The 144,179-nt window shown below is 36.7% G+C and overlaps 2 protein-coding genes and 1 pseudogene across 4 annotated transcripts; 2 read left to right on the forward strand and 1 right to left on the reverse strand.

The window, feature by feature from the left end:
* The first annotated feature begins 3,114 nt into the window (after positions 1–3,114).
* LOC138855719 (uncharacterized) lies at positions 3,115–12,529 on the forward strand (annotated as a pseudogene).
* A 1,541-nt stretch (positions 12,530–14,070) lies between these two features.
* Parp1 (Poly-(ADP-ribose) polymerase) lies at positions 14,071–101,397 on the reverse strand. 2 transcript variants are annotated; one of them, XM_070112908.1, is made up of 7 exons: positions 101,162–101,396; positions 100,968–101,109; positions 65,292–65,634; positions 64,700–65,227; positions 16,181–16,744; positions 15,813–15,969; positions 14,071–15,575 (listed from the first exon to the last, which is right to left on the reverse strand). In XM_070112908.1, exons 1-7 carry the CDS (start codon positions 101,273–101,275, stop codon positions 14,445–14,447), a joined length of 2,979 nt encoding a protein of 992 aa, XP_069969009.1. In that variant the 5' UTR covers positions 101,276–101,396; the 3' UTR covers positions 14,071–14,444. The 2 variants fall into 2 exon arrangements, with proteins under 2 accessions (XP_069969009.1, XP_069969010.1); XM_070112909.1 differs by lacking the exon at positions 16,181–16,744 and having other exon boundaries at positions 101,162–101,397.
* LOC118682482 (putative nuclease HARBI1) lies at positions 90,269–92,541 on the forward strand. 2 transcript variants are annotated; one of them, XM_070112911.1, is made up of 6 exons: positions 90,269–90,401; positions 90,456–90,667; positions 90,722–91,121; positions 91,179–91,281; positions 91,344–91,882; positions 92,196–92,541. In XM_070112911.1, the coding sequence occupies exons 2-6, from the start codon at positions 90,641–90,643 to the stop codon at positions 92,381–92,383; spliced, it is 1,257 nt and encodes a 418-aa protein (XP_069969012.1). In that variant the 5' UTR covers positions 90,269–90,401; positions 90,456–90,640; the 3' UTR covers positions 92,384–92,541. The 2 variants fall into 2 exon arrangements, with proteins under 2 accessions (XP_069969012.1, XP_069969011.1); XM_070112910.1 differs by having other exon boundaries at positions 90,269–90,667.
* Positions 101,398–144,179: the final 42,782 nt, after the last annotated feature.

The following is a 144,179-nucleotide window of genomic DNA, read 5'->3' on the forward strand; positions in this document are numbered from 1 at the left end:
TGTCATCTTTCCTCGACGACATATATCGCACGGTGTCCTTCCAGAAGTTAATCTCTTGATTCCTGTTGCCTGTCCTCTTGACAGTTCAACAACTGCGTCCATGTGTAGATGCCCCAGTCGCGCATGCCACAGCTGAGCATCTGTAGTACACGTTTCTTGTGGTGTCACAGCTCCAGCTCGTTCATCAGGCTCTCGTAGGTAATACAGTTCTCCAACTCGATCTGCTATCATTACTGTTTCTCCTTCTAGGTCCATAATAATAGCATCATCTTTCCTGAATAGTACCTCTCGATTATTTCGAGTGAGTTTTGGCACAGAAATTAAATTAGTACCTAGATCTTTAACTAGTAGCGCATTACTTAAGTTTAACATTACCTTGTGATTGTCTGTCTGTGTGATGACATGTGCTGTACCCTTTGCGCGTGCTGTTGTTGATGCTGAATTTGCCATATTTAATGTCGCTGTACATTCTTGCAAATCGGTCATTAACTGTTCACTGGAACACATGTGCGATGTGCAGCCGCTGTCTAAGCACCATCTGGTCGTCGTTGTCACGTTCCTTACTTCATCAGGTTTTAATATCTCCATTTAGTTGCTTTCTACCTTCTCAACCTTCTTAACTGAGTTTTTACCTCGTTCTGGACATTTTGCTGCCCAATGTCCTGTTTTACCGCATATGTAACGTTGCTGTTTGGATTTTGCTTTATTTTTACCTGGGTGTCGGTATTTATGTCGTCGATCACCTACATACAAAGGATTATCTTCGTTGTCAGCTTCCGTTGTGTTTCTGCTTCTTTTTTCATCCAGAATTTTACCAATTAATGTTTCTGTATTGGGTAATTCATCTTTGGATCTTATTGCGCATCGAAAATTCTCGAAGCTTTGAGGTAGTACAACTTTGAGAATTAGTACAACTAACATATCATTTGGTATTTCTACTTTCATATCTTCTAAGTGTTCGACGGCCCTCACGAAGCCGTCCAGGCGTTCCCTGAAGTCGTCGTCCTCGTTGATTTTGAATGATGTGACGTCGGTCAGCAGCTCTATCTTCCTAACTGGACCTTTTGACGCATGTACTGACTGTAATTTGTCCCAGACTTCTTTAGATGTCTCACATTTGGACACTGTCTTAAGTTCAGCGTTTCCTATCGATAGTAGGATGTCTGCTTTTGCTTTTTCATCTTCTTTTCTCCACGATGAAATATCATGCTCTGTCGCAGCACTTCCTACAGGTCTTGTAATTTCACCGTTTACATATCCCCATCGATCATACTTTACTAGAATGGATCTCATACGTATTTGCCAAACGTCGTAATTTTGCTTGTCTAGCATTTCAATTCTCGATGATCCGTTGTGTGCCATTTTTAGGTTATGTTTTTCCACGCGGCCAATTACACGCCGATTTTTTTCTTTTTCTTATTATTTTAATTAGCACTTTACTCGCTGCGTTAATCTACGATCACTGGGCCCATAACCTGTGGGAGTTAAGCAGTGTATGAGTAGTGAATTAATTTATTTAGAAATATAATTCGGGTATACGACAAGAGTTTATTGTATGTGTGATATACATTGGTTACTTGTGACCGACTACTATTGATTTCATATTTTGTCTTCTCCCTGTTTGCTGTTTCGGTAGATTGACGCCGTCGGGTTGCGCAGCAGCGCTGCTCGCGGTAGTGTACGTGAATACGTTGCGTATATGTATGTGTGCGTATCACTATATTCCACACTATGGATCATAGAGAACTTCGCGCAAGATCCTGATCCTGAGTATAGGAATTTAGAGGGCATGTTATGTTCAAAGATCCGATGAGTTAGAAACTCTTTGATTAGCTGATTTTGTTGCTCTAAGTATAAATATTTTAAATCTAGTAGTAGAGCACAAGAGAGTGATAATGAAGAAGAAGAGAGAGGTAAGACGATAATTTACCAGAAAGCGGGGTTGTCATTGTCAAGACGTACCAAACCTTGTATAATTCGGTATAGAAGGTTTAACCCAGATTAGGCCAGAGTTGAGTATTTCCGCGAAATAGTAATGCTTTACTAACTATGGCGGAGTAAACAGCAAGATCTAATTGAAAATGATAATGAGCCGACTTGCATAACACATTGTATTCTAATTGAGGAAAATCAAAGAAAATTTGATGTTTTTGAGCAAAAGGAACTGTTTTACAAAGTCTTTATAATGAAATAGACTTGGAGGAAGGTGCTCAAAATGAATTACCTATCGTGGAAAATGAGTTGGGCTTCCTGAAATAAAAACTAATATAAATTTGCTAGACTTGCATGGTGAAGAATGAACAGATAATGGCACTGAATCTGATTGCAACATTAGACTTATTAAAATACTCCCTTTAATTCCACTTGAGGAATTATTTTCTTTAGTTCAAAGTCTAAATACTAAGCAAAGAATCTATTTGACCTATTTGATGCACCAGCTAAAAACAAATCGCCCATTTTATGAGTTAATTGGCGGCGGTGCAGGTTTAGGAAAGAGTCGTTTGATATCTGCAATATACGAAGCTCTTAACCATTGTTATAATTCTACACCTGAATCCAATTCAAGTTTAAAAGTTCGTCTTTGCGCACCTACGGGTAAAGCAGCATTCGGAAAAGGAGGAATGACCCTTTAATCAATATTCTATTTACCTATTAATCAGTTGAATAGAGAGTTGAGGCCACTTAGCAATGACACAGTCAATTCATTGTATTCCAGACTTACCGATTTAAAATTAATCACAATTGATGAAATATGGCATATGGACGATGGTAGGTGCTCGTATATTTAGCTCTGAGATTAAAACCAATTTTCAAAATAGACAACCCCTTCGGTGGTATACCGATCATAATTTTTGGTGAAGCAACTCTCACCCGTTGGAGATAGGTGGATTTTAGTTGGTTCCCTTTTGTGGAAGTTATGTAAATACTTTGAATTAACAGAAATAATGAAACAACGGGAGGATCATGCCTTTGCAATTGCATTAAACCATATAGTATCTGGTACTATGACAAATAAGGACATATCACTCATTAAAACTCAAATAGTTTATTCCGAGAAAGTTCCCGATGATGCCATATATTTATTTTGGTCCAATGAAGAGACAAATAATTTCAATGCCCTCAGTCGAGTCCCAACTGAAGCTATCCTTTCAACTGCAAAAGACTCAGTTAAAAGAATTGGTATAAGTTAAAATGAAAATATTTTGGAAATAATTAAATTTTTCAAAACTTCTAAAACGCAGGGACTGCCCTATGATTTGACACTAAAAACCTCCGCCAAATATATGATTACAGTGAATATAAACACGTGTAATGGCTTGGTAAATGGAACAGCTGGACCACTTATTTAAATTGATTTCCATTGGTATTCTCCAACAATTCTGTGGATTAAATTTTTGGAACCTTCTGTTGGTTTGATAGCACGATCAGAAAAGCCTTATGCTCTAGAAAGTTCTTGGACACCAATTGAAAAAGTTCTAAAATCTTTTCAATATGAAAGAAATGAACAAATTTCAATTGAAAGAAATCAGTTTCCAGTTGTTCCGGCTGAGGGAATAACTATTCATGAAAGTCAGGGTGCCACATATAAAAAAGTTATAGTTCATACTGGCCCAGAATGCCTAGAAATTTTATTTCTCCTAAAAAATTTTCTGAATCGGATCCTGTATTTAGGGAACTGAATGAATTGAACACAAACAAAGCTCTGACAACAAGTTTCAATTTTCCGATTTCTCGAACATCAGGACATCAAATTTGATTCCATTATGTTCAGAGTCTTCACGCTTACATTAATTAAAGCGACTGCTATCTTCAGATATTTCATGTTTTGTAGAAACTTGGAGTTATCCTTGCAAAAATTTCGATACCAATTAACAAGCTGAGAATAGATAGCACAGAAACAAGCAACAGAAATAAACGGGGCATTATAATATATGCAAAGCATAGTATTGCTTGCGCTATATAACCAAAGGCTGTAAAAAAAATGTATTCAGGCCGCAAAATCTTAGAAGCGGTTTTGTTTAAATATTTCAATATTAATATTCTGGTTCTATATAGAAATTCAGCTTTCTCTGTCAGACATTTAATCGTAGAGCTTCGGGAAGTCCTTACTTGTGAGTTATGCAATCAAAAAGCGCTAATTATTGAAGATTTTAACATTTACTAAATGTCTACAGGGACTACAATAGGAAATCTGCTCAAAGAAAAAACTTTAGTTCCCTGCTTGGTGTAAAATATTCAACTACACCTGCCTATACACAAATTGATTGGTCATTTTCAAATATTGGCCTTCCTATGTTAATGCAATTACTTTTGAGACAATACACAGCTATCATGATAGTATTTGTGTCTCTATTTCGAACTAAAGTTTTCAGACTTAGTGCAATAGTTCTTCACTTTTTTTCAAATATAATATAATCGAGTTAGAATGGTATAGCAATTTTGACAGTAGTTTTTAAGACAATTTTAAGAAAAATATGTAAATAATCTAATTAAGAAAATTTACAAAATAAAAATACAAATTGCTCTAATTCATATCACTGTGAATGTAAATAACTAAGGCAACAGTTCCTACTTCTAATTATTAAAATATATAAAGAAATCTCAAACGAGTATACCATTTAACTTTTCGAGAGTATAAAATGTTAGGTTACATCCGAACTTAGCCCTTCCTTACTTATTTTTTCTTTGATATTAATTCAAGTTACACTTTTTCAGCTTGGTGACCGATAAGAAAACAAACTGTTTTGTTTTATTAAATAAATGAGAAGTTAATATTGTTTAAAATATTTTTATTGTCTTATAATACATGAAGGTTATTCAGGAATTTTTATCACTGAAGTTATAGGTTTATGGTAACTGAAATAAGAAACATAAGTTTGAGACTTGATATCCTCTAAATATCTGGAAAATACCGCGTAAATGTAGGTCCCATATTTTGTTGTGGATCATTATCCATTTTCAAATTCATTTTCCCTGAAGAAAAGTTGTCAATCGCTCTGATTTTACCAGTGAAGTTGGTGTCGAAATCCAGGATAATTGGAAATTTATTACCATTGATAATCCGATTGAAATACATAACTTCAATTGTATTGTTCAATTCAAACGAAATACTGCTCCAAAATAATAATAATGTTACGAATATTATGACGAATATTGAATAATTTAATTTTATCGTAATTTTATATTTTTTATTAAATGAGGTACGTTGCTCCAATAATTAATAAACACTTTACCCGACGCTGCCTTTAGGTTTTTGTTTAAGCAATTGATCACAAATCAGCAAAATTGATATTTGATTATTAAATGCGAACGTTGTTCACGTAATTAATATAAAATTTGCTGTTTTCATACAATTGTGTAGCTAGTAGCATTTGCTAATCATGAATATAAAATTAAAAAAAAAAAATAGACTATGAACATAATTATAAGTATATGAAATTTTTTCTAAACATCTGCCGTTAAGGCTTCATATAATCTCAATCTACCTGAAAATGATGTTTTAACCTGTGTTTGTGAAGTCGATGTTTTCATGCAATTGTGGTATCTGTTGCTAATTTCGAATATACAATTTACAAGGAAATCGATCTCGAATCTACACATAAATATATATCATTTCGTCCAAAAGCACTACTGTTATGGCTTCATGAAAAATCCATTAATAGTATTATAATAATTTCGAATATACAATTTACAAGCAAATCGATCTCGAATCTAAACATAAATATATATTATTTCGTCCAAAAGCACTACTGTTATGGCTTCATGAAAAATCCATTAATAGTATTATAATAATTAATAATGCCCGAGTCTGTGAAATTACTTTGCTAATTATGTATATATGTATAAATATATGAAATATTCTCCAAAAGTACCGCCGTTAAGGCTTCATGAATATCTGTAGTTTAGTTTTTTTTTACCTTAATAGCCTACTCCTCGCTCAATCCACGAGAAAAGAGATTGCCCTCTAAAACATTCAATTGCTCTTCCTCGAGATCTTCAATTTCAGCTTAAGCTTCTTGATTATAGAGTGTCTCGTTTTCCTCTAGATTAAGGGTTTTAATTTGCTGCATGTTTGCTCCAGTAACCCTATCGGAATGCGTCTGCCGTTTTTGTTGATGGTTTGTATTAAACGCTTCTCTATATTTATTTCGGTACTGCTGTTGTCTTTGGGATGTTCTCTGCGATGGTTATGTACGCCAATTTATGTTTTGCTGTAATTTTACACCGACGGATCTATATCCATGGATGTCACTGGCTCCTGCTTGTCATTTCTATTTTCATTCGTTTTATATTCTGCGTTTACAATGTGGTGATTTCTCTGTTGATGTTTTATCTTTTTCTCTGAATTAATGTTCCTTCTTAGTTTATTTTGATCTTCAATGGAAGTTTTCGAAATTTGAAGAGAATACATATTTTTCCCTAGTCTTGGGCTAGTGCCAAGGCGTAGAGAAGCAAATAGTATGTCGCATAAAGGCCATTTGAGGGTAATATAAAAACTCGTTACGCATCGGGTGCGTGCTACTGTCACTTGTTGCACGCAATTTATGCAAATAATCGGTAACACAAAATTTTTGTCTGCATATCAGTAGAGTATCAGGAAATATGCAACACAGTTACTGTACTGCTGCAATTATTGCATAGCTCGAATGCACCCAACTACTCTATACTTTTCGCAAATCCATTCTGCTGTTTGACATTTATGGGTCATTATAGTTTTATTCGTGAGACGAGGCAATTTTTTCTCAACCTCATCGAAATATTGAGCACTAAAAGATTATCCTGCCTGAAGGTGGAAAGTTGTTGTTTAATTATATATTGGGCGTTTGCCCGCATATGTGAAGTCTAATCTCTATTATTGCTTCGAAATTTAAAACTGTATTAAATGATGCTAAAATTGCATTGCTTTGGTAACTTTTAAATATTTCATATGCGGTATGGCCGGCCTGTCGCCAGGACACATAGGATCTTATTTGCTCACCAAATACTGGTAATGATATACCAGATCAAGGGGCTCTTCACTTTTCACTTGGGGTAATATTTTTACTGCTTCGAATGTTTTCCCAGTGCTCTGAGTGGTCATAAGACTTTTGTTGTTGTTGCAAGAAGCTAGTCGTAGGAGCCTGTATTAGGGTCGTTAATAGATTGGCTTTCATTATATTTTGCCCAAAAGTTTGTAAATTAATAATTTTTTCTATCCAGTCCTCTAAATTGCCGTTTTGGCTCATTAAAACGACGTTTACACAAAAAATAACATCAACACTTATACAGCTTCGCGTTAAAGGTATCTATTAGGTTTCTTTTGTGTAATATGCTTTCTATTTTTTTTTACAAAACATCGTAGGATAAGAAGATTATTTTTGTTTAACATCAACAATTTGATTTGCTTTACAATTTATTTAATTACAATTCACAAAACTATCAAAAACATTGTATTTTATTAATATTTTCTTCTAAAAAGTTAGTTTTAATAATTTTTAATACAGACTATGTAATTTGAATGCCGTTTTGGGTTAACTTATATACAATTTACAAGAAAAACGATGTTGAACCTACATATAAGCATTTGCAAGATAATCGAGTTTGAAAATAAATATAGGGATACGCAATTTTCTCCATAAGCACAGCATTTATGGCTTCACGAAAAATCTATTAATTTGTCAAAGAATTGAAGTAGATTTTTCTAATCAGGAATATACAAGTTACAAAAAAATCGTTTAACAATCCAAACATAAATATTTGCAATTTATAGCAAATAAATATAACATACTATTTACAAGAAAATTTAAATTGAGCATAAAGCAAAAAACAAAAAGCTCTGCCGTTATGGCTTCATGAAAACTCCATTAACCAGATATTTATCCTGAATCTGTGAAGTTGATGTTTTCATGCAATTTTGGTAGCTTTCGCTAATCATAAATATTCCTGTTGCGAGAAAATCGAGTTTTTTACAAATGTTTTGCCGTTATGGTTTCAAGAAAATATAATATGTTTAGCCTGAATCTATGAAGTTGATGTTATCATGAAATTAAGGTTGATTTTGTTAACGTAAGTGTGTATATTCACATTATAAGAAAAGCGATTTGACACTAAAAATAAGTATATGCAACTCTTTCTAAAAGCTCTGCGGTTATGGCCGTATGGAAACTCTATTCTGTTAACCTGAAAATGATGTTTTACCCTGAATCTGTAAAGTTGAGTTTTTCATGCAATTGCGGTAGCTTTTGATAATCATGAATATACAGTTTACAAGAAAATCGAATTTGAACTTAATCATAAGTGTATACTTACTTCACTGCTCACGAATTTTCCGATAGAAATTAAATAAACGCACTGGATATAGTTTGTTTTTGTTTCGCAGCCTCTTTTATTTGACATAGATATTCCTTTAACCTTTATCTTTTCTTTATAGTTAATTCACTGCGTTTTGAAATACAGTTTATAGTCATATATTTTTAGTATAATACCATTTTGATTAAATAATTTTCTTCACGGGTTGTCCTCTGGGGGAGCTCGGTGAACGTAACGGATCGTCGCGAACGGATATCTAAAAAAAGAGTCGCTTCTTCTCGCGATAATATTTTTAAGGCTTGTTGGGTGGTGAATGTGCGTGGATTGAGTGATGTATTTTATGATGTGTTGTGATGCGTTTGTTGGGTAGTATGGTGTGTAGTAGGGGATAAAATAGTGTATGGTGTGGCCTTTGGCAGTACTGATATCAGACGTCGACCAAACACTCGATGGTGGCGTGAGGGTTTGCCAGGAAATTCATGCAATGCCCGTGTCCTCTTGTAATCTGCTATCGTTGCGTGGGCTTCATGCTCTTAAAGATTTAGCATCTCTTCAATGCTTGTGTGTGATTGCTTGAACTGCACCATTTTGAATTAAACGAGTAAATTAGCGTTTTGATTTTAGATAAGCGCTTGATTTTGTGGTTTCGATATTATCGGTGTTAGGAAGAAAACACAATTTAACGAGTGGCCGCGTTAGTATTCCGATTTACGTTCTTAGATCTACTACTCTTATATGACCATCAGATCCTGGATGAACCTATTCTATCCGACCTAGTCGCCATTCTATAGAAGGAAGACAATCGTCATTTATTACGACGCATTCTCCTACACAGCCTTCTTGCTGGCTTGTTTTCTACCGATATCGCTATGGAGGTAGTCATTCATCTAAGGCTGCATCGAAGATAATAATGGGATGCCGATCATTGTAACTGAAGCTAGAGTTCGCAGGTCTTTCATTAGCACGGAGAAGCTCATAGTATATAATTCCCTGCCAATCTCACCAAACACACAGCAAAACCTTCCTGGCCGTCATCCTCACTGGGCCACCGTTTCCGCCGGATCATCCTGTTTCGACCACGACCATTTTCGCTTGACGTTGTCGTAAGTGATCCACTTTTCATCGCCAGTCACCAACCGCTTCATATACAAGTAGGATTCGATTTTGCTGCAATGAAAATTCGGTCCATGAGGTTTTTCTGCGTTAACTCGTGCGGCACCCTTACATCGAACTTAAGTTTGTATCTAATAGGTCTTCCTTTTTTATGTGTTTATTATCTCGGAATGATTTCACGTTATCTTGTTTAGAAAGAACCCGGCTGAATTAAGTGCTTTGATCACTTGAAAAAGTGATTCGCACGCTAATGAGAGAATGTGGCTACCGATAGTACATCGCCCACGTTTGTGTTTTTGGCACAGCAGTTGCTAAAGGCAAAGACAGGTTACGAAAGACTAAGCGCTGGAAATCTTTGCCATTTTTGTGAACTAATATTTGCCTATAAATTTTTTCTAGATCCCCATATGAGCAACATGAGAGCAGGTCGTAATGTTGGCCCTGTATATACAAGGTGCGTTCCAAAGTAAACAGGACTTAAAAAAAAAAAAAAGACAGAACAAATGGTTTTATCGACATAAAAAATTAATTTTGTTCAAAATAGTCTCCTTCTGCTTTAATACAGCTTTTTGCACGTTCCAAAAGCATGTCGAACGAGTGTTTTAGCTCGTTGCCCGGTATGGCCGCCAGTATGCCGGTGCAAGCCTTTTGAATGGCCTCCACGTCTGCATAACGCTTTCCTTTCATCGGCAAATGCATTTTTCCGAAAAGGTAGAAGTCGCACGGTGCCATATCAGGTGAATACGGGGAGTGGTTGATTGTTAAAATGTGATTTTTGGTCAAAGAATCGGCCACAAGCGTCGATCGATGAGACGGCGCACTATCGTGCAACAAACGCCAACTTCCACCTTCACACCAAACGCTTCAAAACTCCAAGGTAGAATACCGCATTAACATTTTGGCCGGGTGGAACAAATTCTTTGTGGACAATACCCATCATAAAAACAAATCAGCATTGTCTTCACTTTTGACCTTTCCAGGCGCGATTTTTTGGGTTACGGCTCATTTCTCATTTATGTCCTCACGACCACTATGAAAACGTCAATTGAAACGTTTCGGTAAAAGTTTTACCAATTTTAAAACAAAATTTAATGTTGGCTCTTTGTTCGAAGCTCATTTTCGCACCGATGACAAAAACATACTGACACTTAAAACGCAATAGCTTCACTTCCAATAGATGAAATGTCATAAAATTTTTACTGGAAGTCGAAAAGGATAGCAGATTCTAACGCACTAGTCGACATATAGATGGCGCCACTTGAGTTTACCTTGTTACTTTTTTACTGTTTACTTTGGAACGCACCTTGTACTTGTAGTACATCATTGAATGATTTGTCTGAGCTTGTACACTTTGAGGCATTAAAAACCACTCGTACTTTTGTTGTGATTTTATCTGGTTTCATTACCCTGTGATGTGGAAGATAAAAAGATAAATACCTACCTTTAGATATTTTTTTCCATGGTACAGCTTCTTCGCTTATCATATGCTGATTTAAGCTCGCTTTTCTTTACCAGACTCTGTTCCATGCTTAGAAATTGCTAGATTGCTGATATCCTAGATTAATAATTTCAGTAAAGGTGGATGAAAGGAAGTCGCACAATATAACGTCCATATTGGTTTATTGTGTTGTGGACTTGTAATAGACTTCGCATAACTGGTCTTCACTATGTCCAATAGAGACGACCGCAGTGGGTTATACTTTTATAACGATTTTGATATATATGTCTTTATATCGGTATCCAAATTTGAGGAGCTAATGGGGTGTACATGCATTTGAAACCATAAAGCAATGTTTATCATTACGTGATGAAAGTGAACAGCCTAAAAAAAGGTCAACCAGGCTGCGACCATTTGTTTCGTACATGAAACGATTTGATACCGTGTCAAAACAAGCTCACCTTCGACAATACACGCCAAATAAGCCCCACAAATGGGGTATTTAAATATTTGTTCTATACGATTCCTATGCGTATGCCTATAATTCGAAATTTATAGCGGCGCAGGAGATAATGTCATTTTGCCTGGAAAACCAGATAACATCTCAGCTAATGTTGTTCTCCGTTTGTCCGGCACGGAAAACAATTTTGTTAACCACATTATTTATTTTAATAATTTTTACACAATTCCGATGTTGGTGTATTTACGTGCTAGAGGTATATAGGTATAGTCTAGGAACAGTGCGCCCAAACCGAATTCCTAACTGCAAATTGCCATTGGAAGGTAATATCCAAAAAGAGCCAACAGAATATATAGGGTACAAAAAAGTAAAGGTAAAATAAGGAAAGAAAACAGCCGTTCGATTGTTATTTACATATGTCGGAGCTAAGCCATTTATGAAAGCAAATTTAAATAAAAAGATCCCAAAGATACCACATAAAATGATACAAGGGCGCGTTCGAGTTGCTGTAACTCTGCTGATGTGTAGACAAAAATTTAATGCTGCCGATTATTTGCATAAATTGCAAAAAGTGACAGTAGAACGTGATGCTGTTGCAAGTGTTGCCATAAATTCACGCGAACGTGATACTTTGACAAAATTGCAACACTGCTGTCGTAATTGTCATCTCTTACATATTCCAACTGTCATATGGGTGGCGTCGATTTAACGGACGGGCTCATGCGACGTTACCATATAATAGCAAAAACCAGAGATGCGACAGTACGATTATGACCTTAACGCGCATTTAGAAACGAATGGCTGAAAATTTATTCAGTTACCGGAATTTCGGGAAGGCATCGCTGCAGACCTGGTAGCCTATAAAGCAAAGCAGTCAGTTGGGCGGCCAAGTAGAACACCCACAGCAAGTTCCCTACAACCAAGTGCGTCAAAATTTCGCTGCAAAACTGTTCATTCTGTTGCAGATATCATATATGATAACATCAGTCATCATCCTGTCTGGCAAGATTGTGCAAGCACCGCAAAATATCACAAACGCAATGTTTTTGTTCTAGATGTTAGCTTTATTTATGCTGTTCAAACTATAAAAATTGTTTTTTAGATTATCATTACTGAAAATAAATAACATGTTTCTGAATTCTCATATGAAATTGTAATTATACCGAACTGTTTTTAATAACGTCAATAATCTGAAGTGCCTAAAAATTTACTATGATTGTAAAGCTAAAGCCCCAAGAGTGTCTCTAGGTACTCATTTATGTATTATTAGATAGAAGGTAGACGATGGACTTGCAACCTATTTTTTCGGAATCAGAGGCTCAAACTTACCAAAAAAAAAATTTTTAGAATTTTTGCTCAATATTTTAGAAACCAGCATTAGAGAGTTAAAACATTTGCATTTTTTTTTTTTGCTTTGAAATGAAAAAATTTATCAGAAATTAGTAACATATTTTTTGCTGGGATGTTAAAAAAGCAAAAAAAACTGTTAGTAAGGGGGGCTAGGGTTTTTTCTTTCGAAAAATCGATTTTTTTTCTCTTATCTTATGGTTTAACATTTCAAGAAATCCTTAAAATTTTAGGTCGAAAGAAGCAATATTCCTAAAGTTATTATCTTATTAATCTCCTGGCCTTTAACGCTCCAACCAATAGTTCATAAACTTTAGACGCGTTTTTCTCAAAACTACTTTTTCAAAGTCCGTGTTCACTGTCATTACAAAACTACTTGACCGATTCATTTCAAACTTTATACACTTTTTTGACATGCACTTTTTTTTTTTTTTGGTTTTTTTTCAGATAATTTCTAGCCGAGTTATGGTTAACACCGCAAATTGTTGTTTTCTCAAGACGTTCTGGGAGAAGCTCTTACCGGCTTGTGCTTCAATATTCCTGCATAAAAAAATTAACCTATATTGTCGAAAGTGAGCTCAATAATGTACAAAAGGTCCGAAAAAAATTACTCAATCCATATTTAAGAAAAAAATTCTTTTTTTTACCTTGAAAACCCTTGGACGAAAAAAAAAATTTTACCTGTTATTGAAAAATATATAGTCCGATTTGTGGAAAAAACCCCCTTTGCATCTTCAAAAGAAATAAAGCTCGAGTTTTCTTAAAGGTTATACTTCCACTACTCGCAAAAAGCTTTATGCAAAAAAAATTGAAAAATACGAGGAAATTACCTTATCTGTCAAAACAAAATGTTTCTAAAATACAACTTTTTGCGTAATATACTATGGTCAGTTTAATCTAAATATTATATTTTTTATTCCGACTGTGGTGCACAACATGTCCGAAGACCAATGAACTCTGCTTTCAAACGACAATACACATTTAAAACCATTAAATAAAAAGGAGGATTCATCATGGTTTGGGGATGCTTTTCTTACTATTGTATACGTCCATCATCCATCCAGCTTCTGATTGCAATATTTAAAGTAAAGTAAGTAGAGAGTCAGGGGTGTTGCAGCAAGAAAATGACAATAAAAGTGGGTAAAAAAAAAATATTCTTCTCAGATAACATTAGCACTTTAAGCTGGAAGCTTAATCGCCGGATTTAAATCAAATTGAGAAGTTTTGATGAGAGTTAAAAGTAGCCTAGTAAAGGAGTAAAAACATTAAAAATGTCGCCTGGTCACTGGTAAGGGAAGTATGAGAAGCTATTCGCCAGGCCACATGCCAAAAACTCGATGAACCTATGTCTCGCTATTGTCAGGCCGTTATACCTAATAAAAACTTAAGAACCAAATACTAAATAATTAAAATACATCAAAAATTAAATAACGTTAAAAAATGTATAATTAAACTTTTGTTTTTAAATAGAACTTTAATTTTTATAAGTGTCCCTTATCTCCACAGCATAGAATGAGATGAGCTATAGAAATAGTTTTTTCATTATGAATAGAATTCAACCCAATCTTTTATTATTTGATTGTAAGTATGATAACTATTGCAAAATAAAGTCTTGGAGCAAGAAGACTATAAAAGTGGCTGACTACACAAAAAATATATTATAGCAGGTTCTTTCGCTGTGCGAACAATCTTAAATGTTTTTATCAATGTAACAATGTAAAATGTGATTTATAATATTTATTAAATGGTTTATAACGGATTTAGGAAAAATTACGGATAGATGTTGTATTGTTCTGCTCAGATATTGTATTTAAAATTCATACGGAAAAGATATTGAATATTCACTTGAGCAACATCGTATACAATATATTCGTTGTAAAGAAGAGATGTTTTAAGGTTGGTATTTGTAATCGGTTTGCCAAGTGGAATCTCTACGCCATCCTCTCTTTTATAAGAATCTTTTGGGTCAGGCATGGTCCGTCCACGACCTAAAGTACTATGTTTGTTAGATTGTAGCTTAGTTATGTATTTTGATGAAGTACATTCCAACATGTTACCAAGTGCTACCTCGGAGAGAAGCATTAGTCCGGTGGAGTCTTGAGCAGTGGTACAACAATAATTTGCGGATTTTGAAACCATATCTGCGAAGTATATTCCCTTGCCGAACATATAACCTGTAACCGGTGCCTCAGGTGGTGCGATTTTCAAACCATGCGACAAAATTCCAGCAAAGTTAGTAAGGCGAGAACCATGCCATAGTAGTTTCCGATTTTCAAGTTTTTTGAAGGGCTTATAACGTCTATTTTCACCCTGTCGAACCACTTTAAATATATCAACGACTTCCAGTTTATACATTTTATGAGTTTCAGCATGTGTATTTTGTACGTATTTTTCAAGTATTTTGTATTCTTTTGAATTTTTATCAATGGGATCAAGCTTTGTTTTTAGTTGCTGATAATGTTTATCTAAAGGATTCACATTTTCTTCTTTATTTTCTGCTTGTAACATACTGTAAGCACATTCAATTTCCAAGAGAGAATCGAGGACTTGCCTGTGCTTCTCAACTAGCTCAATATTATCTAAAATTGTAGGGTTTTGAACACCAAAGTTATGTGGGATTAAGGTGTAAAACCGATTAGTGGCATCAATAAACTTCAATTTTTTCCCATTCTGCTGTATAAGATCATAAATCTCAGAAAGCACTTTATAAGCAGACTGAATTTGCTTCTGACTTAATTTGCCTAACGGCATTTTTTCCATATCGAGGTCGAACATCATCATTGTTTTTTTCATATTGTCAACGTCAAATAAAACTTTAATTAGGCTTTGAACAGATTCATTTAACTTTGATTTGATGTTACAATTTTCTGGACATATAGCTGTTTGCTCCTCATAGTCTATTTCGATTGGGTACATACGGCCAGGAACCTAAAAAACAAAAAAAAACAAAAAATAAATTAAAATTGCTTAAATATTTTTACCTAAGTTATGATTTTTTATACATTATTAAGTTGATTGCCCGGTTATTTTAGGACATAAAATATATATTTTTGAACTTTATTACCTAAGTACAAGTATTTATGTTAGTTTCGTTAAATTTAAATAATATATGAAAATATAATAAATAAAACATGAAAAACAATATAATATGAAAATATTTCAAACCTTAACAAAATTTTCGCGGTTAGTGAAATCATTTCCAGTTTTATCATGGTAAACATGAAGAAATGATTGTTCGGCTTCGTACAGGTTTTCGAAATTTTCCAATTTTTGATCACCAATAGTAGTGCCGATTCGGCCCCAAGATCTAAAAACCCAGTATCTGTAATAGAGAAGAATATACATTTTACAAATGCTTCGATGTATACATATGTATGTATATTAAAAATGACAAAGATTACAATACTTGTAGTGGCTATAATAATTATTTCCTTCTACCATATCTTTGTGAGTTCAAGTGTTAGCAAAAATACTGCAAGTTGTTTTAAATTCATACGATAAGCAACTATAGCAATATAATCTGTGTATCTTACTTATTCTTCGAATCACTTTCCAAAAGTTGCAATTTATAGTAAGAGTTTTTATTCCGTTGAATATCTGTTAAGCCGAGGACAACACTATACTTGTAATTTTTATCCAACAAAACATGAGCGACGTCTTGTAAGCCACTTTCGGGATCTACGGCCGACCCGTCTTTGATCTTTAACGTCATTGATTTTGCGACAGATTTAGTATAAATACTTTTTGACTTTTTCGTATCTTCTTGCACTATACGAGAGTTTGGATCAGTTCCCCAACCGCAAAGAGTAGTGCTACTGATATAATTAATTGCGTTTGTAGGATTGCTTTCAACCAAATCTAGGAAATCTATTGGAATAATATGAATACCAAGATCTTTCGCCTTTTTCATGCGTCTTCCCATATGTTCTACTTCATGTTTTGATGAAAACACGGCAACAGTATTTTCAGATAGTTTTGATATAATTTCGCCGCCCAGCTTATTCAAACGTGTTTTTAGTTTGTTTTCAGCATCTTTTGGGCCCACATAAGCAAACTTTAAATTGTAAAGAGGTGGTATTTCCCGTTTCACTTTAGGCCTAAAAGAAAATAAAAAGTAGTAAGGTGTAATTTTATTTATTATAAATATCATTCATTTAGCATTTGACCAGGAATACCCATCCCTTCAAAATTTGTTTAAAATTTTCAAAGTGGATACATAAAAACTAGTAGTTGCCTTAAATTATTATACTCAAAAAAAGCACATATAAGCAAACTTTAAATTGTAAAGACGTGGTCTTTCACTTTAGAAATAAAACAAAATAAAATGTAGTAACGTGTAATTTTATTTATTATTATTATCACTCATTTAGCTTTATATAATATTGAATTGGCAACCTTGCCAGCCAAACCAAGTAAATTGCTGCGCGCTATAAACAAAGAGAATATTTATTATCTAAATATCAAAATAAAATACTTTAAGTGACGCAATTCGAAAGTTTTTGTGTCCTCAAATTACCAATTTCATTAGAAATTGCAAATGTCAGACTCACCATGACTTGGACTTAAACCTACAAAACAGATCCTTTAAAACAAAGCACAACGGATAGATGGGCTACGCCTCCCCCTTCCATACAATACACCACAATCCACAAGAACACTCCATCCACTAACACACGCACACGCAGACATCACACCACTCAGACCACCCACACGTACACATCACATCACACCACAACTCTACACAACCCAACAATCAAAACGGACCAGAGCCCTGCTTTTTCGTTCGCAACTCGAGCTGTTCAGACGTACGCCGACCGTAGTAACTTTTCGCCCGAGTATACAGATATTTATTTATTTTTACATTTGGTTTAATAAACATAGCGGATACCGCCATATAACCTACATATCATTTCGCATCTATTTTCATTTGTTGTGCTTGTACCGAACGCATTTAAAACGGTGAGTGCAAACTAGTGTAGTATTCATGGTCCTTCGAGCCATAGTGAGCGGCACTATGGAGTGAAAAAAACTTAACGAAAAAAGAAAAGTGCTGTTAAGTGTCTAACATTTAATACACAAAAACGAAAACGAAACAAAAAAAAACAGAAACAAAGTGCTGTGCAGTGCAGCGGAATAACACATATATCCACATACAAACAATAACACAAAAAAAAAACAGAGGAAAAAAGAATATATATATACAAGGGACTGAAAAGTGCTGTGCAGTGGAGTTCCATACTTATACACATAGAAAATAAAAACAGAAAAAAAGAGTTATTTTCAAAGGAAAACAAAAAAAAAACGGAAGAAAGTGAGTGAAGTGTGGAGTGACACAAACATATATACATAAAAGAAGCAAGAAAAAACCACCAACGTGCGCGAAATAATCCCTAATTACGTACGGGCGCGAATTTCAACAAAATACATACATAACCATACAGAACGAGCGCGAATTAAAACAAAAACCTCAACAGCAAACAACAACAACCACACCAGCTCACCAAAGTCACCCACCGCAACAAAGCAGCAAAGGACTTTGCAACAGAACGAAAGGCACACGCACAAGCACATATATAAATTGCCCCCAAAACCCCTTGGCGGACCCCAAAGTGAGTCGTATAAATTCCTCTTAGTATTGTATATTTTCTAATATACAAGGTGTGTTCCAAAGTAAACAGGACTTTTAAAAACAAAAAAGACAGAACAAATGGTTTTATCGACAAAAAAATTAATTTTGTTCAAAATAGTCTCCTTCTGCTTTAATACAGCTTTTTACACGGTCCAAAAGCATGTCGAACGAGTGTTTTAGCTCGTTGCCCGGTATGGCCGCCAGTATGCCGGTGCAAGCCTTTTGAAAGGTAGAAGTCGCACGGTGCCATTTCAGGTGAATACGGGGAGTGGTTGATTGTTAAAATGTGATTCGGCCACAAGCGTCGATCGATGAGACGGCGCACTATCGTGCAACAAACGCCAACCTCCATCTTCGCACCAAACGCTTCAAAACTCCAAGGTAGAATACCGCATTAACGTTTTGGTCGGGTGGAACAAATTCTTTGTGGACAACACCCATCATAAAAACAAATCAGCATTGTCTTCACTTTTGACTTCTCCAGCCGCGATTTTTTGGGTTTCGGCTCATTTCTCATTTATGTCCTCACGACCACTTTGAAAACGTTGAAACCACTCGTGCACTCTGCTACGGGATAGACAATCATCGCCATAAACTTGTTTTATCAATTGAAACGTTTCGGTAAAAGTTTTACCAATTTTGAAACAAAATTTAATGTTGGCTCTTTGTTCGAAGCTCATTTTCTCATAGATGACAAAAACATACTGACACTTAAAACGCAATGACTTCACTTCCAATAGCTGAAATGTCATGAAATATTTACTGGAAGTCGATAAAGGATAGCAGATTCTAACGCACTAGTCGACATATAGATGGCGCCACTAGAGTTTACTTTGTTACTTTTTTACTGTTTACTTTGGAACGAACCTTGTATGTATGTTAAAATTTATGCTTTTGCGGTTTATTTATTACATAAGTCCGTCTTAATAGAAGCAATAACAAAAAATAACGGTTACCAAACTGTTTCAATATTTCGGTTTATTTTCCGGTAAAATCCAAATATACAACTATTTCCCGCAATACCCCTTATCAAGTATAAGCAGGATTGCGTACAAACAGCAAAGGCAAATCAAAAAACAAAAAAAGATAAATTTAAACATACATACATAAAGGCCAGGCCAATCCAATTTATGATACATACATATACATATTATGTTTAACATATGTATATATATACATACTATATTAGGAGAAAACCTCCGTTTGCAGCATTACTATATGTATGAAAACATACAAACATACATATATAACTAACAATTGATATACATACATATATACATAAATTTTACGAGAATACCTGCGGTCAATTATTCTCCTTTTCGCGGTCTTTTCGCACTGCGTACATATATACACGCGCATTTATACATACATACCGGCGCAGGTATACAAACATACATGCGTACTTCGCTTCAAAGTCCACATTGGCAAATATTTTTACTGAGAAACTTTTAGTTCAACACTTAAAAGTTACAAAAATTTTTTGTGATGAACAAAGTCCATGTACACCTGCAGGAGCTACACGCACAAAGGTATGTGCTACAAAGCAAAAAAGGGTGCAAGATATTTCACCAAATTTATTTCCGAGAGTGACAGCCTAATACGATACTGTACTCAATTTTCATCTTCGCCGATTCAGGACAATTCTGAATCGGTATTAGAAATCAAAAAAGAAAATCTTGACAATTTCTGGACACGTTGCATATGACGCAATCGTAGAATCTGACGAATCAGATTTACCGGAAAATTTCAAATCTTCGGCTTACCCCAAATACGAAAACTGCTTAGACCAGTTCGAGAAACAAAAGCAATGATTTCTGACCAATTAAAATTAATTAAAGCAATTGCACCTACTCCACAACCGAGAGTAGAGCTGCCACAAATACAAAGTCAAGAGGCAAATTCAGGCATCCATCTCAAGGCACCCGCCTGTGACAGAAATTTTTCATGGAGATTATAAATAATGGCCGTCCTTCTATTGGTCGATAAACAAATATCGATATTAATGAACTTGCCAAAAATTCAAAAAGAAACAAGTGAACAATTTATCAAACTTCAATCCACTGTTTCAAATTGTTTTTCTATTTTATCGACACAGAATATTCCCACAGACAGCTGGGACTCTATACTGGTAAACGTATGCAAAGCCGCATTACGCGCTCATCACGAATAAAATGCCCTACGTAGCAACAAATGAAAGATTTCCTAACTACCTAATACGAAATAGCAGAAAGGGTAGACAAAAAACTAGTTAGAACTAAAAAAAGTTCAAAACGACCTCAATATAAGCTTCAATAGACCCCAAGCAAGTAGCAACAACAATTTAAATATCTTTTTTAAAAATCAATGGTTCACCTCCGAACAGTATAAACAAACGTCATGCGAACTGAGTACAGGAGTCATAAGGTCAACTCTCGACCGAAACTTTTTTGTAAAAACCAAAATGTTTGTCACATGTGCACACACTTACAGAGTGCAAAAGCAAATTTAATTGCGTTTATTGTCATAAACGACATTATTCAATTCTGCATTACAGCACATTTTCCAGCTCACCCATAAACAGCGCAAATATGAAAAGAGCCACGGGTTTAGTTGCAACAGCCAATCCCGAAGTGCAAAATCCCGAAAATTGCCAAGAAGCACCATGCTGCTCAAACGCTTCACAGCGAAAATAAAAGTAGAGTACTACTACCCACATCACAACGATCATTTATAGCGTCTAGGGCTCAAAATAAGCTACAACTGCCAACAAAACTAGCCAATTTTGAAATCACGGGAATGGCGGAAGAGTAGTCCAAAACTCAAACAAAATCTGTCCCCATTACCTTACTTCACCTAAAGCGGATAAGCGCATTAAAGCAGAAGCTATTGTCTTACCGCAACTAACAAACGTGCTTCCAAGCTATCACATAAATAGCACGCATTGGCAAAAGTTTTCACACCTAAAGCTAGCAGATCCCAACTGCAACACTCCTGCTCAAATAGATCTTTTATTTGGCAGCGATCTCATACCACAGATAATACTCGAGGGTATTGAGAAAATTTCAAATACACTATTGGCATAAAATACTATTTTTGGTTGGATCCTAAGTGGACTAGTTACGAATACCATTATACAATATACAATAATACAATTCACAATTAAAGAAATTTTGAGAGTTACAAGAGCTCCCCTCCATATCAATCACAACCCCTGAAGATTAGTATTGTGAAGATTTTTACAAAGCCACAACTACTAGATCAGATAATGGTCGGTACGTCTTACCACTAAAACAACAATTTCCTAACACACTAGCCTTAGGTCACTCTCGCTCCTCTGCAATACAGCAGTTTTTAAGAATGGAAAAAAACTTACTTAAAAAAGGTGATATCAATATCAGCAAGGTGAGCTTAAGCCAGAATACGATGGCGTGTTAGAAGAATACCTCCATTTAGACCACATGGAGGAAGTAAGCCCATGCGAAAACATCATCAACGGCAAATACTACTCATTTTACTTGCCGCATCATGCAGTAGTAAAGCCAGACAGAGTAAGAGTTGTCTTCAATGCCTTAAGATCCGCTAGCTCAGGGAATTTCCTAAATGATATTCTATTTACGAGACCCACGCTCCAACCAGATTTAATGCTCCTATATTAAATTGACGTATATTCAAATACGTATTCAATGGGAACGATGGAAAAATATATCGACAAATAGTCGTACATAAAGAAAACCAAGATTTTCAGCGAATTATTTTCCGAAAATCTCCGAATAGTCCACTCCGCGACTATAAATTAGAAACAGTTACCTTTGGCGTCAACTGTGCACCATATCTAGCCATTCGAACACTGCACGAATTGGCAGAAAACACTAAGTCAGAATTTCCTCTGGCATTCGGGGTGTTAAAAACTCAAACGTGTGTAGACGATATTCTGTCTGGAAGTCACAGTCTTTCACAAGCATAGGAGTCACTAGCACAAGTGACACAAGCCCTCAAAACCGCAGGATTTTCGTTAAAAAAGATAACAGCGAACCACCCTAATATCTTAAAGGCCATTAGGTATGTAGCATTAGGTATGTCCTTTAAGATATTAGGGTGGTTCACTGTTATCTTTTTTAACAAAAATCCTGCGGTTTTGAGGGCTTGTGTCACTTGTGCTAGTACCACGCTGCTCAAACGTTGGACACTAATTTTCTTAAATTCGAAAAGGTAAGTACAACAAAAACTCTGGGGATCCAATGGAATGCGATATCTGACCAGTTTTCATACACTACAGAGTCAATATCAGCATTATCCGCCATAACAAAACGCCAAATTTCTGTGTCAAAATTTTTCGACCCCGCAGGATGGCTTTCGCCAATTATGATACAAGCGAAAATCTTGATACAAGAATTATGGCTAGACGGAACCGACTGGGACGAACAAGTGAAACCTCTTCGCTTAGAAAAATGGTCCCAGTTCGAAGACAATCTGGAAGACATTTCCCAGATACAAATCCCACGATGGGTAAACTATTTCCCCAAGCACAAAGTCGAATTACACGGCTTCTGTGATGCCTCTGAGAAGGCATACTGTGCAACTATCTTTGTGCGCACACAAAGCGGTACCACGACCACAAGCCACTTATTAGTAGCAAAAGCAAAGGTGGCTCCTCTAAAAATGCTAAGTCTACCTCGACTTGAGCTCTGTGGCGCGCTACTACTCCCAATATAAGCTTCCATGGTGCAGATCCATTTAAACCTGAAGAAACATAGTTTACATCTTTGACCGATTCTGAAATTGATCTATCCAAACCGCTGCACCTTACCACCACTACCCTCTGGTGGAATAGTCCCCGATGGTTAACAGAATCTCCCGATTCTTGGCCACAATCGCCCGTGCGCAATATAATAGCCCCAGAAAGTCAAAAAATCGACTCCTTGCGCACAGGACCTTGGAGGATACTGAGATCCTTGAGCGATTTTCATCGTTCTCCCGAGCCCTCAGAGTAATCGCCTATATGATAAAGTTCGCTCTAATCGCATCAACTCAAATGCGCTACTTCAGCCGCGATATAACACTATTAAGAGAATCAAAACCCATTGACAAAAGGAGTTTAATCTTAGTTCTTAGCCCATTCCTAGACACGAAAGGTCTGCTTCGTGCGAATGGTCGGCTTGCCAATTCAAGCCTCACGTATAACGAACGCCACTCTCTCATCATACCAGCGAAATCTCAACTTGCCACTTTACTCCTCAGTTATATCCACATCCTTATGCTTCACGCGGAACATCGCCTAATGCAACAAATAGTCCGCGAGAGTTCTATATTCCCCAACTTAAGCCCCAAATAAAAAAATGCATATTCATGTGCAAGATCTGCACTCTGCATAACCAGAAGTTGCGAACGCAGATTATGGCAGCACTTCCACCGCAACGCTGCAACTTCGCTCTGCCTTTCACAATTACAGGTGTCGATTTTGTTGGGCCTTTTCAAATAAAGGCGTCCATGCTAAGGTCGCCCACCATAATGAAAAGCTATGTGGCTATCTTTGTCTGATTTACGACAAAAGCAGTGTACCTCGAGCTTTGTTCGAATCTGACTAAGAAGGCTTTTCTCGCGGCATTTGCTCGCTTAGTCGGACGACGCGGCTTCCCCTCAAAACTAATGAGCGATAACGGCAAAACCTTCATTTGAGCCCAAAGAGCCACTGAAAAACAGTTTGTGGATTTTATTAAACAAGTATCACCTGAAAATGTTCAGAAGTATGCTCCACAAGGCAATAATTGGCTCCCCTTTTATTCCCCCAAGCGCTCCTCATATGGGTGATTTATGGAAATCAGCTGTAAAAAGCTTCAAATCCCATTTCAAAAGAGTAGCTGGAAATTATAAATTCAATTATGAAGAATTCACTACCTTATTAATCCGAATTGAAGGCGTTCTCAATTCACGGCCACTCACAACACTCTCGCAAGATCCCTCCGACTTCACAGCCTTAACTCAAGGGCATTTTCTCAAAGGAGAGCCCATTCTGGCCATACCTGAGCCAGGGGTGGCTATCCTTATTAAATCGATGGGAAAGAATCAAAAGTCTACATTATGATTTTAGCCGCCGATGGAAGGAAGAGTACATCAAGGACCTTCATAAAAGGTACCGATGGAAAACTTCCGAAAAGGCACCAAAGCTTGGAGACTGTGTCATACACGATGATTGTCTACCCCCCACATAATGGCGGCTTGGACGCATAGAAAAACTATATTACGGTTCCGACGGTCATATACGAATAGTTGTTCTCTGTACTCAAAGCGGAACGCCAACAAGACCACTCGTGAAATTATGTTTTCTGCCAACCGCATCTAAAGACGAAACCGCAAATAACGAACAATCCGCCGATATTACCGCAACGCAAATGAATTAATCATATAACAAACCGATAAACCCGCAAATGACAAAACCGTTGTAAAAGCTAATTGTTCTAACGACAATGATCGACCAAGTTGACGATCCATTCCTGCCACATACAGTGGCACATTCGCCATAAATTGACATGCCACAAATGTATAACTATTCTAACTTCTTCATACAGATAAATATGGATGTAGATATGGCAGCAACACCAACGCCAGTTGTGAGGTCCGACATCTATGTGCCGCGCCCTGGGGCAACTCCAGCACCACGAACCGCAGCGGCAATCGTTCCTGCAACCGCTCCCGATAGTGGCCCGCGACCAGTACCACCTTCATCAGCACCAGTAACGGTACCTCAACGCAGCCGATGCCCACTGAGTCGACGCACACACCGGCTGCAACACTGCGGCATTTTTCGAGATATGCAGCCCTCCAACGTCAGCAGGTTGCCCAAGCTCACGGGCACTACCTCAATTTTTTGGCTACGGTCCACACGACTCCGGAGTGTACGTCCGTTACGCTTTGGCAACTGTGCAACAACTCGCCCCAAGCCGCAGATCGCATCAGAGGAGCCATCCGGATCGCCTCAGAAGACCAGAAGCTCCACATCCATCCAGACCGAGGCGACAGGAGGCATCAACGCGGCGTCGGCAGCCCAGGCCAAAATACCGCCGCTCCACTGGCCTCAGCAGCGTTGTTGCCACGCTGCAACAACTACAGCGGTTTCTAGGCTAGAATTCGCCTAGGAGGGCCGGGATGGCTAGAAGAGCTACTCCTCCCCCTTCCAGACACGCCACTGAGCGAAATACACCACAATCCACAAGAATCCACCCATTAACACACAAACGCACACCACACAGACATCACATCACACCACAACTCTACACAACCCAACATTCAAAAGGGACTAACACAGGACCAAATCCTTGCTTTTTCGTTCGCAACTCGAGCTGTTCAGACGTACGCCGACCGTAGTAACTTTTCGCCCGATTATCCAGATATTCATTGGAATTTTGTGATCTATATTTTTTACATTTGTTTTAATAAACATAGCGGATAACGCCGGATAACCTACATAAGATTTCGAATCTATTTTCATTTTTTGTGCTAGCACCAAACACATTTAAAACGGTGAGTGCAAACGAGTGTAGTATTCACACACTTAACTTATTTTATTTTATCTTATCTTATTCATTCAATTCATAAACCACTTTAAATTATAGCACCCTAGAAGTATATCGTAAAAAAATTATTTGCTATAGCTATTAAGAAGGCAGAGTTGTCATTGCAATCGGAAATCTAAAATAATTTATTTAACATATAAAGTAATTTAAGATACATGAGGATCATGATTCGCACTCCGCTACCGGGAGGGGAGTCAGGAAACAGCAAGCCAACCGAAAATAGTTGGTTCTGGAAACAGTGTGAATTTAAAAGAAAAACAAAATGCCTTGTAAAAATCGTAAAGCTGAAGTTTCTTCGGTGGTGATCAGAAAATAAAATGCGTCGTCATCGAGTTCTGAAAAGCAGGGATCTAAAAATAATAAACCGAAGTACGAACCTCGCCCTCCGCCCATTTTAATTTCAAATATCAATAATTATCAAGAACTAAATAACCATATTGTCATAAAATTTTTAAATAACAACATCAATAGTAAAGTAAGCGTCACATCAAGTGATGAATATAGATCGGTGACAAAAATGTTGACTGCATCTTGGTATTCCTACGAAGACAAACAAACACGCCCCATAAAGGTTATGATTAAAAATCTCTCAAAATAAGCGCAAAACGATAGAGTGCCAAAAACCAATATCCGAAAAACCAAAATGCTGTAACTGGGCGAAAGTCATCCGACAAACCACAGGGGATGTATTGACTCTAGGGAGCTTCAAAGTATTCGTAATACAAATTTGGCCAAAAGATCAAATAATCCACCCACTGTCAATGATTCTAAACTCTGGTCGTTGCCCAATAGGGCGGAACGAAAAAAAAATTTTTTTTTGCTTAGCCTTACCCCCCAGACAACCAACAATCTGTAGATTATAAAAAAAAAAAAGAAAATTTTTGGACAAAAGAAAAAAAAAATTTTAACACCTAGAGGCGGCGCACTCAGTTTTAAAGTAAATTTCGAGTTATAATTCGTAACTACAGAACTTGATCAACTGAGGTATTCAATGAAATGTAAACCAGGTTCGCCTCGGCGTGGTGCTTCCTGGGAAACGCCAAATATAAGGTTGTCAAATATCTCCCTTTCGCTTTTTGTCTTTTGAATTTCGCGGCTATGTACAAAGCGCTACAGAGCTCGTATCTGGCAACACTATACATAATTTGAAAGGTCTTGACATAACCTACAAAACAACGCTATGCATGATTAGTTTGGATATTGCGTTCAACAGTTATAGACGTGTAAACATGGAGTTCACTAACGCCGAAATTCGCGCTATTTTAAAGTTTTCCTTCGTTAAAGGCAAATCTGCTAGAGAAACGTTCCGTGAGATTAATGATATTTTGGGGGATGGTACTCATCACTCATAATCACTTCAAACCGCGGAGGAATGGTTTCGACGATTCAGAGCCGGTGAAAACGACACCATGGATAAGCCAGTCGACGGAAGACCTGTGACGACAAATACCGATCAAATCATGGAATACATCGAGTTAGACCGGCATATGGCATCTCGTGACATCGCCCAGGAGATGGGAGTTAGTCACCAAACCATTTTGAACCATCTGCAGAAGGCTGGATACAAAAAAAAGTTTGATGTTTGGGTGCCGCATAATTTGACGCAAAAAAACCTTCTGGATCGAATCAACGCCTGCGATATGCTGCTGAAACGGAACGAACTCGTCCCATTCTTGAAGCGGATGGTGACTGGCGACGAAAAATGGATCACATACGACAATATCAAGCGAAAACGGTCGTGGTCGAAGGCCGGTGAATCGTCCCAAACAGTGGCCAAGCCGGGATTGACGGCCAGGAAGGTTTTGCTGTGTGTTTGGTGGGATTGGAAGGGAATCATCCACTATGAGCTGCTCCCATATGGTCAGACGCCTAATTCTATCATCTACTGCGAACAACTGGACCGCTTGAAGCAGGCGATCGACCAGAAGCGTCCAGAATTGGCCCACAGGAAGGGTGTAGTGTTCCACCAGGACAACGCCAGACCACACACTTCGTTGATGACTCGTCAGAAGCTACGGGAGCTCGGATGGGAGGTTTTATCGCATCCACCATATAGCCCGGACGTAGCGCCAAGTGATTACCACCTGTTCCTGTCCATGGCGAATGCCCTTGGTGATGTGAAGTTGAACTCAAAAGAGGCTTGTGAAAAGTGGCTGTCCGAATTCTTCGCAAATAAGGAAGGGGGCTTCTACGAGGAAAGTATTATGAAGTTGCCGTCTAGATGGAAACAGATCATCGAACAAAACGGCGCATATTTTAACTAAATAAGATCACTGCAACACTTTTTATAAAGCATTGAATGAAGAGCAAAAAAGCGGAAGGGAGATATTTGACAACCTTATATAATATCAGCCTTTACCGCCTTGTAGAACTCCTACAGACCATTGACCCCTGACCTTTATTGAAACCTGGGTTGGTAGCCGAGCCATTCTGCCGCCTTAGTATGTAACGGTGACACTCTGCAGAAATGGCTGGTAGGTTAATTAAAACCCTGGTGTATAAATGATTTAAGCTTCCCAACATATACACATAACTCTACTCGAGAAATACTGCACGCAGGATAACACAACACAGCGCCTTTACACCACCAGCTAACAAAAAGGATGGTTCCCGCAACTTCTTCATTCACTTCGAAACAGCAGCGATCAGACGCGCAAAACACCTTCAATTAAAACCAGGGACCGTAAATAATGATTATTGTAGCGATTTTTATTTTTATTTTTTTGCTAAAAAAAAAACTCATTTTTAGATCACAGGTTTCTTATGAAGTATTTTGCTAACTTCGTTGCAGGCCCCTTTATCATATCCGCATATCAAGCGTAACTATTGAGGTCTTGAAATTTCACATACAGGATATATGTTCCGGTTTGCATAACTATTGCAAATTTTATCGCTATCGGTTCCAGAATATGAAAGTTATTCAAAAAGTAATTTCTGTCGGCAAACACGATTGTGGCTGCAACAAGCAAAACAAAAAAAATAAAAATTATAAATAATGTTTACTATACTCTCGCAACTTGTTGCTACAGAGTATAATAGTTTTGTTCACCTAACGGTTGTTTGTATCACCTAAAACTAATCGAGTTGGAAATAGGGTTACATATATATAAATGATCAGGATGAAGAGACGAGTTGAAATTCGGGTGATTGTCTGTCCGTTATTCCGTCCATCCGTCTGTGCAAGCTGTAACTTGAGTAAAAATTGAGATATCTTTATGAAACTTGGTACACATGTTTCTTGATACCGTAAGACGGTTGATATTGCAGATGGGCGTAATCGGACCACTGCCACGCCCACAAAACGCCATTAATCAAAAACAAATAAATTGTCATAACTAAGCTCCACAAAAAGATACAAGGCTGGTACTTGGCACACAGGATCGCATTAGGGAGGGGCATCTGCGGTAAAATTTTTTTTTAAAAGTGGGCGTGGTTCCGCCCCTAATAGTTTTAATGTGCATATCTCCTAAACTGCTGAAGCTATAATATCAAAATTCACTGGGAACAAATGTTTTTAGCACCTCTATCTACGGTGTGAAAATGGGTGAAATCGAATGACAACCCCGCCCACTCTCCATATAACGGTACTGTCAAAAACTACTAAAAGCGCGATAAATCAAGCACTAAACACGCCAGAGTCATTAAATTTTAACACAGGGATCGTATGAGCTGACTTTATAGGAGCCGCGTTCGAAATTGAACAATGGGCGTGGCACCGCCCACATTTAGGTGAAAGCCCATATTTTAGGATCTGCTTAACCGATTTCAACCAAATTCGGTACATAATATGCTTCTCAGATTACAACCACGCCTATTTCCCAAATAAAAGAATTTTATTTTCCATCTGATGTTTTCACTTTGCAGTATGCAAATCAAGCAACAATGATTATATCGGCGTAAAACTTTGCATGAATAATACGTTTAAAGTATGCCACATTTTCACCAAAAATTGTCTAAATCGAATCAAAACTGTTCAAGCCCCTAGGTACTGAATATGTGGACCCCAGTGCCTATCGTTGACTTTTTACCGAAAATATCGGTCAACATACTACAAGGCGGCAAAATCCACAAAGAAATCTAAAACGAGTATACCATTTGACTTTGCGAGAGTATAAAATGTTCGGTTACATCCGAAATTACCCCTTCCTTACTTCTTTTTTATTTATATGTTTTTGCTCAAAAATAATAACTATTTATGATTTATTTCAAAATTAATGAAAATGTATCATGTATCGGTTAAGAAAATTATAAAACTCAATGCATAATCATTATTACGTGATTTTTAAAATAAAACTTATAATCATTACGGTCTCTGATTAAAACAGTGCAAACGTTTACTCGATCAGACAGGGAACCTGGACATCGTTTTACGTACATCGATCGGGCATATATTTTGCGCAACCATTCGGTCACCTGAGACCGCACCCGATAACGTTGATAATTTGTTAGTCATCTTTTATTAATTAGAATAATCATAACTTTTACAACTCATCACACGAGCGTTATCCTATATACTTTTATTGAGTTCTAGTGGTTATGAAAACAAAATTTTGTGTGATCTCCAATAAATTGGGTAAATATTTGTTTCTGGGGGTGACAAAAGTGAAAACAGAGCAAAACCGTGGTGACATAAAACGTTGCAGTGAAACAAAAAGTTATGATACCAAAAATACACATATGTATAGGTACATATATAATTAAATGTCTGGCAACAAAAACCAAACAGTGCATTAACACTTTCATATATATATGGTATATTTATATATATAGCAGAAGAGCGTAATAAAAGCATATATAAAGTGCGTGTCAAATTAAAATATAGAAAACAGTTTAAACAAAAAAAAAAAAACAAAGCAACACATAAACCGGCCGCGAGGGGTTGATTTAATGAGTTTTTTTGCTGCTAGAGCTGCCTGTTCGTTCCCTTGAATTTGCGAGTGTCCTGGTACCCAGATAAGTTTGATTTTATTATTGTCTTTTTTTTTTTGTGAGGCATTGTCAGTGTAGGGCGAGCTGTAGGGGGGCAGGTGGCGGACTGCGATTGTTTGTCCCTCAAGTATTATGCTGAGACTGATGATATTTGCATTTTTTGAGCCATCGGTGTAGATGAGTTTGAAATCTTTCAGTTGGTTGGTTAGTTCAGCAAAGTTTTTTTTAGTGACTGGTGTAGTTTCATTTGTATGGTCATGTAGGGAGGTATTAACTAAGGAGGGTGGCATTTGCCGACTGAGGTGATGACGGAATTGTTTCCTGTTGCAGTTAGGGGTTTAATGTGGACGGGATTTTTTGTTGTCGTTTTAATTTTGTTGTATTGGTTGATAAGCTGAATAATGGGGAAAGGTCTATTAAAATAATAGATTTACAGAGCTTTGCCGTTATAAAATCACGGGTTAAGGGGATTAGAAGGCACCTAATGCGGTTCTAACAGCAAAGTGTAGGACGGTGTTGAGTTTATTCAAAATTGATTTGGGTAAGTAACCGAAGAGATACAGACAGTAAATTATTTTTGAAATGGTAAGCGCCTTTACTGTAGTAATAAGGGAATTGGTCTTGCAGTTAAAGTTCTGACTGTAGAGACATTTTATAACATTTAGCCGTTTGCTTAGAGCAGATATGAGTTGAGTTGTATGATTATCCCACTTGTATCTTTTGTTGAATATGATACCAAGAATTTTTAGATTTCAGTATACATGTCATTATCGAGGAATTTTACTTCAATGCTGCAATTGTGTTTTCTGCAGATGCGTATATGTTTCCACTTTCCTAATAAGATTTCTGCACCTGAGTAGTCACACCAGTTTTTTTATACTCTCGCAACATGTTGCTACAGAGTATAATAGTTTTCTTCAGCTAACGTTTGTTTGTATCACCTAAAACTATATATAATATATATAAATGATCAGGAGTAAGAGACGAGTTGAAATCCGGGTGACTGTCTGTCCGTCCGTCCGTGCAAGCTGTAACTTGAGTAAAAATTGGGATATCTTTATGAAACCTGGTACACATGTTTCTTGATACCGTAAGACGGTTGATATTGCAGATGGGCGTAATCGGACCACTGCCACGCCCACAAAACGACATTAATCAAAAACAAATAAATTGTCATAACTAAGCTCCACAAAAAGATACAAGGCTGGTATTTGGCACACAGGATCGCATTAGGGAGGGGCATCTGCGTTAAAAAAAATGTGGTTCCGCCCTTAATAGTTTTAATGTGCATATCTCCTAAACTGCTAAAGCTATAATATAAAAATTCACTGGGAACAAATGTTTTTAGCACCTCTATCTACGGTGTGAAAATGGGTGAAATCGGATGACAACCCCGCCCACTCTCCATATAACGGTACTGTTAAAAACTACTAAAAGCGCGATAAATCAAGCACTAAACACGCCAGAGTCATTAAATTTTAACACAGGGATCGTATGAGCTGACTTTATAGGAGCCGCGTTCGAAATTGAACAATGGGCGTGGCACCGCCCACATTTAGGTGAAAACCCATATCTTAGGATGTGCTTAACCGATTTCAACCAAATTCGGTACATAATATGCTTCTCAGATTACAACCACGCCTATTTCCCATATAACAGAATTTTAAATTCCATCTGATGTTTTCACTTTCCAGTATGCAAATCAAGCAACAATGATTATATCGGCGTAAAACTTTGCGTGAATAATACGTTTAAAGTATGCCACCTTTTTACCAAAAATTGTCTAAATCGAATCAAAACTGTTCAAGCCCCTAGGTACTGAATATGTGGACCCCAGTGCCTATCGTTGACTTTTTACCGAAAATATCGGTCAACATACTACAAGGCGGCAAAATCCACAAAGAAATCTAAAACGAGTATACCATTTGACTTTGCGAGAGTATAAAATGTTCGGTTACATCCGAAATTACCCCTTCCTTACTTCTTTTTTATTTATATGTTTTTGCTCAAAAATAATAACTATTTATGATTTATTTCAAAATTAATGAAAATGTATCATTATCGGTGAAGAAAATTATAAAACTCAATGCATAATCATTATTACGTGATTTTTAAAATAAAACTTATAATCATTACGATCTCTGATTAAAACACTGCAAACGTTTACTCGATCAGACAGGGAACCTGGACATCGTTTTACGTACATCGATCGGGCGTATATTTTGCGCAACCATTCGGTCACCTGAGACCGCACCCGATAACGTTTATAATTTGTTAGTCATCTTTTATTAATTACAATAATCATAACTTTTACAACTCATCACACGAGCGTTATCCTATATACTTTTATTGAGTTCTAGTGGTTATGAAAACAAAATTTTGTGTGATCTCCAATAAATTGGGTAAATATTTCTTTCTGGGGGTCCGAGTCTTACAGAAAGTGACAAAAGTGAAAACAGAGCAAAACCGTGGTGACATAAGACGTTGCAGTGAAACAAAAAGTTATGATACCAAAAATACACATATGTATAGGTACATATATAATTAAATGTCTGGTAACAAAAACCAAACAGTGCAATAACACTTTCATATATATATGGTATATCTATACTAATATTATAAAGCTGAAGAGTTTGTTTGTTTGTCTGAACGCGCTAATCTCCGAAAATCCGGTTCGAATTGAATAATTCTTTTTGTGTTGGATAGTCCAGTTATCGAGGAAGGCTATAGGCTATATAACATCACGCTACGACCAATAGGAGCAAAGATATAGTGGTAAATCTATACTAATATTATAAAGCTGAAGAGTTTGTTTGTTTGTTTGAACGCGCTAATCTCCGAAACTTCTGGTTCGAATTGAATACGACCAATAGGAGCAAAGATATAGTGGTAAATGTGTAAAAAACGGGAGAAATTATTTCATCTTTGAAGTCTTCCGTTGCGTGCGCTGTGAAAACGGTTCAAGATACACAAAAAATATGTATTAAAGAATAATAGCTCTTTTAATGATCTAAAAAACAGTCCGCGATAGTATATGTCTATCTTTTAAGATTAACTCACAAAAACCGTTTTTATGGTACCTAATTTGGTCGAAATAATTTGTTTAAGTTGTATCAACATAATAATATTAATCTTTATTCAAATAAATATGTTGTTGGTTAAGAATACTTCATTGTGAATAAAATTGTCTTTGACATAACTTAATTTCAACAAAAAACTTTAAAGATTACAATGATAAATAACTCCGAAACAAAACCAACTCGCTCTCTGCGCTGGCCGGCGCGGCGGGAGAGTGGTGGTACTTGCGGGCAAGCCGGGAGGGGGGTGTAGCTCAACGAGATACCATGCCGCGCGGCTCAAGGCACAAACAGTCACCGACGCAAAACCGTGTCCCGCATCAGCTGATGCGACCTATCTTATGAGAGCGCAATGTAAATGATCAGTCACCACCGCTTCTACCGTCCGCTACAACAGACCGTACGGTATGATATCCGCGAAAATTGGATTTTTCCCGTAAGCGGCCTTTACACGGTCATTTTTGTATGCAAGCATGTGCGGCGTGATGAGAAGAATGAGCTTGTAAACATAATAAATTCGTGTATGTCATACATGTGTGATGGTTTTTAAAAAATTTTAAAAACATGATGTTGTTATGAACATGTTTTATGGTGTAAACGCTTGCATCATGCTCTGCTTTCACACGAGCAAAAAGAGTCCAGCGACTCGAGTATAGTTTTTCTGTCTGTTTGTGCCGTTCGAATGCGCAACACTTAGAGTATGTTGCATATTTCATTTTTATGTTGGGATGGTGGTCCCACATTTTGCTTGCAATGAATTAGCATGAATGCGGTAGAACAATATGCATAATACCTACCTGCTTAATATTTCCAAGGCCAAATTTATAACAGGAATTTCCTAATATTTATGTATCAAAAATTCATAATTTCTTTACTCAATATTTTTGGGATTCAAAAGTCTTTGTTTAAAAGGGATAAATATTTTCAAGGCCAAATTTATAACAGGAATTTCCTAATATTTATGTATCAAAAATTCATAATTTCTTTACTCAATATTTTTAGGATTCAAAAGTCTTTGTTTAGAAGGGCTAAATATTTTCAAGGCCAAATTTATAACAGGAGTTTCCTAATATTTATGTATCAAAATTCATAATTTCTTTACTCTATATTTTTGGGATTCAAAAGAGTATTTGTTTAAAATGGCTAATGCACGCAGTATATTTTTCCAGTCCTAAGGAAACATCGAAGCGTAATGGCGTCCAGGATAAACGAAGAAATATCAGAGAAATAAAGTATGATTGTACTGAACGGTTGAATGCAGCGCTAATTTGTTTATGCGATATAATTATCATCGTAATATTACTTTTTAAACACAGTTTCATTTTGTAGTTGTTTTCTATATAGTAGGTACTTTATTTGTTTTAGGATAGTATTTAGTTACACAATAATAACACTTTTTTGTTTTCATGTAGATTATTAATTTATAAGTATGTGTTTTCTATAAGTATAGTATTGTTTGTTTTAAAAATAGTATTTAGTTTCTAATATTTTTTTTTTGTGGTACATAATACCTGTAGGTATTCTCATTAGATTAGGGTTAAGTTCAAGCATAAAGTTAGTTTACCTTATTTTCATTTTACGGTTGTTCTTTTGACATAATCGTTGAAAATAAAAGTAATTAGGTTCCTAATTATTAATCTTCTTAATCTTACGTTTCTTTTTTTTTATTACGAGAAACGCTTTAGTTAAGTTTTCATTTTCTACGTTATTTCTTCATCACTATAATGCCGAGAAAAAGAACTCAGCTTTCTCGGCAGACTGCTACTGCAAAGCGGCTGCGAGTTTTGCGCAGCAATGAAACTGAGGATGAAAATATGCACAGGTTGGCTACACAACGAGCAATTACTGAACAAAACTGTGCAAGGGAATCAAGCGTTGAACGTTGGCAGCGTTTAGCCTCACAAAATTTCCGAACTTTGGCGAACCGGCAACGGGAATCGAGTGCTGATCGTTCTCAACGTTTGGCTTCACAGAATGCCCGAACATTGGCTAACCGCGATCGGGAATCGAGTGCTGAACGTTCTCAACGTTTGGCCTCACAGAATGCCCGCACATTGGCTAACCGCGATCGGGAATCGAGTGCTGAACGTTCTCAACGTTTGGCCTCACAGAATGCCCAAACATTGGCTAACCGCGATCGGGAATCAAGAGCTGAACGATCCCATCGATTAGCACAGCAAAATGCCCGATCAACTAGGAATAGAACTCGCAGACAACATAATTTATAAAATGCTGCTTTTGCTTATGATTGTACCGTTGACTATTCTGAGCTAAATGATATTGATATTGGTAGAATGGATAAAATATGCAACTTATGCCAAGCAAAAAAATGGGCAGCTGAAACTCCTGGACTGTGTTGTAGTGGTGGCAAAGTAAATATACCTATAATTTCGGAACCCACATCCGTTTTAAAGGAACTGATATCAGGCTCACATCCATCATCTAAGCATTTCCTTAATCACTCAAGACAATATAATACATTATTTCAGATGACTTCATTCGGTGCCAAAGAAATTCGTGAGGGAAACTTTATGCCCACTTTTAAAGTCCAAGGGCAAGTTTATCATTTAATCGGTGACTTACTTCCATCTGTAGGGGCACAACCCGAATTCCTGCAAATATATTTTGTTTCCCATGCAGATCAGGTATCCTTGCGCTCAAATTTAAACCCAAGTTTGCAAATCGATCTTATCGACGTTCTCCAAACATATCTTCATTATCATAATACGTATATTCAAAGTTTTAAGTACAATCTAGAAAATAGACCACCGAATGATTTAAAACTTATCATTCATGCTGATGCAAAACCTCCTAATGAGCATAGAGGTCGGTATAATGCGCCGGTAGTAGATGAAGTAGCTGTTCTTATGATAGATGAAGACAAAGGTCCCCGTGATATTGTATTGACTGCGAGAGATGGTCGACTTCAACGAGTTTCTGAAATTCATAGATCTTATGACCCGCTTCAATATCCCTTACTGTTTTCCTTTGGAAACGACGGATACTGAATTAATATTCCACAGCAGAATACTACGGCTACATTTAAAACTGTTTCATGTATGCAGTTTTATGCATTTAGATTCATGGTGAGAATAAATGACTTTAACAGTATACATTATTTCAAAGGATTATTCAACCAATATTGTGGTGATATGGCGGCAAAAATGATCTCTGAGAGGCTAGACTTCACCAAAAGAAATCAAAAAAAATTGAGCGCAGAAGAGTACATTAATTTAAGAGATGCCATCGTAAATAATGGACATATAAACGCTTCTAATATTGGCCAGCACGTTATATTGCCGTCGTCATTTACAGGATCCCCCAGATTCATGAATGAAAAAAGTCAAGATGCCATGACATATGTCAGGAAATTTGGAAGACCTGACCTCTTCATTACATTTACATGTAACCCCGAATGGCCAGAAATAAAAAGTGAGTTATTGCCCAATCAACATTCTTATGATAGACATGATTTAATTTCTAGGGTATTTCATTTAAAACTCAAGAAAATGATAGACCTATTAACGAAGAAAAATATTTTTGGCCCATCGAAAGCCTTCGTTTACAGTGTAGAATTGCAAAAAAGAGGTTTACCTCACGCCCACATTTTATTGTGGCTGGCTAACAAAGTTCAACCAAATTCTATAGATGCAATAATATCGGCTGAAATACCTGACATACAACAAGATCCGATTCTTCATAATATTGTCATAAAAAATACGATACATGGTCCTTGCGGATTTCATAATCCTACATCACCATGTATGAAAGAAAACGTTTGTTCTAAAAAGTTCCCTAGGCATTTTATTTCGGAAACACAAACGGGAGATAACGGTTATCCAACCTACAGACGCAGGTCTCCAGATAATGGTGGAAACACAGCTATAATTCGTGTAAAAGGTACAGAAATGAGCGTGGATAATCGTTGGGTGGTTCCCTATAATCCACTGCTATCACGAATTTTCAATGCACACATTAACGTAGAGTTTTGTCAATCGGTCAAAGCTATTAAATACATCTGTAAGTATATTCATAAAGGTTCTGATCAAGCCACATTTTCGTTACAAAGTAATAACGATGAAGTAGAAAAATATCTAAATGGTCGCTATATAAGTTCCTCGGAGGCGTTTTGGAGAATTTTCCAATTTTCTATTCATGAACGTTTTCCGGCAGTAGTTCATTTAGCCGTTCATTTGGAAAATGGACAAAGAGTATATTTTTATAATAATGAAAATCTCCAAGATCGTGTGAACAATCATTCATCAACGACACTTACAGCGTTCTTTGATCTCTGCAAAAGCGACGATTTTGCAAAAACCCTTTTATATCACGAAGTTCCCCAGTATTACGTTTGGCAAAGAAATTCATTTTCTAGAAGAAGACGCGGGCAAGATGTTGAGGGATATCCCGGTGTAAAAAAAGACACAAATTTAGGCCGTGTTTATAACATTCATCCAACTCAAACTGAATGTTTTTATTTAAGAATGTTATTGCAATATGTTCGCGGTCCAATGTCATTTCAACATCTAAGAACCGTGAATGGTGTTATTTTCCAAACGTACCAAGGCGCTTGCAAGGAATTAGGTTTACTGGAGGGAGATGAACATTGGCAAAATACCATATCCGATGCTATCATATCCGAGCCAGCTACAAAATTAAGAGAATTATTTACCACTATCCTTATATTTTGCCAACCATCTGACCTCTTAGAGTTATGGAATAAATTTCGTGATGTTTTATGTGAAGATATATTAAACAGAATGCGTAATGAGAATCAGGATATGACATTAGCATATTATGATGATATATACAATGATGGACTAATCATAATTGAAGATAAAATTCATGAGATTTCAGATAAATCCCTAACCGACTATGGGCTTCCTGCAGCAAAAAGAAATAATTCGCTTCTGGACCCGTTAGAAGTAGCGTTGCGAAAACCATATAAATGAATTAAATGAGTATATCACACAAAATGAACCAAGATTAGTTAATGACCAGGTGGTAACGTATACTTGTGTCATGAAAAGTGTACGTTTTAATGAAGGAAGAATTTTCTTTTTGGATGCTCCCGGTGGGACCGGCAAGACGTTTATCACTAATCTTATATTAGCAAAAGTAAGGTCTCTAGGAAAGCTAGCCTTGGCAGTAGCGTCGTCAGGTATTGCTGCAACCTTATTAGCAGGTGGACGCACAGCTCATTTCACTTTTAAACTGCCCCTAACTGTGTCTTTAGAGAAAGATAGCGTGTGCTCTATACGCAAAAATGGCCCTTTGGGGAAAATTTTACAAGACGTCAGTCTAATAATCTGGGACGAATGTACCATGATACATAGAGCTCACGTAGAAGCTCTAGACAGAACTCTTAGAGATCTTAGAAGCTGTGATAAAATCATGGGTGGGATTACTGTTATGTTTGCTGGGGACTTTCGCCAAACTTTACCGGTAATAGTAAGGGGAACTAGAGCAGACATTGTGAAGGCTTGCCTTAAAAGTTCTCCATTATGGAAATTAGTAAATATTTTAAAATTATCGACAAATATGAGAGCACATTTGGGGGGAGGTAGTATAACTTTCCCTTCAAAATTACTTTCTGTAGGAGACGGGAAAATACCTCATTCTAATAATAAAATTGAAATTGATTGCGATTTAGGAGTAAAAGTGGGTAACATCGAGGAATTAGTAACTAAGGTATACCCTGACATCAGCCAAATAGAAAACAAGGACCATCAATGGATGTGTCAAAGAGCAATATTGGCGGCAAGAAATAGTAGCGTTGACGAAATAAATGATATCATTTTGAGTAAACTCCCAGGAGATATTGTAACCTACACATCCATTGATACCGTGATGGATCAAGAAGATGTAGTTCATTACCCACAGGAGTTCCTCAATTCCTTGAACCCAAGCGGCCTTCCCCCACATTCTCTTAAGTTAAAAATAGGTGCCCCAATAATTTTACTAAGAAATCTCAAACCACCAAATTTATGCAACGGGACCTGACTTCAAGTAAAATTTCTGCGCAATAACGTCATTGTTGCAATAGTTTTGACTGGTTCAGCAGTTGGTCAAACAGTCCTCATACCCCGCATCCCAATGATACCAAACGACTTACCTTTCAATTTTAAAAGAATACAATTTCCGCTTAAATTATCTTTCGCAGTCACAATAAATAAATCACAGGGGCAAACATTTAAACACGTGGGGATCGATTTAAGCCAAGACTGTTTTTCGCACGGCCAGTTATATGTCGCGTTATCAAGATCGGGTTGTGGCGAAAATCAATATGTTCTTCTGCCACAAGATAATAAAACAAAAAATATAGTATATGCAGAAGTTCCTTAAAATAATAAAATTTACTTTAAAAATTGTACAGATATAGTTTGGAACTCGAAAAAAAACATAGGTTTTATCCTGAAAATTTTGCGGGAACTCGACCATTCCGAAAATCCCGCAAGAACGGGAACTATGTGGGAAGAACCAAAAATCTGCCGGAAGTCACTATTCCACGCGGACGAAGTCGCGGGCAAAAGCTAGTTTATATATATAGCAGAAGAGCGTAATAAAAGCATATATAAAGTGCGTGTGAAATTAAAATATAGAAAACAGTTTAAACAAAAAAAAAACAAAGCAACACATAAACCGGCCGCGAGGGGTTGATTTAATGAGTTTTTTTGCTGCTAGAACTGCCTGTTCGTTCCCTTGAATTTGCGAGTGTCCTGGTACCGAGCTGTGGGGGGCAGGTGGCGGACTGCGATTGTTTGTCCATCAAGTATTATGCTGAGACTGATGATATTTGCATTTTTTGAGCCATCGGTGTAGATGAGTTTGAAATCTTTTAGTTGGTTGGTTAGTTCAGCAAAGTTTTTTTAGTGACTGGTGTATTTTCATTTGTATGGTCATGTAGGGAGGTATTAACTAAGGAGGGTGGCATTTGCCGACTGAGGTGATGAGGGAATTGTTTCCTGTTGCAGTTAGGGGTTTAATGTGGACGGGATTTTTTGTTGTCGTTTTAATTTTGATGTATTGGTTGATAAGCTGAATAATGGGGAAAGGTCTATTAAAATAATAGATTTACAGAGCTTTGCCGTTATAAAATCACGGGTTAAGGAGATTAGAAGGCACCTAATGCGGTTCTAACAGCGAAGTGTAGGACGGTGTTGAGTTTATTCAAAATTGATTTGGGTAAGTAACCGAAGAGATACAGACAGTAAATTATTTTTGAAATGGTAAGCGCCTTTACTGTAGTAATAAGGGAATTGGTCTTGCAGTTAAAGTTCTGACTGTAGAGACATTTTATAACATTTAGCCGTTTGCTTAGAGCAGATATGAGTTGAGTTATATGATTATCCCACTTGTATCTTTTGTTGAATATGATACCAAGAATTTTTAGATTTCAGTATACATGTCATTATCGAGGAATTTTACTTCAATGCTGCAATTGTGTTTTCTGCAGATGCGTATATGTTTCCACTTTCCTAATAAGATTTCTGCACCTGAGTAGTCACACCAGTTTTTTTATACTATCGCAACATGTTGCTACAGAGTATAATAGTTTTCTTCACCTAACGTTTGTTTGTATCACCTAAAACTATATATAATATATATAAATGATCAGGATTAAGAGACGAGTTGAAATCCGGGTGACTGTCTGTCCGTCCGTCCGTGCAAGCTGTAACTTGAGTAAAAATTGGGATATCTTTATGAAACCTGGTACACATGTTTCTTGATACCGTAAGACGGTTGATATTGCAGATGGGCGTAATCGGACCACTGCCACGCCCACAAAACGCCATTAATCAAAAACAAATAAATTGTCATAACTAAGCTCCACAAAAAGATACAAGGCTGGTATTTGGCACACAGCGTGGTTCCGCCCCTAATAGTTTTAATGTGCATATCTCCTAAACTGCTAAAGCTATAATATCAAAATTCACTGGGAACAAATGTTTTTAGCACCTCTATCTACGGTGTGAAAATGGGTGAAATCGGATGACAACCCCGCCCACTCTCCATATAACGGTACTGTTAAAAACTACTAAAAGCGCGATAAATCAAGCACTAAACACGCCAGAGTCATTAAATTTTAACACAGGGATCGTATGAGCTGACTTTATAGGAGCCGCGTTCGAAATTGAACAATGGGCGTGGCATCGCCCACATTTAGGTGAAACCCATATCTTAGGATCTGCTTAACCGATTTCAACCAAATTCGGTACATAATATGCTTCTCAGATTACAACCACGCCTATTTCCCATATAACAGAATTTTAAATTCCATCTGATGTTTTCACTTTCCAGTATGCAAATCAAGCAACAATGATTATATCGGCGTAAAACTTTGCGTGAATAATACGTTTAAAGTATGCCACCTTTTTACCAAAAATTGTCTAAATCGAATCAAAACTGTTCAAGCCCCTAGGTACTGAATATGTGGACCCCAGTGCCTATCGTTGACTTTTTACCGAAAATATCGGTCAACATACTACAAGGCGGCAAAATCCACAAAGAAATCTAAAACGAGTATACCATTTGACTTTGCGAGAGTATAAAATGTTCGGTTACATCCGAAATTACCCCTTCCTTACTTCTTTTTTATTTATATGTTTTTGCTCAAAAATAATAACTATTTATGATTTATTTCAAAATTAATGAAAATGTATCATTATCGGTGAAGAAAATTATAAAACTCAATGCATAATCATTATTACGTGATTTTTAAAATAAAACTTATAATCATTACGGTGTCTGATTAAAACAGTGCAAACGTTTACTCGATCAGACAGGGAACCTGGACATCGTTTTACGTACATCGATCGGGCATATATTTTGCGCAACCATTCGGTCACCTGAGACCGCACCCGATAACGTTTATAATTTGTTAGTCATCTTTTATTAATTAGAATAATCATAACTTTTACAACTCATCACACGAGCGTTATCCTATATACTTTTATTGAGTTCTAGTGGTTATGAAAATTTTGTGTGATCTCCAATAAATTGGGTAAATATTTGTTTCTGGGGGTCCGAGTCTCACAGAAAGTGACAAAAGTGAAAACAGAGCAAAACCGTGGTGACATAAGACGTTGCAGTGAAACAAAAAGTTATGATACCAAAAATACACATATGTATAGGTACATATATAATTAAATGTCTGGTAACAAAAACCAAACAGTGCATTAACACTTTCATATATATATGGTATATTTATATATATAGCAGAAGAGCGTAATAAAAGCATATATAAAGTGCGTGTCAAATTAAAATGTAGAAAACAGTTTAAACAAAAAAAAAAAACAAAGCAACACATAAACCGGCGAGGGGTTGATTTAATGAGTTTTTTTGCTGCTAGAGCTGCCTGTTCGTTCCCTTGAATTTGCGAGTGTCCTGGTACCCAGATAAGTTTGATTTTATTATTGTTTTTTTTTTTTGTGAGGCATTGTCAGTGTAGGGCGAGCTGTAGGGGGGCAGGTGGCGGACTGCGATTGTTTGTCCATCAAGTATTATACTGAGACTGATGATATTTGCATTTTTAGAGCCATCGGTGTAGATGAGTTTGAAATCTTTTAGTTGGTTGGTTAGTTCAGCAAAGTTTTTTTTAGTGACTGGTGTAGTTTCATTTGTATGGTCATGTAGGGAGGTATTAACTAAGGAGGGTGGCATTTGCCGACTGAGGTGATGAGGGAATTGTTTCCTGCTGCAGTTAGGGGTTTAATGTGGACGGGATTTTTTGTTGTCGTTTTAATTTTGTTGTATTGGTTGATAAGCTGAATAATGGGGAAAGGTCTATTAAAATAATAGATTTACAGAGCTTTGCCGTTATAAAATCACGGGTTAAGGGGATTAGAAGGCACCTAATGCGGTTCTAACAGCGAAGTGTAGGACGGTGTTAAGTTTATTCAAAATTGATTTGGGTAAGTAACCGAAGAGATACAGACAGTAAATTATTTTTGAAATGGTAAGCGCCTTTACTGTAGTAATAAGGGAATTCGTCTTGCAGTTAAAGTTCTGACTGTAGAGACATTTTATAACATTTAGCCGTTTGCTTAGAGCAGATATGAGTTGAGTGATATGATTATCCCACTTGTATCTTTTGTTGAATATGATACCAAGAATTTTTAGATTTCAGTATACATGTCATTATCGAGGAATTTTACTTCAATGCAATTATGTTTTCTGCAGATGCGTATATGTTTCCATTTTCTAATAAGATTTCTGCACCTGAGTAGTCACACCAGTTTTTTTATACTCTCGCAACATGTTGCTACAGAGTATAATAGTTTTCTTCACCTAACGTTTGTTTGTATCACCTAAAACTATATATAATATATATAAATGATCAGGATTAAGAGACGAGTTGAAATCCGGGTGACTGTCTGTCCGTCCGTCCGTACAAGCTGTAACTTGAGTAAAAATTGGGATATCTTTATGAAACCTGGTACACATGTTTCTTAATACCGTAAGACGGTTGATATTGCAGATGGGCGTAATCGGACCACTGCCACGCCCACAAAACGCCATTAATCAAAAACAAATAAATTGTCAAAACTAAGCTCCACAAAAAGATACAAGGCTGGTATTTGGTATACAAGATCACATTAGGGAGGGGCATCTGCAGTTAAATTTTTTTGTTAGTGTGCGTAGTCGCGCCCCTAATAGGTTTAATGTACATATCTCCTAAACCGATGAAGCTATAATTGTAATAATTCACTGAGAACAAATGTTGTTAGCACCTCTATTGACAGTGTGAAAATGGGTGATATCGGGTGGCAACTCCGCCCACTCCCCGTATAACGGTACTACTAAGAACTACTTAAGGCGCGATAAGTGAAGCACTAAATACATTAAATTTTATTTTTGGGTTGGTATGAGACGACTTTATAGGAACCGCGTTCAAAATTAGACAGCGGGCGTGGCACCGCCCACTTTAAGGTGAAAACCCATTTCTGGTGATCTGCTTAACCGATTTTAACCAAATTCGGTATATAACGTTCTTTTCATATCTCTATGTTAAAGTGTGAAAATGGGCGAAATCGGATTACAACCACGCCTATTTCCCATATAACACGATTTTAAATTCCATCTGATTCTTTCACTTTCCACCTTGCAAATAAAGAAAATTATCTCAAACGAGTATACCGTTTGACTTTGCGTGTATAAATGTTCAGTTACATCTGCACTTAAGTTTTCCTTATTTGTTTTTCTATGTAAATATTGCCGAGATTTGTAGTTGTATTTTTGTTCTTACTGTGTTTTTTTATTATAATTTAGTCATCGGCATAAGCTAAGTCTAAATCTTTATGTACCGAGAGGGGCATGCTTAGTTTATTGTAGGCGATAAGGAGTAGGATAAAGGAAAGTGCCTTGGGGCATGCCCATAGGAATGGGAGATCTGTGAGTTTATCTGTAAGTTTCTTTTTAGTTTGGATAATGCGAGGGAAAGTTCTATTGTGGTTATTTTGCTCTCAATATACTGCGTAGATTTGCTGGGGGTGACTGTGATGTTGAGTACGAAGCAGCTCCAACAAACATGGACAACCTTTGGGATCGTGTAACAGCAGAATGGAGTCAAATTCCGAAAGATATTATTGAAAATTTAGTAGAGAGCATGCCAGACCGTGTAAAAGAAGTCATTTCTAATAAGGGTCTATGGACAAAATATTGAAATCTATTTAGTTACTGAACTTTTTTTGAACGTGAAAAATTGAGTTTATGCGAGTTTCTTTCGTTTTTTTATTCAAAATCTTAGATTTTTTCTCATTCGTCATTATTTCTTTACTAAGTAATAAAAAGAAAAGAAAAAAAAATGTTGAATTTGCTTATGTGGTTATGTTTTTATGGGTGATGAAAGTCCGTTTTGTTAACATGCACTCAATTTTGCTCGCCACTGTATGTGTTAAAAAATATTAAGTGTTTAGTTTATTATAAATTGTCGTCCAAGCATATATCCGTGCTTATGTTAGTGCTTTATGTTTTGTTTGATTTTCTTTGCTACCGTAGTTTATTTATTTAATTTTGTGTTGTAGTCTCTTTGATGTATTTTTTGGTAGCTAGGTTTCGATGTTGTTGGAGTTTCAAGCACTGACGAGAATTCGCTAAGTCTTCGTATTGTTTGATTTCTCTATCCCGCGGTGCAGTAGGAAGAAGTTCTGTGAGCATTGCTGGGTAATTTGTTGCTGCATTTGGTGTAATTTGGTCGTGCGGGTGGTGATTTGTTGCTTCGTTTGGAGTAGTTTGTTCATGATAAGTGCTCTTTTGAAGGTAATATTCGTTGTTGGAGGTTAACTTTTGTGGAATGGGCTGTAGATGGCTCTCGCGGTTCTATTGTCTTCATTCGTGGTGACTTTCATTGTTTGAATTTCCTTTTCTGTAATGAAGATTGTGCATTTATTTTGAAGTGCCGTGCGATTTGAGTCTGGTATTTTTTGTGATGCAATTAATACACTTTTGGATTTTCATACAGATTTCGTTGTTATTGTCATTGATATAATAGTTATTAGCGCAATTTGGGCAGATTTTTACATTCTTGCAGAATTTACTGAGCTGATTATACCTAAAACAGTCTTTGCAGCGCATTGGAGGGTCGGATGTTTACCTTCAGGTATCCAATGTTAATCTTACTTAGTATTGGCAGTAAAGTTGAGGCGAAAGTTAGAATTATTAAGCTTCTTTCTACCAGTTCATTGTTAAATCTTTTTCACGTGTTATCATTTCATATGTTACGTAGGTCGTGACACCTTTACAGCAATTCAGTGTAGGGCGTAGAGCTTTTTTTTTGTTTTTATTAATATTTGACCACTTTTTTTTTGGCATAGCAACCCTTCGCCACATGTGGCGCCGATAGCCTTTTGAATTAAGAATGTGGACACGTTTGACTTATTGTTAGCACTATTTGTTCTTATAATTGTTAGGTAGATCAGATTATCAAAAAATATATTAAGAGTTTTATTTTTACCCAATGCAGTATTGGCAAATTTGGAGGCGGCTCCATTGCATCGTCCGGCGGATTGTTCATTGCGTTCGAAAGGTATTTTCTGTGAGTGGTTTTCCGTATTTTTCACTATAACACTTTAATTGCTTGAGTTTAGACGTCTGATCACTTTGAGATTCGAACACATTAAAAAAGTCACTATCACTACATCTACAAAAATATACTGACCTCTTCTTACGCTGTTTTGATTGCCTACTGTGTTGACTCGCTCATTTTTCACCACCTTGACTGGTTGTTGAACTTTACACTCGTGGACAAAATGGCCCCTTTTTCTTACACTTAAAACAAATAACGTTGTTTATTCCTCCCACGTGAGTTGTTTGTTTGAGGTTTTTTGGGGTGATAGTCAGGTGTGTTTTGTTATCCTGGATGATGGTGTCGTCGAATGAGGTACATGTTACATGAGATGATGTGGTAAATGTTGCGAGAGGTAATGTGCGATGTAGATTGTGTGTCGTTGCTGTGGGAGGTATGTTTGCTTGGATGGTTTCCGGGGACAACGTAGGTTCATTTAGCCATCCCGGCCCCCAGGCGAATATTAGCCTAACAGACTTCAGTTGCAGCGTGTCTACGACGCTGTTGAGCCCAGTGGCACGGCGGGGTTCGACCTAAGCTGGCTGCGCCGCGTTACTTTCCGTTGCGTTGGCGCAAGGAACGCGGTTCCGGACGGGGTGCTTATCGTCGAAGTCGTGCTGATGCGTTCCTTTGGGGTCGTTTGACTACAACGCGGCGGTGGGAAGCAGTTAGTCGACCGGTTAGCCTCGCGGTACGGCGTTTGACACAAGCCCCCAGAATCATATGCGGTTGTTGCATGGGTGTACGCCAGACAATTCAGGCAGTGTCCATGTGCCTGGGCGATTTTCTGCCGTTGGATGCAATGTTGCAACCGGTGTGGGCGACCGCGGACAGCGATGTTGATGTGAATAGTGGGCGCGTGCCACTACGAGGACCTCATGGAGGGGCTGTAATAGCCGTAGTTCGAGGCTCTGGATTTGCCCCAGGGCGCGGCACATTAACGGCCGAACGTATTGCTAGCGTTGGCGTTGATGTATCTCCGTCCATAATTATCGGATTTACTTGTAGTTTTAATTTTTTTATGATTTACTAATTTTAGCGGTTTTTTCTTTCTTATCGAGGTATTATTTACGTTCGGTATTATCGGCTGTGGGTAAAAAACATAGCTTTACCAGCGGTCTAGTTAGTGTTCCGGTTTGCGTACTAAATCGAATACTCGAATATGACCGTCAGGGCCATAGTGAAGGTTTTCTAAGCGGCCAAGCCACCATTCGGTAGGGGGGAAGACAATCATCGTGTACTAGCCCGCAATCTCCAAGATTTGGAGCCTTTTCTGGAGGTTTCCAGCGGTAGCTTTTGTGGAGTTCTTTCAGATAATCTTCTTTTCATCGGCGGCTAAAATTATGATGGAGAATTTTGATTCTTACCAATCGGTTTAATAAGGATAGCGACTCCACGTCTAACTCAGGTATGGCCAAAATGGGTGCTCCTTTGAGAAAATGCCCAGGAGTTATGGCGGTGAAATCGAAGGGATTTTGCAAGAGGATTGTGATTGGCAGTGAATTGAGAACGCCTTCAATTCGAATTAATAATGTCGTAAATTCTTCATAATTAACCTTGTAGTTTCCAGCTATTTTTTTTTAATAGTATTTAAAACTTTTTACAGGTGATTCCCATAGACCACCCACATGAGGAGCACTTGGAGGAATAAACTGAAATTAATGCCTTTGGGAGCGTACTTCTGTACAATCTTAGGTGAGACGTGTTTGATAAAGTCCACAAACTGTTTTTCTGTGGCTCATTGGGCTCCAATAAACGTTTTGCCGTTGTCACTCATTATTTTTGAGGGAAAAGCATGGCGACGAAGCGAACGTATGCCGCTAGAAAAGCCTCTGGCGTCAGATTTGTGCATGGCTCAAGGTGAACAGCTTTTGTTGTAAAACAAACAAAAACAGCCAGATAGCCATTCATAAAGGTAGGAGACCTTAACAATGAAGCCTTTTTCTGGAAAGGCCAAAGTCGACATCTGTTATTGTGAAGAGCAGAGCGAAGTTGCAATGTTCAGGTAGAAGTGCAGACATTATCTGTATTCGCATTTTTTTTGTACGTTGTGCTAACTTTGAATATGTAAATGCAGTTATTTATTTGAGACTTAAGACAGGGAAGTCTTGGCGGACTATTTGTTGCGGCGGTGCTCGGCGTGTAGCATTAGTATGTGGGCATAATGGAGATATAACGTGGCAAGCCGTACTTTTGCTAGTGTAATTATGGAATGGGGTTCGTTGTATGTCAGACTGGAGTCCAGAAGTCGTGCTGTTCGACTATGAGTTTTAGGGCATAATTTTCCCATCGTGGGATTTGTATCTGTGAGATATTCAGATTACCTACGAACTGGGAACACTTTACTAAACAAGTGTTCTGCCCAGTCGGTTCCGTCTAACTATAATTCTTGCATCAGAATTTTCGCTTGTATCATAATTGATGAAAGTCATCCTGCGGGATCCAAAAGTTTTGTCACAGAGGATAAATTTTGTCGGTTGGTAATGTAGAATAATGCAGATATTGACTCTGTAGTGTATGAAAACTGGTCAGATATCGCATTCCATTGGATCCCCAAAGTTTTTGTTGTACTTTCCTTTTCGAATTTAAGGAAATTAGTATCTAACAGATTTTCATTTGGTATATTTTTCAAAATATTAGGGACAATAAATTTAGGACCTTTTTCAACGGAAATCCTGCGGTTTTAAGGGCTTGTACCACTTGTAATAGTGACTCGTATGCTTATGGAAGACTGTGACTTCCAGAGAGGATATCGTCTACATACGTTTGAGTTTTTAACACCCCGGTTGCCAGAGGAAATTCTGACTTGGTGTTTTCTGCCAATTCGTACAGTGTTGGACTGGCTAGATATGGAGCACAGTTAGCTACAAAGCTAACTGTTTTTAATTTATAGACGCGTAGTCGGAAAATAATTCGCTGAAAATCTCGGTCGTCTTTATGTACGACTATTTGTCGATATATTTTTCCATCGTTCCCATTGAATACGTATTTAATATAGGAACATCAAATCTGGTTGGAGTGTGGGTCCCGTAAATAAAATATCATTTAGGGAATTCCCTAAGCTTGTGTATCTTAAGGCATTGAAGACAACTATGACTTTTGTTGTTCATGTATCAATCACTAGTGAGACCAATACTTTCATATGGATGTTCAATTTGGTTTAATATCTCTCCTTCATACATGGAAAGACTCAGAAGATTCGAGAGAAGAATTCTCCGATCATGCACATCGCTGCATAGGTCACAGAATAGTAATTTTACCAAATTTATATCTAACTCTAAACTATACGACACGGCAAAAGTTCCCAGAATTGATTGTCACATCATAAATCTAATTAGAAAGCATATAAGTCGCTGCCTATATGATGACAATAACTCTTTAATAAGAGCTCCTTTTTACGAAAGTGATGACTACTTTGCATTAGCTATTGCAAACGGATTTGCACCACCAGAATCCTTTCTCTACTTGGACAAAAATGGTTTCATCGAAAACGAAGACAACATCCCAATAATATATCACATATTTAGAAGAGCTAACAACAAAGTAATCACTTCAAAAATACTCACTGCTGAAAATAAACGATTCGTCACATACATCTCGTTTAGAGACAAAACTGAAACCACTTTGACGAAACAGAACTGCTGGTGGCTATTAAATGATAATGATAACTAATTCACTCTTGACGCAACTGGTCTGATTTCTTGTTCTTCTTTTAACCATTTTATATTATAAAATCATTTATGCATCGTTTTTTTTACTTTTTCCTTGCAAGCAAATACAAGCATATACTATATATCTACTAAGTTAAGATATAAATAATATCATTAGTTAATAAAATGTTACTAATTATTGATAGCGAAGTACTCGAGAGCTCGTCTAGAGACACTGTACGTATATATTATCGTTATACTATTGTTTATTGTAGTAATTAAGTTTATTAATTTTATTCAAATAAACAAATATACCAAAAAAAAAATGACTTTTGTTGTTTTAATACTCTCGCAACCTGTTGCTACAGAGTATAATAGTTTTGTTCACCTAACGGTTGTTTGTATCACCTAAAACTAATCGAGTTAGATATAGGGTTATATATATATAAATGATCAGGATGAAGAGACGAGTTGAAATCCGGGTGACTGTCTGTCCGTCTGTCCGTCCGTCCGTGCAAGCTCTAACTTGAGACATTGTTATGAAACTTGGTACACATGTTTCATGGTACCGTAAGACGGTGGTATTGAAGATGGGCGTAATCGGACCACTGTCACGCCCACAAAACGCCATTAATCAAAAACAAATCAATTGTCATAACTAAGCTCCACAATAAGATACAAGGCTGGAAATGATGAGAGCGTAATGCGGCGGTGCATACGTTTACCAGTATAGGGTCCCTGCTTTTTGTGGGAATATTTGTGTCGATAAAACCGACAAACAATTTGAAACAGCCGAGAGAAATTTTATAAATTCTTCACTTGTTTCCTTTTGAATTTTTATCAAGTTCATATAAATCGATATTTGTTTATCGACTAATATTCTTTCGTTTTCGTATCGTGATTTAAGCGCTTCCCTAGCCAAATTGATATTATCGTCATTTAGTGCGAACTGTTTTACTATTACGCCTGACCTTTTTTTTTTGTATCGGAGGATACAATTTTTGTGGATTTGATAATTTTGGGTGGTTTATAAAAACGGCTGTAAACATATCCCGGAAAGGCGGCTATTCTTCATAACCACCATTAAATATTTGTGTCACATGTGGGCACCTCGAGATGGATGCCTGGAGTTGCCTTTTGACTTTCTATTTGTACTCTCGGATTTAGTAGGTGCAATTGCTTTAATTAATTTTAATTGGTCAGAAATCATTGCTTTTGTGTCTTCAAACTGGTCTAAACAGTTTTCATATCTGGCGAAAGCCGAGGATTTGAAATTTTCCGGTAAATCTGATTCGTCAGATTCTACGATTGCGTCATATGCAACGTGTCCAGAAATTGTCAAGATTTTCTTTTTTGATTTCTAATACCGACTCAGAATTGTCCTGAATCGGCGAAGATGAAAATCGAGTGCAGGATCGTATTAGGCTGTCGCTCTCGGAAATAAATCTGGTGTGTGAAATATCGTTCTTTTTGTTGCTTTGTAGCACATAGCTTTGTGCGTGTAGCTTCTGCATTTGTACATGGACTATTTTCGTCAGAAATCATCTTTGGAACTTTTAGCAACTAAGTAGTTTTTAATTCTTAAGAGTCTGAACTCATTTAAAAGATATGTCGAAATACTTGTAAATAAAAATTTTGATGGAATTTCAAAAATATTTTCGTATATCTGTACGTGTATACGTGTAAAAAAGAATCCTCATTTCAGTAACTAAGAGTTTAGAAAAAATTAAAAAAACCATAACGCTTTATTTTCGTATATGTAACCGAAACCCTCTTTTTAGTTAATTAGAGTTTTGAATTCAAATTAAATGACTAAAATACGCGTATTTCGTTGTTATTGGTAGCGCTTCGAATAATTTATTTTTTTAATTCAACTGTATTTAATAGTTTATTACCAACCGCACTTTTTATTTATTTAGGTGTCTTTTTTATACTCTCGCAACTTGTTGCTACAGAGTATAATAGTTTTGTTCACCTAACGGTTGTTTGTATCACCTAAAACTAATCGAGTTGGAAATAGGGTTACATATATATAAATGATCAGGATGAAGAGACGAGTTGAAATCCGGGTGACTGTCTGTCCGTCCGTCCGTCTGTCCGTCCGTCCGTGCAAGTGTAACTTGAGTAAAAATTGAGATATCTTTATGAAACTTGGTACACATGTTTCTTGGTACCGTAAGACGGTTGGTATTGCAGATGGGCGTAATTGGCCCACTGCCACGCCCACAAAGCGCCATTAATCAAAAACAAATAAATTGCCATAACTAAGCTCCGCAATAAGATACAAGACTGTTATTTGGTACAAAGGATCACATTAGGGAGGGGCATCTGCAGTTAAAATTTATTTTAAAGTGGGCGTGGTCCCGCCCCTAATAAGTTTAATGTGCATATCTTCTAAACCGCTAAAGCTGTAATAACCAAATTCACTGGGAGCAATTGTTTTTAGCACCTCCATTGACGGTGTAAATCGGGTAACAAGCCCGCCCACTCCCCATATAACGGTACTGTTAAAAAATACTAAAAGCGCGATAAACCAAGCACTAAACACGCCAGAGACATTAAATTTTATCTCTGGGATGGTAGGAGATGACTTTAAGGGAACCGCGTTCAAAGCGCGTCAGTGGGAGTGGCACCGCCCACTTTTAGGTGAAAACCTATATCTTGGGATCTGCTTAACCGATTTTAACCAAATTCGGTGCATAACGTTCTTTTTATATTTCTATGTTATAGTGCGAAAATGGGCGAAATCGGACTACAACCACGCCTATTTACTATATAACACCATTTTCAATTCCATCTGATTCTTTCACTTTCCCCTTATGCAAATCAAGCAACAATGATTATATCGAGGTAAAACTTTTCGTGAATAATACGTTTAAAGTATGCCAATTTGTAGCCAAAAATTGTCTAAAACAAACCAAAACTGTTCAAGCCCCTAAGCACTAAATATGTGGACCCCAGTGCCTATAGTTGACCTTCTACCGAAAATATCAGTCAAGCCACAAAGAAATCTCAAACGAGTATACCATTTGACTTTGCGAGAGTATAAAATGTTCGGTTACATCCGAACTTAGCCCTTCCTTACTTGTTTTCTTTTTTATTTTTTTATTTTTTTTATGTCCTTTTGGGTATTGCGGGATTTATGCCAATATGGACTTCAAAGCGATGTATGTACAAGTATATATGATTAATATTAGACCGCGTACTTTCTGTTTTTTTTTGGAACAAAATATTATTATTATAATCAATTTTCCAAAAAATATAAGATTAATATTTAATTATACCCATATATAGGGTATATTTTTACTTATGTTATTCCACGTGCATGATTGTATAAATGCGCCCGTATGTAGGTATCAATGCGCTTGTATAAATATTCTCGGTACGAAGAATGTTTGAATGTGTGTATATATATTTCTCACTGCACAGCACTTTTGTCTCCGTTATTTTTTTTTTTTTGTTTCTTCACTGTAACATTATTTTATTTTAGCCTTTTTTTCTTTTTATATATGTATGTCACTATGTCTGATTTTGTTGAGGTTTTGTGGGGTGATAATCATGTGTGTTGTGTTATCCTGAATGTTCCGTGTCGGTTATGTGCGATGTAGGTATGTTTATGTGGATGGTTTTCGGGGCCAACGTAGGCTCATTAAGCCAAACTCTTTCTACTATTCTCAACATCATCACGCAACGTAAATGACACATTATTAACAGTTTTATCTTCTGTAGTGTACAACGATTCCTTATCACTTCCTACTTCATCTATCTCATCTCCGAAAAGCATTGTTGCAAAAATCTCAATTTTAAATCTTTCTTTCTGCCAAATACATTAGAGTTAGGTTCCCTCAATTTTTCCCTTAACATGTCCACGGTCATACCCTTCACAGTTGTATCTATACTCAATATAATTATTTTCAAAATCACGAATGTTCAAATTTACATTAGTGAAAACTACTACTCACTACTATTTACGCTTATATGTATAATATAAAACTATAATGTGCATGTAAAATTAATACAAATTGATGATAGTACAAAACTACTATTTAGAATACAAAAAGTTGGTACTGTACCAATTCTAAATATAATATATAAGCAAATAACATACATTAGTGTATATGTACGTATGTATGTATGTAATTAGAGCTTAAAAAACTCATCTTGTTTGTTCTGCTTCGTTACTACAAAGTACTGCTGCAAGTATGCCCCTTGATTTTTTTGAAAAACGTTCACTTTCACGCTCCCTCGGACTGCAGGTACATTTTCTCACTGGTAACTTTACACAATGTCACACCACAAGTTCGCTTTTGGGCCATATCGCAAGTATGCCTGTTAGTTTCTAAAAAACCGTCCACTTTTAACACTTCGCTCTTGGGCCATCCCATGAGTTATTCACTTATAACTTCTATGTAAGTTAAAAAAAACAGCAAAATATAAGCAATATCTTCTACTTCTAATATAATATGCCCCACAGATGGTGGTAACGAATTCCCTAATACTCTTGTAAAGTTTCACGTGTTACACCACTACATAACCACATCTTACTTTTTGTTGTTAAATGAAAAATTATGTTGTAAGAGTAGCAACGTTCATCATACGTATATTTTGAATGCGTAAAAAAGATATGCTCACATAGACAATGAATCGGTCAAAAATTGCCGCCATTGAATCTGCCATCTTTATTAAATTAAATTATATCGCAGTAAATACAGTTTATACTGACAAAAAAATTAATTCATTGGCACATACCATATTATATTAACATATCATATATATAAAAAAAAAAGATGAATGACAATATAAATCAAAACACACTTGCAGGAGCTACACGATCAAAATACGCTAAATTTGTTTCAGAAAGTGATGAGCTAGAAATGAAAATTAAAAATCTCGCCCCAATTTTTGGGCACGGCTTATTACGCTATAGTAGAATCTGACGTTTCAGATCTACCACTAAATTTTTAATTATCATCGGCCTACGCCAAATATGAAAACTGCTTAGACGAAGCTTCAAATCGATTCTCCAATCATTTAAAGCTAATAAGAGCAATAGCACCTACTCCACATCCGAGAGTAGAGTTGCCACAATTACAAATTCAACAGGCAAATCCAGGCATCCATCTCGAGGTGACCGCATGTGACACATAAACATTTAAGGGAGGTTATGAAGAATGGCCGTTCTTCCGGGACATGTTTACAGTCGTATACATCAAGCATCCATAATTATCAAATGGGCAAAAATGAAATCACCTCCGATACTAATAACAACAATATTAATTTGGCTTGGGAAGCTCTAAAAAAGGAAACAAGTGCAGAATTTGTTAAACTACTATAAACTTTTTTAAATTGTTTGTCGGTTCTATCGACACAAAACATTTCAACAGACAAATGGGACCTTATTCTGGTAAATATATGCACCGCGGCATTACCAAAAAAACGTTATGTTTGTGGGAGTAATCACTCTGATCAAGAAAAAATGCCCAACGTGACAAAAAATGAAGGATTTTTTAATTACTCAGTACTAAATCGTCGAAAGAGTAGATACAAAAATTATGAAAACCAAAACCTATCAAAACGACCTTAATAGAAAATTCAACAGACCCCAAGCTAGAATCAAGGACAATATAAACAGAAGCTTTTACAAAACGAAATAGTTCATATCCGAACAGAAAAAAAACGTAAGTAATGCGAACTAGGCAAAATATGGCATAAACTACAATCTTGCGAAAAGCTTAAACAATTAAAAATTACGGAAGAAACAATTTCGTCAGAAGAAAAAAATATAGTAGAAGATCTCACAAAGATTACAAAAGCAAATTCAACTGCATATATGGTTAAAAAGACATCATTATCTGCTTCATTACAACAATTTTCCAATTTCACCCCAAGGAAGCGCTTATACAAAAAGAACCATGGGTTTAGTTGTAACAACTCCTAAAACACAAAATCCTAAAAATTGCCAAGAGGCACAAAAATTCCAAACGCTACACAGCGAAATCCAACCGAATTAGCATTTAACACCTTCACCTTAAAAAAAATCTTAATTCGCAATTAAAGAGTTAGGGTAACTCCCACTCCCACTTAGCTTGGAAAAACGATCCCACTTCACAAATAATCTAAACGATAACAGAGTCTTCGGATTCTTGGCCACAACCGTCTTTGCGTAACATAATCGGCACACTACGTCAAAAAATTAAGTGGCGCACCTAGACTTATAAAAAGCAAAGGTCGCACTTACCGCATCTATCTAAACGCTCTTCATATGGGTGGTTTATAGGAATCAGTTGTGAAGGCTTCAAATCCCACGTCAAAAAATAAGTTGCTTGCAAATCTACCTATGACGAATTTACCACAGTTGTAACTCGAAATGAAGCCGTTTTCAAATCACGGCCAATCACTGTAGCCAGATCCCTTCTATTTCACCACCCTAACCCCGGGGCATGTTGACCATCAACTATCATAACCAGATACATTACATCAATTTTAAACAAAAGTGGTTTCCTAAGCATACAGATAAATATGGATATCTTACGACTCCATTAACATGCATGCCACGCCCTCGGCTACTCATTTGCAGCCGCCTAGCAGTACGCCGAAACACACAGCATATATTCTATGTGTAGTAGGCACAATATTCGCCGAGGGGCCCAGGATGTATAAATGAAAACTGGGGCACCCTATTACAAGACACCACAATCGAACATCACCACGTAGGACAACACAACACAGTGCCTTAACACCACAACCTAACAAAAAGGATGGTTCCCGCAACTTCTTCATCTTACTTCGAAAATCAGACGCGCAACACACCTTAAATTAAAACATTGAACAAAAAATGTAACGTTCACTCGATCAGACAAGGACATCGTTTTACGTACTTCGATCGGCGGTATTTTAGCGTAACCATTCGGTCACCTGAGACAAAATAATAATAACTTCTACAATTCTGCACACGGCCATTTTCCTTTATACTATTATTGAGCTCTAGTGGTTATGAAAACCAAATTCTGTATGCTCCCCAATAAATTGGGTAGACATTTGTTCATCTGGTAAGCCTCAGAGTACGTTCCCCTCCCGTCATCATTAGGTTGGTGTGGAAGGTAAAGTCACGGTGCCAGACAGAATCACCAGCACCAGTGAAGGAACCTCTGCTAAGATCATGGGGTTCTGATGCCCAGCCAAGTGCCAAGGGTATCGAAAAAAAAACACGTAACCGCAGCAGAAAAGCTGAAATCGGATCGTCGCTTATCAACTAAAATCTTCAATCACTAAGGAGGCAAGAATGCTGGACGGGGATCTGAACACACTGGAGTGGCCCAAGATAGCGCTGTGCGACGTAGATGAAAACAGAGCGGGATCAGCCGATACCCAATCTGCTTTAAAGCTACAGAGGTCGCATAAGAGGTAAGTCTCCCTTGACAGAAGCCAGGAGCAGGCGCGGCATCAACGTTTAGCGAAATCACTAAACTTGCAGACTCCATTGAACATAAGATGTTTAACCGCAGCAGGTAGGATGGAGCCATCTCTCATGATGAGTGGAAGTGGGGAGCGGTAGTTATATCTGTAGTATTCATAAAGGTGGTAAAGGAGTTCCAGGTCTCCTCCCGGCTGAGAAAGTGCCGGATAGCACCACGGCCTGCATAAGCTGATAAGGTGTACCGATGAATGGTCGGTATCCGTTTACATAGAAGCTGTCCGCAGGAGGGGGAAATTTGGAAGTGAACTAAACTGGAAGCGGTGGCAAAAGTGGATCTACCACTACGCCCTCGAGGTCTCGTCTGGTTCCCCGCCGAACCCTCCACCCCTAAAGAAATTGAAGAGATGCTGCGATACTGCAATCCTTTTTGGCTCACTCACGACTAAAGAGTGATCAGACTGGAGAAGACTGAGGAACCTTATCGGCAAGTGCTGACACTCCTATATAAGGAGTTCATCAGTCCTCTTAGCGTGATCAAGAGGGCCATAAATTATGGCTTCGAGAGGATGATTCTACGGATCCTACCAAAAGACGCCAGATGAGGTGACCTACAGACTCCAGGAGTGACGGTAGAAAAGGGAAGCGATGTCTGAATGGACATAAGTGGTGAGTGCTGAAGGCGGATCGTCGGCCGACGGGCTATGGAAGATGAAGGTCTTTCTGATTCATCTGCAAAGGTGGCCTCTGCCAATTTCTTGCTTCGTCTTTGAAAAAACGGAGCTGACGTTGTCTTAATTAAGCATCTCTGGGTTAAAGGCAAAAGGCTGGTGTCGGCCAATATCACAGGTAGAACCAGAGCTTGTTTATTGGTCAGAAACTAACTTAATGTTTTTTTTTCTACCACATTTCAGCAACGAGGCCTCATGACGAAGAGGTGGGACCACGTTGCACCACACACCACACAATGTAGTCTTCTTCATGCTGACTGTCTTATTTAAATTTTTATCTTTTAGCGCTTAACTACGCCATACAACAAATCGATCATATCCAAATAAATTAAATTTCATCAGTAAAAATTACAGAATCACAAAATTCGGTTATCACGGTGGATATACTCTTTGGAATATAGTAAACGTTTCGCAATATTTCTACTCGATAATTGTGGCTTGTTTCGAGGTGTATACGCTCTAAAATCGGGTGAAAGCAAGAAGTTCCGAAAAGTTTGAGGGTGGAGTTTTGCAATGTAAGCTTCCTCCAACTCCTTGGCATTAGCAACAGCGGATATTTTGGAATGTTGCTTGATACTCCGATCAACTTTACTCTCAGCTTAGGGCGTGACAATTTTTCTTTGCGTTCCACTACATCAAGTTTTTCAACGCCACAAGTCTTTTTGAGTCTACTATTTCGCGAGTATTTTTGCTCTCCTGCCAATATTTGACTACCAGCGTCTGACCATACGCCACTAATACTATACAAAAATAACGGTACATACGTGATAACCGCGTTTAAAGTGTTGCCAACGTAATTTTTGGCCGCTCAAAAATTAGATAATTTAATCTTTTGCAATGGTTAACATCAGAATTGATTTAGTATAAAAATTTGTACAAAAATCAAAACCTACATGAGATTCACTTATTGTTGTTCTGGTTGCAGCTTAAAAGCTGAAATATTTTAAGAGATAATTCCCTTCAAAGTCGGCACATCTCTCTGTAAAAGTTTTTGATTTTGGTTCACTGTATATTAGCTTTACCAGTCTACTAGTAAACCTTTTATGAATTTCACAAACACGGATTGGGATCAGTACTGCAGGAAACTTCGATTAGCTCTTTCGATCGCGCCAGGTTGCGACTCAGTGGTCATAGCCACCGCGATAGATGAGTATGTTGAAGTCTTCAGTGTTGCGTGCAAAACGTTCCTTGAAGGCTAATGTCCTCTGAGAACTTAGAAATGCCAAGGGAAACCCATTGGAGGCACCCCGCAAGGTGGGGTTCTGTCTACTCTGGATCTTAGTGGTAAATGACATATTGAAAAATTTTTATACTCTCGCAACCTGTTGCTACAGAGTATAATAGTTTTGTTCACCTAACGGTTGTTTGTATCACCTAAAATTAATCGAGTTAGATATAGGGTTATATATATATAAATGATCAGGATGAAGAGACGAGTTGAAATCCGGGTGACTGTCTGTCCGTCCGTCCGTCTGTCCGTCCGTCCGTCTGTCCGTCCGTCCGTCCGTGCAAGCTCTAACTTGAGTAGAAATTGAGATATCTTTATGAAACTTGGTAGACATGTTTCATGGTACCGTGAGACGGTTGGTATTGCAGATGGGCGTAATCGGACCACTGCCACGCCCACAAAACGCCATTAATCAAAAACAAATAACTTGCCATAACTAAGCTCCGCAATAAGATACAAGACTGTTATTTGGTACACAGGATCACATTAGGGAGGGGCATCTGCAGTTAAAATTTTTTTTAAAAAGTGGGCGTGGTCCCGCCTCTAATAGGTTTAATGTGCATATCTCCTAAACCGCTAATGCTATAATAACAAAATTCACTGGAAGCAAATGTTTTTAGCACTTCTATTGACGGTGTGAAAATAGTTGAAATCGGGTGGCAACTCCGCCCACTCCCCATATAACGGTACTGTTAAAAACTACTAAAAGCGCGATAAATCAAGCACTAAACACGCCAGAGACATTAAATTTTATCTCTAAGATGGTATAAGATGACTTTATAGGAACCGCGTTCAAAATTAGACAGTGGGCGTGGCACAGCCCACTTTTAGGTGAAAACCCATATCTTGAGATCTGCCCAACCGATTTCAACCAAATTCGGTGCATAACGTTCTTTTCATGTTTCTATGTCATAGTGCGAAAATGGGCGAAATCGGACTACAATCACGCTTACTTCCCATGTAACACCATTTTCAATTCCATTTGATTCTTTCACATTCCACTATGCAAATCAGGTAAAAATTATTATATCGGGGTCAAACTTTGCGTGAATAATGCAATTAAAGTATGCCACCTTGCGGCCAAAAATTGTCTAAATCGAACCAAAACTGTTCAAACCCCTAAGTACTAAATATGTGGACCCCAGTGCCTATAGTTGACCTTCTACCGAAAATATCAGTCAATCCACAAAGAAATCTCAAACGAGTATACCATTTGACCTTGCGAGAGTATAAAATGTTCGGTTACATCCGAACTTAGCCCTTCCTTAGTTGTTTATTTTATTTTTGCTCATACTAGTGAAAAGAGAAGACATGGATTCTACAAATAAGGTATACTTTGCTTCAAGCTCTGTGCTAAAGATTACAAAAAAACAAGTAAGGAGGGGCAAGTTCGGGTGTAACCGAATATTTATACTCTTGCAACTTGCAAGGATGAAAGCCGGGGAAAATGTTGGCAAAACTTTATACTAAGATATGTTGCGAAAAAATTCAAATTCATTTTTCGACGAAATAGTGAATTACAATCAAATTTGGTATAATATAATATTAACTTATTTTGAAGGTCATAGACTCACTTAGTTTTACTACTATATTTTACTTCCCGTCAGCGAAAATTATACTAAAATCAATGAGGGCATAGAAATAGAAGGGCTGATTGCATTAACTGATTTAATCAAGCAATTTTATAAATATATAAGTACAAACATATATGTACCATATATGGAATAAAGTCAACCGGACGTTTCAAAATCGGGAATATCAGTTATATGGGGACTAAGCAAGTTTTCGCCCGAATTTAGGCACAAAGATGCTCTGTTTTTAGAAAAACACGCTTTCTCAATTTCATTAATATAACTAAATGCAATACATCTCGAGCTATGTTCGGATCTGACTACTGCGATTTTTCTCGCAGCATTTGCATGCTTTTTCAGAAGACGCGGATTTCTATCAAAAATTATGAGCGACAATGGGAAATACTTTGCCGGAGCTCAAAGAGCCACAGGGAAAGAGTTGGTAAAACTCATTAAAGAAGTCTACTTATAAATTGTTTAAATATATACACCATAAGGGATCTATTAGCAGTTTATACCTCCATGTTCTCCCCACATGGGCGGACACTGGGAATCAGCAGCAAAAAGCTCAACGCCAGCAGATCGCAAGAACTCACGGTTATTGCAAGACTTACTAAATTTTTATAGCATCAGAACAGTCACAGGGAGAAAAATCTAGAATATGGCGGCGCATTATGTGGTGAAAAATTCATGAATTTTGTGTTCACAAATCCGCCTCAAAACGGTCAAGAAGTATTTTTTATTGACCGTTTGGCCCTGTGGAACGAAATCGAGGCGAACCACGCTACGAAATTAAAGAAAACGATGTGCGCGACCTTGATTTTTGACCGACTTCCAACTTCATGTTCAAAACCCACGTCTCTTTAACAGTAATAAAGCGTTTGATGAATGTGTGGTAAGGCCTTCATCTAAGTTGTCACTCTTTTTCCAACCTCTATTCCACGTCTTTGTTGCAAGTATTTTGGTTTGATACCCACAACAACATTAACCCAAATATGTGGAGTCGATCCTTAACATATGTTCTAATCCTCTGCTATCTCTCTGATGCAAACATGATGATTTTCAAGCACCGTTTCTTTAACGTATTCGATGTTATCATCTCTTACAGAGGTGGATAGACTACTAGCATGATACAAGTTTTCGATGACTGGTGCTTTGTGCCATTCAAATACTTGTGTTAGTGATAAAGTACACTCCCTAAAACATATCTGCAACATTATAAACTATTTCGTAACCGATGTTCAATTTTTTTCCATGGTAATAGTCACAAATAGTATTTTCGCGGCGTAAACAAACAGCTTTCCAAAAAATACACTAATGGGCATTTGGAGATAAAACTTCACGCGAACATTAAAAAAAGGTTGTGCGCGCAGTTTAAATGGACCAGTTCAAGTCAAATTTGTTCAGATGGTATACATTGAACTTTTTAAGAGGCGGATTACGCCCATTTTTAAAAATTTTAAATTCTATATACCAATTACAGTTTTGTATCGTTTTTTGGTTTAAGTTTTAGCACTTTATAATTTTTCAATTAATATCATTTTATGAGCGTGGCAAAGGTTCGATTCCGTTCCTCTAAAATATCAATCTTCTTATAGCGCCAAGAAACACTTAAACCGATTTTCAGAAAGATATCTTAATTATTACTCAAGTTATAGCTTGTTCAGTGGAACGGAAAGATAGTCACTCTGAATTCAACTCGTCCCATCATCCTGATCAAACATGGTATATACATAGTATATGTATAGCTAATACATAAAATTTTCTTGTCACGGTGTTTGTTGCGAAACTCCTGCAACTTAATTACTGGAAAAAGAACAGCTCATTCAGCATTTAAGCTGTCATTAAACATTCGGTTATTTTCAATGCAATGTACAATACAACATAAAAAACAATCATCCATGGCCACCGTGCTGAAACAATGGAAAAGTATGCCTTAATGCATTAAGGCACACAAACATTCGCTTAAGGCATTGGATAAGATATAAAAGCAACCGTTCCCACGACAGTCGGGTCTACGTAACCGGAACGGAACTGGATTTTTATCTGGCCAAGGACTGTCAACTCGGCAGAATTCTGCCGTTACAACAACAACATACAAAAACAACGACAAACTATATGGCGGTACTCTGTAACTCCTTTCAGGTGAGTTCAGACAGACCCGTTATTCCACGTTCAACGTACGCTGATGAAATCAACGATTGCTTAAAATCATCGCGAATGTACCGTAAAATTGAAAAAGTACAACTGCCAATAAATGCTCATATACGTTCATATGATTCAAGATCCATCTGCCGAAACTTTCTCAAAACAAGTCTCGGGTATTGGCAATGGAAAACCTGTTGTATATGAAAATACTGGATGCATAAAATTACTGGCATTAATTGATTATTTCTGCACAATAATCTACTCCCAAAATCTCTCATCGACAATATATGGTATTTCTCGATATACACACAATATATAAAAATCTTCAGTTCAAAAAATGTGAATGTCATTGGAATAAATTCAAATCCAGCAACAGTTGTTGCGAGGGGACTTGGTGTCATACAAATCTATCGATGTTGTTTGCGACGCCAACGAAGCTGTGAATTATTCAATTGGGTTTTTGAATATATTGGATATATTGGGCATGACACCGCTCTACTTCCAACTGAAGGTTGCGTCTCCGGTTTTTTCGCTCCGTATTTAAACTCAACACGGCTTAGCAATAGCACAAAATTAGTCAATCAAAAAATTAAAGAAAACCATTAGCCATCTTTGAATGGCAAGTTCCGAGGTGAAAATGTATTACTGCTACGAATCCCTATGATTAATACAAATGTGCTAATTCAAGCCAACGCTCTTAATTGGTATTCGCAATGACGATCAATATCTCACAAGGCCAAACGTTGTCTGTTTGTGGATTATATTTGGGTACACCATGCTTTTACCACGGACAACTTTATGTGGCATGTTTTCGCGTGGAAAAACCATACAGTTTGTTTGTATTCGCTAAAGACGAATTAAGCTTAACTATTGTACATACATATCTAAAACGTTTGCAAAAATTGTTCGTTTCTTTGCTATTGTTTATAAAATATTTTTATGTAAGGTGAACCACTTATTGGTTAGTGGTTAGTATTTCTATAACCAAACATTAAATTAAATTTGCAAATCCTATTTCTTTTTCCTGGAGTAATTTAAATTTGTAAATAAAACACTTACTTGGTGGGTTCAGTTTCCATTTTTCCATTTATATTTTTTGAAACAACAGCAATACTTGGTGGATTATATTTAACAATCCGGTACTCCGGTTTGTTCTTAATTTCAGATAAGAAGCCATACTTTTCCTTTAAGCTTTTTGGTACTTTAACAGGTTTACGTTCAGGATCTTTTAAAATATTCGAACATTTGGTCCATTCCGTTAATTGGCCATTGCATAAATAACCTGATTTGCTAAATAATATCTCACGACTCTTACATTGAGGGCATGGCAACAATGATCCAAAAGTCAACATATCTGCTAACTGATTCAACATTCTTTCCGAATCTCCGGTTGCAGGTTCTTGATTATTGTACTCCAGTAAGTTAGCAATATCTTTTTTATGCATTTGATCTGCTACCAGATCACGAAATTTAAATAATCGTTTTGACTGATTTTCTATTCGCATATTCAATATTACTTCTTCCACTTTAACATCGGGCTCAATTTTTATCTTTTTGATATTGCAGCCACTACCGGTATCAATAGCCCTATTTGAAATAAATATATTAATATTTATAATTTAACTTCCTAAAAACAGCGTTGTTTACATACGGTAGCAGTTGGAGGACTGCAGATTGATCGTCCTTCTTCAAACCTTTGAATCCGGGTACACAATCACCGCTTCCTAACCAACCAAGTTCACTACGTAAGTGGACAAAGCATTCTAGATGATGCCACAAAGGCTGACCTCCGTATTTCATTCCAACTTCGGTGTCAAACACTGTTTTTTGAATCCGTACTTGACCCTTTAAAATTTTTTGTTCACATCCACGACATGTTGCTCTACTGGTCTTAGCGTACTCGATTCCAAAATCTTTAAAAGTATTCACTTCTACAGTACCACGTTTCTTTCCTTTTTTAGGATTAGGACCAGCTGATACTTCGGAAGAATTTTCTGAAAGAACAAATAACAATTAACTTATATAAAAATTTGATAATACAATACTAAAATCAAAAAAATAATCAAATTAAAGCAGTTTTAAATAAGATTGAACTAACAGTTACAACATTATTAGAATATACATAAACACAGCATTCGCTTGTGTGATTAGCTCGTGTTTTATTTTGAATAAAACAATATCATGCCTAAGCAAACGCAGTTTTCTTAATCACAAAAAGCTATCATTATTTTGGCTGACGAAAAAGAGTCTATTCGTAAAATAGCGGCATAAATACATACGACGTTTTTTGGAAAATATCTAAAAACTGGCAAACTAGAGAAGAAAGTTATACGAAAAATATGGCATAAAGCATCCCACGCTTTTATAATAATAATACAAGTATTTTACGTTAAATAGTTTTATTATATTTGAAGTGCTTTAAAAGTGTGTTTTTTAGTTTTTTTAAACCGTTTTTATTATTTAGCCACATGGTGTTTTCATTCTCTTTAAGAATATGTTTGAGTAAATTTGTTATTCAAATGACAGCATGGACAATTGATGCTTTTAACTGCATAGTTTTAGGGTGATTAGGACCAAAAGGAAACGTCGGCGACCCTATAAGGTATATAGATATTCCTAGGCAATGGTCCAAGATCAGATCACTGAACGATCAGAATCAAGTAACTGTATGGAAAACTTTTTCCTTTGACGATATATCTTCCAGAAATTTGGCATGCATTACATATCGGATAACATTTTGCAGTGTCTATCAAACTGTTTTTTTTTTGAAGAACCAAAAACAGAGGTTGAGGATAGGCAAACAACAGAAAAAGTGTAGTTCAAAGGAGTAACAGCCGAATTATTAAGCGCTTTATACGACTCCACACCAAAAAGAGTTAGCCAAAGGTTGCACCACAAAATATTTAAGAGATATAAAACGAAATTTTTGTTACAAATCTGAATTAATATATACGTTATTTCATTTAAAATGAAGTATTACTACAAATAATAATAATTTGAAAATATTTTGTAGTAAAATAATAATATCGTCACTATACGTTTGAAAAAAAAGACGCTAATTTTGTAGGAACTGAATTGAACACTGTATGTTTTGATGAGTTATTATTTTGAAATGTTATATTAAATTGTTTTATGCAAACATTACTATTTAAATAAACTGCAAAAAAAACTTTAAAATTTAATTTAATAATAAGTTTTTGCTGACATTATAAAACTTTTATTAGCTTCCCCTGTATGTTTGTAACTTTTTTCAGTGGTACTGAAACTGAACGGTACTGAAACTGAACGGTACTGACAAAAGAATTCAAAGTTTGATAGGCACTGCAAAAAAGAAAACAAAATTACCCCAAAAACTATGCAGCTAAAAGTATGAACTATGCATCCTGACAAAAAAATACCTCTTAAACAACTTTACTCAAACACATTCTTAAAGAAAATAAAAACACCATGTGTGGCAAAATAATAAATATGGTTTAAAAGACTAAAAGACATGCTGTTGCACATTAAACTAAAAAGATAGAAATTAAAACACTTTAAACTAAAAAGTGAAAAATTATTTTTAAAAAAATTACAGTAATATTGACTTGTATTATTGCGAGAAAAGCCTTGGTTGATTTGTGCCATATTTTTCGTATATCGAGCATACCACACTTTTCTCACAATAATACTTAAGTATTTTTCGGTCAATATTACTGTCAGCAGGGTTGACAATTTGTTAAATTTAAAAATTTTGGATTAACAAAAATATTTTTATTTCTTATTCCCTTTATTAAGATTAAAAATTAAATTTTCATCTTTTAATCCAAGATGGTTGGGATTAAAAATTGAAAATATGTTTTTTTTTTGAATGAACACGAACAAATCTTAATTCTAAAACAACTTAATTTTTAATCCTTAATTATATGCTTGAGAATAAAACGTTTATTTTTATTTTTCAATGGTAGTTGAGATTGAAAATTAAAAATAAATAAATAAAATAAATATAAATAAATAAAACTATCTAAGAAATAAAATATAATAAAAAAAAAGTTTATTCAATTATTATTTTAATGCATTATTTGAAACCCTGACTGTCAGTTTATTTTATAAATTATTTTTAACTATTTAGTTTTAAATCCTTTAAGAACGTGTTTTTTAAACTATATTTTTTGTTTAGTTGGGTGTATTCAGAAACCTTATTTATTTAAAACAATACAATAATTAATGTTCAAAATAATATGGTTTAAGCCCAAAGTTCAATAAATTAACTTTTGCGAAACATCGTATTGCGAATGAAACTATGCTTCACCAATAGTAGTACTTGCAAAAGTTAACGTATATATAATCAAATGTGTGTTGTGGGCGTGATCAATTAATCAACAGTAAAACATTTATGCGACTTATAGACGAACGCCCCGACCATTGTAGATGTAATGAAATGCGTATATAATTTAGTATGTGTACTTACTGGTTGTGCTGCTAACTAGCAACGGAATCCGCTGTCATTGATATGCGGACGATATTGTTATATTAGCTAGGGGTAAATTCGCAGACACTCTCTGCGATATTGTACAAAGGGGATTGAGGCTGGCAAAGGAATGGTGTAGTGGGGTTGGCCTAAACATCAACTCCTCCAAAACTACAATCATACCGTTTACCAGACGCAGGTTTCTGCTAGGCCTCAGAAACCTATCGCTAGGTGGTACGGAGCTGGAGATGGCCAGCACGGTAAAGTACCTGGGCCTAATGCTGGACTCCACTCTACGGGGGAAGCAGCATGTGGACCTGACCGTAGCCAAAGCTACGAAAGCGCTCATGGTGTGCAGTCGACTTGCTGGGAAATCATGGGGCTGCAACCCAAGGATTATCAGATGGTTGTACACCATGAATGTGAGACCGATCATAACATATGGAGCGGTGGCCTGGGGTTCCAAAGCATCGCAGACTTCGACTATCTAGGCTGCAAACTTACCTGCATCTTCGCGTCGGGCGCGATGCGCACGTGTTCGACTGCAGCACTGGAAGTAATGCTGGAGCTAACACTGTTACATATCGGGATCGAGCAGACGGCCAAACAGACCTTGCTTCAAATGTCAGCAAAAGGGTTTGGCAAAGGGAAAGTAATCTCGTCCCAGCAGATGAAGGCCCTAAGTGACGCAATGCCACTGGCCCTTCTTCAGCATTACCAAAACTGTAAGCTTCACTAAGAAGTTCAGTGTTACCCTTGTAGTAAGGCAGAATGGAACGATTCCACGCTGGACCTACTGTTAAGGCACAGCACTATCAAGTGGTACACCGACGGCTCGAAAACGGCGGAGGGGATTGGCGCAGGGGTCGCAGGACCACGCATCAAGCTCTCCATTCCCATGGGAAGTTTTCCTAGCATATTCCAGGCGGAAGTATATGCTATAAGTCGGTGTGTAGAGATAAACCTCCAACGCGACTATCGCAATAAGAGCATCGCCATACTCAGCGATAGTCAGGCAGCACTTAAAGCGATCTCGGCTTTTGAGGTCAAATCGCTTCTAGTGCAGGAGTGTATAGAACGGCTGAACAGCCTATCAAGCCTCAATAGAGTACATCTCATCTGGGTGCCTGGTCACAGGGGTAAAGTAGGAAATGAACTTGCTGACGAGTTGGCCCGCTCTGCAGCCTCTACAAACATGGTAGGACCAGAACCGTGCGTAGCGGTTGGTTCACATATCATTAAAGAGCTGCTCCGTAAAGAGAAAAGAGCAGGAAGGGAGAGACATTGGCAACATCTCCCAGGCATGCGCCATGTCAAGTTGCTAATGGGGGGTTATAACATCAGACGGTTTAAAACCGTAATCAATCTCCCGAGGAACAAATTCCGACTACTGGTCGAGTTCTACACTGGACATAGCAGGCTCAACAAGCATTTATTTAACATGGGCTTGGTCTCCTCTGCAAACTGCCAGTTCTGCGACATGGAGTCGAAAACCCCAGAACACCTACTAGTGGACTGCACAGCAGTCTGCAGACGTAGAGTTAAGGCCCTGGGATCTATGTTTCCAAACAGGGATAGCATCACTTCACTAGCACCTAGCAGTATATTGGAGTTCATCAATAGCTGAGGCAAGATGAGTCGCTGTGACTTAGGGGAGGGCACAATAGACCATAGGTCGCGGTGCATACCTCAATCATTATCTATTCTATTCGATTCTATTCTACTGGTTGTGCACAGGCAATCGAATCGAGTATGAGTAAAGTAATTATGCATTATACGATTTATGGAGAGCTCTTTGCTATGGTCCCGATTAACATTTTTTTAATTTTATTTAACAGTTGTTTCTCATGTTTCGCACGTGCTCCTGGAACATATTTGGTGTTGCACAATGCGTCGGCCGCTATCGTCCTAAACAAGCGGATTACACCTGACTAAATAACATTATGAGTTGCATAGCAAGCTAAACTCATATACTTCTCGGTTAGCAATTCCTAATACATTACAGACTTCCTTTTGCCATGGCCCATTGCTTCTGTTCAACTGTCCTATGTAACCAATCCATCACACACCAGAAGCCGTTTGCAGAATTGTTTCATGGGACTCAGACTATAGCCATCCCACACCAGAAGTTTTTCGAGTTAACTCGGGTAATACCGCCCGCTTTCCATTCAAAGGTGACGAAAAATGTCTTCAAAATGACCAGAAGCCTTTTGCACTTAGCTTGCGGAATTGTTTCATGGAACTCAGGCTTTAGCCATCTCACATCAGAAGTTTTTCGAATTAACTCAGGTAATATCACCCGCTTTCTATTCAAAGATGACGAAAAATTTCTGAACTATGACATTTAATTATAGAGATAATAGCATAGCAGTGATGGAAAAGTAAGCAAAATTGTGCATTTTTCCGCCCTTTAATTCTAGTCGGCACTTTACGCACAATCGAGCACCTTTTGGCACTATTTGATAAAAGACAAAAATATGTATATATGTACATACATGTTTCTAAAATCTCTTCGTACTAAAATTTTGTATTGCGACTAAAAGACTTTTAAGAAATATACAGTGTATCAGCAAATGCACCAAAGAACTCCCGTGATGCACTGCAACAAACAGTACACCTCAGGCTTAGTCGGTGTTCACATAGGGACTTTTTTGTCGCTAATTATCGGAAAATTCTCTTTTGGTGTCGCTCTGTGCGTTCACACGAGCAAAAAGAGTCCAGCAACTCGAGTCGAGTTTTTCTGTCATTTATTTTCGCAAATGTTTGTGTGGTTCGGCTACGCGACACTTAGAACGTGTTGCATATTTTATTTTTATGTTGGTATGGTGGTCTCACATTTTGCTTACAAGGAATGACCACGTGATAGAACAATATTTAGAATAGCCACAATCAACGAAAAACTTATGGCGGAAATTCCCTAATTCATTTTTGAGTTTCTTATTTTTATTCTTATTCACCAGTTTCCAAAGTATTTATTCAAAATTCTGAGCTGTTGCAATCATGAAACGAATCTCAAAATTAAAAGGAATGTAGAAATAGGTAGCAGCGAGCAAAAACACAAAACGTGCCACCCGAGCACGAGCGACACGGCCCCTTCGTCTTTCCTCGTCGTTACCATGCCCACAACAAATCGATTTGGGCGACAAAAGAGTCCGTGTGTGGACTGGCTCTTACTTGAGTATTTTCTTACTTATGTACATATGTATCCAAAACGCTCAACCAAATACGTATTGGTGGTTGTTTTTACTCATAAAATACTTTTACTTGGCTCAATGTGTATTTTTTTATTTTTATATTTTATGCGGTACACCGGCTACTGATCTTGTGTATTTATTGTATTTGTCTCTGCTTGTCATGAGCTTTTATTTTACTTAAACATTTTTGGATAAGTAAGATCGCCACAAGTCTGTGCAAATAAAATCGAAGAGTGTGTAAAAAAAATACAACTAATACTTACAATTTCATCATGGAAATACATATATACGCAAGAACAACTTATTTCTTAATTAATTTAATTTTATTATCAAAATAATCGTTTTCCAATGGCAACTTTTCGTGCGCTTTTGCCATTTTCAAAACCCCATCACCAAAATCCAGATGTTATTCATGAACAACCATTACATTCACATTGATAGTTTGGTGTGGTTTTTAGTCTGGGGGAATCATTGGTTCGTACTTCTTACAAAATGAAGCTGGTGACGCCGTTACTGTCAATGAAGTGCGGTATAGATCGATGATAACCAACATTTTATGACCGCAATGGGAAGAAGTTGATCTTGACAACATTTGGTTCCAACAAGACGGGGCTACGTGCCACACAGCACATGCAAAAACCGAATTATTGCGAGAAAATTTTAGACATTCGATATTTTCAAGAACTTGTGAATGGCGGCCAAGAAGTTGTGATTTAACACCACTAGACTACTTCTTGTGGGGTTATTTGAAGTCATTGGTCTTTAGCAATAAACAAGACTTTCTGAAGCTTTAGAAGTCAGTATTGAACGTGCTATTCATGACATACGACTTGATTTAGTGGAAAAGCTCGAAAATTGGGTTCATCAAATTCGTTCCTGCAAAAGAAGTCGCTGAGGGCCTTAGAATGATGTTATATTTTGAACTTAATTGTATCGATTGTACTTCACATTAAATAAAAAACATTTAAATTTCCTTAACAATTAGTGTTTTTTTTTTTTAAACATATCACTCTTATTGGAAAAGCCTGTACTATGCAACATCATCACATGTATTGATATGAAATTCATTTTGTGAATATCTACACATATACTATTTAAAAGGAATATTTGTATTTAATGTTAAAATAAGACCTCCTTTTAAATATTGCTCATGTTTGATAATATGATATACTTTCATCTATATGTAAATATGTATATGCTATGTGTATACTATACACATAGTACATATATAACATACACCAGTGGCCAAGTAGCCCTTACCACTTCACATTTGCAATTATTCTTCAATTGTCGCCGCTTAACTAAGTCAATTATGCTGAACATTTGCAAATGTATAAAATTTAAAATAATATTTTATTTGCCAAATTTTTTTTTTTTTACTAAAAAATACTTAATATTATATTTTTCCATAGTAAGAAAACAAAAACGATATTTCTGTGAAATGGATGTGATATGTTTAATTATATAATATATTGTGTTTTTTTCAATATTTTAATAATTCTTGTATATTTTTTTAATAAGGTTAATCTATAACTATTGTACTAAAAGTTCTAATAACTAGTTGATCCACCTTTTGCGGCTATAACTGCTGCGATCCGGGCGGGCATTGAATTAACAAGTTTTTCCAAAAACCTCGTTCGAAATTTCCTGTTCCTACACATTTTCAAGATTTTTTTGTAGCTCTGCCTTTGAGTGCGGTTTATGTTGAGCCACTTTCTCTTTCATAGTGTGCCAAAGATGCTCAATCCGATGAATTTCCGGGCCACGTCATATGTGGTATTCCGAAGTCTTGAAACAACCTCCTCGTATTTCTGCGCGTTCATCATACCGTCAACAAAAAGTAAAGGACCTCGTATATAGTGAGAAAAGCATCCACAGACCATTTGATTTTCAGGATGCCTTACCAATCTCACCACACAATTATATTTAAATCGTTCTCCCTCAAATCGTCGGACATACGGTTGTCGGTACAGTGCAAATTAGATATGCTTTCATCTGACCATATTTCCGTTTGCTATTGCTTTAAAGACCAGTTCCGGTGGATTCTTGCCTATTCCGATCGGGGCTGTCTCATCCTTGTAGTCAAGAGTGGTTTTCTCGCTGGCTTCCTTCCACTTAAACCATACTTTTGTAGCCTCCTGCGTACAGTTCTTGAACTAATTGCTACTAGATGTTGCTCATCAAGGTCCTTTCTTATTTATATGGAGTTCCTGAAGCGATCTTTCAAACTAATCCTATGAATTATATTATCTGTCCTGGACGACGTCTTCCTCCTGCTTCCAATCCCACTCGAACGCTCCAAACGATCGTCCTGGTTTTTTTTCTTCAGTAAATTTATTACTGTTGGATGTCTGCATCCGACTTTTCTTGCTATCTCGCGAACCGAAACTCGTTCTTTTTCTAACATAAAAATAACTTCTTGGTCACGAGTCAACTGCCTATATTTTGCGCACAGTATTCTAACCGTTCTCTTTATTGTAAAAGTGCTCACGAATAAATGAAGTTTATTTGTCAATCTTTTATATTTCAATTTCAAATAACCCCAATTGCTTACATCAGACTGAATATTTAAAATTGTATTGAAAAATAGCGTTACAATTTCATTTGAAATGCCAATTCATTTGAAGAGCTCAGTGGTAAGGTTTACGTTATATACGTACACATGTAAGTATAATATAGCAAACACCTCAAACATAATTCTACAAAAACAACAATCATCTCAAAAAGCACAAGGAGGGTCACAGTCAATATGGCAGCAAAATCGCCGAAGCCCAAATTTATGGTAAATCACACAACAACAACATTTTCATTCATGAACGCAAGCGAACTTTCAATAGGGAAAGTTGATTCATTCATATCAGCAATATCAACTAACCCGAGCATGCTTTTGCCTACAAGCGTCTTTTCGCGACGATTTCAAAAGCTAAAAATAATATAAAATGAACAACTTTCTGATGTTCCTTCTAAAAAGGAAAAGAGACAACCCCGCAAAGTGACAAAAGTCGCAACATAGGTCTTGTCGATTTAAAATACTTGTCAATTCTAAAATATTTTTCTATGGCTCGCAAAAATCTCCGCCGATATGTATACATGGTCATACATAAACATACTACATATTTACGATGGTTTGTAGGCAAAGCAAGAGCGGCAAGGGAAGCGTTGACAATCGGCACCCGTTCGTAAATTTTTTTCGCTCGGATTTTCTACCAACAACGCAATGTTGTGAAGCTTTGTCGTCGCGCAAACATCGTCAATGCTTTGAGACATTGATTCTTTGACATAAAAAATGAGTTTCGGCCATTGGTTGTCCGCAGTGGCGAATCCATGGGGGGATTATGATAGTTCTGTAATAACAAAATATTGACGAAAAATTTATATAGTTAATAGATCGATTTACAGAATCTGCTACTATCATAAATTCAGAGCGCAGAAAATAATTATAATTCAAAATAAAAAGAACATATGAAGTAATATCAAAATTAGAAACATTTCGGAAGGAAATTATGGCCTCCAGGAAGAAATTCCGTATCTGCCACTGGTTGTTCGTGACAACAGAGATTTTGCATGAAACAATAGTGTACTTATTTACATATGTACATACATATGTTGAATGTAGACAAATTTACAAATTTTACTGTATGCGTTCTTTCATATTTTTTTACATGCACACATAATTATACTTATGTATATGTACTTATGTATAAGCATATGGGCGACCGATTGGTCTGTTCAGATGTTATTAAAACTTTTAACTACCAAAACAAATAAATATATACTAAATATATAATTTATAAAACCGTTATTAATTTAATATATAGGTAATAATACAAACCTCACTTTAATATATATGGTGTAAATTTCAATAGATTTTATGAAATTCATCATGAAATAGGTAAATTTGTACATACATACATACTTATGTTCTTGGATACCAAATATATGCAGAATATCTATAAATTATATACAAAGTTGTTTGCGCCTTGCAATGAATCTGTAAGCGTACATTTCTTAACATTTAAATTATCATCATTTTTCTCACTTAACGCTCAAAATGCTTAATTCTGCTGATTATGAGTCCGCTGGGGTAAAACTTCCACTAATAATGTTTGTGGTGAAATCGTCTAATTCTGATGAGTACCCCTCCGAACATTTTGACAATCAGAACACCATGAACCTTTTCTCTAATATATATACGTTCTCTAATATTTTTTTAAGTAGATAGTTGCATAACATATGTACATGTTCATGAGTGTGAGCAATTTTAAAGCAAGTATACTTTGAGTATGAAAATTATGTACCATGAAACAGTTCTCTGACATGCATAATATATAATAATAGTGATCTTCGAGAAGAGGAAGAAAATAAGTTGACAAATAGCACAGCGACAAGGACGTATTTTTAGCACGATAGATAGATAAATATAACAAATTGTAGAATTATAGATTTCAACAATGCACATAATATTTTTAAACATTATTTTGCCCACAGATATGTGAGGATGAAAAATAGATTTGCTAATTAATTTATGTGTTAATAGAGAATTTTTTCAAATTTGTTTAATTTCGGAACTCTCAACTACATATTTTATTGGACTAAATTCGGCAAAATTTAAAAATATCAAATACCACCTCTGCCATAGACCGTAATCATTATAAGTTTTGTTCTAAAAATCTCCTAATCTCATTTCATCTAATATTTTTTTACTGATAATAATTAATTTTATAATAAAACATAAGGAATCGGTACTTTGCTCAAAATAAAACTTACTTTGAAATTACAGGTGTTTTTGAAGTTGTTTTGCAAACTATTTACGATCAAAACATAAAAGTGAATATGACACTGAAGTATAATTTTCGAGTAGGTCTGGAGATATGAAATTTTACTCAAGATAGGCCTTGCCACGCCCGTCAGACTGGCTCCTATGAAGCCCTTTTGTATCATATCGGGTATAACATTTAATGTCTCTGACGCAATTATTTATTGAGTTATCGTACTTTTAGTAATTTTCAACATAACCGCTATAATCCGATTTCACTCATTTTCACAATGTCAAAGGAGGTGCCAAAAATATTTGCTGAGCAAATTTGGTTAAAATACCTACAAAACAGTTTCTGAGATAGGTACATTACGACTATTATTGGGCGGGGATATGCTCGCTTTAAAAAAAATGTTCAGCTTAAAGTGCCCTTCACTTCTGCAATCCTCTGTATAAAATTACAGTTTTATATCTTAATATGGAGCTTAGTTATAGCACTTTATTGGTTTTTATTTAATGTCAGCGTAGTTTAAGACCGGCCGGTCGACTGCCTTGTATGTTGCCAGCAACGTTCCTTTGGCTTTTCCCTATGAGCTGCCGGCAAGCGACTTGAGGATTTTGTTGGCGCTCTGTAATTTGACAGTTATCGCGGTCGTGTGAAGAGTGAAGGTGCACAGGCTGTCAGATGTAACACCTGAAATTTTAGAGTTATTGACCGTCTGAATTTTAACGCCATCGACTGCAATTTAGATCCAGGCGGTTCCGTCCAGTTTGTGAATATGGTCATCAGCGTACGACGTCATGGAAATTCCGTCTGGTGGTTGGGGGAGTTCCGAGATATAGAAATTCAACAGTAATGGGAAGAGAACACCACCCTACGAAATCCCCTGTTTAATTCTCCTTAGTTTAGATGTTTGGCCTCGAAACAGTACTAATGATTGTAGACCGCTCAGGTAATTCATAGTCCACCGCTTTAGCCCTGGAGGGAGCGTGGATTGTTCCCACGTAGCGTTGTGTGATTGATCGTGTCCAAAGCTTTTGGCAGGTTTATGCCATGAACTATCTGAGCGTTTATGACTCTAAGTGCGGTGCTGGTGCTGTGCACTTTTCGGAAGCCATGCTGATGGACTGCTAGACTCAGGTGGTGAGTGAATGTCTGGAGTAGCAAGGCCATAAGTATCTACTACTGGGGAAAGAAGAGTTATCGGACGATAAGACTACCCTTGGTTGGCGGGTTTCCCAAGTTTTAGTAGTGGGACCACTCTTCCGACTTTCCACACATTGGGTATTTGAAGAGTGGATATCGACAGGTTGAGGACCTTGGTGATGTAGCTTACTCCCGTCGAGCCTAGATGTTTTAGCATCAGCATGCTTATTCCGTCAGGGCAATGAATTTGGATGATTTGGACTTTTTGATGGCACTCTGAACCTAACCATCGGTGAAAGTAAGTGGTGCGCAGTCTTTTGGCATTTTGCACAGCCGTCGTTTGGCCTTGTCGGCCGAAGGGTGCAGTCTAAATTGCTGGCTAAAATAGCTATCGAAGAAGCATGGCCATCGAATTGAATTTCAACCCGATCGTAATGTCCCCTCAGAATAGACAAGGCCGTGACAGTAGTCCAAAGCTCACTCACACCGGTGGAGAGGTTCTAGGACTTCAGATGCTCTATCCATTTTGTCCGCTTATGCTGATTTACCATTTGCCGAATCTCCAAATTGAGATCCCTTTTTCGGGGATCACAGGGATCGGCATGGCGTAAGGTGTCGCGCTCGTTTGCTAATACAGCTGGTTCGGTGGGGAAATTGAGGAGTTCCGCAATCCTTCCAGCCGGAATGAAGCCAGCAGGGATCACCTTGCAGAATTGACGCTCGCCAACAATGACGTTCGTAGGAATGAATAGTGCGGCTCTCGGTAAATTCTGCGAAGCCGACCCAGTTAGCTTTGTTAAAGTTAACAAAGGTGCGGTTGTAACAAAGATATAAAGTCGGGAGGTTTCTCGACCGAGATAGTTATGGGCAGATGGTCTGAGGTGAGAGTTAGCATAGGTCGCCAGGTTATGCTATTTATCAGACCACCGCTAGCGATGGTAATATCTAACGAGCTATTACAGGTGCCCATAATTCTGGTTGGGGCTTCGTTATTCATTGTGCAGAATGTCGAATCGTCAATCTGTTCCGCCAGCTCCATTTCCCTACGATCATTTGACAGGCAGGAGTGCCAAAGATCGTGGTGGGCTTTAAAGTTGCCTAGCACCAAACGGTTTTCACCACGAAGTAGCGTACCTATGTTCGGGTGATATCCTGTTGGGCAACATGTAGGGGGTGTATATATTGAATATCTCGAGCTCTAAATCGCCTGACCGCACAGCTATCCCTGACATTCAAGGGTAAGGTCCCCGCGGTCGATGTCAACATCGCTTAGACGACGGTGTTGTTCAGTTTGAAGACTAGGCCTCCCCCATTATCTCGCTCGCGATCCTAACTTTAATCGTTGACACCTGCTCAGCTCAGAAGATCTGAGAGGCTGTTTAACTTGGTTTCTTGGACCGCGAACATGGTGCAGTAGCGCAGCCGATGAGGCAGGTGTCGGGGTAGTGCGTTGACAGCATGGGGCCACGTAACTTGTGGTCCACTCCTTATGTGTCTTAAGGCCTGAACAGGTATATAGTGACCTATAATGATTCAATTTCGAACAGCGTTGCATTAAAGAGAGATGCAAACTCTCACGCAACGTTTGTTCACATCAGTTTATGCACACTGCCCTTAAGAAAATAACTTTGTTTCATGCACTGACAAAAATGTTCACCAATACACTCACATTTCTTATGCCAGTCGTGACGTTCAATTTATTTGTCAATTGATCCTCACTGTTATTGTTAAAAAGAGACACCTACGACTTATATTGATTAATGCTGAAAACAGTCACGGACATTCCGCCCTTCCGTACTTACAGCCCGTATCAAATGAAATTTGTCACAAGTTATACCCGTAGTGGCAACGTAGAAATCAGTTGTTATACTCTCGCAACTTGTTGCTACAGAGTATAATAGTTTTGTTCACCTAACGGTTGTTTCTATCACCTAAAACTAATCGAGTTAGATATATGGTTATGTATATATAAATGACCAGCATAAAGAGACGAGTTGAAATCAGAGTGATTGTTTATCCGTCCGTTCGTCCGTCTGTGCAAGCTGTAACTTGAGTAAAAATTTAGATATCTTTATGAAACTTGGTACATATGTTTCTTGGTACCGTAAGACGGTTGGTATTGCAGATTGGCGCAATCGGACCACTGCCACGCGCACAAAACGAAATTAATCAAAAACAAATAAATTGCCATAACTAAGCTCCGCAATAAGATACAAGACTGTTATTAGGTACACAGGATCACAGGGGCATCTGCATGTACATGTGGGCGCGGTCCCGCCCCCTAATAGGTTTAATGTGCATATCTCCTAAACCGCTAAATAACAAAATTCACTGGAAGCAAATGTTTTTAGCACCTCTACCTACAGTGTGAAAATGGGTGAAATCGGGTGACAAACCTATATACTGTTAAAGAATACTAAAAGCGCGATAAACCAAGCACTAAACACGCCAGAGACATTAAATTTTACCTCTAGGTTGGTATGAGATGACTTTAAGGGAACCGCGTTCAAAATTATACAGTGGGCGTGGCACCGCCCACTTTTAGGTGAAACCCATATCTTGGGATCTGCTTAACCGATTTCAACCAAATTCGGTACATAACAATCTTTTCATATTTCTATAGTATAGTGCGAAAATGGGCGAAATCGGATTACAACCACGCCTATTTCCCATATAACAACATTTTAAATTTCATCTAATTTTTTCAATTTTCAGGATGCAAATCAAGCAACAATGATTATATCGGGGTAAACCTTTGTGCGAATAATGCGTTTAAAGTGTGCCACCTTGTGATCAAAAATTGTCTAAATCGAACCAAAACTGTTCAAGCCCCTAGGTACTGAATATGTAGACCCCAGTGCCTATAGTTGACCTTCTACCGAAAATATCGGTCAATCCACAAAGAAATCGCAAACGAGTATACCATTTCACTTTGCGAGAATATGGAAGAATCGGTAGTGAGTGCTCATTAAATTGCGCTCTCATAAGATAAGTCGTATCAGGTAATGCGGTCTATGCTCTGTGACATTTCATCGCTGCTCTCTTTTTCTTTCTTCTATCATTTCATCTCATTATCAATCACCTCAATAGTGTTCCCAACTCTCAAAAATTTGTCTCTCTAAAATTCCACAAAAACTCCTAAATTCCCCTAAAAAAATAATTATCAATAAAATAAATAATAAATTATTATTACATAAGATATATATTTAATTATAATATTTATTAATATAAATAATCAAATATTATTGCATTAATAATAAATTTAAAATTATAAATAAAAATAAAAATCATTTAGCAACATTTTTTATTTTCCATATTTATTTAATCTAATACTTCAAGTATCGTATCATTATCTTCAGTTTTTATGTTTCTACAATCACACCCATTGTGAGGAACACGGATGAAAGAATTCGTAGTTGCCAGAATGTTCTAGTGGCGAAGTTTTGTTAAAAATCTACTATATCAGGACTACCGGATTATGCAGCAGGCACAGTTCTGATTAGTGTGCTGTCGTGTAAAGAGCAATTAAGATAAAAGTAAGTTGTAAATTCGGACGAGTGGTAAAGCGTTAAAGTTGTTTCGATTAAAAATAAAAATAAGTGTATAGCCATTAAATTGGGACTTTAATTTAACAATCAAGTGATCGAACTCAAGAATGAGTTTCAAGGAAGACGATTTATCGAGAAATCCGTTACAATATTTACGAGTACGGGAAAAAAGTTTAACATTTTCGCGGATGGTTGAAAGGTTGTACAAAATCATGTATATCATATGTACAATAGAATGAAATAGATGAATTCTTTAATACTGTCACCACTAACAATCAAAGGAACAGTAAAATGACTGTCAAGGTTTACGGTTTTTCCAAAACCAAATTTTGTGTACGTCAAAAAGAAAAGCACACATTTCCTTAGGAGTTTCAAAAAGTTGTGCAATACCTAGCTGTTATTCCTTGCCATAAACCAAAAGTGTTGCATGCTTTTTTGAGTTCTGTGTTAAAAATATAAATTTGCATAAAATAGAAGAGCTTTCAAATATAATATATGTAAGTTAAATAAGTTGCAAATAAAATTATATTATTAGTAAATTTTTATTTAAACATTTTTGAATTCTGAAATATCCATGAATTAGAGAAAGACGCACGCAGAGCTATTGAAAGGAACCAGCATGGAATCAAATTTTTCAACTTTGATGGATTTATGGTCAGCAATGACTAAGTAAAAGGCATGAGATTGAGCAGCATAGATATATAGTGAATATGCCAAATACCAATGTGTTAAAGAGAGATGCAAATTCACACGTATACGTTTGCTTCCGTCAGTTTTTACACACTGCCCTTAAGAATATGCTAAAAACTTTGCTCCATGCGCTGACTAAATTTTATCAGCTGTGATTATAAAATTACTGCCATTGTTCCTGTAGGCGTCATAGAAGCAACATCATCATACTTACAGTGTGACGAATTTGAAAAAAATATAACTTATTATGTTACTGTTTCTTTTGATTTTTTATTATTTTTTCCAATTATCTGTTATTCTATTGTAATGAGAGATCTACATATATTGAAAAAAATATATATATATATTATCTTGCCACTGTATCCTAGGTAATTAGCCTCTTTTAAATGTTTTCGGGTGTAATTTTTTGATATTAACACGATTTTCCATTTATCTTTTTGAATATTTGTTTACATTGGGATATCGTCCATTTTTAAGCTATTTCATAGCTTCTTTCGCGGGCTTTGAGCGTGGGGACTGAATCAAGAAATTCAGAAAGGGAAATAAACCTAACATGATCACAAGGTATGCGCAAAATATTTTCATACTTTTAGACGTGTTTTCACATATCTCAAGCAGGGCAAATCAATTGAAGAGTAGGGTGATTAAAAAATAATAATATTTAAGATACAATTAGCATGTAAAATATGGAATTTAATAAAAATTTAATTAACCAAAATAAATAGACCCCACCTTTTGAAACAGTATCTCGTTTGACTTGAACAATTCAATTGAAATTAGATATTTCAATCGGATTATTAATGATAATAAATTTCTTCTCATCTTGGCTGGCGATTTCAAAATCAACTTCGCTGATATAATATCAGAGCGGTTGACATCTTTTCTTTCGGAAAAATTGAATTTGAAAATGAATAATGATCCACAAGAATCCACAACAAAATATGGGACCACCATTGACGCAGTATTTTTCAGATATTTAGAGGATATCATATCTCAAATTTATGTTTCTTATTTCAGTAACCATAAACCTACAGTTCCAATGATAAAAATTTCTGAATAACCTACGTGTATTGTAAGATAATAAAAACATTTTAAACAATATTAACTTCTCATTTATTCAATAAAAGAAAAAAATTATTTTCTTATCGATCACCACACTCAAAAACTCAAAAGAAAAAACTTGAATTAATATCAAAAAAAAAAATATTGTATAAAAAATAAATAAATAATTATAATTGCATAAGTTGATTAAAAATTCTATGCAATAGCTTTACCGCGGCAGTCCCCGAGAGCCACACGTACTTTTTTTGTATTCATTGCGTTTCGCCAGCCCGCCCTCGCAGAAGTATTTTTTCCAAATATCTGGCATTTCTCTATTGAGAGATCTACATTGAAAATAAACAAAATAGAAGTTCAATTTTTCCACTGCATCCTAGGTAATTAGCCTCTTCTAAATGCTTTCGGGTGTAATTTTTTGATATTAACATAGTTTTCCTATTTACTTTTTGAATATTTTTTTACATTGAGACATAGTCTATTTTTTTTTCATTTGGATTCGCCAGCACGCCCTCGCATATGTGATTAACCTAAGCTCTCAAAAATGGACGAAGGAGAAAACACATATAAATACATATACCTAAATAATTTTGTGATATACTGATAAATCATCATAAATATCAAGTAAGCCTTAATTTTGGCAAAGTTGTGCGAAATTTATAAATATTAATTATTGCTTTTATAACAAAGACTTATTCTCTATTGTCCCTATTTTTGAATACAATTACCCACTGAACACTTCATCGTCGTTGGTTATATTGAAAAAAAGTCAGCACTTTGCTTTGGTTTTGGGTTGTTTTTATAATTCAAAAATAAATATTGCAAAGATTTCAACCAATGAAAATGCGTGCTTTGAGTGATAACTGAATATCATCAATCACACAAAATAATCAAAATATAAACAGAAAATTCATGAGAAAAACAAAAAACAGTTTTTTGGACATTATGGATAAAATTTTTTTTCGTATGGGGAAGCACGCTATGAGTAACACAACCTTATATAATTGAATCATGATAAGTGTTTTAAATGTAAAACTATTTCCTAACATCTCAGCTTACAAGTACAACTTATATTTTAAATTGTTTCAATGATAAAATTACACAAACGGAAAAGACTTCGGTAACCAACTAATTTGAACCTAAAATCGCAATCAAACATATGATTTCAAAGTTTTCGTAACCTTTTTCAATTGGGGGTAAAATAATTGTCACTGTCCTTGTAGGGTAGTGTTGCATTAAAGCTATTTAACGGGAAATATATGTACAGAAAAACTTATGTTAAGTGCTAGCCGATACAAAAGTTTTATCTTAATCCCGACCAAATTCGATTGTTGGAAAAGTTTTTACCGTTAGTTTACAGTTTGGAGAAGTTTTTGAATTTCATCAAATGTTAAGAATATTCCTTTCTGATAGTATGGACGGATAGAGTAAGTCCGCAGGAATAAAAAATATATGCACAAATACTCGCCTCGGACTTGTAGATTTCAAGATATTTGTATTTAAAGTTCAGAAATTGTAAAAGTAGTGCACGCCATTTCACAATGTTTAACACACTTTGCAGACATTTTTCAATTAATATATTTGCAATTGTAAATTAATGTAAGCATTGAAATATATCTCAATTATAGATTTATTATGCGTTTTTTAGAAAATCAATATATACTTTTGACACGGCATACTTACAGTTTCAAAAGTTTTGTATATTTAACTTTATTACAAATCCCAGTGCCACTTTTTGTATCGTGAAAGAAAAATCAAAAAATTTAAGACCCCCGGTGCAGAAAGGAATCGACGCAAAAGAACGGGAAAACTTTAGAATACCGTCCCGACCTTCGAGGATTATATAGGTATGGGCGGATACCATACGAGGATGTTCTTCAGATCAAAAATATATAACCGCTGGAAACTAATAGTTTTCGAGATATTTGCGTGTAAAGTTGAAAATTTCAACTATTTAAAGTAACATAGTGCAAAAATAGTTTATATTCAATATTTAACGTTTTGTTCAATTATATTCATTCCTTATTTACATCTTTCGTATGTGAACTGAAAGAAATAAAGAAAACAGATTATACCCCAATGGCAGGAAATAAGTAAGATTTATGTAGATAATATTGTTTTTTCGCGTAGAATTCTTTTATGCGTTGCCGGCCTTCTGCCACGATTCAAAAATATTACCCTGATCGGTACAACACCGGAGCATACTCTTTTTTTTCGCGTACAATGAGCTGTTTCGACGGGGCCGGATCATAGGGGTGGGGTTCGTTGGGCATGCAAAGAGGTAGTTAGTGTCATACAGGACATATATTTTGTATGTCGCAGTCGATTCTGGATAAGCAGGAGTTTAACGTGCTTTAGTATCCAGAACTAAGTTGAGCAAGGGTCACTCTAGATTGTCGTGGCAACTAGAGCTCTTCGTCTGCATTGGTGGTGGTATGACTCCAAGCACGCCATTCACTGAGAGGGAGTCAGTGAAGGTATTAATGGCTCCACTGTGTTGTGGTTGTTGTAATGGTTCCCTAGTCCCCGTTTGGGTGATAAATTCCAGATTCGTTGTCGTCGAGGTCATCTAACGGGAGGCCCAGGAAACGAGCTGTTTCGACGGGGTCGGACCATAGGGAGAAGGGTGTTAAATGAGTGGGGTTTGTTGGGCATGCAAAGAGGTTGTTAGTGTCATGCGGTGACTCATTGCACGCAGGACATGTGTGTAGTATGTCGGGGTCTATTCTGGATAAGTAGGAGTTTAACCTGCTACAGTATCCGGAACGAAGTTGCGCGAGGGTCACTCTGGTTTCGCGAGGCAACTCGAGCTCTATGTCTGCTATGGGTGGTGGTTTGACTCCTATTACGCTATTCACTGAGAGGGAGTCTGTGAAGGTGTTGATCGCTCCACTGTGAATGGCGGTCAGTGCCTGTCTGAAGTTCGTTGCGTCCGAAGTCCGGTCGGCGTACTGTCTAATGTCGTCGACGTAATCAAGGAAAGACCTCTTGATGTTCCTAGGAGGCGGCTCGGCTACAGTCAGGCGACTACAGGGGTGGTTTCTACGAAAACCTACGGGCCTCACTATGTAGGTGTTCGATTGGAGACATCAAGAGGCATCCCGTGATAGTTCGGAGTGCAGTGTTCTGACAGGTCTGAAACTTCTTCTTCTGCGTGTCACTGCATCCAGGCGACCATATTGGGGCTGCGTAATTTAGGACCGGCCGGCCGATTGTCTTGTATGTTGCCAACAACGTTTCTTTGTCCTTTCCCCAAGAGCTGCCGGCAAGCGACTTGAGGATTTTGTTGCGGCTCTGTACTTTGGCAGTTACCGCGGTCGTGTGAGGAGTGAAAGAGCACAGACTGTCCAAAGTGACAACTAAAATTTTAGGATTATTTACTGTCGGAATTTTTGTGCCATCGACTGAAATATTCAGGTCCAGTTTGTACTCATTCGTCCAATTTGTGAAGATGGTCGCTGTGGATTTAGTGGGAGAGAGTGTTAGGCTCCTCGCAGAGAAGAAGCGAGAAAGATCGGAACAGCTACCTCTGTTTACTTTTGAACACATGCCATCGATTCCATTTCCCGATGTCAATATCGTACAGTCATCAGCGTACGAGGTCACTGAAATTCCCGCTGGTGGCTGGGGGAGTTTCGAAATATAAAAATTAAACAGTAGTGGGGAGAGGACACCGCCCTGCGGAACCCCCTGTTTAATTTTCCTAAGTTTAGAGTTTTGACCTCGAAACAGTACGGATGAATGCCGACCGCTCAGGTAGTTCATAGCCCTGGAGTGAGCGTTGATTGTTCTAAGTCCTCAAGTACCGTTGTGTGATTGACTGTGTCAAAAGTATTTGACAAGTCCAACGCTACGAGGATCGTCCTCTCGCAGGGTGGCTTCTGGTTCAGGCCATGAACTATCTGGGCGTATATGACGCTAAGTGCTGTGGTGGTACTGTGCACTTTTCGGAAGCCATGCTGATGATCTGCTAGGTTTAGGTGGTGAGTGGATGACGGGAGTAACAAGGCCTCAAGTGTCTTCGGGTATTTGAAGAGTGGATATCGACAGGTTGAGGACCTTGGTGAGATAATTTACTCCCGTTGGGCCTAGGTGTTTTAGCATCAGCATGCTTATTCCGCCAGGGCCAATGGATTTAGACGATTTCGCCTTTTTGATGACACTCTGAACCTCCCCATCGGTGAAAGTAAGTGGTGCGCAATCTTTTGGCATTTTGCGCAGCCGTCGGGTAACACGTCGTTTGGCCTTGTCAGTCGAAGGGTGCAGTGTAAATTGAGCTGAAATAGCTCGCGCACTTCTTCGGGTCCGAGGAGGCATGACCATCGAATTGAATTTCAACCCGATCGTCATGTCTTCTCGGATTTGACAGGGCCTTTACAGTAGTCCAAAGCTTACTCACACCGGTGGAGAGGTTGCAGGACTTCAGGTGCTCTATCCATTTTGTCCGCTTATGATGATTTACCATTTGCCGAATCTCCAAATTGAGATCCCTTATTCGGGGATCACAGGGATCGGCATGGCGTAAGGTGTCGCGCTCGTTTGCTAATACAGCTGCTTCGGCTGGGAAATTAGGGCGGAGTTCCGCGATTCTTCCAGCCGGTATGAAGCGAGCAGTAGCAGCAGCGATCACCTTGCGGAATTGACGCTCACCAACGATGACGTCCGTAGGAATGGATAGTGCGTTGAAGGTGCTCTCAGTAAATTCTGTGAAGCCGACCCAGTTAGCTTTGTTAAAGTTAACATAAGTGCGGTTGTCCACAGAAATAAAGTCAGGAGGTTTCTCGATCGAGATAATTATGGGCAGATGGTCTGATGCGAGAGTTAGCATAGGTCGCCAGGTTATACTATTTATCAGACCACCGCTAGCGATGGTAATATCTGGCGAGCTATTACAGGTGCCCATAATTCTGGTGGGGGCTTCGTCATTCATTGTGCAGAATGTCGAATCGTCTATCTGTTCCGCCAGCTCCATCCCCCTACGATCGTTTGACAGGCAGGAATGCCAAAGATCGTGATGCGCGTTAAAGTCGCCTAGCACCAGACGGTTTTCACCACGAAGTAGCGCATCTATATTCGGGTGATATCCTGTTGGGCAACATGTAACTGGGGGGATGTATATGTTAAATATTTCGAGCTCGACATCGCCTGACCGGACAGCTATACCCTGACATTCTAGGGTAGTGACAAAGATAGGACCTCCACGGCCCTAAGGAGCTCACACAGACAGCATGACTCCCAGTCTGACCAACCTACCCCCCCCCAACCTTCATCCAGCTCCAATCCTCGTGCGAGAACCACCCAGCAACTCCTGGTTCCTCGCACAGTCTGTTCCGTGTGTCAGACCACAATACGCCGGAATGTCTCATCAGTCAAGTGCAATTCTTGCACTGGCTGGTGTCACTTTCTGTCCGAAACCAAGCTAAACAGCCTCTCAGATCTTCTGAGTTGTGCAGGTTTCAACGTTTTACGTAAGGATCGCGAGCGAGATAATGGTGGAGGCCTAGCCTTCATATTGCACAACACCGTGCAGTATCGTCTTATCGATGTTGACATCGACCGTAGGGACACTACCCTAGAATGTCAGGGTATAGCTGTCCGGTCAGGCGATGTCGAGCTCGAAATATTTAACATATACTTCCCCCCTGTTACATGTTGCCCAACAGGATATCACCCGAACATAGATGCGCTACTTCGTAGTGAAAACCGTTTGGTGCTAGGCGGTTTTAACGCGCATCACGATCTTTGGCATTCCTGCCTGTCAAACGATCGTAAGGGGATGGAGCTGGCGGAACAGATAGACGATTCGACATTCTGCACAATGAATGACGAAGCCCCCACCAGAATTATGGGCACCTGTAATAGCTCGCCAGATATTACCATCGCTAGCGGTGGTCTGATAAATAGTATAACCTGGCGACCTATGCTAACTCTCGCATCAGACCATCTGCCCATAATTATCTCGATCGAGAAACCTCCTGACTTTATTTCTGTGGACAACCGCACTTATGTTAACTTTAACAAAGCTAACTGGGTCGGCTTCACAGAATTTACTGAGAGCACCTTCAACGCACTATCCATTCCTACGGACGTCATCGTTGGTGAGCGTCAATTCCGCAAGGTAATCACTGCTGCTACTGCTCGCTTCATACCGGCTGGAAGAATCGCGGAACTCCGCCCTAATTTCCCAGCCGAAGCAGCTGTATTAGCAAACGAGCGCGACACCTTACGCCATGCCGATCCCTGTGATCCCCGAATAAGGGATCTCAATTTGGAGATTCGGCAAATGGTAAACCATCATAAGCCCACAAAATGGATAGAGCACCTGAAGTCCTGCAACCTCTCCACCGGTGTGAGTAAGCTTTGGACTACTGTAAAGGCCCTGTCAAATCCGAGAAGACATGACGATCGGGTTGAAATTCAATTCGATGGTCATGCCTCCTCGGACCCGAAGAAGTGCGCGAGCTATTTCAGCTCAATTTACACTGCACCCTTCGACTGACAAGGCCAAACGACGTGTTACCCGACGGCTACGCAAAATGCCAAAAGACTGCGCACCACTTACTTTCACCGATGGGGAGGTTCAGAGTGTCATCAAAAAGGCGAAATCGTCTAAATCCATTGGCCCTGGCGGAATAAGCATGCTGATGCTAAAACACCTAGGCCCAACGGGAGTAAATTATCTCATAAAGGTCCTCAACCTGTCGATATCCACTCTTCAAACACCCGAAGACACTTGAGGCCTTGTTACTTCCGTCATCCACTCACCACCTAAACCTAGCAGATCATCAGCATGGCTTCCGAAAAGTGCACAGTACCACCACAGCACTTAGCGTCATATACGCCCAGATAGTTCATGGCCTGAACCAGAAGCCACCCTGCGAGAGGACGATCCTCGTAGCGTTGGACTTGTCAAATACTTTTGACACAGTCAATCACACAACGGTACTTGAGGACCTAGAACAATCAACGCTCACTCCAGGGCTATGAACTACCTGAGCGGTCGGCATTCATCCGTACCACTACTGTTTAATTTTTATATTTCGAAACTCCCCCAGCCACCAGAGGAATTTCAGTGACCTCGTACGCTGATGACTGTACGATATTGACATCGGGAAATGGAATCGATGGCATGTGTTCAAAAGTAAACAGCTACCTCTCCGATCTTTCTCGCTTCTTCTCTGCAAGGAGCCTAACACTCTCTCCCACTAAATCCACAGCGACCATCTTCACAAATTGGACGAAGGAGTACAGACTGGACCTGAATATTTCAGTCGATGGCGCAAAAATTCCGACAGTAAATAATCCTAAAATTTTAGTTGTCACTTTGGACAGTCTTTGCTCTTTCACTCCTCACACGACCGCAATAACTGCCAAAGTACAGAGCCGCAACAAAATCCTCAAGTCGCTTGCCGGCAGCTCTTGGGGAAAAGACAAAGAAACGTTGTTGGCAACATACAAGGCAATCGGCCGGCCGGTCCTAAATTACGCAGCCCCAATATGGTCGCCTGGATGCAATGACACGCAGAAGAAGAAGCTTCAGACCTGTCAGAACACTGCACTCCGAACTATCACGGGATGCCTCTTGATGTCTCCAATCGAACACCTACATAGTGAGGCCCGTATGCTTCCGGTTAAGGAACACAACGAACTCCTCTCCAAGCAGTTTCTACTGGGGTGTTTTCGTAGAAACCACCCATGTAGTCGCCTGACTGTAGCCGAGCCACCTCCTAGGAACATCAAGAGGTCTTTCCTTGACTACGTCGACGACATTATACTATGTTCGCACCAAATTGAAAACCTCTTGAAAACACAATTTGTGGATTGTGGAACCGAAGTCGTTCACACCGACATTTTGTGTTTTCATTGACAGTTCACACATTTATTTGTTTACATTAGTTACGTACGTTTAGGCCAACGAGAATGGTAAGTTTTAGAATTTTAAATATTTGCTTATAATTATTATTGTTTGTTTTATAGAATTCCGAGAAAATTTTAATTGCGAAATTGTTGGCTTTGAGAAGCCAAATAAATTTATTGAGCAACGACGATTCTTTAAGAGAATCGATAGAAGTTCTTAGCACCCAGCACATTCGCCTTAAAAAAAAATTGAAGACTTGAACAAAAAACGTTTAATTCTGTTATGTGTATTAAAGAACCTTAGGATGCCGATTAGATCATGTTGGACAAAGGTTTGTATAGGTTTCTACTGAAGCATAACTTCAATTAAATATCAATAATTCCAGCAACGCAAAAATCAATTTTGGGAACACGATTGCCAACGAAATGGATCCGTTTTTTTTAAGGAAAACTTTCGCATGAACCGCAGTTCATTTAAAAAATTATGCGAAAATTTCCGGTGTCTACAAAAAATGGATACGAACTACAGAAGAGCTATTCCGCTCGAGAAAAGAGTAGCTATAGCAATATTTGCTTTAGGCTCATCTGCGGAGTATCGGAGTATCGCTAATATGTTCGGAGTAGGTAAATCTACGGTTTGCAAAAATTTGCTGGAATTTCGCACCGAAATCTGGAGATTGATGCAACCATCCTGCTTCAAAATGCTGCCATTAAATAGAGAAAGCATAACAGAATTGGTGACGGGTTTCGAGGTACTTGGATTCCCACAATGCTTAGGAGCAATTGGTAAATATTAGTTATAAAATCATATATTTACGCCATTGGTCTAATAATTGTTTACAGACGGATGCCACATTGAGGTTCACTTATCATCTGAAGATGCTGTGGATTATTATAATTACAAAGGATGGTATTCCACCGTTTTATTGGCATTAGTTGATGCTAAGTAAAGTTTAGAAACACAATATACATATAAGTACATATGTAATATATAAATTGTATTTTCAGATACCGTTTTATTTACATAAACGTTGGGAGTCCCGGGCGATGTAATGACTCTCAAATTTATGAGAAGTCGTCACTTAAGCGAGAAATACAGAATTGTCCTTTACTAAGTGAAATGTCTCGTGAAATTTCAGGCGTAAATGTGCCAGTTTTTATAATTGGGGATTCGGCTTTTCGATTTAGCAAACAACTAATGAAACCGTATCCATTTAGCGTAAATCAAAATCATCGTGAGAAGGTATTCAACTACGCCCTTTCGAAAACACGTAGAGTTGTCGAAAATGCCTTTGGACACCTCAAGGCCCGCTTTCGACGAATTGGAAAAGGAATTGACAATTCTGTACGTAATGCCAATTTAATAATAAAAGCCTGTTGCGTCCTTCACAATTTTTTAAATGAAAACAACGATACTTTAAACGCTAGATGGTTACGTGCTTTGGAAGAGTTGGAGACTAGACGACAAAATCCGAGTCATGTTTCATATGCGTCTGACGACCCAACTAACGGGGAAACTATACGGGCAGCACTTTGTACATATTTTGGCAAGTAAAAATAATTTTAAGTATAATTTATCAGGCTGAACTCATTTAAGGCGGCAGTAACCATATTCCAAAAATAAAACACATTCATTTACTTTTTATTTTTTTAACAAATCAAGAAGTACTTTATTTATTTCTTTTGTATCCTTTACAAATTCTTCAATTAATTTTGTTCTTTTATTGTCGTTTTCGACCAATGTTTCTGTCATTTTTAAAAATTTGTCATTAGTTATATTAAAGTCTTCATTTGTTTTTTCAATATTTTCCAATTTTTTTATTATGAAACTTTCAAAATTATTGTTTTTCCTTTTTGTAGAATCTATCGGCTCGGGTGACGACGCGGTTGGTGACATTATCATCGCTGAGGGCGAAGGAGTGCAAACAGGTGATGGCAGTGGAGATGCAGCAACAAATGTTGAAGACGCAGCCGTTTCCACCGAAATTTCCATCGGTTTTGAGTTCGTAGAACTTAATATTTATTTTTGTTCAATTTTATTTACCTAAATCTTTGCGACAGATTGTGCATTTTCATTTTTATTTCTGCCGCCGTGAAGGTGACACCTTGCTGCTGCAGCTCCACTGCCATTTCCTCCAAAATGTGGCTATTTTTCCTTGGCCCTCGAAGCGCACAAACTTTTTCTTCCCGTAACTCTATTAGAAGGGCTTCTCCCCTCTCACTCCACGAATTTCTTTTTTTATACACTTTTTTCGCCATTTGAATGTAAGCAAAATCACAGAACAATTATGGAATGTAAACAAATTGTCAAGTGACATTTAGGGCTGGCAAAATATGTCTTCCAATAATATCGATTAAACTAGAGCAGGCACCGATTATAATGAGTGGAATGTAAGTCTTCAAGGGGTTTTCAGCGAAAACTGTGTTTTCGTTTGACAAATTTTGTATGGATGAAAACACGAGTTTTCGCGTGAAAACCTCTTTTGTCGATGAAAACACGGTTTTCGTGTCGGTGTGAACATAGTATTAGACAGTACGCCGACCGGACTTCGGACGCAACGAACTTTAGACAGGCACTGACCGCCATTCACAGTCTAGCCATCAACACCTTCACAGACTCCCTCTCAGTGAATGGCGTAATAGGAGTCAAACCACCACCCATAGCAGACGTAGAGCTCGAGTTGCCTCGCGAAACCAGAGTGACCCTCGCGCAACTTCGTTCCGGATACTGTAGCAGGTTAAACTCCTACTTATCCAGAATAGACCCCGACATACTAAACACTTGTCCTGCGAGTCTCCGCATAACACTAACCACCTCTTTGCATGCCCAACAAACCCCACCCATCTAACACCCTTCTCCCTATGGTCCGACCCGTCGAAACAGCTCGTTTCCTGGGCCTCCCGTTAGATGACCTCGACGACAACGAATCTGGAATTTATCAACCAAACGGGGACTAGGTAACCGTTACAACAACAACATAGGTCGCCAGGTTACGCTATTTATCAGACCACCGCTAGCGATGGTAATATCCGGCGAGCTATTACAAATGCATATAATTCCGGTGGAGGCTTGGTCATTCATTGTGCAGAATGTCGAATCGTCTATCTGTTCTGCCAGCTCCATCCCCTACGATCGTTTGATAGGCAGGAGTGCCAAAGATCGTGGTGAGCTCTTTAGGGCCGTGCAGGTCCTTTCTTGTGTGTTGGCAGCATGGAACCACATAACTTGTGTGACTTTACAATCACTGAACAAACAACATTATATTTTTTCATTGTGTTGAAAATATCAAATTTTGCACCGGAAAGTGATAATTTGCGGAAAGCATTACTTTTTTGTTTCTATTTGAAGAAAAGTGTTGCAGAGTTGCAGCCATGGTAAATGTTTGACAAAAAACAATATCAGACCGGGAAGGATCCAAAAGTAAGGAAAATGGGTGCCTATTGAATGAAAGACAAATGGAAAACCGAAAAACAGTTTTGAATTTTTGCTTCAAAATCAGTTTTGCACGAATTGTCACTGGCCATGAAAAATAGATTTATTTGATGAATCCTAAGGAGAGAAAATCATGCGTTAATCCGGGAAAACCATCAACATCGACTGCAAAAACAGATCGATTCGGTAAGAATACTTGCTCTGTGTTTGTTGGGATCAGAGAGGTTTGGTATATCATAAGCTTCTAAAACTTGGTGAAACTGTTAATACTAATCGCTACAGACAACAAACGATCAATTTGAACCATGCATTGATAAAAAAACGACCAGAATGAGCCAGAAGACACGGCAAAGTAATTTTGTTATACGATAATGCACCTGTACACAAAGCTAAATCGGTTCAAGATAGAATCAAAGTACCTTCCTCACCCCTCGTATTCACCAGACTTAGCCCCTTCCTATTACCATTTGTTTTCATCGATGGGCACGCATTGGCTGAGCAGGTTCGTACGCAGAAGTCGAAAATTTGGTGTCTGATTTGTTTGCTTCAAATGACGAACATTTATATTGTCATGGTATCCACAAATTTCCAAAGAGGTGGTCATAATGTGTAAAGTGCAATGATCAATACTTTGGATAAATTTTTTTTTACATTCCCATTCAAAATTAGTATTTCATTTACATAAAACCGGTACACCTAGTATACTAGTATGGTAATACTTGTTGTCAGTATTCAACCGTTTTGTTATTGTGTGAATAAACATAATTTACCAATAAATTAAATATTAAATTAAAGTTATTTTAGCACTATATAATGTGACAATCGACAAAATACGACCATAAATCGTTGATATTTTCAACTTTAAACGCAAATAACTCGAAAACTAGGACAACATCCTCTATCCGCCCTTACCCATTTCATCCCGTGATGGAATGGTAACCTAAAGTCGACCCCAGAACAGAGTTCGCCGCGAAAACTATGAATCCGTCCATACTATTAGCTGGCAGCGCCAAATAAATCGTAATCGTGCCGATAAAAATATGAATACAAATACAAGCGAAAGAACTGAGAACACCCCGATGTTTCTCCGACCAATGTTATTTTTTTTAAGCGCGGCCGAAGGCTGCCAACATAAAAACATTATACGCAAAAGAACTGAGAACACCCCGGTGTTGGACCGACAAGGATTAATTTTTTAAAACGCCAATATTTTTTCTACACGCAAAACTAATAATTTGTTACTTATTTCCTGTCATTGGGGTATTATCTGGGTAAATGTATAGTTTAGGTTCCTCAACAAAGGAGGCCGCGAAAATCTATTAAAAATTTTTTTTTTAAATCGTCTTATTTTGAGTAACATAAAACCTTTCAGCCTTTCCTATCTTTTAGTGAATTCCGGTGTTGGATCGACCAAGGTACTTTATTTAAGTTTTCTTTTTTTCTACGCGAAAGAATTGAGAACACCCCGGTGTTGTTCCGACCAATATAATTTTTTTTTTTTTTAAATTAACATACTGTTCACATGTCCTTTCGAGTGGTAACTCCTTTCCGCACTGGTGGGCTTAGACTTTAACTTGCCATTACATACATGTGATCACAGCTCTACAAAATTCTGCCGCTCCAACAACAACTTAGTTATTTGAAAAATATGTGCAGTGTGTTAAATATATTTATCTCTACATATATACATAAATTATTTTTCAGAAAACAGCTGTTCTGAACATTTATATATAAAAATTTAGATCGGTTGTAGAAAACCGTCCTAGCAAATCTGGAATAAAATGGTAATAGAGGCGATCCTCCAGATCAAAAATATATATATGTATATATAGACGCGGGAAACTTATAGTTTTCGAAATAGTGCATTTTAAGTTGAAAATTTTAACTATTTAAAGTACGTTTTTTTATTCAGATTAATTTTACACTTATATTTTCACTTTTATATCCACTAACATTTCACGAAAGAGGGCACAATAGACCGTAGGTCGCGATGCATACCTCAACAATTCCCACAACAGCCGGTTCTGCGATACCGGAATTGACCCGGATTTTATCCGGCCAAGGGCTGTTATTTCGACGATCTAACCCTGTTTGGATCGGTAAGTTTTAGATTAAGTTTGTCGTCACTGGAGCAACGCCTAGCAGCAGGGTTGCTCCGTATCCTCCTGACCCGTGCTGGCATCGAGTCCAACCCGGGCCCCGAGGTATTCTACTGCTGCGTATGCGCAAAAAGGCTCCATCCAAATTCCACCTCGGTTAGGTGCAATACATGCAATGGATGGAGCCATCTTAAGACCTGCTCGGGCCTTAAGACACACAGGGAGTGGACCACGAGTTACGTGGCCCCATGCTGTCAACGCAATAATGCGACATCTGCCTCAACGGCCGTGCAACCTGCACCATGTTCGCGCACTGCGCTGCCACTCCAGTCGAGTGGCCAAAATAGGACCTCCACGGTCCTAAGGAGCTCACAAAGACAGCACAACTCCCAATCTGACCAAATGAGCGCGACACCTTACGCCATGCCGATCCCTGTGATCCCCGAATAAGGGATCTCAATTTGAAGATTCGGCAAATGGTAAACCACCATAAGCGGACAAAATGGATAGAGCACCTGAAGTCCTGCAACCTCTCCACCGGTGTGAGTAAGCTTTGGACTACTGTCAAGGCCCTGTCAAATCCGAGGAAACATGACGATCGGGTTGAAATCCAATTCGATGGCCATGCCTCCTCGGACCCGAAGAAGTGCGCGAGCTACTTTAGCCGGCAGTTTATACTGCACCCTTCGACCGACAAGGCCAAACGATGTGTTACCCGACGGTTGCGCAAAATGCTAAAAGACTGCGCACCACTTACTTTCACCGATGAGGAGGTTCAGAATGTCATCAATAAGGCGAAATCGTCCAAATCCATCGGCCCTGACGGAATAAACATGCTGATGTTAAAACATCTAGGCCCAAAGGGAGTAAACTACCTCACCAAGGTCCTCAATCTGTCGATATCCACTCTTCAAATACCCGATGTGTGGAAAGTCGGAAGAGTGGTCCCACTACTGAAACCTGGGAAACCCGCCAACAAAGGGGAGTCTTATCGCCCGATAACTCTCCTTTCCCCAGTAGTGAAGACACTTGAGGCCTTGTTACTCCCGTCATTCACCCACCACCTGAGCCTAGCAGACCATCAGCATGGTTTCCGTAAAGTGCACAGTACCACCACAGCACTTAGCGTCATAAACGCCCAGATAGTTCATGGCCTGAACCAGAAGCCACCCTGCGAGAGGACGATCCTCGTAGCGTTGGACTTGTCAAAAGTTTTTGACACAGTCAATCACGCAACGCTACTTGAGGACCTGGAACAATCAACGCTCCCTCCAGGGTTGAAGCGGTGGACCATGAACTACCTGAGCGGTCGACACTCATCCGTACTATTTCGAGGTCAAAACTCCAAACTCAGGAAAATTAAACAGGGGGTTCCGCAGGGCGGTGTCCTCTCCCCGCTACTGTTTAATTTCTACATTTCGAAACTCCCCCAGCCACCAGCGGGAATTTCAATGACCTCGTACGCAGATGACTGTACGATATTGACGTCGGGCAATGGAATCGATGGCATGTGTTCAAAAGTAAACGGCTACCTCTCCGATCTTTCTCGCTTCTTTTCTGCAAGGAACTTAACACTCTCCCCCACTAAATCCACAGCGACCATCTTCACCAATTGGACGAAGGAGTACAGACTGGACCTGAACATTTCAGTCGATGGCACAAAAATTCCGACAGTAAATAACCCTAAAATTTTAGGCGTCACTTTGGACAGTCTGTGCTCTTTCACTCCTCACACGACCGCGATAACTGCCAAAGTACAGAGCCGCAACAATATCCTCAAGTCGCTTGCCGGCAGCTCATGGGGAAAGGACAAAGAAACGTTGTTGGCAACATACAAGGCAATCGGCCGGCCGGTCCTCAATTATGCAGCCGCAATATGGTCGCCTGGATGTAGTGACACGCAGAATAAGAAGCTCCAGACTTGTCAGAACACTGCACTCCGGACTATCACGGGGTGCCTCTTGATGTCCCCAATCGAACACCTACACAGCGAGGCCCGTATGCTTCCGGTTAAGGAACATAATGAGCTCCTCTCCAAGCAGTTTCTGCTGGGATGTTTTCGCAGAAACCACCCCTGCAGACGCCTGCTTGCAGCGGAGCAGCCTCCTAGGAACATCAAGAGGTCCTTCCTTGACTACGTCGACGACATCAGACAGCACGTCGACCAGACTTCGGACGCAACTAACTTCAGACAAGCACTGACCGCCATTCACAGTGGAGCCATTAACACCTTCACCGACTCCCTTTCAGTGAATGGCGTAATACGAGTCAAACCACCACCCATTGCAGACACAGAGCTCGAGTTGCCTCGCGAATCTAGAGTGACCCTCGCGCAACTTCGTTCTGGATACTGTAGCAGGTTAAACTCCTACCTATCCAGAATAGACCCCGACATACTAAACACATGTCCTGCATGCAATGAGTCTCCGCATGACACTAACCACCTCTTTGCATGCCCTACAAACCCCACTCATCTAACACCCCTTTCCCTATGGTCCGACCCCGTCGAAACAGCTCGTTTCCTGGGCCTTCCGTTAGATGACCTCGACGACAACGAATCTAGAATTTATCACCCAAACGGGGATTAGATAATCGTTATAACAACAACAACAACAACATGCATACCTCAAAAAAAAAATTAATCAATCAACACTTCTCTAGTTCGTTTGTACACATTAATTAGACATAATATAGTGCAGAAATAGCTTTAATTCAATATTTAACTTGTTGTTTAATTCTCTTAATTCACACAATAATAAAAAGGTTGCAAAATAACAAATAATCAGTTTTCATAAGGAATAAGAACCTTTTTTAATAAATATGCATTAAAAATAAAAAATTTTGATACATTTCAATTAATTGTTTTATTTTTTCCGCTGCTGACAGGAGTTTAATACAAAAGAATCATGGGCAGCTCGGTGTTGGACCGACTAGAAGAAGCGCGGCCGAAGGCCGCCAGTGCAGAAAGGAGATTGATGTTAGTTATGAACATCCCGGTACTGGACCGACTAGGGTTATTTTTTTGAAGCGCAGCCGAAGGCCGCCAGTTCGGAAAGGAGTTCGACGATCTCCGATATGCGTATACCAGATCGCGGCGCAAAAGAAATTGAGAGTGTTACATTTCTTCAGTATTTTTTTTTTACCAGAAAATATTTAACTCGATGAACTGGTAATTACAGCTAAGAGCCAGTTCACAAACAGATTCTTTTGTAACTTGTTCGTAACAGCTCGCTGCTACCCTTTTCAGTATCCCTTTTCACTTTCATATTCCTTAAATGAATCTATACCATCCGTTCAGAAATTTTAATTCTGTTATCTACTTTTTTTATGTGATAGGCAAATATGTGTGCATAGAATAATATAAATATTTTGAGAAATTGTAAATAAGAAGAAAATTAAGATACTCAAAATTCAATTTTAATTTTTAATAACTTACCGCATAACCGCAAAGAATTTAGTTCGAATATTATTTTATTCAAAACAAAAAAATAACTGGGTCGGCTTTAGAATAACGTCCCAGGCTTTCGGAGATAAAATGGGTATGGGCGGATAGAGGAGATCCTCCTGTTCAAGAATATATATAGAAACTTATAGTTTTCGAGATATTTACGTTTAAAGTTGAAAATTTCAACTATTTAAAGTACGTATTTTTGCGATTTAAAATGAATTATACACTTATATTTTTCACTTTTATATCCACTAACACTTGACTAATTCGTTTTTAGAAATTTTTTTTATATTAGATGCTGCAAAAATAGCTTTATTTCAATATTTAAATCATTCTTCAATTTTATTAATTTTGACAATAACAATATGGTTGTGAATGTCAAAACATCAGTGTTGCCATACTAATATATTTTGTAAACGAAGAAAAATAAAATAAACAGAGAGATTGTACCCTAGATACAGGAAACAACGCAAAAAGAATTTCTGAAAAAAAACCTTGATACACCTCGGTGTTGGACCGACCAGGGTTATTTTTTTAAAGCGCAGCCGAAGGCCGCCAACGCAAAAAGGAATTCTGCGCAAAAAAACCTTGATACACCTCGGTGTTGGACCGACCAGGGTTTTTTTTTTAAAGCGCAGCCGAAGGCCGCCAACGCAAAAAGTTCTGCGCGAAAAATATTTTGATACACCCCGGTGTTTGACCGACCAGGGTTATTTTTTTTTTGAAGCGCGGCCGAAGGCAGCCAACGCAAAAAGAAGTTCTACAAGAAAAAAGTAATATTGTCATAGAGGGTATAACATAATACTAAACATCAATGCTTTGTAATAGTTTATTTCTCTAGGTTTTGGATTCCTGTATTTGGGGTATTATCTGTTTTACTTTCTTTCAGTTCAATTACAAAAGATGTCGATAAGGTAACACTGGTTATTTGAAATTTTGCAACCCTTTTGTTATTGTCAGAATTAATAGAATATAAAAATAATTTAATTATTGAATTAAACTATTTTTGCATTATATAATGTAAAATAAATGTGTACAAACGAATTAGTGAAGTGTTAGTGGATATAAAAGTGTAAAATATAAGTGTATAACTCATTTGAAATGGAAAAAATGCGTACTTTAAATAGTCGAAATTTTGAACCCAAATATCTCGAAAACTATATGTTTCCCGCGGCTATATATATATATATTCTTGATCTGGAGGATCTCCTCTATCCGCCCATACTCATTTTATCATCGAAAGCCTGGGACGTTATACTAAAGTTTTCCCAAATAACTAATTCAAGTATGTTTTATAATGAGGGTCAGGCCCATGTAAACGCAATATAAATAATCTGAATTCCGCAGAATTTTGTCGCTACAACAACATCTAAGTGACTTGAAAATTATGTGCAAAGTGCGTTAAATATATTGTACATATGTACGTAAATTAATGAAAAAATTCACTTTCCGCTAACGGATTTGTAATCTTCGCGTAAAAATAAGACGATTTATAAAAAAAATTTAATTTTTGAGGCCTTCTTTGTTGAGGCACCTAAACTCTACATTTACCGGACCTCCTCTATCCGCTCAAACCAATTTTATCACCGAAATCGTGGGGCGGTATTTTAAAAATTTCTCTTAAAAAGTTTTAAGGCCTAAACAGCACTTACCAATTTTCAATTTAATCCTTTCTTGATCTTCGAATCTGATGTTTTCAAAGTTTCCAATGTCTCCCACAGATTGCGGTCGTTGCTTTTTAAAAAAACAACCTTCATGAAACCACAGCGGCAGTTTTCCATCATGAAAAGCGGACTACAAAATGATTTTCAGTTTTATTTTGTACTAATTAACAAATATCACATACCTGGACCATTGCCGCTAATCGAAGACAGCCTTGAGCGATTGGGCATTTACACATTTTACAAGAGGCTCTACCACTTTTGGCGTATTCACTTTTGTAAGGTAATTCTAAATCCATCTTTAAAGTGAACTAATACATATATCAAAAGAAATATGAACTATATTTTGTACTAAAATAATTGCAAGGGATACAAAGCTACCGGTCTTAGTTGATTGAAAAACGGTCGTATAAAAAGCATCTAGGGATGGAAAACTCGATTTTGATTCTATTCGAGAATCGACTTTTCCATGTTGACATTGGACTTCCGAAGTAAATTAAGAAACAAGGTAACAATCCGTATATATTTATTTACAATTGAATATTATTATTTTTCCAAAATATTTCCGTGTAGATTTATTTTGAAAAAGTAAATAAAGGCTCTAATATCCAGTGTAATAAATTTACGAAACAGCTGAAATATTATAACAGTACGATTAATTTGATTAAACATCTGAATATAACGCACAAAATGTAGTAAATGTACAGTTTAGGTCCCCCAACTAAGGAGGCCTCAAAAATAAACTTTTTTTTTAAATCGACTTATTTTTACGTGTAGATTACAAATCCGTGAGCGGAAAGTGAATTTTTTCAAATTTAGCTGAATATATAAAATTAGGTACAATTCAGTTGTATTCATTAACAAATACATTGCAAAACAATCATCTTGTATTAATTTCAACAAACAACTAATACCATGTTCATACCGACAAAAAATTCGTGTTTTCATAGACAAAAGAGGTTTTCACGCGAAAACTTGTGTTTTCATCCATACATAATCCGTCAAACGAAAACACAGTTTTCGCTGAAAATCCCTTGAAAATTTACATTCCACTCATTATAATCGGTGCCTGGTCTAGTTTAATCGATATTATTAGAAGACATATTTTGCCAGTCCTAAATGTCATTTGACAATTTGTTTACATTCCATAATTGGCCTAAACGTACCCTACAAGAAACTGCTGATGGGTTCACCAATCCACTCACATTTGATATGTCAGTACTGTTAATTTACATTTGCATTTTTAAATTCAGAACTATCCACTGATTGGAGAAAGCTGCAGAGCTATTGAAAAGAGGATACGGCATCAAGTGAAAATTTATTTATATTATATATTTTCATATTTTATTATATTTTTAGTTGCATTCCTTTTTATATTCAAGTATATTATTATAACTAATTTTCATTAAAAGTTTGAAATTTATTAAAGAAATAACAATTATATTATCTACTGCGCAAAAGAATTTTCTTCTTGCTTATATCTTAATTGCTCTTAACACGACAACATTCTAACTAGAACTGTGTCTGCTTCACAATTCGGCAGCCCTTATATAGCAAATCTTTAACAAAAGTTCGCTACTAGAACATTCTGGCAACTACGAAGTCGCTGTCTAGTTGCTTCTAGCAGTTTATCGTCGATTCTGATTTGTTCTGTTATTCGTGTTCGCCACAAAATATTCGTAGTTGCCAGAATGTTCTAGTAGTGAACTTTTGTTAAAAATTTACTATATAATGGCTGCCGGATTGTGCAGCAGACACAGTTCTAATTAGAGTGTTGCCGTGTAAAGAGCAATTAAGCTATAAGCAATAAGTTGTAAGTTCGAATAGCGAGCAATAAGTGTTAAGTTGTTGGAAATAAAAGTAAAGATAAGTGGATAGTCGTTAAATTGGGAATTTAATTTAACAATCCAGTGATCGAACTCAAGAGTGAGTTATAGTTAGATGATTTATCGAGAAATCCGTTACAATTGGTGTCAGAAGTGGGATTGTCAAATAAAGGAGATAATTATTTGAAAATGGTCAAGTTTAACGATCTGCAGATTCCACAACTGAAAAATAAGCTGGAGCAACGTGGTTTGGCCACAAATGGATTAACAACTGAATTACAATCACGGTTGAGAGAGGCTATGGAGGCGGAAAATATTAATGTTGAGCATTATGTATGGAATTAGAGGAAGAGACAACAAAGATAGAAGAAACGGAAGAGGCTCAATGCTCGTCAAAGATGGTGGACATAAACATGATTTTTGTTGCAATATCGCAGATGGGGAAAGAGCAGAATACACAAATGTCTCAGATGTCAACGCAGATATCAACAGAGGTGTCAACGCAAATTTCGACACAAATGTCGCAGTTAGAATCGCGGTTGTCCTCACAGTTGAAAGAGCAGGATACACGGATATCGCAGGTGACCTCACAAATAGCAGAAGTGTCGTCACAGATGTCGGAAGAGCGGAATAGAACTAAAACTGAAATGGATGAATTAAAAGATCGTCTCCGCGAGCTACAAATAAATCGGCCAATTGTGTCAACAGCTTCTGCCAAGATAAAACCTCCATCCTTTGATGGCACTGTTCCGTTCCACGTTTTTAAGTAGCCATATTGCACGCAACTGTAACCTGCCCAATAATCCAGTTGGACGTAAACGCAAAGGTAGTAGTCATGGATATGCTGATGCCATGTCCCACCGTCCCTGTAACCTGGAATGCAGACATTGCTCAAAAGCTGAGGCCAAAGAAGACATTATAGATGTCCGATTAATGACTATAACATCAGACTGGGATCCGGAGAAGCTACGGAAACGTCAGCAAGAGGATCCAGATTTGAAAAGTGTAATACACGAATTGGAGATGAATAAACGTCCAACGAGAGAAGAAATAGCTGCAGAAAGTCCAGTCGCAAAGGCTTATTAGGTACTATGGAATAGTTTGAAGTTAATGTCTGGCTGCTTGCATCGCGTATGAGACAGCAAAGATGGGCAAAGTTCACGAGCTCTGATGATAGTTCCAAAAGTAAGAATTCCTAAAGTTCTCAACGAGTTGCACACCGGTCCAAGTAAAGGACACATAGGTATCACTAAAATCTTGGAGAAATTAAAACAAAGATTTTATTGGGCTGGTTGTCGTTAATCAGTTACGGAGTAGATCGCCCATTGTGTCGAGTGCATTGCTGTAAAAGAGCCGCGGTCCAGGAGTCATGGTCAGATGAAGCAGTATAATTCAGGTGCGCCGTTTAAGCGAGTAGCCATGGATGTAGCTGGTCCATTTCCTATCAGTAAATTAGGAAACAGATATGTTTTGGTAGTCATGGACTATTTCAGCAAATGGCCAAAGGTATACGCCATTCCTAACCAAGAGGCAGGAACAGTAGCGGGTGTATTCATCAACAATTGGGTATCGAGATATGGTGTTCCAATAGAATTACATTCCGACCAAAAGAGAAATTTGGAATCAGCTCTAATACAGAAGATATGCCAGATGCTGGGTATCCGGAAAACCCGTACAACTGCACTACACCCTAGTCCGATGGCATGATAGAACGATTCAATCGAACTTTGGAAGAACATTTGAGGAAAGTTGTGGACAAGTATCAAAAGATTGGGATACCCATATATCCTTGTTACTGATGGCTTATCGGTCTGCTCTACATGAAACAACGGGACAGACTCCAGCAAGAGTAATTTTTGGTAATGATCTTCGACTACCGATTGATTTAAAACTTGGAATTAACGCCAACGGAGGAAGGAATACTTAGATATTCAATAGCATCCTAGAAGACGAGATGAGTGGTATACATGCTACGGTGAGACAGCGCACCAAAATTATGAGCGATAAGATTAAAGCAAAATACGACAAGGCAACAAACTCTGAGGGTTTTATTGAAGGCGATTGGGTATTGTTATCTAGCCCACAACGAAAGAAATGGATCTCTCCTAAATTACAGTGTAATTGGGAAGGACCATATCAGGTTATTAAACGACTCAATAATGTAGTGTATCGCGTGCAGACCATTGGAAGACCAAGGAATATAATGAAGGTGGTTCATCTAGAATAACTTGCAGCGTTTGGTACCGCAAATATGTCTAATCGACGATCAGATTTAGGTAGAGGGCAGTGTGGCGAACACGAATACCAGAACAAATCAGAATCGACGATAAGCTGCCAGAAGCAACTAGACAGCGAACTCGTAGCAGAGAACGTATATTATAGAGAAGGTTCATGGTGTGCCGATTGTCAAAATGTTCCTCTTGACGGAGGGTTACTCGCCAACATTAGAGCATTTCACCACAAACAAATTATAAGCTGATTTCACCAGAATTTTACCCCTGCGGAGCGCAAAATACAGACTCGTATATTTACAATGCGCAAACGAATTTACATATCATTTTAAGATATTCTGCATATACAGGGCGGCTCACGAATCGTGCTACAAAAATAAACCGTAATAAGTTTCTTTTTAATCAATGCATTACATTAATTTTTTTTGTATTGTATAGAAAATCTTATTTTATTTTATACAATTAATTATTCCTCCATGCTCAGTCACGCATATGCGACACCTAATTAGAAAATTAATGCGGGCTGGAGGGTTTGTCGGGATTGCCTCAAATATCTATCTAATGGACTGCTTCAGTTCAGTCAGATTTCTGGGTTTGATTTTGTACTCCACTTGCTTGACATAAGCCCATAAGAAAAGACCAAGCGGTCGCAAATATTCTTATGCATATATATGTAAGTATATGTATAATTATGTGTGCATGTAAACAAATATGAAAGTACCCATTATAATTGTTAATTTGTCTATATGCAACGTTTGTATGTAAATATGTACACTCATTGTTTCATGTGAAATCAGAACCATAAACACTCTTACAAACATACATCGCATATGGCAAGTGCAAAATCAACCCTTATTCATATACAACGTTGCATGCGTAAATGGAAACAAAGTCCACAAGTCATATACGGGCAGATGTGTGTACAAAAGATTCAAATATTTACATACGCACTTACGTACATTTTTTGACAACTACAGTCAATCCCGGTTAAGTGCCAAAACCAAAGTTGCAGATATTTTGTGCTTTGTAGTACATAAGCGATTGTGGTACTTAAGCGAGTGGTACCAAAAAAATAATTTCTATGTATTTAACAAAAAATTACCGTTTTCCTTAAAAAAAATTAAGAAAAAATAACGTGAGATGCAGCAGGCCACAGGCAGATAAGAGGGATTGGAGGAGTGATACTTAACCGGGGTTTACTGTTTACATAAATCAGAGGAATATTGAATATTCTCTTTAAAAAGTTTCTTGAATTGTAAATCGACAAATATACTATGTTGTCACTTTTATTCTAAAATATTTTAATACTCATATTTGCGGGGTTGTCACTTTTCCCTTCTAGACGGAATATCAGAAATTTGTTCTATTTATGATTTTTAGCTTTTGCCATCGTCGTGAAAAGACGCTTTTTGGCAAAAGCATGCTCGGGGGGATGTAAGGGTATCTGTTTTTATGAATGAAGCGAGGTTGCTTGTCGAAAATACGCCTGCGTTCATGAATGAAAATGTTGTTGTTGTGTGATTTACTATATATTTTGGCTTCGGCTATTTGGCTGACATATTGACTTTTGACGATTGTTGTTCTTGTAGAACAATGTTTGTAGTTTTTGCAGGTGACATATTTACATGTGTACGGATATTCATATGTACTATGTAGGTTGGTTTGTGTATGCATTATTTGTTGGCAATGTTATATATACAAACATACATATATATGTTGACATATAAATCAATGTGCGCACATATAGCAGAGAATGTTAATATATGAATATTTATATATTTATTAACATTCTCTGCATATAGTGTATTGATAAGTGATAAATTATGATTTGAATTTCAGAATGCGTACATTCAAATGCGTATGTTCAGATAAATGTACATATGACTATATAAGATGAACATGATAAAAGATATAAAATTATATAAGAATGCATATTATGTAAAAACTATATAATATTATTAAATGTCCAAATTGACTATAAATATTATTTCGAAATTCCATAATTTAATAGATCTTATCAGTTTTGCATGCAATCGCAAAATGATATTCATATCAATAAATATGATTGCATATAAACTTATAAAAATATAAGCCAAAAGGCTAATATGCAGCTGTAATATCAAAGCAAGTCTCTGTTGCTAAAATGTTCCCTTTTGTTAAAAATTTACTATGTAAGGGCTGCCGGATTGTGCAGCATACACAGTTCTAATTAGAGTGCTGCCGTGTAAAAAGCAATTAAGCTATAATCAATAAGTTGTAAACTCGAATATCGAGCAATAAGTGTTAAGTTGTTGGAAATAAAAGTAAAGATAAGTGGATAGTCGTTAAATTGGGACTTTAATTTAACAATCTAGTGATAGAACTCAAGAGTATGTTACAGGTAGATGATTTATCGATATATCGGATACAATTCATGAACAACATAATAATAATCCAAACAATGTACTAATTAGTAAGTAATATGTACATTAAAAAATTTTAAATCACTCACAGCGATATACTTAGTAAATGTAATTAATTATTTTAGAGTTTTAATAATCGAAAATATTTGAATATTTAATTAAAAACTTCTTGAAGTTATAAATTTTACAACACAGCACATGGAGCAATTGAGACATAAGCAAGAAGTTGTAAGCTCGAATAACGAGCAATAAGTGTTAAGTTGTTGGAATTAAAAGTAAAGATAAGTGTATAGCCATTAAATTGGGACTTTTATTTAACAATCCAGTGATCGAACTCAAGAGTGAATTACAAGGTAAACCATTTATCGAGAAATCCGTTACATTGATTTCAGAAGTGGGATTGTCAGATAAGTTCCCAATAATAGTATTGTTTTAAAATGGCAAAGTTTAACGATTTGAAGATACCACAACTGAAAAAGGAGCTTAAAAACCGTGGCTTAGCAACAAATAGAGTAAAGTCCGAAGTACGATAACGCTTATGAGAGGCCATGGAAGCAGAAAACATTAATCTTGACGAATATGTGTTTCAATTGAAATTAGAGGAGAAGAAAAGGTTTAATGTTCGTCAAAGATTGTGGAATTATAATGATTTTCGCTGCAATATCGCAAATGTCAGCACAAATATGAACACACGGGAAAGAGCAGAAAGCACGTATATCGCACGTAAATAGTAGAGGTGTTATGACAAATGTTGGCACATCACAGTCAGAAAAGCAAAAAGCGTGTATACGAGCACAAGCGTCCTCACAGTCAGAAAAGCAAAAAGCTTGTATACAAGCACTGGTGTCCTCACATTTGGAATAGCAGGATAAAATTAAACTTAAAACGGATGACTCTTTGCAAGAATGCCTAGAATTGGAAGGTGTAATGCATGCAGTGGAGTCGAGCCAATGTACAATGAGTGAAGAAATAAATTCAGAAAGCTCAGTCGCTTAAGCATGTTGGGCAGAGCGGAGCAGTTTAAAGTTGGTGTGTGGCTGCTTGCATCGAGGAGGAAGGCGAAAATGGGCAAACCTACCGACCACTTATGGCTGTTCCAAAGGTTAAAATTCTTGAAGTTCTTAAAGTGCAGAACAAAGGTCTAAGAGGAAGGCACTTGAGAATCACGAAAACCTTAGAGAAATTGAAGCAAAGGTTGTATTGGATTGGTTGTCGTCAATCAGCTATAGTGAGAATTGTGAAATATGCTAAGTGAATTGTGGTTAAATGATCAAAGTCCAGGAGTCATGGCCAGATGAAAGAGTACAATTTGCGTGCACCAGTTGAGCAAATAGGCGTTGATTAAGATGATCCATTAATCACCAATAAATTAGGAAATAGTCAAATTTTGGTAGTCAGGGACCATTTCAACGAATGGCCCGAAGTATGCACAATTCCTAATCAAGGGGTGAACCAGTGGCGGATGCATTCATCAACAAGTGGGTAACCAGATTTGGTGAATTACGTTCTGATCAAGAATGGAATCTCGAGTCAGCTCTAAGTCAAGGGATGTATCAGAAACTTGGTATCCGGAAATCATAAAAGCTTTGTGATTGGTACCACAAATATGTTTAATCGGCACGATCACACTTAGGTGGAGGGTACTGTGACGAACACGGGTGATAGACCAAAATCGAACCGACGATAATTTGCCAGAAAAATTCAATAATTTAAAGTATATACCATATATTTTATTCAACTCTGGGGCTGTACCAGTCAAAGCAACAGATTAATTATCCAAAGATTTCAAAACAAAGTACTTCGTGGTATTGTTAATGCACCCTGGTACATTCGTAATGACAACTTGCATATGGATCTGAATGTAGAAACTGTTGACACCGTCATCAAAAGGTATGCTCAAAGTCATGCACAACGACTTCAACAACATATCAACATTGAGGCTCTTTAAAGCGAATAAAACCTTTCGAACTTGTGTAAAAAAAAAAAAAAATGAACTATAAAATAAAATAATCATTGTTCAGGTCTCACTAAAATAGTGACTATAATACATACATATGTATAAGTTTAACATCTGAAATGAATATCATAGGATAAGCATTTTGTAATTTTAAAACCGTATAAATTTAAGTCAGAAACAAACAGTTTATTAGTATTAATTTACTAGATTGCTATAAAATAAATTCCCCAAAGGGGTGTTTTTACAAAATAAAAAAAATACATTTTCGATATATAGTGCATTTACACTTGTTCAATATTATGAGTAAGAAGGAAATAGCTGAATGCTTTAGTACTGTCACCACTGACAGTCAAATAATAAGTAAAATGATATACATATTATATGTACATAGGTACATACGTAAAATAATTAAGTTTCAAATAAAACTATATATTTAGTTGATTTCCATTTGCATTTTTAAATTCAGAAATATCTACTGATTTGGGAAAGACGTATGCAGAGCCATTAAGAGGAGGAGATGAAATCAAGTGAAAATTTCTTTTCATATTTTATTATATAATTATATTTTTATACTCTCGCAACCTGTTGCTACAGAGTATAATAGTTTTGTTCACCTAACGGTTGTTTGTATCACCTAAAACTAATCGAGTTAGATATAGGGTTATAGGTATATATATAAATGATCAGGATGAAGAGACGAGTTGAAATCCGGGTGATTGTCTGTCCGTCCGTCCGTGCAAGCTCTAACTTGAGTAAAAATTGAGATATCTTTATGAAACTTGCTAGACATGTTTCTTGGTACCGTGAGACTGTTGGTATTGCAGATGGGCGTAATCGGACCACTGCCACGCGCACAAAACGCCATTAATCAAAAACATAAATTGCCATAACTAAGCTCCGCAATAAGATACAAGACTGTTATTTGGTACACAGGATCACATTATCGCATCTGCAGTTAAATTTTGTTTTTTTAAGTGGGCGTGGTCCCGCCTCTAATAGGTTTATTGTGCATATCTCCTAAACCGCCAATGCCATAATAACAAAATTCACTGGAAGCAAATGTTTTTAGCACTTCTATTGACGGTGTGCAAATAGTTGAAATCGGGTGGCAACTCCGCCCACTCCCCATATAACGGTACTGTTAAAAACTACTAAAAGCGCGATAAATCAAGCACTAAGCACGCCAGAGACATTAAATTTTATCTCTGGGATGGTATGAGATGACTTTATAGGAACCGCGTTCAAAATTAGACAGTGGGCGTGGCACAGCCCACTTTTAGGTGAAAACCCATATCTTGGGATCTGCTCAACCGATTTCAACCAAATTCGGTGCATAACGTTCTTTTCATGTTTCTATGTCATAGTGCGAAAATGGGCGAAATCAGACTACAACTCCGCCTACTTCCCATATAACACCATTTTAAATTCCATCTGATTCTTTCACTTTCCACTATACAAATTAGGCAACAATGACTGTATCGGGATAAAACTTGAATTGCGTGAATAATGCGATTAAAGTATGCCACCTTGTGGCCAAAAATTGTCTAAATCGAACCGAAACTGTTTAAGCCCCTAAGTACTAAATATGTGGACCCCAGTGCCTATAGTTGACCTTCTACCGAAAATATCAGTCAATCCACAAAGAAATCGCAAACGAGTATACTATTTGACTTTGCGAGAGTATAAAATGTTCGGTTACATCCGAACTTAGCCCTTCCTTACTTGTTTTGCATTCCTTTTTATATTTATGTATATTATTATAACTAATTTTGATTAAAAGTTTACAATTTATTAAAGAAATAAAAATTGTTAGAATATTTAATTCAAAGACGTCCGTTCGGTACTAAATGTTTTATTGAAGTGAACAAAAACTGTACTTAGTATGTAAAAATAGCAAAAGTATAGAGTAACAGCTGTAATACATAAGAAAGTAAATTATGTACACATACATGGTATTTGGTTTGCTCTTTAAGTGATGCCAACTGCAACTAACATACTCCGACTCAAACCAAATTATCTTTAAACAAAAAAATAATAGGTATTTAACAGAACCTTATGTTGAGCAATTTACAAAAACGTTTATGTTTCTCTTTTGGAAGAGATTTCGTGAAAATATCAGCTACATTTTGTAGCAGCAATCGCAATATATGGAATGTCAATTTCTCTGTTGTTGTATTTCTCTCGTACATAGTGAAACTTGATATCCATATGTTTGCTTGGTTGTCCGAGAAAAATTTAGTAGCAGAATTTACGTATGAAAGGAAGCCAATTTAATTTAATAGACTCCTTAAGAAGGCAACTTTCTTTGACTCCCCCGCACTACCTGACCACACTACCAGCACAGAAGACTGCATAGCCGCTATATGATTTTCGATCCGTAGCATCGGACCTCCAATCGGCATCTGTGAAACAAACTAAATAATCATTATGGGAAATATAGGGCAATATACCTTTCGTTATGCTTTTTAGACAACGAAGTACATGCTTTGCTGCTACGAAAAAAATGATCATTGTGGGGATGTGAATTGAATTGAGACAATTTTGACACAGTGTGAGCGATATCAGGTCTAGATATCATGACTAAGTAAGTCAATGATCCAATTAAACTCTAATATGTCTGTGTGTTGAAAACTTCACAGTTTTTATTTTCGCACTTATTCAAGACTGTTCCACATGGCAACGGAGTTGATGATGATTTACAATCGAACATACCCCATTCTTTCAATAGCTCCTCTGTAAAACGAGATTGGTGAAGCTGAATATTTCCGCATGGAGAGTCTCTCGAAATTTCCATGCCTAAAAAATACTGGATTAGGCCTTGATCTATGGCTTCTACATTTGCATTGAGATCGGATACTATGCCTTTTATCAGCTTTTCTGAAGAGCATGCTACCAACATGTCATCAACGTAAAATACTATAGTGGCGATGTTATCAGCTTTTATACGATGATATACGCAACCGTCGGTGAAACTTCTTTCAAACCCAATGCTCCGTAAAATGTCGTCGATTTTACGATTCCATTTCCGACCTGCTTGTTTTAGCCCGTACAACGCTTTTTTGAGCTTATATACTTTGTGAGGATTAGCTTTATCTACAAACATCTCCGGCTGCCGCATAAAACCTTCTTCTTCTAGTTCCCCGTTGTGATACGCAGCCACAATATCAATGTGGTTGACGATTAATTTATGATGCGCTGATAATGCCAAAATTAGCCTGATTGTAGAATACCGTGTTCCTGGTGAGTAAGTATTACTATAGTCAACTTTGTATTTTTGGGCACAGCCTTGGGCAACTAAACGCGCTTTGTGTTTCTCCAGAGTTCCATCAGCGTACCGTTTTGTACTGAACACCCATTTGCTCCCAATAATATTCTTCGATTCAGGTATATTTACTAACACCCACGTTTTGTTTTTTGTTAAGGAATTGTAATCAAACTTCATCGCGTCTTTCCAAAACTGAGAACAGTCATCTGACATTACTTCTGCCACAGTTTAAGGATTACGTGCACAATTTGTAACCTGACTTAACAACTCTTGTGACTGTTCACTCGCATATTTTTTTTGCGGCCTGCCGACTTTGCCCTCTCTCATAAGTTTTGGATGCCCTCTCTTACGTTTAACAATAGCTGTTGGAACATAAGCTTCTTCTTCATACCTTGAAACTGAATCTGCATCACTTCACACTCTCCAGCCATCTCCACTAAAGTCCTATTAGCCCGCTCTGCAATTCCGTTTTGCTGTGGCGTATAACTGGTTGTAAGTTGATGATTGATACCTTTTTCCTTTAAAAAACTTTCAAATTCGCCACTCAAATACTCGCGCCCATTGTTGCTGTGGATATTCTTAACTTTTTACCCGGTTCGGTTTTCTGATCGCGTCACAAAATCTTTAAAAGCACGCAGCGCTTCTGACTTACTACTACTTGCCAGCGCTTTTTGATCGTTTGCTAACCACTTTATCTAAACTTCTCCAGATGCATCCTCTGGTACAGGTGCCATGACTGTTTCCCAATAATCCGTGGTAATTAAGAGGCTTTTCATTTGCATAGCACAGCTCTCATAATTTACACCGTTTAATTTTTCAATATTTAAAACCGATCCGCTCATTTTTATTGTAACGGATTTCTCGATAAATCGTCTAACTATAACTCACTCTTGAGCTCGATCACCCAATTCCCAATTTAATGCTATACATTTATCTTTATTTCCAATTCCAACAACTTAACACTTATTGCTCGCTATTCGAACTTACAACTTATTGATTATAGCTTAATTGTTTTTTACACGGCAACACTCTAATTAGAACTGTGTCTGCTGCACAATCCGGCAGCCCTTGTGTAGTAAATTTTTAACAAAAGTTCGCTACTGGAAGATTTTGGCAACTACGAGTTCGCTGTCTAGTTGCTTCTGGCAGTTTATAGTCGATTTTGATTTGTTCGTGTATTCGTGTTCGCCACACTGCCCTCTACCTAAGTCTGATCGTCGATTAGACATATTTGCGGTAACAAACGCTGCAAGCCGTTCCAGCTGAATCAGCTTCATTTTATTCCTTGGTCTTCCAATGGTCTGTATTTGATACACTACGTTATTGAGTTGTTTAATAACCTGATATGGTCCTTCCCAATTACACTGTAATTTGAGAGATAACCCTTTCTTTCGTTGTGGGCTAAATAACAATACCCAATCGCCTTCAATAAAACCCTCAGAGTTTATTGCCTTGTCGTATTTTGCTTTCATCTTATCGCTAATAATTTTGGTGCGCTGTCTCACCATAGCATGTATATCGCTCATCTCGTCTTCTAGGATGCCATTGAATTCCTTAGTATTCCTTCCTCAGCTGGCGTTAATTCCAAATTTTAAATCAATCGGTAGTCGAAGATCATTACCAAAAATTACTCTTGCTGGAGTCTGTCCCATTGTTTCATGTAGAGCAGACCGATAAGCCATCAGTAACAAGGATATATGGGTATCCCAATCTTTTGATACTTGTCCACAACTTTCCTCAAATGTTCTTCCAAAGTTCGATTGAATCGTTCTATCATGCCATCGGACTGCGGATGTAGTGCAGTTGTACGGGTTTTCCGGATACCCAGCATCTGGCATATCTCCTGTATTAGAGCTGATTCAAAATTTCTTCCTTGGTTAGAATGTAATTCTATTGGAACCCCATATCTCGATACCCAATTGTTGAATACATCCGCTACTATTCCTGCCTCTGGCCATTTGCTGAAATAGTCCATGACTACCAAAAAATATTTGTTTCCTAATTTACTGATAGGAAATGGACCAGCTTCATCCATGTCTACTCGCTCAAACGGCGCACCTGAATTGTACTGCTTCATCTGACCATGACTCCTGGACCGCGGCCATTTAGCAGCAATTCACTCGGCACAATTGGTGATCCACCCCGTAACTGATTGACGACAACCAACCCAATAAAATCTTTGTTTTAATTTCTCCAAGGTTTAGTGATACCCATGTGTCCTCCACTTGGACCGTTGTGCAGCTCGTTGACACTTCAGGAATTCTTACTTTTGGAACAATCATCAGAGCTCGTGAACTTTGCCCATCTTCGCTTTCCCATACGCGATGCAAGCAGCCAGACACTATCTTCAAACTATTCCATTGTGCCCAATACTCCTTTGCGACTGGGCTTTCTGCAGCTATTTCTTCTCTCGTTGGACGTTTATTCATCTCCAATCCGTGTATTACACTTTTCAAATCTGGATCCTCTTGTTGACATTTCCGTAGCTTCTCCGGATCCCAGTCTAATGTTATAGTCATTAATCGGACATCTATAATGTCTTCTGTGGCCTCAGCGTTTGAGCAATGTCTGCATTCCAGATTACAGGGACGGTGGGACATAGCATCAGTATTTCCATGACTATTACCTTTGCGATGTTCTATAGAGAAGTCGTAACTTTGGAGTCTCTCAATCCACCATGCCAACTGTCCTTTAGGGTTCCTGAGTTGTAGAAGCCATTTTAATGCTGCATGATCTGTCCTCACCCGAAATCGCTGGCCATAAAGGTACTTATGAAAATGTTTGATGCACTTCACCAACGCCAGTAATTCCCTCCGAGTAACACAATAATTTCTCTCTGGCGTGTTTATGGTCTGGCTGTAATACGCTACCACTTTCTCATGCCCATCAATGACTTGTGATAGAACGTCTTCTACTGCAAATCCACAAGCATCCGTATAAAAAATAAACGTTGATCCTGGGACCGGGTATGCTAACATTGGCGCAGTACTTAACCGTTTCTTCAGAGTGTGGAAAGCCACTTCCTGTTCTTTATACCATTCAAAAACTCTGTTCTTTTTCGTGAGTTCATGGAGGCTACTAGCTACGCTGGCAAAATTTGGAACGAATCGTCGATAATAAGTACACAGTCCAAGGAAACTCCGCAATTCATGTAAATTTTTAGGAGTGGGATTGCATCAAATGTGTTAATAAACTGTTTCACAACTTTGGTTCTTCCTGGTTTGGCATTGTCTTTATCAAATATGGATAAGTATCTGAGAAGAAGTTGTTTAGCCATAGTTTGATAGTTTGCCTCTAGTTCCTCAGTCCATGCGTTAATTTCACTCGATATATCGTTTTCGTCCATGGAATCTTGCTCAAGACGTAATTCGCAATTTATCAGGGCCTCAATTTCTTGACACTGCCCTAATATAACTCCTTTGGAGAGTTTGATTGGTAATTTGCACTCATTAAGTACTCTTACTGGAACACGTTTATCTTGTCTTATCATAGCCAGGGTTTTGCCTATAAGTAAGTTTGGTGTAGATTCTTTTACGGGCTCAACAATCCACTACTTGTTTGGCCCATAGTCTCCATCTATTTCTGCCCAAATAACTGCTTCTGATGTTGGTGGAATCTACTGGCACTCTGTTGTTATCACTCGTCTAACGTTGCACTTATTATCGTAACCGAACATTCATGTTTCTATAGGACATAATCCTGTTTTCCATGTCAATTTTAATTCCTTGATTCACTAGAAAGTCTACTCCAACTATGACTTCGTCAACGATATTTGCCACTATAAAACTGTGTAACACGGCTGCCTTTCCAATTACGATTTCGCAAGTTACCTTTCCGAGAACTAGGGTATCTTCTCCAATTGCAGTACGCAACTTTGCCCCAGCTAATGGTCTCACTTCTTTCTCAACCAAATCAGATCGAATTATGGAATGTAATGCGCCCGTATCCACAGTCAGTATGCGCTTATTACCGTCTACACATCCACTAATAGTAACGTTACTCGTATTCCTGCTTATTTGTGAAATGGAGATTACAGGGCATTTGCTTGCGGGAGCCAGCCTGTACCCTTTTCAGCTGGCTCGCTTTAGTTTAACGATTGGTTTGATTTGACATTTGCTTGATCTTCCTCAGCTTTGCGTTTACGTCAAACTGGATTATTGGACTGGTTACAGTTGATGCAATATGGTCCCTTTTTCCGCAGTTGAAGCATTTAACCACACCATAATTTTTCCTATGCGCTTCCGTAGATTTTTCCAGTGCTTTCTGCATGTTGTCAATTTTTTTTAGTAATTGGTTCACCCAAGTGTGTTCCTCTATTTCTACTTTGTGAGCTTCAAATGGTTGATTGCAAAGCAGAGATGCAGTTTCTTGTGTCAGAGCATTCGAAACGGTTTCTGCAAACGTCAATTTTGGACATGCTAATGCAGCGAAGCGTGTAGTGTTATCTCGTATTCCATTGACTAAAGTCTGAATTTCCGTATCCTCGATGTATTCCATGGACTTATGTGCATAAGCTAAGTGAGCTAACCTCTCCATATCTAGAGAAAACTCCTGCAGAGACTCATTGGCTTTCTGGCGCAACTCGATTTGAAAGATCTGCTTCCTGTGCTCACTACCATACCGTCTTTCTAATGCACCCATCAACGTTTCTTAACTACTCGCCTCGCAGTTTGGAATGGTCTGTAATATCTCCGCTTCAGATCCTTTTATAGCAACGAACAATGCAGCTACTTTATCTTCAGCGTTCCAATTATTAAACGTGGAATGGAACAGTCCCATCAAAGGATGGAGGTTTTACCTTGGCAGAAGCTGTTGACACACTTGGCCGATTTAATTGTAGCTCGCGGAGACGATCTTTTAATTCATCCATTTCAGTTTTAATTTTATCCAGCTCTTCCGAAATCTGTGAGGACGCTTCTGCTATTTGTGAGGTCACCTGTGCTGATATACGTGCATCTTGCGCTGCGAACTGCTCTTCCAACCGCGTTTCTAACGAGGACAATTGGGATTGTTGTGTCAACATTTGTGATGACACCTCTGCTATTTGTTGGGTTATACGTGCATCCTGCTCTTTAAATTGTGTCGACATTTGCGTTGACATCTCTTTCCCCATCTCCGATATTGCAGCAAAAATCATGTTTATGTCCAATATCTTTGAATTAAACTTGGCCATTTTCAAATAATTATCTCCTTGGGAATTTATTTGACAGTCCCACTTCTGACACCAATTGTAACGGATTTCTCGATAAATTATCTAACTATAACTCCTTCTTGAGCTCGATAACTGGATTGTTAAATTAAAGTCCCAATATAATGCTATACACTTGTCTTTATTTCCAATTCCAATAACTTAACACTTATTGCTCGCTATTCGAACTTACAACTTATTGCTTATAGCTTAATTGCTCTTTACACGGCAACACTCTAATTAGAACTGTGTCTGCTGCACAATCCGGCAGTCCTATAAGTAGTAAATTTTTAACAAAAGTTTGCTACTAGAACCAGAGAACGTATATTATAGAGAAGGTTCATGGTGTGCCGATTGTCAAAATGTTCCTCTTGACGGAGGGTTACTCGCCAACATTAGAGCATTTCACCACAAACAAATTATAAGCTGATTTCACCAGAATTTTACCCCTGCGGAGCGCAAAATACAGACTCGTATATTTACAATGCGCAAACGAATTTACATATCATTTTAAGATATTCTGCATATACAGGGCGGCTCACGAATCGTGCTACAAAAATAAACCGTAATAAGTTTCTTTTTAATCAATGCATTACATTAATTTTTTTTGTATTGTATAGAAAATCTTATTTTATTTTATACAATTAATTATTCCTCCATGCTCAGTCACGCATATGCGACACCTAATTAGAAAATTAATGCGGGCTGGAGGGTTTGTCGGGATTGCCTCAAATATCTATCTAATGGACTGCTTCAGTTCAGTCAGATTTCTGGGTTTGATTTTGTACTCCACTTGCTTGACATAACCCCATAAGAAAAGACCAAGCGGTCGCAAATATTCTTATACATATATATGTAAGTATATGTATAATTATGTGTGCATGTAAACAAATATGAAAGTACCCATTATAATTGTTAATTTGTCTATATGCAACGTTTGTATGTAAATATGTACACTCATTGTTTCATGTGAAATCAGAACCATAAACACTCTTACAAACATACATCGCATATGGCAAGTTCAAAATCAACCTTTATTCATATACAACGTTGCATGCAAACAAAGTCCACAAGTCATGTGCATATATACGGGCAGATGTGTGTACAAAAAATTCAAATATTTACATACGCACTTACGTACATTTTTTGACAACTACAGTCAATCCCGGTTAAGTGCCAAAACCAAAGTTGCAGATATTTTGTGCTTTGTAGTACATAAGCGATTGTGGTACTTAAGCGAGTGGTACCAAAAAAATAATTTCTATGTATTTAACAAAAAATTACCGTTTTCCTTAAAAAAATTAAGAAAAAATAACGTGAGATGCAGCAAGCCACAGGCAGATAAGAGGGATTGGAGGAGTGATACTTAACCGGGGTTTACTGTTTACATAAATCAGAGGAATATTGAATATTTTCTTTAAAAAGTTTCTTGAATTGTAAATCGACAAATATACTATGTTGTCACTTTTATTCTAAAATATTTTAATACTCATATTTGCGGGGTTGTCACTTTTCCCTTCTAGACGGAATATCAGAAATTTGTTCACTTTATGATTTTTAGCTTTTGCCATCGTCGTGAAAAGACGCTTGTTGGCAAAAGCATGCTCGGGGGGATGTAAGGGTATCTGTTTTTATGAATGAAGCGAGGTTGCTTGTCGAAAGTACGCCTGCGTTCATGAATGAAAATGTTGTTGTTGTGTGATTTACTATATATTTTGGCTTCGGCTATTTGGCTGACATATTGACTTTTGACGATTGTTGTTCTTGTAGAACAATGTTTGTAGTTTTTGCAGGTGACATATTTACATGTGTACGGATATTCATATGTACTATGTAGGTTGGTTTGTGTATGCATTATTTGTTGGCAATGTTATATATACAAACATACATATATATGTTGACATATAAATCAATGTGCGCACATATAGCAGAGAATGTTAATATATGAATATATGAATATTTATATATTTATTAACATTCTCTGCATATAGTGTATTGATAAGTGATAAATTATGATTTGAATTTCAGAATGCGTACATTCAAATGCGTATGTTCAGATAAATGTACATATGACTATATAAGATGAACATGATAAAAGATATAAAATTATATAAGAATGCATATTATGTAAAAACTATATAATATTATTAAATGTCCAAATTGACTATAAATATTATTTCGAAATTCCATAATTTAATAGATCTTATCAGTTTTGCATGCATTCGCAAAATGATATTCATATCAATAAATATGATTGCATATAAACGTATAAAAATATAAGCCAAAAGGCTAATATGCAGCTGTAATATCAAAGCAAGTCTCTGAGCATAATTTTCATTGAATTCTCAGCTCTGTTCACTCGCTACTGTTAAAATTTCTCCTTCCGAGCCAGATTTGGTGAAATTCACTAATAAAATCTTGTTAGGTTTTGACAATTCACACGCTGGTTTGCAATTGAACCTTCTCTATGATATACGTTCTCTGCTAGAACATTCTGACCACTACGAATTCGCTGTCCAGTTGCTTCTGGCAGTTTATCGTCAATTCTGATTTGTTCTGGTACTCGTGTTCGCCACATTATTTTTAATAAAACAATTACAACACAATATTAATTATAGCGACCGAGTTTTTTGACTGAAGCGACTATATCGAAATGCGTGATGCGTCTGGGCCCATAACCTTTGTTAGAATATTTAATTCAAAGACATCCGTTCGATACTAAATGTTGAAGTAAACAAAAACTGTACTTAGTATTAAAAATAACAATAGTTGTAATACATAAGAAAGTTAATTATGTACATATACATGGTATTTTTTTAGCTCTTTCAGTGATGCCGACTATAACTAGCAAAAATTATTCTATCTACTGCGCAAAAGAATTTTTCAGTTGTGATAGATTTACAGTCACAACTGACAAATGGCAGCTATGATAGCTTTTCAGTCATAACTGACAATTTTCAGCTTTGATGGATTTATGGTTAGCAATGACTCAGGCATGAGAGCGAGCAGCATAGATATATAGTGAATCAATTCCGAATACACATATGTTAAAGAGAGATGCAAACTCACCCATATACATTTGTTTACCTCAGTTTTTGCACAAGGCTCTTAAGAAAATGATGAAAGCTTTGTCCTGCGCGCTGAAAAATTTTATTTAGCTGTGACTGTCATATTACCGGTCAGATGACTGTCACTGTTCTTGTAGAGATCTTATCTACCTAAATGTGTGTGTATGTATATACCGTATTGTCATGCATGGGCATGTATATCACATTGTATTGCATAGATAATATTAGGTGATTTTTATGGATATGCCAAAAAACGTTAATCTTCCAAAGTTATTGATGGCCTGTATCATTGATTATGCCCGAATCACTGTACAAAATAATGTGTACAGCGCTTACGTGTTAAAGCACCCCGCAGACCTGTGTTTCCATACGGAACTACTGTAGGGTTTTCGTTCGCATGGCATGTATGTATTATAAATATATAGTAATGCTCGTTTATTTGTATTTCCTTATGTGGATGCCTTAGTTTTGTTTTGCAGTTTCTTGGGACTCTGCCTTCGGTCTTTTAGGCATTTCATCTTTGCGCACCTTTTGCATAATTTACGTTATTATGCCGCCTACTGTATCCCAAGCAGTCTGGGGGGATAACATGTGACCAACAGCATCGTTGGAACATAATGGTGAACGTTTTTTTAGTTTCTCAGTCAGTATTCGCCTTTCATTTCGGAATCAGACACATTTTATCATTAGGTGATCTGCCGTTTCAATATAACTTTCACAGTGCATGCAATAACGTGTTTCAGCATATTTATATTTATATACAAAGAGAGGCTCTGAAGCAGCTATGGCCGAATAAAATATGTGTAAGGTAATAATTCAACTCGCCATGTTTGCCCATAATCCACTTTTTGATATTCGGTATCAAGGAGTGACTTGTCGCACTCCACTTTTTCTGTCATTGTTCGAGGCAATTCTCGTCGTTATTAGCATGCTGGTAAGATGTTTTGACGTGTCGAGTGTTATGAACTAATGAACAACACGATGCTTATATGTCAATGGATAGTCTGCCCGAGATAACACTAATGGCTTCACCTTATACAGTTTCAAACGCACAACATGTCCTTAGTGATGCTAATCTGTGTGCTGAAACCACTCCTCTCTTATAAGAGTTATATTTGGTTGCTGGTAGCCAAATGGGAGCCTCATATAAAATTAGTGAGTTGCTGACACATGTCAGTAGCTTTCTCACCTGTTGTCTAGGGCCCCACGCACTTCGCAATATCCTAGCGATTGGGCACCCAGACTGCACCGCTTTGATATGGGTGGTGATTAAGTGTTGTTTGAATGAGAGAAATACTTTGCCAAGTATTTAAGATGACGGCTCGATTTTATGGGGGTCCGTTCGCTAATCTCAATAGTCTCAACTACTCATTAGCACCACTTCAGCTTTGTGTGTTGCTAGTTCTAAGCTAGTGCTACTAACATACTGCATTAGATTAAATCCACAGTCTCCACCTACATATTATAGTTTCATGTTTCTTTGAAAAACTGGCATCCGAGTAGGTTATGGATTGGCGGTTACTATGCGTACATATTTCGGAGACTTTCCATAATGTCTATGAAACTATGGATGAGCTTACAAAGGTAAGGTCGATATAGGATGACGCCGTGCCATTAACAAAAGATGGTTTCAGTCCGTTATTTAGAAGTTTTAAATCGAGATTTGCGAATGTAAATAGTACGACTTCACTCCTCGCATTTGTAATTGTATTTCCCGATTCGACCGCCTATGCATTTAAAACATCAGCTCGAGGTTTTCCAACAGCCTAATTTTATGCTAGGCAGCTGTAACTACCAGTCGGGTACATATTTCCACTTTGTGGGCATAGGACACACAGAAGCTCTTTACTGCAACCTTTTGCGGTATGCCATTTCTCTCCGCATCAAAAACAAGATCCAGTAAGATCTCTAAGCAAACACAGCTCTAGTTAGCGCATTGTATAATCCTACAAGTAACAAAAGAATCAGCTGTTTTCCTATGTCTGTAACATAGCTGAGATCACCTAATCGAAATCTGTCTTTATTTGACACAGAGATGTATATAAAAAATTGTAGTTTTGTATACAGATACTTGTACTGTAAAACATTAATGAAAACTATCAAAAATATTTTCGAAACGAAAGTTTATTGCATATTTATGGATTTTCCTCACCACTTTTGAGGATGTAATGTAGGCGTGTTACATATTTTTTGGGTGGGCTCCCCCGGAGGCCTATATTCACCTAATAATATATACAGTTCTAAATCAATATACTGTTTATAACAAATATAACTAGAAAAAAAATACATATATACAATCAGGTACACTTCAAGCATAGTAATTACATTAACAATATAAGTCGAAATAATCACCTTAAAAAATAACTGAAACTGAATATATAAAACCAGGTATAATTCAGATGTATTCGTTAACAAATACATGACAAAACAATCTTCTTCTAATAATTTCAACAAAAAACTTAAATATATATAAAAAAATCGAGTACAATTCATGAACAATATAATAATAACCCAAACAATGTATTTACAAAATATTCTAAATCACTCACAGCGATATATTTATTAAACGTAAATTAAATTTTTAGTAATATTAATAATCGAAAAATATTTGTATATGTAATTAAAACATTCTTAAAGTTATAAATTTTAAAATATGACACGGCAACACATTGTAGCAGATTTGAAGCACTTTTACGGTTTAGTAGCAGAATATTAGTAGGCAACCCATACCAAGTGGGACAATTTTTGTGTATGTATTAGTGATAATCTAAGCATTGGTTACATGTAGATTTATACAAAGAGTTAGAGTGTGTCGTGTAAAGGGCAATTGAGGCATAAGAAAACAGTTGTAAGCTCGAATAATGAGCAATAAGTGTTTAGTTGTTAGAATTAGAAGTAAAGATAAGTGTATAGCTATTAAATTGAGACTTTTACTTAACAATCTAGTGATCGTACCCAAGGTAGACGATTAATCGAGAAATCCGTTACATTCTGTTCAGAAGTGGGATTGTCAAATAAATTCCCCAAGATAGTTTTGTTTAAAAATGGCAAACTTCAACGATTTGAAGATACCACAACTGAAAAAGGAGCTGGAAAACCGTGGCTTAGCAAAAAATGGAGTAAATAGCAGAGGTGTTATCACAAATGTTCGCACATCACAGTCAGAAAAGCAAGAGGCTTGTATACCAGCACAAGTGTCCTTACAGTTGGAAGAGCAGGAAGTGTGTATACCAGCACAAAGGTCCTCACAGTTGGGAGAGCACAAAGCGTGTATACCAGCTCTGGTGTCTTCACATCTCGAAGAGCAGGATAAAATTAAACCTAAAATGGATGGCTCTTTGCAAGAAAGTCCAGAATAGGAAGGTGTAATGAATGAAGTGGAGTTGAACCAATGTACAACGAGTGGGGAAATAAATTCAGAAAGCAGTTTAATGTTGGTGTGTGGCTGCTTGCATCGAGTAAGGAAAAGCGAAAATAGGTAAACCTCCAAGTACTTATGGTTAGTCCAAAAGTTTAAAATTCTGAAGTTCTTAAAGTGCAGTACAAAGGTCCAAGAGGAGTGCATTTGAGAATCACGAAAACCTTAGAGAAATTGAAGCAAAGGTTGTATTGGAGTTGTCAATCAGCTATAGAGATAATGGCGAAATTTGCTAAGTGAATTGTAGTTAAAGGATCAAAGTCCAGGAGTCATGGCCAGAGGAAATAGTACAATTTGGGTGCACCAGTTCAGCAAATAGGCGTTGATTAAGATGTTCCATTTACCACCGATAAATTAGGAAATAGTCAAATTTTGGTAGTCAGGGACCATTTCAACGAATGGCCCGAAGTATGCACAATTCCTAATCAAGGGGTGAACCAGTGGCGGATGCATTCATTAACAAGTGGGTAACCAGATTTGGTGAATTACGTTCTGATCAAGAATGGAATCTCGAGTCAGCTCTAAGTCAAGGGATGTATCAGAAACTTGGTATCCGGAAATCATAAAAGCTTTGTGATTGGTACCACAAATATGTTTAATCGGCACGATCACACTTAGGTGGAGGGTACTGTGACGAACACGGGTGATAGACCAAAATCGAACCGACGATAATTTGCCAGAAAAATTCAATAATTTAAAGTATATACCATATATTTTATTCAACTCTGGGGCTGTACCAGTCAAAGCAACAGATTAATTATCCAAAGATTTCAAAACAAAGTACTTCGTGATATTGTTAATGCACCCTGGTACATTCGTAATGACAACTTGCATATGGATCTGAATGTAGAAACTGTTGACACCGTCATCAAAAGGTATGCTCAAAGTCATGCACAACGACTTAAACAACATATCAACATTGAGGCTCTTTAAAGCGAATAAAACCTTTCGAACTTGTGTAAAAAAAAAAAAAATGAACTATAAAATAAAATAATCATTGTTCAGGTCTCACTAAAATAGTGACTATAATACATACATATGTATAAGTTTAACATCTGAAATGAATATCATAGGATAAGCATTTTGTAATTTTAAAACCGTATAAATTTAAGTCAGAAACAAACAGTTTATTAGTATTAATTTACTAGATTGCTATAAAATAAATTCCCCAAAGGGGTGTTTTTACAAAATAAAAAAAATACATTTTCGATATATAGTGCATTTACACTTGTTCAATATTATATCCAAAAACACTTCACTAAATTGTCTCTACACATTTATTTCATATTAAATAGTAAGGAAATTTCTTTAAATCATTATTAAAGTTTTTCTTACATTGAGTAAGTCTGTGTGCAAAACAGTAGAAAAATTAAAATTCTAACAGATGAAAGTGAAATTTTAACAATTTTCGTGGTTAATCCGAATGAATGCAATAATATCTTACCTCTGGTAGTGGACTAAAATAGACAGACACCGTCATCTAGTGAAAACTATTTTATTCTAGTTTAATTACAGTATTTTAATCGCTTATATTGGTAGTCAGGGACCATTTCAACGAATGGCCCGAAGTATGCACAATTCCTAATCAAGGAGTGAACCAGTGGCGGATGCATTCATCAACAAGTGGGTAACCAGATTTGGTGAATTACGTTCTGATCAAGAATGGAATCTCAAGTCAGCTCTAAGTCAAGGGATGTATCAGAAACTTAGTATCCGGAAATCATAAAAGCTTTGTGATTGGTACCACAAATATGTTTAATCGGCACGATCACACTTAGGTGGAGGGTAGTGTGATGAACACGGATGATAGACCAAAATCAAACCGACGATAAATTGCCAAAAAAAATTGAATAATTTAAAGTATATACCATAAATTTTCGATACATAGTGCATTTACACTTGTTCAATATTATATCCACAAACACTTCACTAAATTGTCTCTATACATTTATTTCATATTAATTAGTAAGGAAAGTACTTGAAATCATTATTAAAGTTTTTTACATTAAATAAGACTGTGTGCAAAACAGTAGAAAAATAAAAATTCTGACAGATGAAAGTGAAATTTTAACAATTTTCGTGGTAAATCCGAATGAATGCAATAATATCTTACCTCTGATAGGGGACTAAAATAGACAGACACCGTCATCTAGTGAGAACTATTTTATTCTATTTTTATTTTAGTATTTTCATCGCTTATATAAAATTTTTAAGATCTATCCCTCCAAGAAACTGCTGATGGATTTACCAATCCACTCACATTTTCGAATTATATTGCTTACATGTGTAAGAAGGAAATAGCTGAATGCTTTAGTACTGTCACCACTGAAAGTCAAATAATAAGTTAAATGATATATGTACACACATACGTAAGTTAATTAAGTTTAAAATAAAACTATATATTTAGTTAATTTCCATTTGCATTTTTAAATTCAGAAATATCCACTGATTTGGGAAAGACGTATGCAGAGCTATTGAGAGGAGGAAATGGAATCAAGTGAAAATTTCTTTTTATATTTTATTATTTAATTATATATTTTTTGCATTCCTCTTTATATTTATGTATATTATTATGACTAATTTTGGTTAAAAGTTTAAAATTTATTAAAGAAATAAAAAATGTTAGAATATTTAATTCAAAGACGTCCGTTCCATACTAAATGTTTTATTGAAGTGAACAAAAACTGTATTTAGTATGTCAAGACCTTTCAAATTATGTATAGTGTTGCCAGATACGAGCTCTGTAGCGCTTTGTACATAGCCGCGAAATTCAAAAGACAAAAAAGCGGAAGGGAGATATTTGACAACCTTATATGTAAAAATAACAATAGTATAGAGTAACAGTTGTAATACATAAGAAAGGAAATTATGTAAATATACATGGTATTTGGTTTGCTCTTTCAGTGATGCCAACTATAACTAACATACTCCGACGCAACCGTCGGTGAAACTTCTTTCAAACCCAATGCTCCGTAAAATGTCGTCGATTTTACGATTCCATTCCCGACCTGCTTGTTTTAGTCCGTACAACGTCTTTTTGAGTTTACATACTTTGTGTGGATTAGCTTTATCTACAAACATCTCCGGCTGCCGCATAAAAACTTCTTCTTCTAGTTAAACGTTGTGATACGCAGCCACAATATCAATGTGGTTGACGAATAATTTATGATGCGCTGATAATGCCAAAATTAGCCTGATTGTAGAGTACCGTGCTACTGGTGAGTAAGTATTACTATAGTCAACTTTGTATTTTTGGGCACAGCCTTGGGCAACTAAACGCGCTTTGTGTTTCTCCAGAGTTCCATCAGCGTACCGTTTTGTACTGAACACCCATTTGCTCCCAATAATATTCTTCGATTCAGGTATATTTACTAACACCCACGTTTTGTTTTTTGTTAAGGAATTGTAATCAAACTTCATCGCGTCTTTCCAAAACTGAGAACAGTCATCTGACATTGCTTCTGCCACAGTTTTAGGATCACGTCCACAAGTTGTTACCTGACTTAACAACTCTTGTGAATTTTCGCTCGCATACTTTTTTCGCGGCCTGCCGACTTTGCCCTCTCTCATAAGTTTTAAATGCCCTCTCTTACGTTTAACATTAGCTGTTGGAACATAAGCTTCTTCTTCATAACTTGAAACTGAATCTGCATCACTTCCCACTATACTTGGCTCAGAATTAACTTGTTTGCTAGTGTTAGTATATACACCCGCTCTGGTATCACCTGTTTTAACGTTAAAGCTTACGAACTCTTCACCAGTTTCACCAGCTGCATTGTGATATGAAAATGATTTTTCAAAAAAGATAACGTCGAGAGAAATAGTTATAGATTTATCAATTTTATTGTATAATTTATACGACTTCGAATGCTCTGAATAACCGACAATTGAACATTTTTTACCCTTTGAAGGAAATTTAGATTTACCCGGTTTTTTGTCTAAATACACGACATTGCACCCATAAACTTTTAAGTGGAAAACATTTGGCTTTTTATTGAACCAGCATTCGTGTGGAGATTTCTTTAGCAGCTTTGTAGGAGATCTGTTGCGCAAGTACGTAGCTGTATTGACAGCTTCTGTCCACAGAAACTGCGGCAATTTCGATTCAGTTAGCATTCATCTAGCAATCTCCACTAAAGTCCTATTAGCCCGCTCTGCAATTCCGTTTTGCTGTGGCGTATAACTGGTTGTAAGTTGATGATTGATACCTTTTTCTTTTAAAAAACTTTCAAATTCGCCACTCAATATTCGCGCCCATTGTCGCTGCGGATATTCTTAACTTTTTGCCTGGTTCGGTTTTCTGATCGCCTTACAAAATCTTTAAAAGCACGCAGCGCTTCTGAATTATTTTTTAAGAAATAGGTAGAAATGTACCTAGAAAAATCGTCAATAAACGTTATAAAGTACCTTCAACCGCTCTGGGACGATATACGCATCGGTCCACAAATGTCGGAGTGAATAAGTTCTAGGCAATTTTTAGTGTAAATAGTTGTATTAGTTTTGAATTAATTAACCTTTATTTTAGACTCCGCACATATAACACAGGAAGTTTCGTTAGTAAAATTCAATTTCATACCGCGCACAATATTTTGTTTTGATAATGTTGCCAAGTTTAAATGACCAAATCGTGAGTGCCAACGTTTATTCTTTTCAAGTTGAATTGCTGTTAATACACGTTCTTGCCTTGTTTTCATATTAACACGAAATGTAGTAGCAATTAATTTAGTTTCAAAACAATCTTTACCGCAGCTATCTACCACACACGTTGTATTTTTATCAAATGTCTCACAATGTCCATAACTAATTATTTTGCTTACCGACAAAATATGAGAATGTAAGTCCGGCATAAAAAGTACATTACGCAGAGTAAGTAATCTCTGTATTTCCCGATTGTAGAAATACATCACCTACGTCTTGAGCGTTTACACTTTCACCCGATACCAATAGCATGGATTGTGTGCTCTTTTCTAATTTATAAAATAATTCCCCGTTACAACACAAGTAAGAAGAAGCACCACTGTCTAAAATCCATACGTTTTTGTTTGTGCTAAATTTTTTTCCAAATACACTCATTATTTTTGCTTGTGCAGACTACTGTTGCATTCTGACCTAATATGACCGCACCGCCCACATGCATAGCATTGAATGTTTCTCTTTCAAATTGCATTGTTTCTGCGTTGTAATTACCGCTCGTACTGATGCTGATGCTTGAGTTGTTGCCGCTGTCACCGGTGTAGTTTGACCTTCCAGCGTTCCCGCTTCTCTTTTTTTTTTCTATTTTCGCTGCAAACACTTTTTCGGCCCCACTACTGTCTACCCGACTTCCACGACGCTGCTCCTCTTCCAATATTTTCACCTTGATTTGATCTAATGAAGATAAATCATCTCGACTTTCAATAACAACAACAAAGCTCTCCAAATCGTCTGAAAAACTGCACAACAACAAAACACGTAGGAGATCCCTGGTACAGCAATGTCCATTTCTTTTAGCCTTTTCGCGATGCTACAAAAATTATTAATTTGAACTGCCATTTTTTCGTCACTTTTAATTTGGAATCGAAACAGACTTTTAAATAAATTAACTTTTCTTGATGGTGTTTTTTTGCACGAAATATATCTTTTAACTTAATCCATGCTTCTGCAGCATGTACACAATTTTTCACATAAATGAGTTCCGACGGCTTCAAACACAACGTAATAGTTGCCAGCGCTTTTTGATCGTTAGCCAATCACTTAATCTTAACTTCTCCAGATGCATCCTCTGGTACAGGTGACATGACTGTTTCCCAATAATCCATGGTAATTAAGAGGCTTTTCATTTGCATAGCCCAGCTCTCCTAATTTTTCATCATTTAAATTTTTAATATTTAAAACCGGTCCGCTTATTTTTATTTTCAATAAAACATTATATCGACCGAGTTTTTTGACTGAAGCGACTATATCAAAACGCGTGATGGGTCTGGGCCCATAACCTTTATTAGAATATTTAATTCAAAGACGTCCGTTCGATACTAAATGTTGAAGTGAACAAAAACTGTACTTAGTATGTAAAAATAACAATAGAATAGAGTAACAGTTGTAATACATAAGAAAGTAAATTATGTATACATGGTATTTGGTTTGCTGTTTCAGTGATGCCAACTATAACTAACAAAAATTATTCTATCTACTGCGCAAAAGAATTTTTCAGTTGTGATAGATTTACAGTCACAACTGACAAATGGCAGCTATGATAGCTTTTCAGTCATAACTGACAATTTTCAGCTTTGATGGATTTATGGTCAGCAATGACTCAGGCATGAGAGTGAGCAGCATAGATATATAGTGAATCAATTCCGAATACACATATGTTAAAGAGAGATGCAAACTAACACACATACATTTGTTTACATCAGTTTTTGCACAAGGCTCTTAAGAAAATTATGAAAGCTTTGTCCTGCGTGCTGAAAAAATTTTTTCAGCTGTGACTGTCAAACTACCTGTCAGATGACTGTCACTGTTTTTGTAAGGATGGGATCCTATCTACCTAAATGTGTGTGTATGCATATATTTTATTGTTATTCATGTGCAGGTGTATTACATTGTATTGCATAGATAATATTTAGTGATTTTTATGGATATGCTAAAAACGTAAATCTTCCAAAGTTATTGATGGCCTGTACTATTAATTATGCCCGATTCACTGCACAAAATAATGTGTACAGCGCTTACGTGTTAAAGCACCCCGTTCTCTCAGCATGTATGTATTATATATAGTAATGCTTGTTTATTTGTATTCCCTTATGTGGATGCCTTAGTTGTGTTGTGCAGTTTCTCGGGACTGTGCTCTCGGTCTTTTAGGCATTTCATCTTCGCGCGCCGTTTGTATAATTAACGTTATTATGCCGCATGCTGTATCCCTAGCAGTCGGGGGGGATAGCATGTGACCAACAACACCATTGGAACATAATGCTGGAGGTTTCCTTAGTTTCTCAGTCAGTATTCGCCTTTCATTTCGGAATCAGACATATTTTGCCACTAGGTGATCTGCCGTTTCAATATAATTTTCACAGTGCATGCAATAAGGTGTATAAGCGTGTTTGTATTTATAAAGAGTGGCTCTGAAGCAGCAGTGGCCGAATAAAAATTGTGTTAGGTAATGATTCACCTCGCCATGTTTACCCATAATCCACTCTTTGATATTCGGTATTAAGGAGTAGGTCCACCTTCACTTTTTTGATGCATTCCACTTTTTCTGTCATTGTTCGACGCAATTCTCGTTGATTTTTCCAAGTTATTTAGCATGCTGGTTAGATATTTACACGTGTCGAATGGCACGAAGTATTGGGTAGTCTGCCCGAGATAACCCTGATGGCAGCATCTGATACAGTTCCAAACGCACAATATGCCCTTAGTGATGCTAATCTGTGTGCTGAAAGCTCTCTTCTCTTATAAGAGTTATATTTAGTTGCTGGTAGCCAAATGGGAGCAGATTGCGCCGCTTTGATATGGGTGGCGATTAAGTGCTGTTTGAATGAGAGTCTGTGGATGACTCCCAAGTATTTAAGATGAGTGCTCGATTTTATAAGGTGCCCTTCGTTAATCTCAATAGTCCCAACTTTCTTACGACTCTTCATTAGCATCACTTCAGCTTTGTGTGTTGCTAGTTCTAAGCTGGTGCTATCGAGCCATTTTTTGACGTGGCTTGTGGTCCGGTACCGCAACTCTTAGTACTCCGTCGTACATTATGTTTCACATGGCGGGACCGAGAACTTTGTGTGTTTCAGGACCGTAATCGGTGTTGTAAACCAGTACTCTACTTTCAAAATAGTTTGTCACAATTCGAAGAAAGTAGTCCGGGACCTTTAGCTCTTTCAGGGCCTTTATAATAAGCGAGTTGACGGCGTTCTTTCTTTCAAGGGTAATGACAACACAATTCTCTTTATCGCCCCATCGCCATCAGCTCCTTCCAAACTTGTTTGGCTATTTTTGAGACGGCATCTATAGTATCTACGGTGCGTCGCCCTTTTCGGAAAACATACTGCATTGGATAAAATCCACAGTCTCCTGCTCTTGTTTAAAACTGGCATCCGAGTGGGTTATGGATTGGTAGTCACCATGCGTATATATATGCGACTTTCTATAATGTTTATGAAACTATCGATGAGCTTACAAAGGTAAGGTCGATATAGGATGACGCCTTGCCTTTAACAAAAGTTGATTTGAGTTCGCTATTTAGAAGTTCGAAACACACGAAAGTACAACTCTACTCCTCGCATTTGTTTTTGTACTTACTTCCCGATTCAACCGCCCATGCATTAAAATCGCTAGTGTGAGGTTTTTCAACAGCCTAATTTTATGCTAAGCAGCTGTAGCTACCAGTCGCGTGCTTATTCCACTTTGTGGGCATAGGACACAAAGAAGCTCTTTACTACGACCTTTTGCGGTATGCCCTTTCTCTCCGCATCGAAAACAAGAGCCTGTAAGATCTCTAATGTTTTTACAATTGAGTAATATGACTAAACTCGAGGCATTTGAAACAGCGCACTGGTCTTTCGAATTTGCGGACTCTACAGTTTACCCAGCTTATCGTTAGCTTGTTTGCACTAAAAAGTTTATTCAAAACTGTTACGGAAAGACTAATAACTGCCACTTGGGTTTCGTCTTTAAGGCGGCGTATAGATTTGATACCACTGCTTTTTATTGTGTCTTCAACAGGCAGTTTCTCATTCATGGCCTGGCAAACTTCTTCGGCTGCAATTGCCTAGTCCTTCGGTTTAGTTTTCAGTTTAAGTTTATGTAGGGCATATGGGAAAACTTTAACGCTTTTAGATTTACGTTCAAAGTCTATTTTTTTGCAAGCTGTATATTCGCAATTAGCGAAAGCTATGTCAATTGCAAAATCACATCAACATCGCAGCTTTGGACTAAAATACCTTTATTGTATGAAAACCTTTGTCGCAAATACATACAAGCAATCATTTGGGGAATCTTGAACATTCTAAGATATCTATTCAGAGTCGATTTTCTAATAGCCTGTAAGTTGAAAAAAAGTAAAAGCTGCATCAATAGCAAAATCACATCAAGATCGCTGATTTGGACAAAAATACCATTTGCGTGTTAAAATCTTCTACACAAATACATAAATGTACAGCATCTGAAGAAACTTGAACATTTTTAGATCTGCATTCAGAGTCGATTTTCTTTTAACCTCTATATTCACTATCAGCAAAAGCTACCACAAATACGTGAAACCATTAACTTCACAGATTTAGGGGAATATACCATTTCCATGTTAAACCCTTTTTTTCAAAAAAATACTATAGAGCATTCGCGAAAACTTGAACATTCTAAGATTTACGTTCGAAGTTGATTTTTTTTGTAACCTGTATATTTACTATGAGCAAAAGCTACCACAAATACATAAATTCTATAATTTAACAGATTAGATAAAATACCTTTATCGTAGGAAAACCTTTGTCACAAATACATACAAGCAATCAATTGGGGAATTTAGAACATCCTAAGATATCTATTCAGAGCCGATTTTCTAATAACCTGTAAGTTAAAAGTAACCAAAAGCTACGTCAATTGTAAAATCACATCAACTTTACATATTTGGGCGAAAATACCATTTTCATGTTAAAATCTTTTTCACAAATACGTACATGTAGAGCATTCAGCGAAATTTGAACATTCTAAATTTGACGTTCGAAGTTGTTTTTCTTGTAACCTCTATAAGCACTATTAGCAAAAGCTATTTGCTATATATTATATTTTACTTTTAAGCTGTACATAAAGCTATTAATTTCACAGATTTGGACCATTTTCGCAAATACATACATGTTAAGCATTTGGGAAAATTTGAACACTCTTAGATTTACGACCAAAGTCTATTTGCTTGTTACGTGTATAATCGCTATAACCAAAAGCTACCACAACACAAAAATACCATTTGCGTGTTAAAATCTTTTACACAAATACATAAATGTACAGCATTTAAAGAAACTTGAACATTCTCAGATCTATATTCAGAGTCGATTTTCTTTTAACCTCTATATTTACTATCAGCAAAAGCTACCACAGATACGTGAAACCGTTAACTTTACAGATTTGAATATACCATTTTCATGTTAAATCCTTTTTTTCAAATACATACATGTAGAGCATTCGGGAAAACTTGAACATTCTAAGATTTACGTTCGAAGTTGATTTTTTTTGTAACCTGTATATTTACTATTAGCAAAAGCTACCACAAATACATAAATCCATTAATTTAACAGATCAGATAAAATACCTTTATCGTATGAAAACCTTTGTCACAAATACATGTTGTACATGTAGAGCATTTGGAAAAACTTGAACATTTTAAGATTTACGTTCAAAGTGGTTTTTCTTGTAGCCTCTATCAGCACTATTAGCAAAAGCTACCACAAATACGTAAATCCACTAATTTTACAGATTTGTAAGTACCATTTTTTGTTGAAAATTTTTTCACAAATACATATATGTAGAGCATTTCGAAAAAATAGAACATTCTTAGATTTACGTTCAAATTTTTTTTTTCTTGTAACCTGTATATTCACAATTAGCGAAAGCTATGTCAATTGCAAAATCACATCAACATCGCAGAGTTGGACTGTATACTCACAATTAGCAAGAGCATCCACAAATAAATTAAACCATTAACTTTACAGATTTGTACTAAAATACTGTTTTCTTGTTAAAACCTTTTTCACAAATACATACATGTAGTGCATTTGGAAAAACTTTAACATTCTTAAATTTACGTTCAAAGTCTATTAGTTTGTACACCGTATATTCACAATTAAAAAGAGCATCCACAAATGAATTAAACCATTAACTTTACAGATTTGGACTAAAATAACATTTTCGTGTTAAAACCTTTTTCACAAATACATGTTGTACATGTAAAACATTTGGAAAAACTTGAACATTTTAAGATTTACGTTCAAATATGTTTTTCTTGTAGCCTCTATCAGCACTATAAGCAAAAGCTACCACAAAATCTTTTTCACAAATACATACATGTAGAGCATTTGAGAAAATTTCAACATTTTTAAATTTACTTTCAAAGTCTATTTGCCTGTTACCTGTATATTCGCTATAACCAAAAGCTACCACAATTACATGAAACCATTAACTTTACAGATGTGGACTTAAATACCATTTTAGTGTTAAAACCTTCTTCACAAATACAAACTTATAGATCATTTGGGAAAACTTGAACGTTCTTCGATTAACGGTAAAAGTCTATTTTTTGTACCCTGTATCATCATCACTTTTAGCAAAAGCTACATATGTCATAAATCATATCAACATCGCAGATTTAGACTTAAATACTATTTTCGTGTTAAAATGAGCATTTAGAAAAACTTGAACATTTTAAGATTTACGGTCAAAGTTGTTTTTCTTGTAGCCTCTATCAGCACTATTGGCAAAAGCTACCACAAATACATAAATCCAATAATTTCACAGATTTGGACTAAAATACCATATTCGTGTTAAATCCTTTTTCACAAATACATATATGTAGGGCAAATGGGAAAACTTTACCATTATTAGATGTATGTTCAAGGTCTATTTTTTTGTAACCTGTATATTCACAATTAGCATTTAGGAAAACTTGAACATTCTAAGATTTACGTTCGAAGTTGATTTTTTTTGTAACCTGTATATTTACTATTAGCAAAAGCTACCACAAATACATAAATTTTATAATTTAACAGATTAGATAAAATACCTTTATCGTAGGAAAACCTTTGTCACAAATACATACAAGCAATCAATTGGGGAATTTAGAACATCCTAAGATATCTATTCAGAGCCGATTTTCTAATAACCCGTAAGTTAAAAGTAACCAAAAGCTACGTCAATTGTAAAATCACATCAACTTTACATATTTGGGCGAAAATACCATTTTCATGTTAAAATCTTTTTCACAAATACGTACATGTAGAGCATTCAGCGAAATTTGAACATTCTAAATTTGACGTTCGAAGTTGTTTTTCTTGTAACCTCTATAAGCACTATTAGCAAAAGCTATTTGCTATATATTATATTTTACTTTTAAGCTGTACATAAAGCTATTAATTTCACAGATTTGGACCATTTTCGCAAATACATACATGTTAAGCATTAGGGAAAATTTGAACACTCTTAGATTTACGACCAAAGTCTATTTGCTTGTTACGTGTATAATCGCTATAACCAAAAGCTACCACAACACAAAAATACCATTTGCGTGTTAAAATCTTTTACACAAATACATAAATGTACAGCATTTAAAGAAACTTGAACATTCTCAGATCTATATTCAGAGTCGATTTTCTTTTAACCTCTATATTTACTATCAGCAAAAGCTACCACAGATACGTGAAACCGTTAACTTTACAGATTTGAATATACCATTTTCATGTTAAATCCTTTTTTTCAAATACATACATGTAGAGCATTCGGGAAAACTTGAACATTCTAAGATTTACGTTCGAAGTTGATTTTTTTTGTAACCTGTATATTTACTATTAGCAAAAGCTACCACAAATACATAAATCCATTAATTTAACAGATCAGATAAAATACCTTTATCGTATGAAAACCTTTGTAACAAATACATGTTGTACATGTAGAGCATTTGGAAAAACTTGAACATTTTAAGATTTACGTTCAAAGTGGTTTTTCTTGTAGCCTCTATCAGCACTATTAGCAAAAGCTACCACAAATACGTAAATCCACTAATTTTACAGATTTGTAAGTACCATTTTTTGTTGAAAATTTTTTCACAAATACATATATGTAGAGCATTTGCAAAAACTAGAACATTCTTAGATTTACGTTCAAATATTTTTTTTCTTGTAACCTGTATATTCACAATTAGCGAAAGCTATGTCAATTGCAAAATCACATCAACATCGCAGAGTTGGACTGTATACTCACAATTAGCAAGAGCATCCACAAATAAATTAAACCATTAACTTTACAGATTTGTACTAAAATACTGGTTTCTTGTTAAAACCTTTTTCACAAATACATACATGTAGTGCATTTGGAAAAACTTTAACATTCTTAAATTTACGTTCAAAGTCTATTAGTTTGTACACCGTATATTCACAATTAAAAAGAGCATCCACAAATGAATTAAACCATTAACTTTACAGATTTGGACTAAAATAACATTTTCGTGTTAATACCTTTTTCACAAATACATACATGTATGGCATTTGATATAATTTCAAGATTATTAGATTTACGTTCAAAGTCTATTTGCTTGTTACCTGTATATTCGCTATAATCAAAAGCTACTACAAATACATGTAACCATACTTGTAAGCTTCACAGATTTGGACTAAAATACCATTTTAGTTTTAAAACCTTCTTCACAAATACAAACTTATAGATCATTTGGGAAAACTTGAACATTCTTCGATTAACGGTAAAAGTCTATTTTTTTGTACCCTGTATCATCACTTTTAGCAAAAGCTATGTCATAAATCATACCAACATCGCAGATTTGGACTTAATTACCATATTCGTGTTAAAACCTTTTTCACAAATACATGTTGTACATGTAAAACATTTGGAAAAACTTGAACATTTTAAGATTTACGTTCAAATATGTTTTTCTTGTAGCCTCTATCAGCACTATAAGCAAAAGCTACCACAAAATCTTTTTCACAAATACATACATGTAGAGCATTTGAGAAAATTTCAACATTTTTAAATTTACGTTCAAAGTCTATTTGCCTGTTACCTGTATATTCGCTATAACCAAAAGCTACCACAATTACATGAAACCATTAACTTTACAGATGTGGACTTAAATACCATTTTAGTGTTAAAACCTTCTTCACAAATACAAACTTATAGATCATTTGGGAAAACTTGAACGTTCTTCGATTAACGGTAAAAGTCTATTTTTTGTACCCTGTATCATCACTTTTAGCAAAAGCTACATATGTCATAAATCATATCAACATCGCAGATTTAGACTTATATACTATTTTCGTGTTAAAACCTTTTTCACAAATAAATGTTAAACATGTAGAGCATTTAGAAAAACTTGAACATTTTAAGATTTACGGTCAAAGTTGTTTTTCTTGTAGCCTCTATCAGCACTATAGGCAAAAGCTACCACAAATACATAAATCCAATAATTTCACAGATTTGGACTAAAATACCATATTCGTGTTAAAACCTTTTTCACAAATACATATATGTAGGGCATATGGGAAAACTTTACCATTATTAGATGTATGTTCAAGGTCTATTTTTTTGTAACCTGTATATTCACAATTAGCATTTAGGAAAACTTGAACATTCTAAGATTTACGTTCGAAGTTGATTTTTTTTGTAACCTGTATATTTACTATTAGCAAAAGCTACCACAAATACATAAATTTTATAATTTAACAGATTAGATAAAATACCTTTATCGTAGGAAAACCTTTGTCACAAATACATACAAGCAATCAATTGGGGAATTTAGAACATCCTAAGATATCTATTCAGAGCCGATTTTCTAATAACCTGTAAGTTAAAAGTAACCAAAAGCTACGTCAATTTGTAAAATCACATCAACTTTACATATTTGGGCGAAAATACCATTTTCATGTTAAAATCTTTTTCACAAATACGTACATGTAGAGCATTCAGCGAAATTTGAACATTCTAAATTTGACGTTCGAAGTTGTTTTTCTTGTAACCTCTATAAGCACTATTAGCAAAAGCTATTTGCTATATATTATATTTTACTTTTAAGCTGTACATAAAGCTATTAATTTCACAGATTTGGACCATTTTCGCAAATACATACATGTTAAGCATTTGGGAAAATTTGAACACTCTTAGATTTACGACCAAAGTCTATTTGCTTGTTACGTGTATAATCGCTATAACCAAAAGCTACCACAACACAAAAATACCATTTGCGTGTTAAAATCTTTTACACAAATACATAAATGTACAGCATTTAAAGAAACTTGAACATTCTCAGATCTATATTCAGAGTCGATTTTCTTTTAACCTCTATATTTACTATCAGCAAAAGCTACCACAGATACGTGAAACCGTTAACTTTACAGATTTGAATATACCATTTTCATGTTAATCCTTTTTTTCAAATACATACATGTAGAGCATTCGGGAAAACTTGAACATTCTAAGATTTACGTTCGAAGTTGATTTTTTTTGTAACCTGTATATTTACTATTAGCAAAAGCTACCACAAATACATAAATCCATTAATTTAACAGATCAGATAAAATACCTTTATCGTATGAAAACCTTTGTCACAAATACATGTTGTATATGTAGAGCATTTGGAAAAACTTGAACATTTTAAGATTTACGTTCAAAGTGGTTTTTCTTGTAGCCTCTATCAGCACTATTAGCAAAAGCTACCACAAATACATAAATCCACTAATTTTACAGATTTGTAAGTACCATTTTTTGTTGAAAATTTTTTCACAAATACATATATGTAGAGCATTTGGAAAAACAAGAACATTCTTAGATTTACGTTCAAATTTTTTTTTTCTTGTAACCTGCATATTCACAATTAGCGAAAGCTATGTCAATTGCAAAATCACATCAACATCGCAGAGTTGGACTGTATACTCACAATTAGCAAGAGCATCCACAAATAAATTAAACCATTAACTTTACAGATTTGTACTAAAATACTGTTTTCTTGTTAAAACCTTTTTCACAAATACATACATGTAGTGCATTTGGAAAAACTTTAACATTCTTAAATTTACGTTCAAAGTCTATTAGTTTGTTCACCGTATATTCACAATTAAAAAGAGCATCCACAAATGAATTAAACCATTAACTTTACAGATTTGGACTAAAATAACATTTTCGTGTTAATACCTTTTTCACAAATACATACATGTATGGCATTTGATATAATTTCAAGATTATTAGATTTACGTTCAAAGTCTATTTGCTTGTTACCTGTATATTCGCTATAATCAAAAGCTACTACAAATACATGTAACCATACTTGTAAGCTTCACAGATTTGGACTAAAATACCATTTTAGTTTTAAAACCTTCTTCACAAATACAAACTTATAGATCATTTGGGAAAACTTGAACATTCTTCGATTAACGGTAAAAGTCTATTTTTTTGTACCCTGTATCATCACTTTTAGCAAAAGCTATGTCATAAATCATACCAACATCGCAGATTTGGACTTAATTACCATATTCGTGTTAAAACCTTTTTCACAAATACATGTTGTACATGTAAAACATTTGGAAAAACTTGAACATTTTAAGATTTACGTTCAAATATGTTTTTCTTGTAGCCTCTATCAGCACTATAAGCAAAAGCTACCACAAAATCTTTTTCACAAATACATACATGTAGAGCATTTGAGAAAATTTCAACATTTTTAAATTTACGTTCAAAGTCTATTTGCCTGTTACCTGTATATTCGCTATAACCAAAAGCTACCACAATTACATGAAACCATTAACTTTACAGATGTGGACTTAAATACCATTTTAGTGTTAAAACCTTCTTCACAAATACAAACATATAGATCATTTGGGAAAACTTGAACGTTCTTCGATTAACGGTAAAAGTCTATTTTTTGTACCCTGTATCATCACTTTTAGCAAAAGCTACATATGTCATAAATCATATCAACATCGCAGATTTAGACTTAAATACTATTTTCGTGTTAAAACCTTTTTCACAAATAAATGTTAAACATGTAGAGCATTTAGAAAAACTTGAACATTTTAAGATTTACGGTCAAAGTTGTTTTTCTTGTAGCCTCTATCAGCACTATTGGCAAAAGCTACCACAAATACATAAATCCAATAATTTCACAGATTTGGACTAAAATACCATATTCGTGTTAAAACCTTTTTCACAAATACATATATGTAGGGCATATGGGAAAACTTTACCATTATTAGATGTATGTTCAAGGTCTATTTTTTTGTAACCTGTATATTCACAATTAGCATTTAGGAAAACTTGAACATTCTAAGATTTACGTTCGAAGTTGATTTTTTTTGTAACCTGTATATTTACTATTAGCAAAAGCTACCACAAATACATAAATTCTATAATTTAACAGATCTGATAAAATACCTTTATAGTATGAAAACCTTTGTCGCAAATACATACAAGCAATCATTTGGGGAATTTGAACATTCTAAAATATCTATTCAGAGCCGATTTTCTAATGATCTGTAAGTTGAAAAAAAGCAAAAGCTACATCAATTGCAAAATCACATCAAGATCGCTGATTTGGACAAAAATAATATTTGCCTGTTAAAATCTTCTACACAAATACATAAATGTACAGCATTTGAAGCAACTTGGACATTCTGAGATCTATATTCAGAGTCGATTTTTTTTAACCTCTTTATTCACTATTAGCAAAAGCTACCACAAATACCTGAGACCTTCAACTTCACAGTTTTGGACTAAATTAAATTTTCGTGTTAAGAACTTTTTCACAAATACATACATGGAAAGCATTTAGGAAAACTTGAACATTCTAAGATTTACGTTCAAAATTTATTTTTTTGTAACATGCATATTCATAATTACCAAAAGCTATATAGAGCTATTGGGAAAATTTCAATATTCTTAGATTTACGCTCAAAGTCTATTTGCCTGTTACCTGTATATTCGCTATAATCAAAAGCAACTACAAATAGACGTAACCATACTTGTAAGCTTCACAGATTTGGACTAAAATACTATTTTCGCAAATACATACATGTTGAGCATTTGGCAAAATTTGAACACACTTAGATTTACGACCAAAGTCTATTCGCTTGTTACCTGTATATTCGCTATAACCAAAAACTACCACAAATACATGAAACCATTAACTTTACAGATTTGGACTTTAATACCATTTTCGTGTTAAACCCTATTTCACAAATACAAACTTATAGATCATTTAGGAAAACTTGAACATTCTTCGATTAACGTTAAAAGTCTATTTTCTTGTAACCTGTATATTCACAATTAGCCAAAGCTATGTCAATTGCCACATCACATAAACATCATAGAGTGAACTGTGAGTTAACTGTATACTCACCATTGGCCAAAGCATCCACAAATATATAAAATCATTAACTTTACAGATTTGGACTGAAATACTATTTTATTGTTAAAATCTTTTTCACAAATACATACATGTAGAGCATTTGATAAAATTTCAACATTATTAGATTTACGTTCAAAGTCTATATGCTTGTTACATGTATATTCGCTATAACCAAAATCTACCACAAATACATGAAACCATTAACTTTACATATTTGGACTTAAATACCATTTTCGTGTAAAACCTTTTTCACAAATACAAACTTATAGATCATTTAGGAAAACTTGAACATTCATCGATTAACGTTAAAAGTCTATTTTCTTGTACCCTGTATCATCACTTTTAGCAAAAGCTATGTCATAAATCATATACCATAAATCATATCAACATCGCAGATTTGGACTAGCACGAATATGGTTTTTTAAAACCTTTTTTACAAATACATGTTGTACATGTAGAGTATTTGGAAAAACTTGAACATTTTAAGATTTACGTTCAAAGTTGTTTTTCTTGTAGCCTCTATCAGCACTATAAGCAAAAGCTACCACAAAATCTTTTTCACAAATACATACATGTAGAGCATTTGAGAAAATTTCAACATTCTTAAATTTAAGTTCAAAGTCTATTTGCCTGTTACCTGTATATTCGCTATAACCAAAAGCTACCACAAATACATGAAACCATTAACTTTACAGATTTGGACTTAAATACCATTTTAGTGTTAAAACCTTCTTCACAAATACAAACTTATAGATCATTTGGGAAAACTTGAACATTCTTCGATTAACGGTAAAAGTCTATTTTTTGTACCCTGTATCATCACTTTTAGCAAACGCTATGTCATAAATCATATCAACATCGCAGATTTGGACTAACACGAATATGGTTTGTTAAAACCTTTTTTACAAATACATGTTGTACATGTAGAGCATTTGGAAAAACTTGAACATTTTAAGATTTACGTTCAAAGTTGTTTTTCTTGTAGCCTCTATTAGCACTATTAGCAAAAGCTACCACAATTACATAAATCCACTAATTTCACAGATAAGGACTTAAATACAATTTTTGTGTTAAAACCTTTTTCACAAATACATACATGTAGAGCATTTGGAAAAACTTGAACATTCTTAGATTTACGTTCAAAGTTTTTTTTTTCTTGTAACCTGTATATTCACAATTACCCAAAGCTATGTCAATTGCAACATCACATAAACATCGTAGAGTGAACTGTGAGTTAACTGTATACTCACCATTAGCCAAAGCATCCACAAATATATTAAATCATTAACTTTACAGATTTGGACTGAAATACTATTTTCTTGTTAAAACCTTTTTCACAAATAAAAGTACATACATGTAGTGCATTTGATAAAATTTCAAGATTATTAGATTTACGTTCAAAGTCTATTTGCTTGTTACCTGTATATTCGCTATAATCAAAAGCTACCACAAATACATGAAACCATTAACTTTACAGATTTGGACTTAAATACCATTTTAGTGTTAAAACCTTCTACACAAATACAAACTTATAGATCATTTGGGAAAACTTGAACATTCTTCGATTAACGGTAAAAGTCTATTTTTTGTAACCTGTATCATCACTTTTAACAAAAGCTATGTCATAAATCATATCAACATCGCAGATTTAGACTTAAATACCATTTTCGTGTTAAAACCTTTTTCACAAATACATGTTAAACATGTAGAGCATTTAGAAAAACTTGAACATTTTAAGATTTACGTTCAAAGTTGTTTTTCTTGTA

This window comes from Bactrocera oleae, chromosome 2 (assembly GCF_042242935.1).
Source record: "Bactrocera oleae isolate idBacOlea1 chromosome 2, idBacOlea1, whole genome shotgun sequence".
Lineage (NCBI taxonomy): Eukaryota > Metazoa > Arthropoda > Insecta > Diptera > Tephritidae > Bactrocera > Bactrocera oleae.

What these genes read in the sequence shown, in the direction of transcription:
- LOC118682482 (XM_070112910.1), top strand. Translation starts at nt 90,641, where the DNA reads ATGCCGATTAGATCATGTTGGACAAAG. An exon ending in TTAGATCATGTTGGACAAAG is followed by an intron (nt 90,668 to 90,721) that starts GTTTGTATAGGT and finishes CAATAATTCCAG; the next exon opens with CAACGCAAAAATCAATTTTG. An exon ending in AGCACTTTGTACATATTTTG is followed by an intron (nt 91,883 to 92,195) that starts GCAAGTAAAAAT and finishes TCCTTTTTGTAG; the next exon opens with AATCTATCGGCTCGGGTGAC.
- Parp1 (XM_070112908.1), bottom strand. Translation starts at nt 101,275, where the DNA reads ATGGATTTAGAATTACCTTACAAAAGTGAATACGCCAAAAGTGGTAGA. An exon ending in GAAAGTGATTCGAAGAATAA is followed by an intron (nt 15,970 to 16,180) that starts GTAAGATACACA and finishes TCTCTATTACAG; the next exon opens with ATACTGGGTTTTTAGATCTT. An exon ending in ACCGCGAAAATTTTGTTAAG is followed by an intron (nt 15,576 to 15,812) that starts GTTTGAAATATT and finishes TTTGTTTTTTAG; the next exon opens with GTTCCTGGCCGTATGTACCC.